The following is a 121,805-nucleotide window of genomic DNA, read 5'->3' as shown; positions in this document are numbered from 1 at the left end:
TCCTTAAATGTGCCAAATAAATGAGTTACTCTGAATTGTTGTTAATCTAATCTAATTGTCATGAACTTTTTTTTCCTTAAGAGAATTGTGAATAAAGCTATACAAATAAACTTGCGTTGTCTTATCGTTTACGGGTTCTCTTTATTTAGAGGCTCTGAAAACTGACATTACCCCTCACCTCTGCATCGCTGGCCTAGTTGAAGCTGAACCGGTTTAATCATAGGCTTTGGTCAGACTTTTGGTCTCTTAATTGGTTCGGCTCCCCACATGGGACATTCTTGCAGAACAGCCCCTCCCTAGTAGTCCCTCAGTGCGCAGGCGCACGGCTCTCGGCTGTCGGGGCAAGGCAAATTGACAGTATGGCGGCGGAGTGCAGCTGGAAGGATGCTACTGTCTCTCAGGATGTTTCTATCGCCGGCAGCACGTAAATGGACTATTGACGGCCCAGAAACCAGAAGATTCAGTGAGAACGGCCTGTCGCCCTGAGCTCTGAACATGGCCAGGCTCGCGGACTACTTTGTTGTGGTCGGTTACGATCTCGACAACCGAGGTTGGTGCTCCAGTTAGCCAGCCCTGTTAGCTTTAACGCCGTATTATTAGCTGTGAGTAAATAGGAGGCGGGTAAGGAGGCGGGGACCGGCCTGTACGCCATTTACAGCTGACCAATATTAGGCGCTGTCAGCAGCATAAGCCGTCAAATTGAGGCCGGGGACTCGGAGGCCTCAGGGGGATTAGCGTACTTCAGTGCGACGCTGTCAAGTGTTGACACGCATTTCTGACGGGAGAAGCCACTGAAATCACAGCTCTGCTGGAAGACTTTGCCTTGAAACAGCCTCTATCATTGCTAAAACAGCCATTATTGTTTTCTGTAAACTTGAGGTATCTTCATTTGCTAAGAGCTAACAATTGCCTAGCTGTAGAGTTGAATATAACTTGCTTCGCATTTATTTGCAATTTCCCAGCTGTTTGTCTTTACAAGCATCACTTTGGGCACTTCACAAACAGCAGGGCACTTTCAGAAAGAAACGCTCGAATCAAACTGTTGGAAGCTTTCAGTGCTGCTGCAGACAGCAACCCGCTACTGCAGTCACCCCCAGCACAAAAACTTATAGAAATCGATGCTTCTTCTTGTCGGAGTTGCTTATTGTTTTCTTTGTATGTGTTTGTGTGGATTAACCTAGATGGCTTGGCCCCTCCCTGACCGCCCTCCCGCGCCAGAGCTCTGCTCCCTTGCGTTGGGACGGGGCTTGGACCGTTATCTGAGCCCCCCTCCCTTCATTCAGTCTTAGCCTTGGCCTAGATCTTAGCAGTATAATGGACCGTTTAATCATGAAATATTCAGCTCGCCCATCCCATGGAAGAATGCAACTTGTAACATGGTTAGAAGTTTCCATTGGAGTGGAGTTTTTCTTATGATTTATTAAGTGGCAGATTGTAACATGACAAGTCCCCCTGTGGCTAAAACCAGGCAGAGGGACTGGCTTTTATCAAGGTGATGCAACAGCAACAAGCATCACTTTCTTGGTTGCATGAAGTGACGTGTTGCCTCTTATGCTGTAGTTGTTACAGAAGGGGCTGAACACAGGATGTTCTAAGGTGGACACTGCAAGCGCTGCAGAAACTTTCCTTCCTGTTCTACTCAGCTTGAATGCAGTGAGCATTCAAGTAAAGCGAGCCTGTTAAAGGCATCTGGGAAGCATGCTTTAAAAGCCCCAGTGTCCTTAATGGAGAACAGCTTTCAGAGCCTGTAAAACACAACACTTATGGTTGATGATGATCGTTGGCATTGTGCTGCTGCTGCCTCAGTGTTTCGACTTGCTGCACTCGCTGTTAGGTTTCTAGATCGCAGAGTTATGTTGTGGTTCATCTGTAGTTGCAGGGAGTTTTGTGTGATGTGGAGATCAGACCGAACCGATCTGCTGTCAGTGTCAGACGCAACGTGGAGAAATGGTGCTTGGATCAGACATGAGTTACAGAAACTCAGCCCAGCCACCGACTCCAGCGTTGGTCCTGTGAGGCTGCATGGCATAATGTGGCTGATTTTGCTTTAGAAGTTTACAGCTACTGGTTATGAAATCAGTCAAACTCACTTTATTTAGATGTAGAATGTCACTTGTACAGGTTGGAGTCATTTGTTTTGCTGTTTCGTTCTAAAAAATGATCTAATCAAGACAAGAAAAATACAAACCTAAACACAAGCCCTTCTAGTGACATCACAGTATGGAGTTTTTGTATTATGCCGATTTTATTTTTTATTTTTTTCCTTCTCTCTCTTAATTTTCGTCTGTTGTTAATCCAATTTCAAATTGTGTTTTGCATTTTGTATGACTGCAGCAGAACACTGGAGCTTAATAAGAGAACACAATGTAGATTTGTGGAAAATATGTCAACAAATAAAATACAGCTGCACAATATATTCAAATTAATTTTTTTACAATATCGTAGTACGAAATATCAATATTGAAAAATAAAACAAAACAGGTGAGCTTCTAAGTATTATTTGATTATTTAAGTACCATAAATTCATAGCATGGATTCACGTTTAGCATCTCTGAATCTGACGAGGATGTGAATACATAGAGTCATTCTGAGGCCTTCCATTTAATTCTCATTGCAGATATAAATACAATTGAAGCTGTGAGGGCAGATTGTATCTGTAGATGTTGACGTTGGCTGTGGTTTATTCAGCGTTGCCTCAACACCAGGACAAAAAGCAGTGGGAAAAGGCCTGATCAGATGATCAGAATATGTCTGGACCTGTTGATACTTATATGTACATTTATGCAAAGGTAGATCAGGGCATGTCTATATTATGTTTGTTCATGATGGAACAGATGGAACATGCTGGTATTTTAACTGTGAAAGCATGCTCCCAAAATATTAACCAGGATTTTAAAAAAAGGACTTCACACATACTTTGACCCACCTTTTGGTATTTTGCTTTGAAAATATGACATGTATTGTTCAAGGCAGTAGACAGACTGATAACCTTGTTTCTGAGCTTCATGAAGGATCTCCAGCAGGTACTTTTAACATGAGACTGCCAATCTGTTGCTCTTTTTTAGACATGTTCTGCCTCTTCTAGTTATTAAAGTTAAAGTCTCCAGTAAGCCAATCACTGACTGGTGGTCTTCCATCAGGTGTTTCTCCTTACGCTGCAGTGTGCCATTGACCTGTCAGCTGCTTTTTGAGGCTGGTGGATAAAAAAACTTACCTTCTGTTTTTGCATTTATCTCTTGTTCTTGTGGCACTTTTCACTTTGAAGGTGTAGACAGGAAATGTTTGGAGAGAAAAGAGGGAAGTTCTGAAGGTCTGGATCTTTACCCTGAACCTTTCCATAGAGACCTACAGCCCATGTTTATGGAAGCTGTCTCTGTTGTTCAGCCACCAGCTGCCCGTCTGCCTTTTCTTTTTTTTTTTTACTTGAAATACTGACACACACAGGGCTGCACTATTTTGGGAAAACATTCAATATTCAGCAACTTTATTGAATGTCTCAATTGAGGAGGTGCAACATACTGCAAATATGTTGTCATGACTTGATTTGTGTGCAAAGTGAATATAGTAAGACTGTATGCAAGATTTGTTGAGTATTATATTCCCATTGATATAATAGTTGATCATGTATTGATTCTGTTAGTCTGACTTCCTGATACAGATGACAGCAGCCACAATGTGAGGTCACAGAGGAACATGGAAACATTGAAATGAGGTGAAACAAAGATGTCACCATCCCAATATTCAACAGTAATAGTGCTTTCACATGACTTTCTAATATTGTTCTGCTAGAATGTTAGCAGCCTATGCAGATACTGTAAAGATAAAGAAACATTGTGTTCATTCCAGCCTCATTCACAGCTGCTGCTTAGGCAATAAATCAGCTTCCTGTGTTGCATGCAGATCCAGTTTTTTAATGGGTTTCAAAATATTTTTGTAACATTCTAAAGATTAGCGCCCTTAAATATTCAAAGATTTGAGAATTTTCTATCATCATACCACCTAGCGAGCTCATGATCTGAAATTTGGACTCAGATCCCAGATCAAAAAATCCAACACATAGAAAAATAAATAAATTGCTTTATTGTTTATTTGTTTAAGTGATAAATATGTGTACACATAATATATATTTTATTGGCATATAAAACATGAACATGTAGTACACATAAAATCAGCTAATATAATATTGGAATGAGACAGAATTAGAAATATATTCTGTAGTCTTGGTGACAGATTTGAGCTGAACATGGATTTCTGGTTTCCTTTGAGCTCTGACATGTTGATTCATGTTGTCACTTACTTAGACTTGTTTTCAACTTAAGAATATTCTACTTAAAGGGGAATAAATATGCTAATTTCTTCTTAAATTCATAAACGTATAGGCTTTTGGTATAAATGTATAGTTAATAAATGGTGGCGCAAAAAAAAATCCTCTAACAGCCGATAATCGCTGCATTCAGTGCTGTGGCAGGGAGAAACCTTCTTTTAATGCTGCTTTAAAAGTGAACAAAGTGCCTGAAGCTAAAATTACTAATTGGTAGTTTGCCAAGATTTGTTGTTTGAGTAGAACACAGGTGTTCTACTCTTCTGTCATTTTATACTTTGACTCATAGACTGCAGTGTAAGGTTGATGAAATGTTTAGAGCTGCTGAAGAATACCTCAGCTGTGTTTTAGCAGAGGAGGAAAAGAAAAGAGAAATGATTTGAAATAGACAATATCTTTGTTTGTTTTTGTAATATTTTGATATTCTGAGGTGTTTTCTTCCAAAACACACCTCAGGTTTTTTTCCAGCCATTGTTTTGACTACAAGTCACTCCTAAATGAACAGGTAGAAATTAGATGAACACACACCGAGGGGTTTGTTTCCTTGCTGGTGGTCGGGCCGCCATGTTTTTCTGTTATGAAATGTTTAGTTGGCAGGAAATGTAAAACTACTACCAGGTAATTTACATGTTACTGAAAGACATTGATAGCAATAGTTAAGCACACAACTATAGAATCTTAAAAACAACAAACCAAGAACAATAAAAAAAAATAAATGCAATTAAAATAAATATCCATGTTTTGGACCTCCAGGGTTTCCCTCAGTGTATCATAAGCCTGGTGGGCCACCAGGCTTTCCTTGTGCTCTGCCAGGCTAAGCATTGCTTATTTATTTAAATGTTTGCATTTGATAAGACTTGTTTATTGGTCTTCAGATATTAATCTTCCAATAGCACATAAATATGAAGTGCTATTTTCAAATTTTCTGTCAACTTTAAATATTTTTTTTAGCTCAAAAACTCAGTGGACCAAGGGCTGAATGACTGCCAAGCACCCAACCACCAGGCTAGCAAGTTTTCTGAAGAAAACCTTGCTCTTCTGCTAAATCCCAATCTAGCCTGCCCAAGGCATAAATGAACTAAGCAGCTGCTTAGACATAAAAGCTACAATTTTAACACAGATCACTGTTTAATAACTTCAGGGGTGCAGCCGTGACGGTGCAGCCGTGACGGTGCAGCCGTGACGGTGTGCAGCCGTGACGGTGTGCAGCCGTGACGGTGTGCAGCCGTGACGGTGTGCAGCCGTGACGGTGCAGCCGTGACGGTGCAGCCGTGACGGCCACCTCATGGAGATGCCAGCGGTTTTATTGTGACCCCACACTCTCCACTTCACTCCCTGTTTATAACAGGGACGCTCCCGGCTTATAATACACATATAAGTTCTTATGAGTCTGGACAAAGATAAGAACACTGTTCCTGATCATATTTTGAGTTGAATGATGAAAACACTCATCGATAATGTAAGTGAAAAGTAATACCTGCATTTCTGACACAGTGAGATGTTTAGAATTGTTGATGCTTTTTTTTTAATTCTCATTTGTTAAAAATAACAAATAATTATTTAGTTGTCAATGTGACAGAATGTTGTTTTGCCCAGTTTTATATATAGGAACATTAACAAATGAAATAAATCTTCAGGAACCAATCCGTAGCTGTCACATCTGCATGCATCACCCCACCAATCCACTGCTGACTATTTTTAGCTCAGGGAAAACTCACAAAACCATGTTACACAGCTGATAATCATGCAGGAAAGCATGTATGCAGGCCTAAATAATCAGTCATGTTACCCTGAAAACGAACAACGATTGGAGTGACACTGAGCTGCAGTAGAAGGAAAAACGAACAGATTTGCTTTCAATTCTTTCAGTCTAATTAAATGAAACATCAAAGAAGTAATAGTGAACTCAGTACCCAGGGAGAATCAAGTTCACAGTAAAACGCTTTCTGGTATAATAACCAGAACCCTCTCTGGATCACCAGGTATCCAGGGTAACATCATCTGTCCAGACAGCAGCACCAACACCCTCCTCATGGCTCCTGTTGTCTCAGAAATAGCTCCTGGTTTTAGTTCTCCTCTAGGCTCCAGTTTTCATAGAAAGCTCTTGTCTGTGTGTACAGCCCACGCTCTTCAGAGACCTGAAGCCATTTTTTTGCTGCTTCCTTTTTCCTGTCAGATATACGTTCACTTTCTTCAAATCTTATTCTTGGGTAAAAAAAAAAAGCACAAACTAGTGAAAGTGGTTCATAGCGGTGAGAAAACGCCTGGCTACGGGAAAGGAGCTTCAAGAGGGAGCTGACCTTGATTCTAAGAATACGAGGAATTTTGTCCGTTCAGTTGAGTTTCCGCTTGTGCCTCAATATTTCAGCCATCCTGTCCCAGTCATTGTGTGTGACTGTGGTTGCTGATTGTCATCCAGCGGAATGTTTTACATGTGTAGGCGCTGACAGCTTCACAGCTGACGTCATCATCACTCCGCTGCTGCACTGTGGCACAGCTACCAACAGGAACACAACTTCCTCTGCTCATTCTTTCATTTCATTAGACTAATGTTCCTGTCTGATAATGATAATTGGCAAAGCTAACAGCTAGGCATCAGATTGTATGACATTTTCCTGTAGCCTATCCCACAGTTCCAAAAGACAAAAATGTGAAAATGTTTCTTATTTCTTAAACAATCATTTTATTCCTACTGTTTCTGAAATAATTAAACATATTGATTGCTATTAAGTATTGCTTATTAAACCTATCAGGGGAGTTTTCCTTTGTACTGTCGCCGTTTGCATGAGGAATTACGGCAAACTTGACGACACACACAGTGCACCTGTTACCTGTCCAGATGGAGTGAATGCTACCAGTCAGAGACCTGGTTTGATAACTAGCATTAACTTGGAATGAGCTCAGTTGACTATTAACGTTGTTGTATCATTCAATTGTATTTACATTTTTAAAATTCTTCTCCTTGAAAAGTGATTGGAGACATTTTTTGTTGTGAGTTGGAGCTGAATTGAAAACTATTGACTGGAATTGAAAAATTTATATTGCGGGTTTTTAAATAGAAATAGATTTGGATAACTATTTTGTCTCTTGGTCATTAATAAGTCGCAGCATATATTCCTAAACAAGGGGTGGGCATTTATAAAATCGTTTATCATTTATTGTGATAAATTTCTCATAAGAATTTAGATTTATTGTTGTCACAAGAATTCCAGATAAGGTTTTTAAAAGAAACCTGAAATGTGCGTATTGTTGGGATTGTTAAATATTGTATTTTCGCCACTGTTTGTTCAATAAATAGTAATTTAGTGATGCAAATCACGTTTATGTGATAAGAAGTCAGAAATATTTTTCTTGTCACTTTTATTGCTATCACAGTAGAACCAGCCATATATCATAAACTAATTTTGATTAAACCCAGAGAAAGTGCATCGCATTACAGCCTGCTAAAAATTATCGACTAAAAAAATTATGAAAGTTTCTACATTTGTTTCATTCATCAAATACAAAAAAATTATATTTATTCATTACTTTAATATTGAAACAAAATTAAGCAAAAAAAAAAAAAAAGAAAGAACAAATACCTGTGTGATGTTTTTTTTTTACATTTCCCAGCTTGCAGTAGTATCCTTACCTCAGCCAGCTGACCAACATGTGCAGCAGCAGGTGTGGGAGGGGCAGTGCTGTGTTTCTGCCAGGTGTAGGAATCTCTGCTGCCTCAGTGCTCAATAAAGACTTTAAGATAAGGGAGTGGTAATTGGGAACATTATAGTGGTTTGTAGCTGTTTGAAACCTTGGTAAACCTCAAACCAGTAACCTGTTCACGCCTGCCATGAGATGCTGAGCTGTCGCCTGGGGGTCAGAGCCTCTCTGCGTTTGTTTTGTGCCACTGAAGCATCATGTTGCTGCTTACATTGTGCTCAGCCAAAGTACAAATATCTCAGCAGTGGATTTTGGAGCCATCATTGCTGCCTGTGGGTGGAGGAGAGTCCAAAGTTGCCAGGGTGTTGTCCTCCTGCAAGAGTCTCTTGAGAAATTCTACAGCATGCCTGTGTGTTTTGACAGCGATTCGTCCTTTGTTGAGCACCCAGTAGCCAATTGGATTTATGGTTTGAGGCCGAAACAGGAAGCTGGGGAGAGGACTCCAGGGAGATTTGTGTTTAAAGCGAGAATCCAGATTGTCCCCCTGTGCTTGCGTGGAAAGCAGGAAGACTGAGTGTTTGGTTTGTGTACTTGTGTGTGTGAGGCGCTGTCTGCAGCAGCACTAAGACACACACACACACACACACACACACACACACACACACACACACAGAGACAGACAGACAGACAGACAGACCACACTTCCATCGTTGAGCTGTGCTCTGAGAATGATGGTCACTGCAGTTTGATCTTGACATTGGTTGATCTTGTGCTTAAAACTGTGACATGAAACCCATCAAGATGCTTCAGATTGTGTAAATGCTGATTGTGTTTAGAGTGCAATCTGTTCACACACATATCCACACCCAGAGTTCCAGAAATTTTGCTTTCAATTTTGCTTTTGCTTTTAAAACTATTACTAGGTAGTTATGTTTGTGGAAGACATTGTTGACAATGCTTGAACACACAACTAGAGTCTTAAAAAATAAAATAAAAATAAATAATACATAAAACACTCTGTAATGCTGATCACATTTAGAGCCCAAGGCATAATTGAACCAAGCAGCTGCTTAAGGCCCCCAGGATTTCAGGGGCCCCATAAACGGTTACATTTTAACACAAACCACAGATATATAGAAATGTAACATTTGTTCATTGAGAATATCAGTGTTGTTAAATTTGATTTAATGGTTTCATCATAGATAAATTAAAGTGCTTTAAATTGTTTACCATTTCAATTTAAGATTTTAAGGAGCTGGAAAGTTTACTTTGTAAAAGTGCAAATAATGTTAATAATAAGATTGTTTTGTTACCATAACTACGAGTTTAATCCTTTGTGTTTGAACTCAGTCTGTTCATAAATACCTCTCAGCAAATTACAATGATCAGTGATTGCATTTAAGCTCTAAAAAACAACTAGACTCCCTGTTCCTGATCCCATTAAATCTATACTGAAATGCTGCTAGGTATCCTGATTTAGGCTGTTGTAAACAAATATTTTAGTAAATGAGTAATCTATCGATTATTCTTACGATTAATCGAGTAATCGGATCAAAAAAAGATACAGTAAAGCATTGGTGAATCTAACATGACAGCAGTGTTACTATCTCATATCAACATCAGTCCAATTTTTCACATTTGAGCTTCCCTAATAATAACTTTTCTGTACTTTAGAAAATTAACTCATAACTATAATAGCTCCAAGTTAACCTGAAGAAAAGTTATACCAAAATCTGAAATGACCTACAATTCAATTATAAAGAGGCAGGCTGACAAATACGCTTATGAAAAAATATCTATACTCTTTGGTTTCTGTATTCATCTTCAGTTAGTTACCTGTGTCCTTAATAAATACAGCAGACTTGTGAAAAACCGAGAGCGGTGGAGAAATCAGCGGCTTATAGCCCGGTGCGGCTTATGTATGTATGTTTCCAGTTTTTTTCTTTTTTGCTTGTTTGTTGTTTTGTTTTGTTTTTTACTTCGTAGATGTGTCTTATAGTGAGGTGCGCTCTATAGTCCGGAAAATATGGTAGTTTTCTATGTGAGCCAATTCAGCCAATTGCAGTGAGTCATTGACTTTGCAGCGGTCTTTCATACCCAGCATGCATGTGACGATGGTAGAAAGCAGTGACCCTCCAGCTGAACCCGACTCATTGTTGGCAGCTAGCTGGCTGCAGTCTGAGAGGATGGAGCAAAGACAGAAAACAAAAACACGCAGAAACTTTTTTTTAAAGGCTTTGTCTGTAAGAAGAAGAATTTCTCTATATTCTCTAGATGTAGATGTAGATCAGTCTGATATGATGACTCTGAAAGCAGACTTTGAAAAAATGAATCTGGACACCAGTCAGACCTGTAGTAATTTCTCAGGCTGTCCCACTCACTGATTGCTCTGCCAGGTCTGCAGCATTTACAGAGCTTCCTACATGATGAACATTGTATCCAGAATGCTGCCACAGGTTTTGCTCTTGGTGCTTTATTTTGTACTTTGGTTCTAAAAGATGAAATCATAGAAAGTTACAGATACAGCTACTGATTATAAATACCATCCAGACTAATAGAAGCTAATAGAAAGCTCTTTGCCTGAAGCCATGGCCACTGGGGTAATGGTGTGTGTGCTGAAAGTGGCCAGCTACTTCCTCCTCCTCTTCAGAGCAGGGCTGCAGCTATTCAGGCCCTCCAGAAATAATTCTCACAGTGAAGCTTTGATGGGGACAGAGTGGTGCTGGGCCACAGCCATGGTTGTGCTGCACAGATGTCGGCTGGCAGGAGCTCTGCTCAGATGGGCTGCCTGCTTGGGCATTGCTGGCAGCTTGACACACACTCCTGAGTATTTACTGCTTTACCTTGGTAACCTTTATTTACCTCACACATACAGACTAGGAAATGCAGCCATTTGCCTTTTTCATTTCCTCTAAAAGGAAAACTTGTTCCCATTTGATTTTTGAGATTAGTAGAAAAACTATTTCTAAAGAGGCAAAAAAGGGAATTAAAATAAGTGTCATTTTTAACGATGCAGCTTTAATGTTAGGGTGTGTGTTGACCAGCTGTGTACTGTAGTGTGTGTTGTAAACGAGGGAGATGAAGCCCACTGGCTGCAGGATGGATACACACTCTGAGTCCTTCACACATCTGCATTTATACCAAGATCAGGCAGCCTGTTCACTGAATCAGTTTAGTTCCCTGGTTCTTATTCAGGAGTAAAAGGGGCTTCAATGCCAGGCCTGTCACTGTTATGAACTTTGCTGGATGATAAATTGTCCCAGAAATAATTGTAATGAAGTATAATATTATTGTTTTGAGACCATTTTTCATGGAACCTCATGTGACTCCAGAGGGACATGCCTCATTAACAGTTATGATATAACTGATGAATTGTATGCAAGTACATACTCTCAAAGATCAATGAACATTCATTTCTAAAGAACAATTAACACCAGAACTGGAAGACATTTTAAATATGCAAAATTTTAAAAAATCAACAAAACAAATCAGACACTTTAAATAAAAATAAACTGGATTAAGAAGTCTTTGTAAACAACATTGCCCTTCATTAGGCTCAGACAAGTAAGAAAGGCAAAACTGCCATTTAAGACTTTTGTGATTATTGAGCTAATTTTAATTCGTCATGTGATTTATTGCTTATGAAATACATAAGCACTCCACACATTTCAGTCTTATTTGTAAAAACAGTTGAAGTCCATGTGTGCTTTTTTCTACTTTGCAATTACAAAATCTTCCTTGTGCTGCTGCTTGTTCTGGTGTTTGTGGTTGTTGGCTAAGAGAAAAGGAGATGGTTCAAAAGTGTGACTGTGTGTACTTTTACAAAACACTTATGTGCAAATTTATGCTGCGCTGTAAAATAAACAGAAAGCTTCAGAATAAAAATAAAATTGCATTTTGATTAGCTTGAGAGAATAACTTAAAAGCAGTTAAGTTAATTTATTTTTAGGTAATAAACCACTTTAGAAGATAAGCCTGAATCAGAACATCACACTTGGACTTTCCAACACTAACACCTTCATTATGGTATAAACTCTACCAAAGCCAAGCATTGATTTGAAGGTTAGATTAAAATCACCGGTCAACACTTAACTGGTGATTTTTAAAGATTAAAAAGGAATTAAATATGGCAGCAGCTAGAAGAACAGGATCTTACTGTGGTTTGATAGTAATGGTGGAATTCAGGGAATTTAGCTCCTCTCCTCCCAGGACAAAGACTTATCAGTGGGGCTCACACTCGGCGTGGTGGAGCTCAAAGGAAGCAATCATTCAGATCCAGAGGGTGATTCCAGCGCCTCAGGACAACTTTTCATGTGTTCATCTGTTAGGAGGAGGGATTCATAGGCCGATCCTTAAATCTGTTAAGTGAAAAATAGATGCACATTTAATGGTAGTTAAATATTACAAAAAAATATTTTGGTATGGCTGCTAATTGTTAGAGTCCTAAGTTAATGTATCTGAAATTAAAGCCATAGTATATCTTAATTTTAGAAAATAGATGAAAGTTAGCCTTGAATGCATTACATTTTGTTGTGGCAAAATAATTTTTTGTCATATGTAGTTTTTTTTTTTTTCCCCTGCCGGACTTTTCTGTAAGCTTTAGTAATGCAGAGACATCTTCATTGCGTTCTGTAACATGAAGCAGTTGAGGCTATCACTGACTAGCTGCTAATACATACTTAATAACTAGTTACTTTTTTTCCCCGTCTGGTAAGTGCAAATCTATGGCTGGTTGGCAGCACATTCATTTTCGCCATTGACCCCCTTTCTGTTGGTCAGGCACATTCTATGCAAAAAAAAACTTAAGTTCAACACTAAGAGGGTTAAGACTGTAGGGAGCCGTAGTATGAGAAACACAAAGCTGCTGCCAAGAGCCACAAACAGAACCCAGAAATGTTGGACGTTTTGCTGTGCTTGATTGTAATGCAGCAGGATGTCATTAAAAATGTCTAAAGTCTTAAATTTGACTTGCTGGAACCTGCAGATATTCTGAGTATTTCTTTTTGTTTGTTCAGTCATTTCCCTTTCAGCCTTTTCTGTGGAACCCATAGTAGTTTTGTACATTTACAAATTTTTAGTACGTTAGCTGAATGTGAGAGGATGCAGAGGTACTCAGACTGTTCAAGCATATTTATATAAATTTGGAGGTTGCAAGGTTGTTCACAAACATGTAGGCAGGAAGAAGTATGTATTTCAATAGTATCTTGATTTTTAAATCGTATGTAATTTAATGCACATAAATGTCCTACCAGGACTGGAGTTGTGAATTAGCCGCAGCTAATTACTGTTGCTTGTTTTGCTGTATGTTTGTGCGCATTGTCCCTGTCAAATAAACTAAAAAATGAAAATGAAATGGATATTTGCATAAGAAATAAAATTTTCAAAGTACTGAAAGTCCTTTTGATTTTGCGAACAAGTTTGTGTTTCAGAGAAGTAGAGAGTGTGCCTCCTTTAATCTGATGTGTAGCCTGTGGCTGCTTTCTTATGCAGGTGCATATGCACTGCTTCATGTCATGTTTCCTGCTCGTCTCCCTTCCCCCATTTCTGTCAATATATGAGACAGTGTGGTTTGTTGCTGGTTTCTCGGGTAACGAATACATTTTCTGTGCATGGATGTTTTTAAGTAGTTTGTTTTAACTTTTAAAGGTCAGGGGTCATTTTTAGCTTTCAGGTTATGAAATGTTTGGTTCAGAGAATAGCTGGATGGGCCCAGTAGAGTCAAAGATGTCACTGGATGCCTTATGCAGAGTTTATGGTTCCTGCTGCACTTTTTTGAGCTAGTTCACAAATGTTGATAGATGGATGGGCAGAGGCGGCGGTGGAGTCCCATAAGGAAGATGAAAAGCAGATTAAGGTCATGTATCAGTGGAACTGCATCCTGTGGTCTGATGAGACCAAGACAAATTTGTTTGTTCCAGATGGTGTCAATAGTGGGTGGTGGCAACTAGGTGAAAAGTACAAAGGCACATGTTGCTTTCCTGTAGTCAAGCATGGTGGTGAAAGTGTCATGTTTGGGGCTGTTTGAGTGTTTTCATCTCTAAGTCTACCATCACGTTAGTCATAGAGCAGCTTTTAGGGTACAAGAGTCAATGTTTGGGTGTAACCGTCACAACGCTCTGAGCTCAGTTACAAAGAAATGTTGTGGCAGAGCTGAAGGTCCGGTCAGGAGAAATAGGCCAGACTTCCAGCAAATTGTTGTGAGAAGCTGGTGGCAAATAGAAATAATTTAGCTAATTCTAGCTGATCTAAAAAGTGAGAAATCTTGTCAGATTTTATATCAGGAAGTGAGCGAGGAAATGGTTACGTGTTGCCAAGGGACTGCAGATGTGAATTAGATTATTCTATAATCTGGTACAGCGCATCAGATGGTGACATTCATGTTTTGTCCTTTTCTAAATCAAGTTTATTTGTTATTAATGCATACGGTGCATGTAAATAGTCATTGGCGAATGTGGGTGACCTGTTATTTAGAATAAAAAGCAGATAGAATGTATTGTGTGGGCTTTCATAGGTCTGCCTTTTGTTCATCAGACGACATTTACTGTGAAACTTTAAGGTCGTTCCTACTTTAAAGAAGTTTGAAAAGCTAAATTGTGTCCAGTCAGGTGGTGCTGGCCATTTTCTCTCTATTCATTTTGCTTCTGGCTCTGCAAGGTGGAGTATTAAGGGGGAGGGGGCAGCAGCAGCTTTGGAGAAAGGATGAGAGTTTGCTGAAGAACTTTTGTTGAAAGAAAATGCCCCCACTCCTCCAACACCCACCCTCCTTTCACCATTGTGTCCAAGGCTATGGAGCTAGCCAGACGGAGCTGATTCCTAAATAGTAGATTAGCTTGAACAGTTGAGTTTGAACATGAACTAATTCATTAAAAATAGTCTTTATTTTTAACGAATTAAAAATAAAGACTATTTATTTTTAATTCTGAGCTCAGAACTTTGACTAATCAGTTTCCATTGAACTTATAATGCTCTATTATTGGTATTAATAATTCTGTAATGAAAGTATTATGTGACCTCTCTTCCTTTCTGCTGAATTAACCTTGCCTCCGTTCATCCTTAACACTTCATTTGTAGTTTTCTCCAGTATCGAACTTTTGACATTTCCCACTGTCTAAACTGAGCTGTTTTCTCCCAACTGCTATGGTTGCTGTGGAAACGCCATGATGTCGTGTCATTGTGGTTTGAAAGCTTATGAACGAGAAGCTGCGGTCTGGTTCCGCAAAAGAGCATGATACACAGAGATAAAGTGTCTGTGGTGCGTGCTTCCTTCACCTTTATGCACAGTGGTCACATGATATCCAGCGTCACTATCGGAGCAGGCTAACCTCAGGCCTTTATTTGGCCCTTGGAAAGACACACTAGTTATTTTGCTCCAACAATCTGTAATTGCTGCTTTTAATTTGATTCATCAAAATAAGATAACACTTAGTAAAATGTTCATATACTTTAAGGTAGTGAATCTTTAGTTCAGCCCTGTAGTTGTATTATTTGATTATTTATAAATGCTTTTCTTTACTGTGCTTCCATTTGTTTGCCAATTTGCTTTTGATGCAAATAATTCTTTAGTACAGAAAATCAAACAGGATCATTTTATTCTATGCTACTTTTGTTTCAAAACTGACATGGATGTGAAGTAAGTGATATGGACTTTACGTTTTATAATTTCTTTTGTACTACTGGGATCATGTAAGAATTATTTTTCACTACTTTTTTGGTAGTGGTATGGCTGCGACTGCAATCACAGCAACACAAACACAAATACTTCTTAAGAATCAATTTGTAATACTTATTTACCTCACCAGTCACATTTGTGTCAATAAACTGCATTCAGTAACTGCTTTTAATCATATTTAATCAATGTATTGATATTTATTAAAGCCCTCATTGAATAAACAGTGTATAAAATAGTAAACTTAACAATCCCAACAATACAGACAGGTGTGGGGGTTAAAGGTTGTTCATTAAAATTTATTGTGACAACGATTAATCAAAATTCTTGTGATAAATTTATCACAATAAATGATTTGATAAATTGATCTGGATTTTTGCAGTGCAAACAAGGATTTAGTCCAAGTAGATATACAATTTCTCTTTCACATAATTTTGTTGAATATTTTCTTTAATTATTAACAGCAGCAGTAGGGTACCTAACAGCTTCACTAGTAGCCGACTGATTATCATTTCAAAGTGATGCAAAGAAAGAAAAGGTTTTATCTAATTGTTTCAGATAAAAAAAGCTGGATTTGACAACTGAGCTACGCTGTGTGTCCAGTGTAAGGCTGGAGTCCAGCCTTACACCAACTGATACAGTGAGGACAGGTCAACGTGAGGTTTTGAAATATTGCTAGGCCCAAACACCACAACTTCTGCCTTTTTGTCATTATTTATCGGTTTATTCATACCAAAACATATCGGAGCGTTGCAGGGTTAGAGTGGAGTTCTGCATGATTGAGCTAGGAAGTGGATTCGATGGCACACAAACAGACAGAACACAAACAGACAGAACACAAACAGACAGAACACAAACAGACAGAACACAAACAGACAGAACACCACCGTTGGACAGTCCGTGAAGCTAATTGTTAAATAGACAGCATTCTGCTTATGTCGAGGAGGCTGTTAATACAGGAGCTACTCTGACCTTTTTATAGTTGTTCTGAAAAATTGGTGTCATAGCTTTAGCTTGTAGCATTAGTGCAGGCATTTCCTTTTCTCCTGTCTGTTTGCCTCACAGGCAGTCTGCTCTCTGAACAGTACTGCTGTGTTTTCCCTGTCGGCTAAAGAGAGTCGCGGCCGCGTGTGTTTCCTCCTGGATGTACTGGACAGGCTAAACGTCAAAACGTCTTGAAAGGAGGGGAGGCGCTGAGTGTCTTTGTTGCTGCTGGAAGAAATGGGACAATTCCAGTAAATGTGAATTCATCCGTTTATAACCATTTTGACATTAATTAGTGCTTTGAATAAATCATCTTTCTAGTATCGATTATATACTAACAATGGTGGATATATTATCGCTGGGTTGTCTATTCGCACCCTTGTCTGTCTCCGTCGTCAAGGTAACACTCTTGACCCACCCAGCCTGCTGGTGCTGGTCGGAGGGCCTGGTGGTGCCGCTGCATGGCAGACCCAGGGCAGCTATCCTACTAGCTCAACTAAGTCAAGAGTACATCTAACAAAAAACTTAGGGAAAGTGGTAAAAATCAACTCGGTTTAGGGTTCAAGGACTTTTAACAAGAAACTTTGGTCAGATCTGTACAAGATGCAAGATGTTTGTTGTAGATTCCAGGCTGAATATTGAAACTTGTGGGAATGCAGTCATAATGCTGCTGTTATGTAACTCCTCAGCCTCATAACTGCATGTTATATCCATGCAAGGACACTCAACTCTTCACATTCCTCTCACATTACACAAACTGTCAGTGAGTGAGCAGCTCTACACACAGTCAGGTGCTGTTTTGAAACCTGCAGCTATCTCTGTGGGATACCTGTGGTGCTGATAATAAATCAGGAGATGAAAAATGTCTTAACTTGTATTTTTCTCTGTCTTTACGTCCTTGTCAGTTGTGCTGCTCCTTGTTTCAACATGCCCCTCACCAAACCGGCTGGGGCCAGATTTATCCATCTGCAGCGTTAACATTTACAATCTCACATTAAAAATACTTTATGGGTCCCAAAGAGAATTAAAGGCTGTGTAACTAATATTATTCAAAGTTCTTCAAAGAATTGTAGATCTTAAAAAAAAAAAAAAAAATCCTTATTTAACCAGGCAAACCCTGTTGAGATCTAGATCTAATTTTCAAGAGAGACCTGGGCAGAAGTCTGCAATACACAGCAACCTGGTTACAAAATAAAACTAATTAATACATATGCACAAGTGTAAAACAATGGAAAACAATTTTAAAGCAGTGACACTGTTTAATAGAATATGCGGGATCTTTTTATTTTATTTTTTATTTTTATTTTATGGGCTGATGCGATGAGAGAAATTCTTGACGGACCAGTTGGATCTGTTTCTGAGTCACTAATGTGCAAAGAGCTCCAGGAGTTGTTTCATACGATAATAACCTTTGATTGGAACTAACTGTCTACATGGCCTCTTTAGATAACTGGACCTGAGGCCTGCACTAGTTTCCACGGCAACAGCACACAAACCACTGAAATGTTTAACCATCAGCAGACGATGGAAATGTACATTAGCTTTTAGCAGCAAGTGCTAAGTTCACATTTCCTTGTGAACTTATAGGTTAAATAATTTTGGAAAAAATTGCATTAATAATCATACATTTTTGATGAGAGATAAAATCCTCTACCTATCCGCCGACATAGGAATGAGTTGAGTGATTATTCATTTTATATTTGACGCATGGAGAATTCTATTTAATTCTATTAATGTGTTGCTTGTGGTGACAGCATGTTGGAGCAGCTCTGCTACGTCAGTTTATGTTTATATTTTTATTGGTTGATTCATTGGATGGTTAGACATTTTTTCCCTCAGCTTTCAATGCTGAGGGAATAATTGATGAAATAATTTTTGCGCTTTTTTACTTTTGGACAATTAGAATGTTGTCTAACTGTGGCAACAATGTATTGTTTTTCAACTGGGAGCAGATGATTAGCATCTCAAAACCTCTAATGTTACCTGAACTAATCCCAGAAGCTGCAGAGCAGAATCACAAAGAAGAGAGAGGAGGAATAAGTTCAAACTCTCTTTGAAGAACCTTGAACAACATGAGTTACAACAGCATTTAGTTTCTCTTTGTGGTCAATAAAGTATTTTTGAATTGAATTAAAACTGGGGTGATCGACCGATATTTACACATGAAGCCGATCTTTATGTTAAAACCATGTTTTATTTTTAGCACAGGTCTAAAAATCAGCTGCTGTCTCCTTCGTTGTGCTGTGGAGAGGTTTAATGGACAGACCCGCCCCAGGTCACGTCTGCACGTTCTGTGTTAACAATAGTCACCTCACTGTTGCCAAGTCACTAACTTTCTTGCTATGTCAGCCAACTGACCTCTAGCAGATCCTTCCTGCCCACAGCACCATCCACAGCAACTCTTTGAAAGTACATGGATGATATGAGTTATGACAACATTTCATTTCTCTTCAGAATAAAGTATTATTAAATTAGATTGAATTCAACTGACGTTTTTCCAATTCTAATAAATTTCGGTTTGTGAATGAATCAATAAATAGACATAATTTGCATTATAAAGTTATGCAGTAATTCTTGTCCTAGTAGTAGAAACTGCTACGTTGTGTTTGTAATGGTTCACCCACCCGTACAGATCCAGAAGCAGTTGCATTCAAAATGTCACACACTGTCTTTATTCATGCGTTTTGCATCTTGAAGCAGAATGGTAATCAGGCCTCTTTGTGGAAAAGGGACTTCTTTGGTTGTATTTGGTTGTTATTTCCCATAAGCCAGCCCAGAGTGTGGAGGGAGCTGGGCTCACACACAGAGAGAGACACTATGGCTTCACTTGTTTCTGCAGCCTGTGTTCATACGCTCAGGCTTGGATCAGCCACATTCATTTTCTACTCATTTCTCCCTACACTGCAGGATGTCCAGCTTCAACTGATGGACTGAGGCCCTAAACCAGACTCCTACATGTCTCGTTTTGTCCCCTTTTTTTTAAACTTTTTTTTTTTTTAACAACAGTGACACTTGTCCACAGTTACATTCTTCTGTCTCTCACTGCTATACATCTTTTGCATTATAAGTTGACTAAAGGAGATGATACAGCAAGAATACTGACAAACATAACAACGAATACAACAAAAACTGAGTGATATGAAAAGAGAGACAAAAGCAATATAGGAAACACATAATTAAGTCCCTTCTGAGGTAAGATGGTCCACACATTCTTAAGCACAGTGGCATTTTCTGCCAGCACACAGAGAGTGCAAAAGGGCAGGTCTCTAAGTATGTCACTGAATTAATGAGGGCATGACTGGGCTCTACCTTATATTAAAGCTGTTTTTTGAAGCCTTAAAAAGTATGTGATTTCATTTTGTCCCATTTTTATTCATTGAAATCAAATATTCATAAGCTGGTAATTCTACATGTCCTGCGAGAGACTGGCGACCTGTCCAGGGTGACAATGCCTCTTGCCCAAAACGTTCGCTGGAGATAGGCACCAGCAACCCTGTTGACCCCACTAGGGACAAGGGTATACAGAAAGTGGATGGATGAATGGATGGTAATTCTACACACAAATAAAAATTCACGGCTTTTATTTTGGGAACAAAATACGACTATTGTGAAAATGACTGCTGGCGTTTCTCTGTTTGCCTAGCTGCCTTAGCTCCTGTGTGTGCGAGAGAGATTGTGGCGGCTCATGTTAATAACAGACTGAAACAACTGGCTAAGAATACATTGACTTCTAAGGGTTATACAAAATATTTTACAAAAGTTTACATATAGTGATACATGTACGTTATATAGATCATCAACATTTCCTAGCAGATCAATACGATCAATCGCTCCCTCTGAATCCTTCCATTGGTGATGTTCTCCATCAGAGCCAAAGCGCTCCACACTTAGCGACTTTATGCAGCTACTTGAATACGTGTGATTGTCTACACACATCCACATTTTCACGCCAGCAAAAAAGTGTGCGTATATTTACGCAAAGTTAATTTTTATACGTGCCGACTTGTGCGTAAAATATGGCGCCCCACATTTTTTGTGTGCACGCACACCTTATGCATAAGGCCCCTGATCTGTTTTATCTCTGGCACAGAAAATGATCTATGTTGTTCTGTAGCAGTCAAATATGCAACAGCCACACATTGTTTGCAATTTTGCAATCACAAAGCATTGCTTGGATACAATATGTGGTTGGATATTGTATTTCAGGCGTCATATTCTTTCAGTCTCTGAATGCCAGTCATATATTTGACCAGTCAGATGATTTCTAGTTGTCCTTGATGCACACTATATGTATACTTTTATTGTCTGAGAAGCTAAAATAATAATAAAAAGAAAGAAAATGTCGGTCAAGCCACCAGAGTGAAAAACTCCAACAAATAAAAAGCTCATCTTTTTCAGCCACCGGCCTACTATAGTGCACAGTGTTTCTTTTAGGCATTATTTGGTTGATTTATTTTTTTATGGTGTGTAAAAACTGGTGTTAATCTTCTTTTAGCATGGATTAGCACTTGGTTTTGTGCTCCTCTATTTCTGTCTGCGTTTCCTTTGTATTTGGAAGTAGAGTGTATTCTCTGTGCAGATGAATGGTTCCTTTAAGCGACCAGCAGGGCTACAGTCGGATCCCAGCTGAAAGACTGGCTTGTGTTGGTTACAAAAGTTTCTCTTTGTTGTATTATTGTGCCTCTGTGATGAGCCAAGCTCACATCAACAGTAGAAAAGTCCCCATTAATCAACAGGAAGCAACACTTTAGCCCATCTCGCTGATGAAACTGCTATATGTGGATGTATCTGATAATATTGGCCTTTTTCCAAAAAATAATAAAAAAATTATTTTTAATACAGAAAGCTTATGGCCATCAAAATCATGGGGAAAGACTGCTGGCTTTCCATTCATCGACATGCTCCACAAGGAGAGTAAGCCACGAAAGGTCATTAGTAAGTCGATGCTGTGTCAACGCTTGTTAATGGAGAGTTGAGTGGAAGGAAAATGTGTGAAAGAATCATTATTGCTGCTTATTCTAAATTGTGGGGGAGAGACACAAGGCATGGACTGGCTCAGTCCCTATTACAGTTTCAATATGTACTGAAATGCAATCGTCATAGCAATATCTGTGAACATATTGCTATGATACTGTATATTATAAGTGTAATTATTTATCAAATGTATGCCAGCAGTCTGTAGTTCCCTGGTGTCTGTTTTCAGTGAAAGACACTGAAGCTCACACAGTGGTAAAGACCTGGTGTCACTGTAGAGAAAGAAAAGAGTCTATAATTATTCATGATGATATCATCAGTATAAAACATTATTTTCCTGATGTCATGTGGCCGTTGTCCTTGTACAAAAAGCCAAGTGAAGGCTTTGTTTAGAGACAAAGTTATTCATCAAATATTTGATTCAGTTTAGTTGTGTAGTGACAATTCAAACCACATTTCTTCTCAAGGCTATCTGCATGACAAACCAGTCAAATTAATATCCAATGACTCACCAAATGCACATATAGTCCATCCCATTTTTACACTATCTGTTGGTCTTGAAAACATGTTATGGTCAAAATGTGCTGAGTAATTATTTGCTTCCTGGAAATGGAAATCTAAATAAGTCAAAAGTCCATTTAAAAAAAACTTTTATATAGATTTTTAAGCACACTTTGATCATTCTGAACTCTCCGCTATATACTTGAGTTTAGCACTGCCTAGTGGTTGGGGCGCTCGACAGTCATTCATCCAGCGGCCCGCCGTGTTTTTGAGCTGAAAAATGTTTAAAGTTGACAGGCAATTTGAAAATATCAGTTGATAATTATACGTTATTGAAGCATATAAAGTCTTAAAAAATACGAACATTAAAAATAACAATAAATAAATAAGCAATGCTAAGCCTGGAGGGTACACAAGTAAAGCCTGGCGGCCTCCCACCAGGGTTTACCCTGCATATACATATCTATATGTATTGCAGATGTATATAATTTAGTTAATATAAATTCTTCTGATTCCCAAAACTCTACATAGTAAGCTGTGATTGGCAGCAGTCTTTGTAGTTGCAGTCGGTAGTCCAGGAAACGCATGCATGTCCTCTTGGCTACATCATGTAAATAAGCACACACTTGTATGAGGGCCGAATGTTTTGGAATGATCTATAAATGATTTGTAACAGAAGCTTATTTTTAGAAACAGACTTTGCAACAAACACTGCAGACGACCCAGACTGACCTCTTCCTCTGCTCCTCTGTGTGTCTCCTGCAGTGGAGGGTGAGGGTCTGGGTCGCATTCTCCAGCGGTTTCCTGAGAAAGACTGGGAGGACAGTCCGTTCCCACAAGGCATTGAACTGGTGAGTCTGTGCTGACTGTCATGTTCCTGTGTATGGATTTAGCCCTGTCAGGGTTAGGGCTTTCACTCTCCTCACAACACAATAACAACCACTGTCTGTGGTTCAGATAGAACTAACAGCATTCACATGCAGATGAGATGTTTTTTTTGTGGCTTTACCAAAATAAGATGATGGGATGAAATCCATAGAGGCACTGGGATGGTACGATGTACGATGGCACTTCATCTCACCACACAACAGAAAACCTGTTCAGATTAGATTTTCTGAAGGGCAAGCGGGCCTTTTGAATCCTCACTTCCTCCTTGTTGAGTGTGTGATGTGGCTCTATCTAATTCTCAGATAGAGCCACATCACACAGCTGTAACTCCTCACTGTGCTCTGTTGTTTGAGCCTCTTCCTGCTGTTTTCCACCTGTTGGGTTAGCTGTTGGGTTAGTCTGTTGAAAGTTAATTAGGATGCTTTAGAACATCAGACTATTTAAAATTTTCTAGAACCTTGAAATTCCCGTCGTAAGAATAATTTTGGACATGGTCTTTTACGCCAAATGTAAATTGAACATAGAAATTTCTACAATTTATGGCACATTGTACATCACTGGTGTCAAACTCCAGTCCTCAAGGGTCGCTGTCCTGCAGTTTTTAGATGTGCCAAAGGTACAAAACACTGGAATGAAATGACTTAATCACCTCCTCCTTCTGTAGATCAGTTCTCCAGAGTCTTGCTAATGACCTAATTATCCTATTCAGGTGTTGTGCAGCAGAGGCACATCTAAGAGTTGCAGGACAGTGACCCTTGAGGACTGGAGTTTGACACCCCTGTTGTACATCACAATTTCACACATATTTATATCTTTGCAAAAAATGTGCTCAAGTTAAAGCATGATTTAAAATTATGAAAATTCATTGTCTTTTTTAAGGATCAGGCTTGAATTAGTATTTTTCTTATTGTATTAAGATGCCACTTCATTTATTTTTAATATTTTGTAATTTATTTTTAAATCAATGTTTTGTTTATGAGAGACCAACTTGCTGATTTGTTGTCTTTGTATGTAGCCTTCATTCAAATAAGTACCTTCAATATTCAACTAAAGAGAAATAAGGAAATCAAATATGATTTTTGTTATCTAACCTTCCTGCTGTCCCTCCTCTCCATCCGCCACTCTAGTTTTGCCAGCCCAGCGGTTGGCAGCTGGTTCCAGAGCGGCAGCCGGCCTCCTTCTTCGTTGCCGTGTTGACTGACATCAACTCGGAGCGTCACTACTGTGCCTGCTTTACTTTCTGGGAGGGCTTGGATAGTCCACAGGTCAGAGAAACACCAACTAGACACAGTCCCTCTGAACTGATCACACAAGAAGCTGAACACCAACACTTGATGTTGTGACAGCATCTGTTTCTCCTCTGTGTTCAGCTGAAGAAGGTTGATGCTGGCGATGCTGACGAGGCAGACGAGGAGCCAGCTGTCGTCCAGCACGCTAAACTGTTTGCACCGAAGAGCCTGGTGGTGGTTTCTCGACTTGATTACACCGAGGCGTTCAGGGTAGGACGTCATCAGCCTTCCCAGTATATTTCTAGGTGTTGAAAAGAAAACAGTGACAGATTTATAGTTTTAAGGACATCATTAGTGTGGTTGTTACATTGCCCTGCTGACCTTTAACCTGTGTGTCTGTGCCTGGATTCCACAGAACTGCCTAGGTCTGATCTACACCGTCCATGTAGACGGCCTGTCAACACCTTTAGAAACTGTGATCGGAAACCTGCTGACTTGTATCATCCCTGTTGCCGGAGGTTCTCAGGTATGATCAACACCTGCATGAGACATGTTAGTTCTGCTCTGGTCAGAGCCAAGATCAGCTGCTATAATGGCTGAATCACAGGTGTACAGGTGGTCATTAATGTGTGAGTGGGGCTGTTTAGTTTAATATTCCTGAGTTTAATGAGAAACCTGTGCAGTCTTAATTACTGATTCACACTAGTTCATCACATCAGTTCTGCTGTTTCCACCGAATTCCTATAAGCCATCATTATCAACTTGCGCTTCACACAGGAAGAGATGGAAGGAGAACAATAAGGACTTGTAGCCACGGTAACCCTGTAAAAACGTTGGTTAGATTTTACTGAATGTCAGGGTCAACCTCATGGCTCTCCAGGCGGACATGGAGCCCAGTCCGGGGTCAACAGGAGAAACACAGACAGAAGGATGTTCATGTAGCTTTGAATATGACAAATATTAAATGTAGGCAGGTAATGCTGATGGAAAACATAACTGTTAGTCTTATCCAGCTGTGTTTCATGCTGCTAACTTTTCAAACCATGGCCTATTTTTGTGTGTAGCTTGTTATGAAGGCTGTCCACATTATTCAGTCCATCCAGGGAAACTGGGTTTTGTCTAATAATCTGTGTCATGCTTTACAATTACTCAGCTGCTGATCACTGACAAACAGCAAACAGCTGTCTGTTGGGAAAAAGCACAGAAAGTAAAGTATAGAGCAGGGAAGCAGATTTTTCTCAAGGTTTTTACAATGAACTGGAACCACAGTAAAATATGCTATGATCCACACCAGAAGTTATGACTGCTACCTATTTTTTTAGGGTTAGGAAAAACTGGACAAAATATAATATGCATTAGGAGTTCAAAGGATCAGCAATTCTTTTTGTGAACTTAAGCTGCTCTATTTTTTAATATAAAACATAATGAGAACTGTAATTAGAAAATACATTTTTAATCAAACTTGAAAAACAAATAAGGAGCTGACTGCTGCCATCAGATCACAGTGTTGCCATGGCACTGGAGCCTGAGGTCCAACTCATTTAGATGAGATGTTATATCCACCAACAGAACCTGAGGTTCCATGATGTTAACGTTCCTCTGAAAAACAAAGCAAATCTTTCCTGGCTTTGGAATCATTCTGTCTGGAGAAGATTCCTCCAGGTGTCTCCTCTGAGGACCTGCTCCTTTCTCAGCCTCCTCACATTAATAATTTGAAATGACTGGGCTATCTATTACCGCTTGGTTCTTCAAAACGCACAAAAAGATTTTTACCTAAGCGGCTTTACTTCAGATTTACAGCTTGCTGTGTGAATTAGCCTCTGAAACAAAGCGGTAAACTGAAACTTTGGCTGTTTTAAGACGTTTCATCCACACTCAGTCCTACAGGTTTATATAGGCCTTCAAACCAAACAACCTGCTTTTTTTCACATAGGATGTCATTAATGTAGCATGTTGTCACGGTTCGTTTCTACTTCCTAATGATGTGTTTACAGCAAACCTCTGATGGGATGTTCTGCAGCATGTTTGTTCAAATTAATATTGTTTAAATCTTGAAGACGTATGTTGTGAGATGTCATGATGCCATCTTGTATTTTACTTTAAAGCACATTTTGGCAGTTTTTAAATGGCATCATTCTCATTAAATGTGTTTTCTTGCTTCTGATGAATCGTACTTTTGAAATTTTGGAAGAGTTTGTCTTCCACATTCAGCCATTGGCTTTTTATTTTAAATGCAAGCTATCCCAAAACTCAGTTACTTGATGTTATTAGGGGTTCACAGATGGTGTCAGTTTCGTATTTTCTGTGATTCTGTGTGAGCTGAAGTCTTCTACTAGAGTTCCAGATGTGCTATCCCATTGTATATGCACCCTTCTGTACACTGGCTCCTTTGTGTTACAGATAGATGAGTCCCCAGTTTGTAGTTTAGACAAAGTTCCCCAGTCCCCGGCCTGTGACTGGCTGCTGGCCTGTCTCCAGGTAACTCTCCTGTTCTGCAAGATTCACCAATCAGCAACAAGCTCCATGTTATCGATTCTGTCAATCAATCAAATCAGTGTCTTTTTTTTTTTTATTAATTCATTTCAAATCATGAATAACTGAGTGATTCCAACTGTTTCTGACCTGCTTATGTGTGTTTTGTATTCAGACTGTGCAGAATCATATCATTTCTCCAGATTTGAGTTTGTTGCTGTTTTTCTTATTTAATCATTTTGATTTTCTTCAGGTATTAAGAACCACACCTACCCAGCAACACAAACACACACATTAAAGCTGTTGCTTAGCAGGTCATAGTTCGCTTGCTTGGTGGCCATATGGCCTGGCAGATGGCTTCCTGCTGGCAGAGCAGCATCTGAATGAGACAATCACATCTAATCAGCATTAGACATTTCCAGGCTGCAGCAACCAACTACACGCTTCGGAAAGGCACTTAATATATGTCAAAAAACGTATTTTGACAATTTTGCTACTTTTACCACTATTAAATTAGACTACTGTAAATCAGTTAGGTTGTAAAACAGTAATCGTTTCTATTTGTCCAATTGCAGAAGAAGACATACATTTTGTTAGTGTTTTGTAGAATTGCCTTTGAAACTTGTTTATTTTTTTTTGTTTATCCTTCCTTAAACTTTTGACTGTAGTTTGCTGAAATTTTCTCCTATTCCTCCTGACAGACCTAGTGGAGCTGAGTCAGTTCTGTAGAATCTGTTACTCACACGCACATTCGGCTCAGTTCCAGATTTCTACCCTGCCACATGTCGATGTGCCTGAGGGCAAGACACTTAGTTCCAAGATTTCTTCTGAGCTGTGAATAAATGTCTGCATATTTTTGACTGTGGCTGGATGAATGTGATGCTTCCATAATGTGACTTCATTAGAAAAGCACCATTTAAAATTAGCTCTCTCTGAGCCATTCTGTAAATGACGTGGTGGTATGGTTAGGGTCCACTAGTGCCCAAACTACAACCTGTTGGTGAATATCTTCAGGTGGTTCTTCAATATTTTCAATAAGTCACCTTTCCTCATGAAGTGATGTAATCTGTGAAGTGCAGTCCCTTGTGCAGTAAAACAGCCATACAACATGATGCTGTACAGCTGGGTTTGTGTTTTCAGGCTCCCTTTTCCTCCAGATATAACAGTCACTGTGGAAAAACATGTCAATCAGATCACACTTTCAGGCTGTCCATCCATCTTTTCATCCCACGTTTGTTGCTTTTGCTATTCTTGATTACATAAAGCCATATTTTCATATTTGCCTAAACATTGAAAGATGAGTCAAATTTAAGGGTCAGTGTTAACTTTGGCTTTACTTTGACATACTAAAGTAATGTTTTACAGAACTGTCTGTGACTAATGAAACAAATTGTTGTTGACTTTAAGATACCGGACTGAAGGTGGTCATCCCGCCTTCTTCAAAGCAGACAAAAATGGTGTCAAATTTTTGTGGAACATTTGTGCTATTTTTGTCCTTAAATAGATTCAAGTTTAGTAAAACTAGTCAGTTTGGAGGGGGCGATGTTTAGCTGAAGGGCTGGGGATGGCAAAGAGTCCATGGAGTTTCCCTGAGGAAATGGAAGCAAACAACTGAGGGTAACTCTGGCCACGGCAGTGTCCACAATTTCCAAAAGTCCAAACTGCCTTGATTTTCAAAGACTTGTTTACTTTGAAATGAGGTCAAGTGTTTATTAGAACCCAAGTGGTTAAAGGAGCACATACACATTATCTCTGATGCTCCTCCTGAAACTGGGAACTCCAGGTCCATTCTTTGCCCTCTGTCACTCAGCCAGCTGCTCTGACTGAAATGAAAGAATCAGTCACTGTGCCGGAGGTCATTGGCACTTTGCTCGATCTCATCACATGAGCTTGCAGATGTTAATGTCGGGACACCTTTGTTTGGGAACATTTTTGTCTGCTGGATGCAGCTTTACTTTTAGTACCGCTTATGGTTGGTGCCACTGTTTCAGTTTTGGAGCTGATTCCTCAGAATTCACTTCCCTCTGAGCCAGTTGTTTTTGTAACAGCATTTTAAAATAAGATTAGCTTTTGGTTTTGCTTTTTGTCACACTTATGCTTGAGACTATCAGATTAATTGTAACATCAGAGTAATTTAACTACAGTAAATGTGTTGAGATAATGAATATGTTTAAGGAAAATGGCTTTTCAAAACAACTTGACCTTGCCCTATTATTCCTATGTATATTTAGATTTTTAATAGAAGCATTTATTATTTTTATTGCTGTTTTTGTGCTGCCAAAATGCCAACTATTTGTTTTGCATGTATGTTGTGCAATGTTCTATTTTCACCCATTTTACAGAGTTATGTTGATTTTTGTTCAGCCTAGATGTTTTGCCATGTTGATACATGACTATCTTGTGCAGTCACCTCTAACGTGTCTTATCCTGCTGTGTGTGTGTGTGTGTGTGTTGAATGCGTGTGCAGCCGGGTCCAGAGGAGAGAGAGGACGGTTTGGTACGCCAGTCTGACTTCATATCCTCACCCTCTCTCTACCAATCAGCTTCTTTTTATTTCCCTGCCACTTCCTTCAGTCTATCCATGCACACCTGCTGCTTTAGGTGGACTAATAGAGATGCTTTCTGTCTGTGAACAACACCTGACCTCATCTATAACAAAAGCCGATCCTAGATTCTGGAGATGTTTCAGAATTGTTATGTGATTTCAACTCATAAAGACAGTGGAAGCTGAAGTATCACTCAGCAACAATTTGACCATGGACATAAAAACAATTCCATTTTGCTCAGTAAAGTCAAGTACAGGCTTCAGATTAGTACTTAGTTATAGATCAGCTAATTTGAATAGAAAAGTGAATTTATTTAGTTTAATAGAGTAGATTCCTTACACACAGTGGTATAGTTCAAGCTTTCTTTTCTGTTGTCTTTGATGACTTTGGCTTATTACAGCTAAACTTTAATTAATTTTCTCAGAAATTAGCTGATATTCTAATAATTGTGTATATACTGTATACTTTTCAGTATGTACAGTATACATACTGTACGGCACCCAACAGTTGGTCTGGGTGCCGTTAGCATATGTTACTGCATTGGTGCGGCGTGGCATGGAGGTCATCATGCCGTGGCTCTGTGTTAGCCCTCAGGTCTCTGGTGTTTGTTTCCTCCGTAGGGCTGTTGACTTATCAAGCTCACACCAACTGTAGTCCTAATGTTGGTCTGTTACTTCTTTTTTTTTTTTTTCTGAAAAGCTTCAATCTGGGTTTTCATTAGCAGTAAGCCATAATCACAAAGATTAACAGGAATAAATTATTGAAATATGTCACTTTGTGTAATAAATCCATCTGACCAGTTTAATTTTTCATGAATTACTGAAATAGATTACCTTTTTGAGATGCTCTAATTTATCAAGGATGCAATTTTATCTCACTATTAGTTTACAACTACGACATGTAGGTGTATTAATACAGATGAAGAAGAAGCACCACATTAGATCATTCTATTTGTCCAAAAAAACGTTTTGCACACCTGATGATCAGATGTTGGCCCACAGGACTGAATGGCTAATCTGAGTCAACTGACATGATCACTGCTGCTGTAGAGAGCATGGGATGTGGCTGCACTGTTTCTCTGTTTGGCCTCCTGAGCCAAACCATCCAGGGCCTTTTGGAACTTCTTCACTGCTCAATATATGAATTTTGTCCTAAACCGCATCCCTGAGGTAAACTCCATTAGGTAATCTCATCTTAAGCTTTTTACTGTTCACCCCTTGCTCGATGTTGTTTATTAATGATCTGGTAACTGGTAAACTTTCTACATAAAGCACAGAAATATCTGCTATTTATTAAAAAGTTAAAAATAGTTTTTGCAGAATGTTGGTGGCCTTGACTGATGTATGTAGTCAGTCTGATCATTCCCTTTAAGACAGTTCATAGAGCATGACGGCTGCAGTGTCTTTGGACCTCCATTGTCCGTGGAAACCTTTTGTTATGGTGCTGCTGGTGTTTTGCTGTAAGGTTGCTGGCATGGAGTCTTTTGCAGCCTCATTCACCTGATCAGCTGGAATGGCTTGGGTTTTATTTGTCATGTTCCTGCTGAGCTTTGGTGATTCTCCATCTCTCTCTCAGACTCACGCTGTTTTCTGGATGCACACAACTCTGATCAAACCTCCGCACTGAGTCATGATTTTCTTGAGTCGCGTTTATTTGATTTTTTCTTTTTTCTTTAATTATTTCTAATCTTTTTTTATCTCTCCTTACCTGTAGAGGACAATAACATTAGGCGCTGGCGACCGGCAAGTTATCCAGACTCCAATCAATGATGCTCTTCCTGTCAGCGGCAGCAGCGTGGCCCAGCTCTTTAGGCAGCTTGGTATGGACTCTGATCCCATGTTTTTATAGCTTGCAGAAATAAATAATGAATTCATTCATTTTAAAATTAGTTTTAGACGATATTAACAGGTTAAAATTTTAGCTTTACAATTTTCATCTCTGTTGGGTTGAACTGCGCTACGCCTGTGTGGAGTTAGATTGGTTGATTTCAGCGCTTTTTAGAACACTGTTGTTTTCTACATTAGTGTCTGTTCATTGGTTAGGTGGCTTGACAACTGTATATATTTTTTTTGTGTGTGGGCGTGTGTGTATGTGTGTGTGAAACTTAGTTTTTCTCTGCAAATATCCTGTCATAATGGTCGGTGTGTTTTTCCTCTCAGGTATAGTCAACGTGTTGTACCTGTTCTGTGCTGCTCTGACGGAGCACAAGATCCTGTTTCTGTCCAGCAGCTACCAGAGGCTGACCGACGCCTGCCGAGGCCTGCTGGCCATCATGTTCCCCCTCAAATACAGGTGACCTTCCACTCTGATGCTTTGGAAGCAAAAACCCTGTTCACACCAACATGTGTATATAGAAGGACAAATATTTTCTGCTGCTTTTACTTCCGCTCCACATTCAAACTAGCTTTTTTTTTATTTTATTTTTTTATTGATGAGAACAACTGAGATCCTTAAAACACCTTCCAACGTGGACATGTGTAATTTTAAAAAGTCAATTTAGGGAACATATTTAGGGTCTGGAAATCCAGATATTATTGGAAATTATGTGAGAATCTAGAAGTCATAAGTAAAATGTATATTTATATGTTAGGTTAGGTATATTTAAACTGTTGCTGACCCTGTTCACATCAGCCTCTAAGTCTGAGATGGAGAACGCTCCATCTCAAAAGGCGTTGATCCACAATGTTTAACAGCTGTTAACTTTGCTCTGCTGCTGTAGTTGTTCTGCTTGTTTGTAAAGAAGTTCACGTTAAACCTTTTTTTTCTGGTTTTCTTAGTTTTACTTATGTTCCCATTTTACCTGGGAAGCTGCTGGAGGTCCTGAGCACTCCCACCCCCTTCATCATTGGTGTCAATTCCTTCTTTCGCTCTGAGACACAGGAACTGGTGAGTTTTTATCACTGCAAAACATAAAACTATATGGCCAAAGCAACTCATTGGTGTTGAGGAAATGTTTGTGTTCACAAAGGGCTAAAGAGATCTGTGATCTCAGAACAATTAATATTATAATTCCAGTCTTGAGTTTCATCCTGCTGCCTTTAAGATTTATAAATGTAATAAAATTGTGTGTTTTCAGCCTTCATCAATTAATCTTCAGAGTACTAAAAATAATAATCTTTTGTCTGGTTGTGACTTGTTGAAAATGGAGTGATCAGTTATGTTAAAAGTGCGAGTTGAGTCCTTATCTCAGCCCACATATTGCTCTCTGATCCCTTGTTGGTGCAGAACAGAGGTTATCAGCTCTGCAGCCGTTCTGTCTCAATGTGGAGTTATTGTTGTTTGATGTCTGATGTCGCAATGGACAGCAGACGACAGAAACAACTTAATGTCTATTAGTCCGGTGTATCATCTGATGCTGCACTGTTTATCGGTGATATATATGAAACGTACTTGTGTGACTTCAGTTGGACGTAATCATCGCTGACCTGGATGGAGGCACCGTTACCATCCCTGAATGCGTCCACATCTCTCTGCTGCCTGAACCTCTGCTGCAGCAGACCCAGACTGCCCTCTCCATGGTAAGAGCTGCAAACACAACCAGCCTCACAACCACACCTTTACACAACACACCAGTAAATGTAGGGAAATCTCAGTAATCAGCTACATAGCACTGCTGGAAAGTCCACACTGAGTTCTTCCTTCTGTGACATAACACAGTTTCATCATCTTTTAAAGCCATTCATCTATCCTATATTTTCATTGTTTCAACAATGCTTCTTCTAATAACTTATACTGTCAGAAAACCAGTTTTTTTCCCCTAAAATGGATGTGAAGTGATTAACACAACCACATGGACTGATAGATGCTGGTTGAGGAATGGAACATCATTCTACATTAGTGTGGGACCAAACTAGTGATTATTACAATAATTAATTAATAACATTCAAGTGCTAAGAGTGGTGAGAAATATGAAAGATTACTAACATATGCAGGTATAGAACTCTGAGCATCCTTTTCATGAGACTGTCAAAGAAAAACAAAGTGTCTTCAGTCAGAGGCTTCTTAATACAGACTGTTACAGGAGATCCTTCAGCCATCACCATCTACAATAACTCCTTAAAGAATCGTGAATAATTTGAGTTACAACATATAGTTTCCCTTTAGGATCAATAAATAATTTTTGAATTGATTTGAATTTGAAACAACACTCAGTAGAACTGAGAACCAGTTATTATTAAACTGGTTTTGCAAAAATCTAGAATCCCGTAATGTAACTATTGTTAAAAAAAATGATAGAAATTGCTTGTTTTTAGAAGTCATTTCCAATTACTCATCAAGGTAATAAAATATTTTTTGCTTTATTTTTTAAGCCTCCAACGTTAAACTCCATCTGCATCATTATTTTGATTTGTTTTTGTTTATACATCTTTTATAATTACTGTTTATGTTAAAGCTTTGATATCGCCACGTCTGCTGACACTCTATTTTCTATATGACAGTATAATATTTTATTATACTTTTACTTTATTATTTTTTAGCATACTTTTATTATTTTATTATGTCTGTGCTGCCGTGTTGTCTTCAATAGAAGCGGATTGACCAGCCAGCTCATATAAAGCTGTTGGGTTGTTTCCAGTATCCCAGTGACAACCCATTCTGAGAAAAGCTCTTAGTCTGTACACAGATGATTTCCCAGCTTCCTTATTGATATTTACACATTACATTATTTCTTCCTCTTGTTAGAAATTATTCTGTGTGTTTTTGATGACAAAAATAGAATTTGTTGTTAGTCATTGCATTTACACTCTGAGGCTATATAATGCAGGAAGTCCCTCCAGCTTTTAATGCCTCTTTGCTGGAAATGATTTTTATGATCTTCGTTTTGTGTTGACCAAAAGATTACCAGGAATAATTGAAAAAATGTATCGTCTTTGTTATTCATATAATTCCATGTGTGAGCACTAGTTTTATTGCATATTAGTCAGCCAACTCACGTGCTGAACAGTTGTAAACTGTACAGCTCCACAGACTTTAATTATACCCCCATAATAAAATATTTACTTTCTATATTTTACAGGGGTTTTTTTTCTTATATAACAGAACCTGCTGGTAGTTTGCTAATTCTGTTGCTGCTGCAACATTTAACCAATAGAGGTTTATATCACCTGATTGTAAAACATTAACCGTTATGGCATTATTTCAGCCATAACTGAAAGGCATGGAGACATTTAAGGTGTTTTTTTGGGGACAGGAGGAATTCAGCTCCCATTTTCAAAGAATGTGGCACAGTCAAAGAAGTTGAGCTCCCAAAATAATCTTGCTTCTTTGTTAAAATATGATTCCATATGTTTTCTGTTATAATAATCAGTTAACAGCTTTTAACTACAAAAAGTCTTAGAATGAAATCATCAAAGAGGAACAACTGGATGTGAATATTTTTGAAATGTTAATAAATGAAGCACAGTGCTCTGTACAATTATTTAGTAAACTATATCAGTATTGAAAACATATTCCCTTTCTCACATTAAAGAAAGGGAAGCAGCAACAGCTCCTGTCAGAATGATCAGGTTTTTAACTGGAAGTTTCACAGCTGTCATTAGTACTGGTGGAGTGGATGGGCCATGCACATGAAGATGCCTTTTATTTTTCATTTCGATTAGTATTTTAGCCCTTTTTGTTGGATTAAGAACTCCTTTTACATTTTAGCTTGTGATTCTTATTGGTACTGATAAAGTCAGGAGTTAGAGATGACCATATATCCAGAACAAATAAAAGGAAAACCTTTTGGCTAACCAAACATATAGCAACAATTAATAGTCTGAAAATTTTCACTTTGTAAATGAAACTAATACAAGTCCAGTTAAAGAAGACTTCCTTTCCTTTGGTCTTATCAACGACCTTAATGGTGTAATAGTTAATGAGTGACTGAGGGTGAAGCATCATGCTCTGTGGTTGGGAAGGGCCCTCTGGTGGCGTTACCTGGTTGTGACGTTCCAGTTACCAGGTGGTGTTTTTTCTTTATGGTTTTACTTTTTCCCTTCTAAAAGCGTTCAGCCTCTTCTTGTGTCCATCCCATGTTTCATCCTTTGAATGCTCTTTGTCCATCTTTACTGACTTGATCCACATAGCACTCTTGATCTTGTCAGCTCACAATGTAGATGGTTGGATGATGGTGACTTTGAAGCCTCAACTCACCATGTTTTGGTTGCCTCAGCTGCAGAGTTGTAGACACGTGGCGTTCTCATAAAATACCCTCAACTTGGCCGGGAATAGGGTCTGGAATTTATCTCCTTTTCTCTGAGGAACTGCTTCAGCGCATTCACATCACCATCTTAACACGTCCGGGGCATAATCATGGTCTATTACTCCAATTACTGCCAGCATGAAGCTTTTCTTTTGCCAAGCTCGTTTTAATGCTTCATCCTTGACTTCAAATGTGGCAAACTTGACTGTTATTAAACGTGGTGGGGGGCATCAGGTGGAGCTTTTGGTCCCAGTGAACGGTGAGCTCTCTCAATAACCAGGTCAAATGATGTCAGAGTGTCCAGTTTGTCTAAGAAGGTTTTCATAGACAGTCTTTTCTATGAAGGGTGAGAGAGAGGAAGGGCGGTCTTCAGCCTTCTGCAGAGCCATGGCGCCGTATGTTCACCCATCTCAGTCTTCCCTCCAACTCAACCGGTTTTGCTTCACATTGTTCTTTACTTCATTGTGCTGAATCTATTTCTCTGCTTTCAAAATATTGCTTTCTGCTTTGTCCAATCTTCCATTTGCTTTCTAGTTCCTCTTTAACTTCTAAAACCACTTCAATTCTCACAACGTGATTCTCTGAGTTGTTGGAAAATAGTTTGTAGATCAGTCGTCGTTAGCCACCACAGATGCTTCTAAATCCCAGAGGCTAGCCGTTCATTTTTCATTCATTCCTACATCTTTTGTAATTTGCTGTCATAGAGCAGAGAGTTTTTAGATTTGGGCTTAGGCATTTTAATTCATTCTGTAGTGTATTTTACAACCGGCAACTGCATAGAGAAAGGATATTTTTAGAATATTTATCTGGGAAACACTCAGTTTGGCTGTTACCATCTTGCTTGCCCACCCAGAAGTCCATAATTTTCCCTTTTACAGGTTTTCTGACTACATTCAGTACATAGACAAGGCAGGTGACTCACGACCATAACAGGAAAATTAGCGTTAAGTGTTGGTTTAAAGTTGCTGGCAAACAATCACCTGGATCTACATCAGAGGTAATTCATCCCAGCAAGTCGATTTAAATAATAAAATAACCGCAGCACAAGTTCTTGATCTGATTCTGGTTCTCTTGTCACTGTTTGGTCGATGAACTCTTGGCTGAAGACACAGGGGTTTCTCATTTACTGTTGCAGAAAAGTAGCACAACAGTCTCCGGGTTTTAGGTCAAAAGGAAGGAGAACAACAAGTTGTGTGGAGCCCTGAGTTTCTATTTGGACTCATTTTAAGGCATAATATGTCAGGAATCTGGAAGATGGCCCGAGTCACTGGGCCTAAGTGAAATGAAATGTGCTGTTTCAGGGTTTCTGTGTAATCACACTGACCTCTGTCACTAATTGAAGAAACATTTCCCGGTTTCCTTCCACAACAAACACGAACAAATCCTTCTGAAATAAGCAGAAATTTATGAAGGTTTATTGGCATTCTGCATTTTTTTATTCAATTTTATCACGTCTGAGACTTTGCTTGGGAATGTTGAGATGAATGTTTCATAAAATGCTGAATATTACAAAAACACAAGCACACATTCCTACCCACATTCTGTCATGATATGTTAGAAAAACTTTTTAACAAAATCACTTTTCATAAAAAGAGAATCACAATTTTAATATGTTGCAAAGGCAGCAACACATCTGCCTGTATTTAAGCACAGAAAATCCAGCTGATATCCAGAGGAGAGGTTGGCTAATAATTGGTCACATTTTACATTTTCTAACTATGGCAACTGGTGTCGATGATTCAATCTTCATTGATTTTGAACAGGCACATATTTGGGCAGCACAAGAACAATGTTACTGCATGAGCCATCTCACTTCAGCTTAATAGTGAACAGGTTTCTTGTAAAAGTAAATACCAAAACTGACCATAGGTCAAAAAACAAAAATGACAAGAAATCGGAGCTCTGCCTTCACAAAAACCAAAAAAAAAAAAATAATTGAAGTTTTCTTTTCACCTTTAAACATAATTGGTATAAACTAAGTCTGTTTGAACTTCTGCTCCACTCTCAACTATATTATCACCTCTCTTGATTTTTCGAGCTCCATCCATCTTCCTATCTTTGTCCCCACTGACAAAAAACAGCAAGATGCTGCCGCCATCACATTCTACAGTGGGTGTCTTTGGAGGGAGGCTCAGTGTTTTTAGTTGTTCAGCTTTTTGGAAGGACCTTCTAAAATAGGTCCTTCACATGCAACATGAAGCAAGCAAGAAAGCAAAGCGGAAGTGGAGATGTGATTGTGCATAATTTTTCACATCTTTGTAAAATTGTTGCAGGTTTTGGACCCGGAGTTAGAATTTTCAGATCAGGCGTTTCCCCCACAGTCCATGCATGCTTCTGCACTAAAGATCCAGGTAAGAAAAATATGAATATAGACCTTTATACACACTCCACACACCCCAAAAGAGCACTTGGACTGACTCTTAAATCTTAAATTTTAATTTTAAAATCATGGACACCATGGACTGTCACTTCTTGTTGATTCCTGTTAAATCAGTGATTCCTTTCAAATGGTTTGGACTTTTAACCATTTAGAAAAATAAACTGATCTGTTTTGTACCTGGAATCTTATTAGAATATGTGTAACTTACTTTAAATTTATCTGTATGGGATTGGATTGAATGGACTGTTATGCTGCTACTATATATTTCTGAACATACATTGTTTAATTGTTTTGTAACATGGCTTATGAGCGTCCTATAAATAAACTGAGCTGAACTGTGGATGTGTTTCAGGATAAGGAAATCCGAGCCGTCTTCCTCTGGCTCTTCGCTCGACTTTTCCAAGGTTATCGCTGGTGTTTACATATCATCCGAATTCACCCAGAACCTGTAATCCGCTTCCATAAGGTACAGAAATGCATTGTTTTGATGGGGAGAGGGAGAGGCCTTTGCTTTTAGCTGTAAAAAAAAAACAAAAGTGTCTCTTCCTTTTACTGGGGCAGGCGGCCTTCCTGGGTCAGAGATCCCTGACAGAGGATGACTTCCTGATGAAGGTGTTGGACGGGATGGCATTCGCAGGCTTTGTATCAGAGAGGGGCCCACCGTACAGAGCCACCGATCTCTTCGATGATGTGAGTCTTTCTGCACAAATATGAAGACTTGCTAGCTAAATAAAGACTCTTACTGATATTCATTTCTTAAAAACTAAGTGTTGTGAAGTTTACATCAGTAGTTAAAAGAAAAGAGAGAAGAAAGAGATTCATTACAGCAACAATGCTAGTATAAAGCATTTTGATTGATTTCAATAAACATTGCAAATTTTGGTTTCTCTGATAACTAGAATATTAGATTTTTTAAGCTGAATTATTGCAATGAATAAGTTTTCTGCTGAATTAATAGTTTACATGCATGTTGCATGGATTAATTAATTAACTTTTTCATAAAAAATGGGTTGAGGGTGCGGCGGCGCCGCAGGGTCAAAGCCATATATGGAGGCTTTAGCCTTTGATGCTGCTGTCATGGGTTTCAGTCCTGACCCCATGATCTTGGTTGCAGGTCTTCCCTCTCTCTCAACCCACTTTCCTGTCTGAGAGCTGTTAACAAAGGTCACTGGAGCCAACAAAACCTTTAAGAAAATTGTTTCTACTCTGCATTCTTAGCCGTTCTATTCAGAGGGTTCTATTATTTTGCTTTGTATTTGTCTGTTAATTATATTGCTTTGATATGATGCAGATGTTTAAATCTTTTTCTTTTTTCTCCACAGCTTGTTGCCAATCAGGTGGAGCGAATACGACAAGAAGAAACCTACCCACACAAAGTCATGAATCATGTCAAAGAGCTGGCAGAGCAACTTTTTAAAAATGTATGATCTCCAATATTTCAGGGCATTCACATTCCAATCATCCAAGATCTCTGCCATCTTCTGCTTTGTTCAGTTAGGGTTAGAGTTACCCTTCACTTTTACTTGACGTCTTTTCAGGAGAACCCCTACCCCGCAGTCGCAATGCACAAAGTCCAGAGGCCATCAGAAACCAGCCAGAGTACGGACCAGAGTCGGACTCCGTTTCCTGTTCTGGATGATGTTGCAGTGCAGCTCTTCATCGATCATGCTGTTGCCAAGCTCAAGAGTTCACCGCCTGTTGTCAAAGTAGAGCTCAAAAGCATGGTGCCGTCTGGGCCTCCTCTGGGTGAGCACAACCTCTATTCCTGAAGACTAAAACACAAAGAGGAGCCTGATGGTAACGCGCAAATTGAAGTCACCCATGAGGATTTGTAGATGTGTATTTCACAATGGAAAAATAAGCTTTGTGTTAAAAATCTAAAAATACAGATGTGTATCTATCTTTATGCAACTTAGACCTTGTCTAAGTGTGTTATTTTTAGCAAGAGAGACAGTTTGTCATGATGTTGATGAATAACTGCTATTTCCCCCAGGAGACATTGTTGACAGGAACGGTAATGTGATGGCTAACAGCGCTCGCAGGCTGGAGGTGGTCAGGAACTGCATCACTTACATCTTTGATAACAAGATGCTGGAGGCCAAGAAGGTGAGTGAGACTCACAATGTCTGCAAGGTGGAACTACAGCATTTCTAAACTCCAAACCTGGGGAACAAAAACAGGAATAAATTCTTTTTTTTTTTTTTCTAAATTATATAATGCTAAATGTAATATTTTTTGCCTCTGGTTTTGCAGTTAGGAGAAAAATTTTCCTGTTTGTATAAAACAAAGGCTGAGGTTTGGATTTACAAGCCTTTGTATATCATTGAACAGTGAATTCACTTCAGTAATTTAATTCCACTCAGAAAATCTTGAGTACACATAAGACCAATTATAAACATATTTTAAAACATGAATGTGGGACAACAGAATAGTATGTTCTCGGACTGTATAGTATAAGCATTCCATACTAGGTCAGGGCTCCTTTCAATGGAAAATTTACTTTCATCTGAAAAAAGGACTAAATCACTGAGCAACAGTAAAACTTTTTCTCCTTAGCTAAGGGTAAGATGCTAATGAGTGTCTCTGGTTTAGAAGCTGCATGATTTGATAAGGGGCAAAATAGTGACATCTTCTGGGCAAACAGAAATTGTAACATTTAAAAGATATTGACTTAATATAAACTGTGACGTAAAAGAACGTTGATGTTAATATCAATGTGAATTCAACATTAGCATTTTACCTAAAATGACAATGTCACAGCAGAACATGTGTGTGTGTGAAGTGTAATGTGACTGTCTCTCTCCATGGTCCAGCTGATGCCAGCTGTGCTGCGGGCATTAAAGGGTCGCACAGCACGGGTCTGTCTGACCCAGGAGCTAAATCAACATGTTCTCCAGAACCGAGCTGTGCTGGACGACCAGCAGTTTGACTACATTGTTCGCATGATGAATTGCACTTTACAGGTGAGCCTGCACATGTGCAACACACCCTCAGAACATCAGCACTAACGTTCTGCTGTTAATGTCGCATGATGTCTTGTAGTGCGTCTGTCTCTGATGCTCATATAAAGCCAACTAGGTTTTGAAATGTCTGTCATAAAATCTTAGTGAACTTTTGTATTCATTGTAAACAACAAATTAAAAGTTCTTTATCTTTCAATGCAGGACTGTTCCCATATGGATGAACATGGTATTGCAGCCGCTCTGCTTCCTCTTGTCACTGCCTTCTGCAGAGTAAGTTTCAAACTAGCATTAAGAACGTCACTTCATTATATGTATTCAAGTCTTAAATCCATAAAGCTCTAAGAAAACAGTGAGATACTGTAGGTTTTCCTTTCTTCACTCAGTGGGAGGAACTTTAGATGAGAGCCACTCAGAATGTGAACTCTCTATCGCTTAATCTGGGTTAAAGTTTCTTGGCTTCTTCTCAAGAATCTGTTTTTTACTGGACAGAAACTGGGTGCAGGCATCACTCAGTTTGCCTACAGCTGTGTACAAGAACACATGGTGTGGACTACCATGCAGTTTTGGGAGGCCATGTTCTACAGTGACGTTCAGAACCACATCAAAGCTCTGTACATGGAGACAGATGATGGAAACAAGCAGAGCAACTCAGTGAGCACTCTCCATATGACTGAGAGCATTTAGCATTGGCTTCTGGTCACCAGCTCATCTGTTTCTCTCATATTTGTTGATCCATCAGCAGGACCAACAGGACGGGTCAGGCAGCAGAAGGGAAATCAGCGCCTTGGATCTCGCAGCTGAGCAAAACCGTCTGTGGCCGACCCTCAGCAAAGAGATGCAGATGGAGCGCGTGCAGAAGGAGGAGAGCACGGTGTTCAGCCAGGCCATCCATTACGCCAACAGGATGAGCTACCTCCTGCTGCCACTGGACACCAGCAAGAACCGGTTGCTGAGGAGTTCTGGCCTTGGAGACGTGGAGAGCGTCAGCAACAGCTATGTCACCAACAGGTAACCAGTGGAAGGCACATCCTCATCTCAACCACCAGGGGTCAGAATAACGATGCTTTCCACTCTTCAAGACTTGGTGGTTTGTAGGTTAGAATGTAACAGAAGTTTAAATCGGGTTCATGTTATCTTGCAGTATTGCAGGCAGCATGGCAGAGAGCTACGACACAGAGAGTGGCTTTGAAGACGCAGAGAGCTCGGACGTGGCCAATTCAGTGGTGCGCTTTATCAACCGCTTTGTAGATAAAGTGTGTAATGAGAGCGGTGTGACGAACGAGCACCTGAAGGCGCTCCACACTATGATACCAGGTACGATCCCACACTCACTGATCTCTGATTGAGCAGTTTACAAGCATTGTATGGAGCTTCATTGGTATAAATGTGTCTGCAGATATTGTTCAGATGCACATCGAGACTCTGGACGCAGTCCACAGGGAGAGTAAGAGACTGCCTCCGATCCAAAAGGTAACCAATTCCTGTTTTTACCTTCCACTGGAAAAAGGTCATGCAGAGTACCATCCAGCCCCGCCCACTCCCCTCTCCACCAATCCCTTCAGCTCAGGCTCACAGTGTCGTGGCAGGTACGTCTGTCCACCCAGACAGAACGGCGTGATTCTCAGCATGCCACAGTGGTGCTTGCTGGTTGATGGTTCCCTCCCACCCTGCTGTTTGATCTCTGTAGAGGCCGGAGAAGCTCAGTCTGGCTGTTGTAGCTTCTCCAGGACCTCCAGAGCTGAGTGCCTTCACGCTGAAGGGTGCATGCATGCAGTGTGCTGGAGACGGATTCGGGCTACGCTGTTTTTTTTCTTTCCATCATTCCTGTAGACATATTATAGGAAGATGGCATCATGTGAGCATTGTCTCGCCTTAGTTTTCAGAGTAGATCAGTCAGTAGCACCTCCAGCCGTACTCTGCATGTCTTAGATGAGTGTCTGCTCCAGCAAAACTGATTGAAATGAATGAAGTACCTCAGCAAGTCATCAAGTTCTGAAGTGACCTGGTAATGGTCCACTGGTTTGACTGGAGTCATGTTACAACCACAGACTTTAATAGAAAGTTATTTTGAGTGATAGACAAACACTAAGTAGTGCATGCAGTGAGAATTTTTATGGTTTTCAAAATCTTTTACAAATATAAATCTCAAAGTGTGCTCACTAGAAACTAGAGGCTTAGTTTTTACTCATTGTTCTTTGCAAAATAGTTCTGTAACATTCGTTGTGGATGGATTCAGAGAAGGACTTTGAAGAGTCCATTCTAATATAGAAAAAGGCTTTGATCTTATCTAGTAACTCTGTGCCTGTAGTGCCTCTGTCCTGCAGCTGTTGGATGTTTTCCTGCTCCAACACACCTGAACCATCCATCCATCCATCCATCTTCTTCCGCTTATCCAGGGTCGGGTCGCAGCTTCAGAAGCAAAAACCAAAACACTAAATTACCACCTCAGTACATCAGCAAATTTTGCAAATGCAAAATTAACCCATTCATTTGATTCTGTGGATTCTAATCATGCCTCACTCTCTTCTGCACTTCCAACATTTCAACAGATTGTCTGCTACTCTGTTAGACAAAACAAGACATTGGATTTGTTCTATTCAAATGTCAAGGATTCATACTTTTCCAAAGCAAGACCTCCTCTGGAAAAAGCTGATCACAAACTCATTTTTCTCTGCTCATCATATAAACCCCTCGTTCATAGGCATCCTGTAAAGAAAGGCCAGAAGATGGTTACAGGAAGCTGAAGAGGCTACAGAATGAAATGCCCTGTGCCATTCACATTAACAGGAAACCTTCTATGACTGAGTGTGTTACTGTTTTATTTGCTAAACAAATTGAATGTCTCTGCCTAACTTGTTAGATGAATGAAAAGGACAAAGTGAAATACCTCACTAGTCTCATAATCAGCCCTGAGTTCAAAACAAAGCTGCTGACAAAATATCAGATGATTGTCAAATATAACAAACATAACTCTGGTCTTTGGTTTATATAGTTTTTTGTATATAAAATCTCATTTACAAGGACTTCTCCAGATGGTATCTGGTTGGTGTTCGTTCTGCAGTCAGAATTTAACTTCAACATTACCCAGATAGCAAGCAATGGTAATTCAATACTGAATTATGGTGAAAAAGGTTGATTTTTAGTTATAGTCAACGACTGACGGTGGATCAACCATCAAACAATCATCCAATTCTAGCAAAGAAACCAATGTTGAAGAGATGTCACTGAGTCCAGTGTCGCTTTGTGGTTGAACTCTAATCATTCAAATGCCAATATCTGATCAATGTCTGATCAATGTTAAATTAATGTAATGACATTTTAAACTAAGCACTACATGACGCACTGTTAAGGACAGTGGGTTATAATTCCTTTCTGTACATTTTCTTACTTGTCTGTAAATATTATTTCTGACTGTGGATAATGTGTTGACAAAAACATCTACAAGTCACCTCGATCAGTGGAGCGGTCCAACTCACCCCGTCCAACTCACCTTTTTTCATGAGTGGTATGGCCCGACTACACAACCCTTCGCTGCTGGCTTGTTTGCAACCTTTTTCTGAATTGAATTCTCCTCTGAGCACTTTTGCAGTAAGTTTGGCGACATTACTTTTATCTTAACTGTGTTTATTGAAAAATAACTGCATTGTTTTGTGCCTGTGCCGCAGCTTGATAAGTAAAGGTGTGATTATATATGTCGACTAACTTTAAGATAAATTTTCATGAATATTCATTGACGTGTACAGACCCAGTTCACTATTTAATATTTCAGTTCGTTTCAAAACTTTTCAAACGTTTTTTTATCATCTTTCTAATAGGCCCAAACCAGCACCTTCCTCACTCTTGTTTTGGTGTTTTTCAGCTGCTGCTCGGTAGTTTGGCCCAAAGCTGACTGAAGGATTGCAGCGAAACTGTCGAGAAGTGGCTTTGTTATGTACCAGAGAGGAAGAAAGGCGTCAAGAACCAACGTGACGCCAATCAGACTCAAACTTGGGTTTCCCCAACACATAATGTTTCCCTGGTTCATACAGTACAAGACTTAACCTCATGAACGCTGTTCTTCCATGGACAATAGACTGTTGTTCAAAAACCAACCAAATATTTTTACAGAACTTTGCCTGTTTTCTTAAATAAAATGTAATATTAATGCCATCTTGTAATTTTTAAGCTTGTGTAAACACATTTTTGGAAATATGTTGATGTAAGATAATTTTGAACGACATAATACTTATTATCTGTCAATAATATTGTGTATTTAACACCAGTGAAGAAATGTTTAATAGTATGTGATGATGTAGACCAATCAGACTAAAAAATGTACATGAATTAATATTGATTTTTTAACTTTGATGCAATGTAAAATAAACTAAAATGTGCATGTAGATGATTGTTGAAACAACATTGATATAGTGTCGGTTATTAATGTTGATTCAACATGATGCTCACCGACCACTTTCAATATCATTTCAATGTTTTCTTCAACGTGGATTCAATGTCTCTGCCTAACTATATTTCAACGTTGATTCACTCATATTTTGCTCTCTGGGTAATCAGTGCAGGTCGCATGATTTCAAAGCATGGGAGTGATGTTTGGAGTGTGTGAAGGCCTAAAGTAATGACACGGTTTAAAGTTCATACTCGCATTCAAACATTCAGTTTTGTCAGCAGTTTAACTTTAAAGCACAAACAAAAAGTGACCTTTTTTGTTAGTTTTTCTAAATTATTTTCACAAACCTGAAAAGGTGCTAAATAAAGAACTGATCTACTGAAAAAAAAAAAAAACCTAAATGCAAGCCTGCTTTACTTTTCTTCACGTTCTTGTTTTTCCACTTCAAATGATTTATGGCTCCTTCTTGTTGTTTTTTTTGTTTTCATCTGCAGCCCAAGTTGCTAAGGCCAACGCTGCTGCCCGGTGAGGAGCTGGTGATGGATGGCATGCGGGTCCACCTCATCCCTGATGGCCGCGACGAGGCCACAGGGCAGATGGGAGGCCCACCGCTTCTTCCTGCAGAGGGCGCCATCTTTCTTACAACCTACCGTCTTATCTTCAAGGGCACACCAAGTGATGCATTAGGTGAGGAAGAAAAGATCATCTGAGACTTGCTGGATTTTTGGTTCATTATTCTAAGCCAGATTAACTGGTGTCTTGTCCTTCAGTGGGTGAACAGATAGTGACTCGCTCCTTCCCCATCGCCTCTCTGACCAAGGAGAAGAGGATCTCTGTCACTCTAACCATGGACCAATTTGTCCAGGAGGGCCTTCAGCTCCGATCCTGCACCTTCCAGGTACTTACCTCTCACAATCAGCCACCCTCTGTTATACCTTCGCCTGTAACACACAGGTGATCAGATATCCTTCTCTTTCTGTCTTACCTGCAGCTATTGAAAATTGCTTTTGATGAAGAGGTGGCATCAGACCTGGCTGAGAGTTTCAGGAAGCACTTACATAAGCTGCGCTTTCCTCAGCATGTCCAGGGCACCTTTGCCTTCACAGTTGGTCAAAGTGGCAAGTTGGTGTTGGAGCCCAAAACCAAGGATAAGAACCAGTCATTAAAGTAAGAAACAAAAAGACTTTTATTCAAATAAATTAAAGAATAGCTCAGTTTTCACTCCTTTAGCTTGACTTCATCCATTGACTTGACTTCACACCAAGTCTCACTAAATGTGGAGGAGTGTTGTTATAGTGTTTTTGGGGTTTTTTTGTAACTTGACATTTCATTATTTCATCAAGTACTCAGAACTCTGAAAGCAGACGAGTCATTAGAATTGGTTGTTTGTTGGGCCATGTACAGGAGGGATTTACATTGAGGCTAGTTTGTGACCCAGTGTCGATGTTCTGACTGGATTCATGAATCATAGCTGTGCCTTGATAAAATGATGCTGTTAACATAGGAAGGTTAAACTGGATATTTGTGAATCATGGTTTTCTGTTTATGCATTAGTGTCACAGATAAAGCACATAAAGCTCTTGCTTTCAGAACTAATAGTTGGTACTGAGAACATAAGATGATTTAGAAAACTGGCTCATTCTAAAGATCAACTCAGTGGAGACTTATATTTAACTGATTAGCAATACATTTTATGTAGATAGCCTCCAGCCATACCTCCAGATTACAACATATAAATGTTGCAAAATGGCTGCTATTGCTATGTCCTTAATTTTAGTTGCTCAGTTGATGCTTGCATGTGAATCCGATTTTATCCACCAATCATATGTACCGCTGCAAAAATCTGAAAAAAGGTCTCATTTTAAAATGTGAACAATTTTAAGGAAAGTATCACGATCCAAAGATCTCTGAACCACTATGGTTTCTTAGTATAATTTCAGCATGAGTTATTTAGAAAATAAAAAAAAAATATATAACATATCCCTCCGTTTTTTTTAATCTGAGTGGCGGTGTGGCTACTGAATCTGGCTACCAAATAAAAGTTAGAAGAAGTCTTTGGGTAAAGGCAGCAATATAAGTTTTTGTGGAGAATCATAATAATAAGAAAAAATCAGAAACGCACAATAAACGGAAACATAATAAATACCCAACGTATTAATAAATCTGAATGTGTATCCATGTGACAACTTGTCAGAACGGTTTAAATTTACTTCTAGATTTTCTCAACTTCAGATTTCAAAACCCCAAAAAGAACCAGCTGTAAGCTACTCAGAGTGATCCACATTGATACAAATGTCCTTATCATCTTCAGGACACTTTCTAAAAACCTGGTGAAGAATGCAAAGAGAACCATTAGTCGTCAGTATGTGGGCAGGAAGAAGGAGGCTCCGGCCACCTGGGAGAACAGGAGCACCTTCCATACGGAGCTGGATGAAGATGAAATCTCAGGTATTACAAGGAAAAAGGCCGATCACTTTTTTAACGCTTTGTGTTTCATTGTTAAACAAATGAAATGAAATGAATCAAAGTTTAAATCAACCAATTTTCTCCACAGTCTCAGAGGAAGTGGATCAAAGCGCCCTCACTCTGTCCTCTACCATCCGCTCTTCAGACAGACAGACTATGAGCAATGTTGTGGAGCGCGCCTGTTGCCGTGACTACCAACGCCTCGGACTGGGCACGCTGAGCAACAGCCTGACACGATCTAAGAATGAGCCGTTCAGGATTTCTACAGCTAATCGCATGTACACAGTCTGCCGGAGGTACAGCAGCAGCAGTCAGTGTACAGATGTAGAAGGCCTTTCAAAAGTGTTTACACCCCTTGAACATTTCCACATGGCATATATATTTGGTGTATTTTGTAAGGATTTTAAGTGAAAATAAGGTAATGAAATAATGTGAATAAAAGAAAATGACTAATAGTTTTCAATATTTTTCTCAAACCCCAGTTTCTGAAAACTGAATCCTTTTCTGTCCATTTTGATGCATGAAATCCCAATAAAATCCATCAAAGCTGTTGTTTGTACCTTGACGAAATGCGACAAATTTTCAGGGGTATGAATCCTTTTGCAAAGTGCGTAGAAAAGACAGACAGACAAATTAAAATTGCTCAACCTCTTGTGCTCCAGCTACCCCGGCCTGCTGATCATCCCTCAGAACATTCTGGACCCCATCATTCATAGGATCTCCCGCTGCTACAGACAGAATCGCTTCCCTGTTGTGTGCTGGAGACACTCACGAACCAAGGCCGTCCTGCTGCGCTCTGCAGGCCTTCATGCCAAGGGAGTCGTCAGCTTCTTCAAGTCTCCCAATGCGCCGACTGCAGGTACAACATGATGTCAGGATGACTGGGCACATTCCTGGTTTTCATTAAAAGAAGGGAGGTAGATGTCTTTTCTTGATATCTTGAAGTCATTTTACTCTAAACCCAAAAGGTTCTGAGAACTGAGTAAATCTTCTGAAAGGTTTTCAACAGAAAGAGAGAAATCCAGTTGCCTTCTATTGCAGCTCTGTCATGACTGCAGCATGTTGTGTAACTCTTATTGGTCATCTTTGTGCACACCATGTTCATGTTTATATTTTATTCATATTTAGACTTTATACTAAGAGACAGTTGGGCTTCAAAGAAGTCACACATAACTTATTCTCTGAGTTTTATATATATATATGCTGAATTAGTGAGGTGTTTATTTAACTCTGATCTTATTTAATCAGATATAAAACATCCACTTTGTCAACTGTACACAGGTACAGTCCTGTGAATAAATTTCACGTTTATTCTGCCTGCGATTTGATCACACGTTTCAGGTCATCAAACAAAACTGGTATGAGGCAAAAATTTTCTGAGCAAATATAAATGGCAGATTTTTTTCACAACCTACACAAAAGTTAAGTAAATGATCATTATTTCAAAACTGCCATATTTAGTCAGGTTAACATTTTCTGATAATAAAATGTTGGCAAACAATAAAGGGGCAAGCACCTTTTAACTCAGTTATTGATGAGACGTAGAGATCAGCTCAAGTCTAACATTTTGATTTTTGTTTTTCATCTTAACTAGTGCCGTCTCAAGCAGACTCCACCAGCCTGGAGCAGGAGAAATACCTCCAAGCCATCATCAGCTCCATGCCCTCCTACAGTGAGAGTACCGGCAGGAACACCCTGAGTGGCTTCACATCCACACACATGAACACCTCTGGTCAGTGCACACACTCTGAAAGCACATGTTGCTGTTAGAGGACCCTTGTCTGCAGGCTGACAGCTTTTGTCATCCACAGAGTCATCTGATAAGCTCAGGCAGCCGAAGATTGGAGACCTGATGAAGCAGGTTCTGGGCAACAAGGAGGACGTCCCTGGAACCTTCAGCAGAGGAGGTGAGCGGCTAGTCTGTCCTCATAGTGAAATGAGAACTGATCAGAGTTGATGATGTCAGTGAACACACTCCTTTTACATCATGTGTGGAATCAGTGCAAACCAGTGAACCATCCTCCGTTGTTTAACTCTGTTGGTTAATGAGCCGTCTCTGTCATTTGACCTCAGCACTTGGTCAAAAGGCGAAAGTCATCTCCCTCTCTCAGCCCAAAGCCTCTGGCAAAGCTAAGAACTCTCCTAGAGGTACAGTAGGCCACCCCCCCTCACTCTTCCTGCACTCCTCTCTAACCAATCAGATGTCTAACAGTAACTTCAGTGTGGTGTCCTTCTGGGAAAAGCGGTGTTTCTGCAGACTAAGGGGTTTGTTGTTACTGCTTGTGTGTGTTATGTGCATGCTGCTGCCGCTGCAGCTGGACTCTGACGTCCTGTTTGTTTCTGTTTGATTCTCCCCTCTGCTGATTAATCATCATGATGCAGATGTAGCTAAGTGAGCTGGGCAGTTTTTACTCATCGCTGCCTTGCTTCAGAGCTTGGCTGGTAGCAGCTGAATGTGACAGCAATCAGATGCTGACGCATTGAAGGATCATTCCAGCTCTTTCAGTAAAGCAGAATGATCCTTTAGAATGGTCTTCAACATGAGGTGTTGATTAAAGGTTCACATCACGATGTCTAGGAAGACTTGACTTTGTGTGTATGTGTGTCCCCTGCAGGTAAATGGGGCAGCATCCGGGGCAGTGGTCGTCTAAGTGCCTACAACCCAGACATTGGGACACGTTTAGCTGGGAAGGAATCTCCGCAGCCCAACGGAGGGCCAAACGATCCGTTGTTCCTGCGCCAGCAGAAAGCCTATCTCTACATCATTGGGGACAAGGCCCAACTCAAGGTGAGAAGAAACATGCTAAAGAATGTCACTGGTTATACTGCATGATCACAATAACAAGACTCCACAAGAGAACTAGAAACTAGAACAAGTTAGTCTTCAGTTAGCCGCTCTTTTAGACAAAATACTTGTCTAAAATTGATTTAGATACATTCAATTAATTGATATTAATTTAACAAATATGTGGTTGTTAAGTCAATAATCTGTGGTGTTTAACTTGTACATGGATGGCTTGTCAGAACAGTTGAACCTCTGTAAAAATATTCGTATGATCAGTGGTAATTCGCTGATGATCTGTTCTCTCGCCCAGCAGAGTTGACTTTCAGCAGTTATTGAATGTCTGTTCTGATGATGCGTTGACATATAACCTGCAGTATAATGCTAAGAAAACTGTTATGCTAATATGCAGGACTAAAGCAGACAAAGAGCTTTATTTTTCTGAACAAAAGTTAGTTGCTGCTGGTTCTAGTTCAGGTTTTTGGGCACCATGTTGGGTACAAGGAACAAGTGGGCATCAAATGAAAAAATCAGTGTGATGGTAAATGTGTCAGAGTTGTAGAGGTAAAACAGAACAACATTGAAAAATTTCACACAAAAATTTGAAAAAAATAACATGCACACAAAAGATTTCTCCCAACTCAGTGTTGTAATTTGATCAGAGACAAAGCTCCTTGCTGGGTTCTGTCTCTGAAGACTGCTGCTTCGGAGGCTGAGAATTTTTGGAGAAGAAAACGTCATGAGGGTGCAATCGGCCAATCAGAAGCAGATTTGGGAAATATGAGCAATGGAGCTAGACAGACATTAAAAGAAATAGATTTTTTTATACCAGGTTCTTTAGGCTCAGTCAGTGAATCACAGTGTCTATAAAGTTTATCAAGATAAAGCTGGTTTCACACTTTATTGCTTTATTCATAAAGCCAATTCCCATTAAAGATTTAACATTATAATCACTCTTTAAAGATAACTAATTACATAATGAAAAGCCTTTAGAATTTCTGAATGAGCTAAATACGTTAATTCATGAGAGCTGACAAAGGCATTTGGAAAATATTTTCTTTCTGAGTATAAAACTTCAGGGTCATAAAAACATTTATGTGAATGACAGCTGTGTGGAATGCAGGATGTTCCTCTAGATACTTTGGGAAAATCTGTTCTTTTGATAAAAGGTATCAAATGGTCTGTTTTGGCACTCTGTCAAACTCGTATGTGATGTTTGGTGGGGGAAAAAAAATAAGTCGGTATTTATTAAATGCAAGTGAAGAGAATGATATGTCGTCACCAGGGAGGAAAGCAGGACTCGTTCCAGCAGTGGGAGGTGATCCCCATCGAGGTGTGTGACGTGCGGCAGGTGAAGAACAGTTTCAAGAAGCTGATGAAAGCCTGCGTGCCGAGCTCCCAAACCACAGAACCAAACATGAGCTTCCTGCGCCTCCTGGAGGACTCGGAGTGGATGACTCTGGTCAGTATTTATTGGTTTTACAGCTTTTCTTAAGTGTAGATGCTCAGCCATGACGGGACTCTGACCTGAGTTGGCCGTGTTTCCAGTTGCACAGAGTGCTGCAGGTGTCTGTTTTGGTGGTGGAGCTACTGGACACTGGCTCCTCGGTCATGGTCAGCCTGGAGGACGGCTGGGACGTTACAACACAGGTTGGACCACGACAAAGATGTGCAGCCCAAGCCAAAATCTGCTTTCATTTGTTACTGTTTTTTTTTAATCAAGGAGTTCGAACTGTGTTTTTGTAGGTGGTGTCCCTGGTGCAGCTGCTGTCTGATCCATACTATAGAACTTTTGATGGTTTCCGACTGTTGGTAGAGAAGGAGTGGCTGTCGTTTGGCCACAGGTTCAGCCACCGGGGAGCGCAGACGCTGGGCAGCCAGAGCAGTGGCTTCACCCCCGTCTTTCTGCAGTTCCTCGACTGTGTACACCAGGTGGGTCAACATCTCTATGCAGGTCAGACTTTGCAGTGTTCCATCTCAGGCTACTCAGGTTAGCAAGAAGCAAACACCTCATCTTGATGGATGAGAACCTCTGCATTTTGTAATCATTGTGAGCTCCTGTGTTTACACAAGTGTTGAAGAAAAACCATGGTGTTGCATTGGTTCTATAAAGACCAGACCTCCACCCAGGATGAAATGCTTTGGTGTGCTGAAACAAATGTTTGTAAACTTTAATGAACTCAAAGTTGTGAAAATAGTCTTACATCTTTAGACTTGACACTGTATTTGTCCTCAAATTCAAGAAGATAAAACCTTCTGTGCGGAAATGTCTGCAGTCCTCAAGTTCCCTTCCTCTTTCTCTACATATGGTGTACGTATGGCCATCTGTGTGCCTTTGGAGTTGGACCACAGAAAAAGAAGGCTTCAGAACTTCCTGCTTTTAAACCTGTAGTCACACATTTATAGAGCAAAACATTGAGTTTAACCAAGATGAAAATGTGTTTGAATGAGCTGAACAGCATAAAAACGGCTTCTTTGTTTAAAGAATTGTGTTGTCATCCTAAAAACCCTTCTGCATCCTTCAGATCCACCTTCAGTTCCCCATGGAGTTTGAGTTCAGCCACTATTACCTGAAGTTCCTGGCCTACCATTATATGTCCAACCGCTTCCGCACCTTCCTGCTGGACTCGGACTATGACCGCATCGAGCTGGGTGAGCCACAGCCACAGTAGATCTGCTCATGTTTCTCTGATTGTGCGGTTGTGTGACGCTAATCATTGTGTGGACGTAGGAGTGTTGTACGAGGAGAAAAGTGACAGGAGAAATCCTCAGGTGTGCAAGTCTGTGTGGGACTACATCGACAGACTCAACAAGAAAGCTCCCGTCTTCTATAACTACATGTATTCTCCAGAGGATGAGGAGGTGAGGGCGGCTTCCGTCTATATTGTAGCGACAGTTGCACTTGTTACTGAGGATGAATGAAATTTAGACTCAGAATATTAATGGACCATGACTCAGGAACATTGCAGGATCGTTTCAGGAATCAGAGTCCTTAAATCATTAAGACGAGGCTGAAGTGGAAATGTGTTGCAGGTCCTGCGGCCATACACTTTCATTTCCAACCTGAAGGTGTGGGACTTCTACTTGGAGGAAACTCTGTCTGACGGACCCCCGTACGACTGGGAGCTGAGGAGCCGGCAGGAGAGCCTGGCAGAGGAGCCGGCAGAGAAAGCTGAAACTGGCGCTCCAAAGTCTCTGCGGCACATCGTGTGGCCGTGTTACGACGACCTAAGCAAGGTGATGCCCGACGCCATCACTAAACTGCTGCAAGATCTGCAGAACCTGGAGGCTGAGCTCGGCCAGACATCCGAGAAGTGGAAGGACACGTGGGACAAAATCAAGACCACGCAGAGGACTGAGACCAAACTGGAAAGCAGAGTGAGATAAGAGTTTCATTTCCCACCCACATACTCATAATGTTACCTACTAACAGTTTCTATCCACAACATTTTGACCAGTAGAACTGATTTTAAATGTGATTTTGAATATTTTCTCTCTCTCTTAACAGCCGTCATTCTCCAGTTCTTTGTTGATGTCCTCCAACCTAAGCCACCAGCGGCGATCCCAGGGTGTCTGCCTTCAGGACAGCAGAGTTGGATCTTCCATCAAGCTGGGTCTGGACTGTGAAGCTAGCGCCACGTCCACACCTGTCGCGGGTCGGCCGAGTACCAGCACGTTTTACAGCCAGTTCCACAGCACAGAGAGCGAGAACAGGTCCGTTCCCCAGAGGGCAACCATCTGTTGGCTCCATCATTACCATCCATGTTTACCTCCACAAACTCTGAGCACACTCTGCATGTGACATTATTGCAATTCACACGGGAAATCACACACAAGTCACATATATTTGGAAATGTGAACGACTGCCAAAAAGTCAGAAGTGAGCATTAAGGCCTGCAGTGTGAACATAGAGACAGAATGTCCGCCTGAAACAAACAACAAAACCTGCTATATACAGATGCATCTAAATTTGAATGTCATAAAAAAGCTCATTAATTTCAATAATTAATTTTCAAAAGTAAAATGCTGTTATGGTAGATCAGAAAAGAGCATTAAGAAGTTGACTTTTCAGTGTTTTGTTAGCTGTGAACCACAATCTTCAAAATGAACTGAAATAAATATGACATGAATAATATGATGTTTACACCATGAAAAATATTTTTTAGAGTTTCAATTCTATGTTAATTTATTGAGTTTCACCTGTAAACACATTAAATGATGATGCGGTTTTAACTGCTGATCATCCCATATCTCAACAGAACTACTCTCATTTTTAACCTGTCTTCCCCATCAGGAGTTTTGAAGGCATTTTGTACAAAAGAGGAGCATTGCTGAAACCATGGAAACCTAGGTGGTTTGTGCTGGATAAGACGAAACATCAGGTGAAATTTATCACACAGCCCCACCGACCCAAACTATAGAATACCATTCTGATTGTGACCTCCTCCTGTCTCCAACATGGCTCCTTTTCCAGCTGCGATACTACAACAACAGGCAGGACAAAGACTGTAAAGGTGTGATCGAGCTGTCGGACGTGGAGGCGGTCATAGTGGGAACACCTACCATGGGAGCGCCGAAAAACGTCGAGGAGAAAGCCTTCTTTGATGTGAGTCTGCAAACATTTCTCTCCTTCAAATACAGAAACACTCATTATGGTGCAGAAACAAAATAGATCAACACAAGACAGGACAGGGAGGAAAGTAAAATACTTTCCAGTTCCACTGTATAAGAGTGCAGAGGATGTGAATATTTTCATAAGGCAAAAAGTATTCTGTTTTTCAGTGGTCCTAACTGTCCTCTCTTTCCCACTCTCAGCTGAAGACGGACAAGCGCATGTATTACTTGTGTGCCCAGGAGAGTTCAAATGCCCAGCTGTGGATGGACAGTATCCAGAGCTCCCTGTCAGACGCCTAGAGGGTTGGAGCCTGTGCTACCAGGAAACACAGGGGGGGGGCGCTGTTGTGCCTGATGGAGCCTCTGCTGGCCAACCTCAGCAGAACAAAGAGGGAAAGGGGCCTTTCACCACTGTTCACTAGTGTTGAACTAATAATCTGATGTCACATGTTACAGTGTTTCTATTATAAAAACAAGAAAAAGTCCCAGAAAAGCCAACTCCCCAAGTGTCTGAACACTGTGTGTTATATGCACAAGATCAACAGGTGACTCTGGGAGGTATCCTGCAGCTTGGACCAGCATCACCATCCTTCCAGACCCTCCTCCTGTAAACCAACACCTGCTCCTTCTGTCCAAACCCCACTCACACTTTAAGGAGGAATGACGGAGGAGCTGGAGGCAGCCAAGCTGCACAATGAACTCATTAGACTGCCCAGACTAGAATCTCAAGGACTAACTTCTGGGTTGATGGACCAAACCTGCCCTGAGGAGCGCCCAGTCCTCATAAAGCTCTGCTCTCACTGCCTCACGCAGCCTGCTGACGCTATGTTTTGGCGAGCATGTTGCTATAGAGACAGTAGAGCAGGAGAGCTCTGTAACGGTTCATGAAGGATTTGTTTTTCTTTTGGAGGTTTTTTTTCTTTTTTTTTTAGGAATCAGAAGTTTGTATCAGAATGAGAAAACTTTGGTTGTGGCCACCTGTTCTCCACAGGAGGAGACATCTTGTGAAAGCCATGATCCAGTTGTAAAGACCAAGCCAGAAGAGCCATCTGGAGATTCAGAATCCCATACATGTTTACAAAGTAGACAACGGTTTCTTTACTCAGCTCCACTCAGCTCACAGCCCCCATGCTTCTATCCAACCACTGTTACCATGGAGATTTTTAAGGGATGTTGAAGGAAAAAGCAGGGATTTCTATTATGTCTTCAGAACAATCTACAGGAGGTCAGGGAGACGGGACATGGAGGGATACTGTGATATTATGGGATGTGTCAGAGATAGATTTAGGGATGGACACAAATTGTTTGAAACAAGTTGTAAAAGGAAAATTATGTCATTTTATAAAATTTTTTTACCACAGTAGTATTGTTTCTTTGCACTTTGGACCCAGTCTGACTTACACTTCCCAATCCTTCCCATCAGAGTGACAGTCATTCTCTGCTTCTCTTGCCGTGTTAAAACACAAAACTGAACAATCAGAACTCCACTAAGAGGTTGAGCTGGGATGGAGAAAGATGGCATAATTTTCCTTTAACAAAGTGAAAGTGAACCAGTGTTCCTTTGCTCCCAAGGATTCCATCATGTTGGACGTGACCGTGCCAGAGCCAGTCCACAGCAGGCAATTCTGTTTCCTGGAAGGTTGATGGTTTGGAAAGACGGCCCCTCCTCCACCCACAGCCAGCCACCAACCCACACACTCCGGCCCACATTTGTTCAACACAACCCCCTACATTGTATCATACACTTCTACTGCTGTCTGAACATAAAATTACAAACTGTAGTTTATTTGTGTCTAACAACTCATTTGTATATACTACTCCAGATTTGTATGTAACATTTATGGTAGTAATTTATTTAACATGTCTCCTCAGTAAAGAAAAGCACCACTTTCTTTTAAAATTAGGAATTCAATGTGCCATTTATTTCTGTATTAATGTGACTAATACTTTTTTTTAATGTGCAAGTAAATTTTATTGCTTTTTTGTTTACACAGTCATTATTACTTTATACAAATTGTTCATCAAGAGTGGAAGTGGTGTGTCAGTAGGAGTCTCTGGGTTTTCTTAGATTATACGGTCTCGCTCATTCCCTCACTCACAGGGTCGTCGTCATGGAGAACATAAAAAAAAAAGTCAGACATCAAATCCTTCCTAGTGCTAGGTTCTGTTCTGCTGACCTGTGGCATCAACTTTGACCTGAAAAACATCTAGCTCTTGTTTCTGGTATTAAATTTTCTGACAGAATCAGTAGTTACTTCACTGCACTAAAACAATGTTTGTTCTAATCAGAGAAGTAGAAAGTCCTCTGTAAAATTTCGGATCCGTTGATTGGTTTCAGCTTCGTAGCTTCCTGCTGATCCAAACTGAAACAGTCCAGCAGGTGTTGACTCAGTTTCAGGTGAGATCACTTTGCTCTTTGTTGCAGCTGGTGCAAAATGACAGCAGAACAGAACCCAATACTCTGTGTATTACTCTGTCGTAGAGCCATATTAGCTTCAGTCAACCCCAAGTCAATTTCCCTCTAGTTTACTCCTCAGACAGCTCAACTAACCACAGTCTGACAGAATCCTTTATTTATATGGTTCATTTTTTTGTTTAGAAATGACCTTCTGAGCCGGGATGTCAATCATGTCAGTCTAGTTTTTAGAATCCAAATAAATACTGTGGGTTTAAAAGTTCACGTGTCATCATCAATTTTTAACCATTCTTCTTTTTCTGCAGGTGTTCATTATTGTTTTTTCACAAGTAATCCAGGAATATTGTTTTTCTAAATTCTGGAATACTTGGTCTAAGGTTATCAAAATAATATTTGGATATAATATACAAGGTGGTCCAAAAGTTTCTATACATAGAAAAAAAATAAACATTTTATATTGGACAACCGCTTTTATTTTTGTGGAACTCTAATCGCTGCACGCCTTGGACCTCTTTGTGGTTGATCTGCAACATTTCCAGTTTTCTGAAACTTGCAAATAAGTTTTGCCACAGTGTCGTGTGTGATGCGCTTTCCACATTTTCTGTTAAAGTTTCGTGCAACCATGCGACTGCTTCCCAGTCCAGCCATCAGTGCAATTTCAATTCTTTGCTCTTTTGTCAAACACATCTTCTTGGGTATCTGAAATAAAAAAAGAAATATACATTTTACATTCTCTTATGTATGGAAACTTATGGCCCACCCTGTACACTAAAATAAAGAAAGAAATTGAGACTTATTGAAATTATTTCAAAGTCATTCAAATTAATTTCCCAAGTTGGCACATAACTGCCAGTAGTAGTGTTGCAGAGACTAGACACCCAGCTGTTTCCCTCGATTGCACAGGTTCATTTGTATGACGACTAAGAATCAAAACAATGGTTGTTTAAATCTCTAGTGAAATAGCCAGCGTATCTGGAGAAGAGCTTAACATTACAACCCTGCATAGTCTTAAAGGAAAAGACATTATTCAGAAGAAGTATGTGAGGCAACATTCTAAGGATGTCGACAAGCAGCCTTTGATGATAGAGGGAACCACCAAAGCTGAATAACACCACCAGCCTAAGTGTTGGGTATAGTAACAATAGATGAATGGACCTTTAAAACGTTCCAAATAAATGAATAAATGACAATGGTTAAAACTGTCTCAAAATATAGAAGACCTGCCTGCTTGTTCTAAATTACCAGTGTAATTTAAAACTGCTGATCTACTACAGCAGTAGAGAGCAAGTAATGTATATTGACAGTCAAACCCAAGTCGGTGCATGGTGCAACACCTGATGGTGTCACTTGGTGTTCAACAGTTTTCATCTAAAACTTTCCATATTTTCACATTGCAAGAACTATGCAGTTCATTGAATGTTGTATTTTGCTGGACAGGATAAAGAGTGCTTTCTCATAAGAACAGTATCTTGGGGATCTTTTCTGCCATTTTCACATGTTTTGTGCTATCTCCTCAGACTTTCCTGCCATAGTGCGTCTATCTGCCAGTACTACCATAGTGATTACTGGTGACGTATGTCGCGTACATAGGCCCAGTCCCAATACTCGCACTACTCCCTTCTATGACGTGTGTACTCAGTCAAAATGCACTTAAGGATTTGATTGCGCAGGTTAGTACGCCTCTGTGTCATTATGGTGACATCCAAAATGACTGGATGTCACCATGCCAGAGCCATGGCATTTCTACTGTTAACAATGGCAGTACAACTCCAACACTATAAATGTACGCTATAGGTGTTTTAACTTTACAAAGTTATTGCAGGAAATATTTTACTTTACTACAAGTTGTTGAATGCAGAGCAACTCAGAGAAGCATGACCTCTAGGTCATCCTGACCTCCAGTGGCTGCGTGCCAGATGTCTTTGCATGCAGTGTATATGAGGGAATGAAGAATAAAATCTTTGCCACCTTATAACTTTATTTTCTTATTTATTTATCATTTGACATTTACTATGTCTAATAATAAATTATGTAATTTGAGTTTCCCTTTCTAAAATGAGTGACAAAGAATGTAACTTTTTTTCATCCATTTTCTTACACCCATATCCCATTGGGGTCATTAGGGGTGCTGGTGCTTATCTCCAGTGATCAAGAGGCGAGGTCACCCTGGACAGGTCACCAGTCTATCACATGGCAACCTCTCCAGAGACAGACAGACAAACATCAATCATTCGCACACACCTAATGAGAATTTAGAGAGACCATGCAGAAAGACTGCAGGCTAGGATTCAAACCCAGGACTTTCTTGCTGCAAGGTAGCAGTGTTACCAACTGTGCCACTATGCAGCCATCTTTTTCCATTATAGTCAAATTTGTTTTAGCTATGCTTCTGTGAGGTTTATTCTTGGTTAGAAATAGTCATAAAAATTCCCTGAAATTGTTATTTTCCTTAGAGTTACAGTACACTCTGCCAGTATATCCTGAGAACAAATTACGTGTTTCAGTCCAGCTTCCGAGCAGCGCCCTCTGTAGGAGCTCGGAGGAAGTTCATGCTCACAGAATGTGACATATAGAGCAGAAATTAAACTAAACCATCACTTAACCGCTATTTAAACAATGTGGCTCTTCTTCAGTTAATAGTGTTTCTTTCTTCTTCTTTTTGTCCATGAAATTAAATGGGTTTCACGTGACGTGACCAATCAAGAAATTATAATTTAAACAAAAAAATAAGTTGTATAATAAAGAGTCAAAATAGGTTTTCGGTAATCATCGATCCCGTTCGTTCGCTCCGAAAGTAGCCGAGCCTAAACTGAGCTGTCCGGAACATCCGGCTGTAGCTTCTCAACATAAACAGAAATGGCGGAGGCAGCAGCAGCGTCTACGGTGGCTCCTTCAGTAACAGGAGGTTGGACAAAACACGTAACCTGCAGGTAGAGCGCTATCTTCGAGTATTATAGTGTCAAGGTGTATTCAGCTATTGGTTGATACGAATATTGGTTTGGAAGGACGGGTAGTGGCCGATTAATAGCCTGACGACAACCTCGGCTCTGTTACTGAGCTAGCTGGAGTCCTCTGTTATTGTGTTGACTATGGCCACTGAGCCACTTTAGCGGCCGGCTAGCTAGCTATGTTACGTACATTGTCAACTATTACCCGACTGGCATTCGTGTCAAACTTACACATACTGCCACACCTTGATAAAACCATAAATACTTCATAAGTCCTTTATATTCTTTCACCTTAAAGCAGCCGTGTAGTAAGCAGTTCACACTGGAGGGAAAGATAGGATCTGGTGATAAATTCCTGATTGGTTCGCCATTCCAATAGTTTTGTAGTCAGAAATAAGGAATATAGTTTCAGTAATAAAGCAATAGGATGCATTTATCCTTAACTGTCTTCTGTACTTCTAGATGAGCGTTCAGCCTTTCAGTTCTGCCAAATTAATTACCTTATTCTTTTCTAATTCTTGTACTTGTCTTTTTCACGTTTGAATTTGCAGGTATTTCATGCATGGTCTTTGCAAAGAAGGAGACAGCTGTCGATACTCTCATGATCTTTCAAGCAGCAAACCTGCAGCCATGATATGCAAGTTCTTTCAGAAGGGAAACTGCGTGTTTGGAGATCGCTGCAGGTACTGACTACTCCAGGAATTTTACAAACGCATAAATTAGATATGGATGCAAATCTAATATGGGCTGGGAAATTATACTCATCCTAATCTAGACTGCTGTTACTAGTTTTCTAAAAGTAGCAATGCTCTGAACCAATCACAGCCTTGCTGGAGGGGCATCTTAGCTATGCTGCTTACTCCTCAAGTGACTGATATGTGAGACAGCTGCTCCAGTCAATGTGTTGTCTATCACTAAACTGTGGGGTTGCTGTTAAGCTCAACAGCTGCTCTATGGTGAGAGGAAGCTTTTATAAAACATGAATTTGTGAAGTTTTGTCGACATCCTCCTTTGGCTCTATGTTTCTGATGCTCTTTAGGTCAACAGGAAACATTGCTGGAGAATGAATTGCTTAATGTGATGGATGTTGATCATTTTGAGTTTTGGTTCCTGGTGCCAGAAATCTCATCCAGCTGACTCCCATGAATCCTTTTTTTAATTATTTAAACATCTTCAGGTTCTTTTTATGTACTTTCATCTCAGGGTTTAAATACATTTGTGCTTTAGATTCATAACAAACATAGACCCCAGAGAAAATGAAATTCAGATATGATGGTTTTATTGAAACAGTTGGTTCTTGTTGATGCTCACCTTACCGTCACATTGTTTTCTGAAATGATTTTTATCATATCAGAAATATGTTACCAAGTATATTACAGACATAGTGAGTCCAAATGAATGGTACTTAAATAATCAGCCGGTCTTTGTTGCAGGCAAGGCAGTTCTTTATGACATGCAATTTGTCTACAGCAAAATTAAGATAGATTTAAATTTGTGTTTTGCAGTCCTAAAGAAATGACACACTTACTTTTTATAGTGGATTAGTTTAGGGCACAAAATGAAACATTTCACTAAATGCTTTCACTTTAATCAGAAAAGAAGCTTTTGTATTTATACACATGGTATTGCTTATTTTTTTATAATATTCCAACAATAATGTTACCCGTCATTGTTTTTTATGCATATGAGCAGCCTGAGTGTGTTGACAGTCACCATTTGCAGGACTAAGCTGGTAGATGGAGGATGAGTTTTATTATAAAGACCATGAACCATAGCATGGCAATCATTCTGTTGATGGAACTGAAATATTTAGTTCAAAATTGAACGTTACAAAACCAAAATGTTTTATTTGTTATTTTTCCCACCACTTTTTTTCTTTTAACCTTTATTTATCTGGGATTAAAACGATTTGGGATTAGAAATCTCATCTACAGGAGCATCCTGTACTCTGGGCCGGACTGATTGACAATCATCTCAGATGTTGTGGCTTGATTTCTGAGATTCTAAAAGAAAAACTGAATAATTCCCATCCATCCATCCATCCATCCATTCATCCATTCATCCATTCATCTGACACGGTCATAGAGGGACCTGACAGGTCCTGAAGAATCCAATTTATTTTAATCATAGTTCTTTTTATAGTTCCAACCACAAACAATATGTTCTGATCAAAAATTGTAATCTGAGTTCACTTTGTCTGTCCAAGTTGAATATATTAAATATTTTATGCATACTGAAGAAAATAATAATTTTCTTGAACATCAGGGCTGATTAACAGGTCTTTATATTTTTTTCTTTCTTTGGTGTGTAATGTAAACATTCAGACTCAACACTGACATGTTCCATTCTTTTTCTTTTTTTTTTTAACTGCACTATACACTTAACTACTTGCACTTTAGCTACAGTCTGATGCTGATTTAGACAGATAATATGTTCATTTAAAACACTCCAGCATGCTGTGAATGTTGTCATTAGCATTTGAAGCTTCTCTTACTCTTGTGTTTGTGTTTCTCCCTCTCTTCCCCCTGTAGCCCCTAGGGCCAGACAGAATACACTGCAGCCCGAATAGTAATTGCATAACAGTTTTATTTTTTTCTGAGCTGCTCTCTTTGTCAGACTGACCCCCTCCTATCTCCTCCTCTCTCCTCCCTTCTCCTCCTCTCAGGCTGCTGTTGTTGGGTTCACCAGGTTCATTCTGCTGCAGCTCACTCCTTTTCTCTTTATGCATAGCTCCAGTCCCCTCCCCCTCCTCAAACTCCACAAGCTTTCTGGGTAGCTTTTTGTACACTGTGTCTCATAACTAGGCCTGGTGCATCTTTATGTGTGAGTCTGTTTGGATGGGTCAGAGGAGCTGATGTGTGAAGAAGGTTGATTTGGTTCATGTTTGGCTTTTGAATTTTGTGATTGCTTAATAAATGAGCGTTTTGATCAGGTATTTGGAACTCATCACTACCATTAGAATGTGATGCTTTTACCAATTTGTGGTAAAAAACATGAATTGGTTTTAAGGTTTTCCATAAAACCCATTTATGTAAACATAAAATGTTGTTATAAGGTGTTTGTGAATGTCAGTATGTTTGCGTTCACTGCTGTCCCACTTTGTACATTCTAGTTCATTTGTCTTTGTGATCGATGCCCAGCCCCCCCAGAAGCTCTGAGGGTTTCTGCTTGTTGACATAAAAGGTTTTGGAAAATTATTTTATCACACTGTTTTCACTCAGTGTGCAAATGTTGGTGTCAGATACTATGACTTAAAGCCAACATGTGTATATTTTAGAGATGAATTGTTGTGGAAGTGTTATCTGGCAGTTGGGCTGCTTGATATTTAAAAATCTTGCATAACTAGTATTATTAGTATAATTATTTTTTTCACTTACATTTTTGCTTTTTATTGCACAATTAAGAAGAAACAAGATAAATTATATGAAAAAAACCCACAAGAGCCTCAGGAAATGGACATATAACAAAAATAAACAAATATTAACAAGAGGACAGAGCAGATATTATGACATATTTAAGCTTCAATAAGTCTATTCAGTGACCATATATAATATTTTAGAAGTAATTAATTTGACCCATTTTTCATTTTGTATTGTTTTCTTGAATCTTTGGCTGAATGTCATTCTATCCATTTTATAACCGCTGCCAGACTTACTTTAGCTAAGCGCTGAGCTTCTTTTTTGGCTACTGTAGTGATGTTGCCAAAATATTAAGATGCACGTGCCATGCAGTAAAGTGTCTTAATATTTTCTTTAGGTAAAGTAAATATATTCCCAAAAATAACATTTTAAGCAGCTCCAAAACCTGAGTGTCTGAGGTCCTCAGAACCACATTGCCTCCAGCAGGTTTGTTGCGTTGCTGGTTGTTTTCTCTGAATTAATGAAGTGATTAAAAAAGACAGAGAAGATTTTTTTCCAGTTGAATTCCCCCAGTCTTAATGAGCCACTTCATGACAGAAATTAGTTCCCCCCCCATTTCTCCTACATATTTGGTACAGTGTTACTGTAATATTTCCGACAGGCCAGCATACTAGCAAAATGTATATATAAATAGATTTTGATCATTTGTAGTTAAATGCAGCAACAATATTTCTAGAACTGCATTTGGTTCACTTCCCCATCACATTTTCTGTCTTCATTATAATATGCTGTGTAGTATTTGGGTTTCTTCATTTTAGTAATGAATTCATTAATCTAGGTAATTAAATTCTTTGTCGTCAAAGTCTCAACTAAATTTCATTCAGAGCTTTTATATACTGCATAGCCAAAGATCTAATGAAGTGCTAGATCAGTCCAAAACCCCTTCGCCCCTAAACACCCTCAACGAAATGATCACAATATAAACAGCAATGTTCAATAAATCAGTTCAGTCTTGGCACAAGTTGAGTAATACTCAACTGTATTTCTGCATCTCAACAAAGAAAAAGAATCAAGTTATTTGAGTAATGTCTTGATGAATGTGTCAGTGTTAAGTCCAGGTCACAGTTCTTGTAACACAGTGGGATGTGATGATTGTCTCTGGGTGGGTAAAGAGAGGAGCTGCTCTTCCCTCCACCGGAGGGCAGCAGAGGGAACAGGTGAAGCACCAGATGGTGTTGCTCACACACAGACAGCAGGTGGTGTAAATGGTGCTGATATCTGGAAGAGTTGACCTTCTCTGCTGTTGCCTCCCAGTCAGAAATCACACTATCATTCCAAAAGTTAAAACACAGACACCGTTATGAGCCACTCCTCTACATCCTCTGGTAGAACAGGGATTGATGTGCTTTCCCCACAGCTGAGGAGATGCCAGGATTCTCCAGAATATTTACTCTGTGGTATTTAGAGTTGGTAACTCTCTCATCACCTCTCTGCCAACAGGGCATTAGTGGTTCTATTGGTTTCTGCTCCTGGTCTTGTTTATGTTCAGAATTTGGTTAGTGTTGCACCATGGTGTTCTGCTGTTAAACCTTACCATAAAATATAACCCATGAAGCAAATGATAACCATTATATTTTGTCAAATGCCATCAAAATCAAGTAACTACGCATCAAATATGTTTATCAATGTTTGAGTTGTATATCCAGGGCAACTGTAGAGAGGTGTGTGACCCTTTAGTCTGAAATGGTTTTAATAGGCTGCGGTTTGAGTTAAAAATGAGCTTTTTTTTCATTTATTTTACTCAAGTTTTTACCGTAGTTTTTAATTTATTTATTTTTTTCATTTCAGGAAGTGAGTTGATGTTTCTGCTCTGACGATGGGTTCTGTTTTGCTTGTTTAGGTTTGAGCACAGTAAACCCATAAAGAAAGAGGAGCTGCCAAACACCCAGACGCTGCCGCTGGCCTCTGTCTCCCAGGCCGACCCGGCGGACCCAACCGACCCGGCGGACCCAGAACCCAGGGGCATGTCGCCTGGGTCAGGGGCTCAGGACTGGGTCAACGCTGCAGAGTTTGTCCCAGGACAGCCGTACTGTGGACGAGGTGAGTGAAAGGCTTCACTCACCTGACGTTGGTAGTGATCTTAATGTTTGAAAATGTGACGTCATTTTGGATGTTTGAATGTGATCATTGGTACTGAACAACTTTCAGGGGCATCCAAGGGAAATATCAAATCTTAGTTTTGAAATCATTCTAAAAATGAATCATAATGTACATAGCTTCCTCACTTACAACTATATTTCATATCTTACATGTAGAACTAGTAGAAACCCTGAAATCATTTTTTAATTAGAATATTAAATGAGACAAATATGTCCATGTACTGTACAGCAAGTGCATTAATTCTTGGTCCAGTCGCTTTTCTCTAGTGGCCCATGTCCTGAATGCTGTATGGTGGCTCTTGAGGTACATTAGCGACCACTTTGACTTTTAGTCAGTCAGTCAGGATCACAGACTTTATGTGCCTTCAGCTCCTGCAGCTGGGATTCCAGAAACAATGTGTGTTGGTTCCTGTTGACAGCATTCACTTGAGCAGTGTGTGTGAGACATCGTACACACATTCTGTGAGGGATGACGTCGTCCTTACGCAGGAGCCTCTAAAACTTTTAATGCCGTAAATTCAAGTAAAGTTTCTGACTCGGATCCTCAGCATGCTTCCATTCAGACCATTTCTCACTAATTCCACTAGAGCAGATAGTTTCATGGTTGTGGTTTTAGTCAAAATTTACATTTGAACAAAAAGTAGCAAGTTCTCTGTTAAAGTTGCAGATAGTAAACGATCACATTTAATCTGCTGGGGTAAATGTTCATCAGACAGAGAGCAGGACTTATCCACTCTGCAGTGCAACAATGAAACATTTAGTAAATTGTGTGTGTGTGTGTGTGTGTGTGTGTGCGTGTGTGTGTGTGTGTGTTCACAGCTGAGCCAGTGAAAGTGGAGAGCTCGGCTCCTCTCATCGAGGAGTTTGACAGCGACGCCGGCCCAGACAACAAAGACCTGAGGAAGCAGCTCTGTCCATACGCTGCTGTTGGAGAGTGCCGCTACGGAGTCAACTGTGCTTATCTCCATGGTGATGTGTGTGACATGTGTGGCCTGCAGGTTCTCCACCCCAGTGACAGTTCCCAGCGCTCGGAGCACACCAAGGTGAAGGAATCAGGGGGGCGCCAGAGAGAGCATGTTTATTCCAAACCCTGCAGCACTGAAGTGTTGGTTAACTGTCCTCCCTCCAGGCCTGCATTGAAGCTCATGAGAAAGACATGGAGATTTCTTTTGCCATCCAGCGCAGTAAGGACATGATGTGTGGCGTGTGTATGGAGGTCGTGTTTGAGAAGTCCAACCCAAGCGAACGTCGTTTTGGGATCCTCTCCAACTGCAGCCACTGTTACTGTCTGAAATGCATTCGCAAGTGGAGGAGTGCCAAGCAGTTTGAGAGCAAAATTATCAAGTAAGCAGACTGGCAGCTTGGAGAGCCGTTACTTCATCCTGCATCTTCCAACACGGACAAGCAGTGTGTAAGAATGCTTCTGAATTAGGACAAAGATTCATAACTTTGTCCTAATTCAGACAGGACAATAAAAAAAAATTGCCATGTAATAAAAAAATCTATTAATTAGTTAATTTTTTATTCATTGTATAAACAATTTACAGTTTTTTTTATATACGGTAGTTAATTTTCAAGCTGTCTAAATTGGAATGTTATCATGGAATATTTTCCACTATTTACAGAGGCGCCCAAAGTGGGTCCTGGAGGGCATCCTGCATGTTTCCTCTCCCTGGTGGAAGAAACAACTTTCCCACCATGTCAGTGTTTTTCTATTGACTCATCATTTGATCCAGGTGTGTCAAAACCAGGGAGAGAACTAGAACATGGAGGATGCCCTGACCCTAACCAGGACGCACTTTGGCCACCACTGACCCTGTCAAAACTTCTAAACATAAAAGTGCAACCCACATAAAGAAAGAGGCCTGAGTCCTATTATTCGGTTCAAAACTTAAACTAGCTGGCTCTGTTGATCTGAAATATGACGCCTGTCATCTAGAGGTCTGGTAATCTCCTCTTTCTTTTGTTAGGTCCTGTCCAGAGTGTCGAATCACATCTAACTTTGTCATCCCGAGTGAGTACTGGGTGGAAGACAAGGAGGACAAGCAGAAGCTAATCCAGAAATACAAGGATGGCATGGGGTACGTCGCCTGTTCCTACATGAGCTCTGCTGCTCTGCTTAGTGGCTGACATCAAATCAAGTTGATCAAATATTTAGATTTATTTTGGTTTTTATTCAAACTAAATCCATTTACTTTTCTCATGTCGCTGTTTGTGTTGTCTGGTGTCTGTAGGAGTAAACCATGTCGGTACTTCGATGAAGGTCGTGGAACTTGTCCTTTTGGCTCAAACTGCTTCTACAAACACGCCTTCCCTGATGGCCGTCTAGAGGAAGCTCAGCCGCAGAGAAGACAGACCGGATCCAATAACAGGAACCGGGTAAACACATTTCCCAAAACCGCTAACATGTATTCACAAAGCTTTACAGGGAGCAGTTCTGTTTAGTGACCACTGCTAGATAAAACTCCCACTTTGTAGTGGAGCTGGAAAGCAGGAAGCTAGTTGAGTATAGGAACAGCAGATTAAAGAGAGTGAAAAGCGGTTAGTTTCTCTGTGTGTGGGAACTGGCAGACATTTTGTAAGACCCGTTCTAATTCTCAGAACTCGAGGCGGACGCCACTGTGGGACATCTTTGACGAGAGAGAAAGCACCGACTCGTTCGACAACGACGACGAGGAGATGGTGACGTTCGAGCTGAGTGAGATGCTTCTCATGCTGCTTGCTGCAGGAACCGACGACGAAGTGACGGATTCAGAGGACGAATGGGACTTGTTTCATGAGGAGCTCGACGATTTCTATGAGATTTACCTATAGCACCTCCCCTCCTAACCCCACCACCCATATACTCTAGACATTAGAATGGACTGTCTTGTGTGAGTGATGGACAGTAGCTTCCCCTCTGTATTGTGGCAGTGCCTTTAAGCAGGCCATGAATAATAAATGAACTTATAAAAACTAAAAAAAAGAAACATCCACCTCCGTGCGCTCGTGCTAAACATTTTATAGACCTCTATCCTTGTGAGTCTTTCTTGCGTGGTTTATTAAAATATAAAATGAGAAAAAGAAGTCAATATAAAATCTAACTAAAGTAACCATTAAGAAATTGCTAAGACATTGTCCAGTTTGTTTGTGGGTTTGACTTGTTTATCATCTATCCAGGTATTTGTACATACTTCTGAGACTCTGCACTTGAACTTACTCAGCACCGTTTACTGTAACTGAGATGGGCATGTTGTAAGACTTTACATATGGTTGTTGAAGGCCGGGACTTCTTTTCTGTCTGTTTATAAAGCTGCTGATGTTTAATAAATTTACCATAATCACTTCCTGGCCTATGTTGGGATTTTTTTATGGTTAAAATCTAATTATGATGGACTAATTGAAATAAATAAATAAATAAATATCAGCGAAAGAAAGCCGATGTGCTTTCCAAATAAACAAAATTGTTAAAATCATCAAGCAGCATGGGATAAAGTTCTACTGTTGTGTCGGTGACATGCTGCTATAACTATCTATAAACCTTACATTAGATAACAGACATTTCTGATGTAAACACCTGGCGACAGAATTTGTTTTTGGACCAGAACTTCTGAAAAAGAACCTGCTTCATCAGTCACTTGGTCTGGACGGCAGTGGATCGGCTTCTGATGACAAAACAAATGATCTTGGTGTTATTTTTATCCAGAATGTCATTTAAATCCCGTCTTAAACTATTCCAGAATATTAGCACTCCTGTGTGATACTGGAAACATAATCCATGCTTTTATTACTTCACTAAATGTTGACTGAGGAAACTGAAGCCAAAAGTGTTGAAATACTCAACATATGGAATAATTATGCATGTATCATCTGATGTGCCTTTGGATACTGAATGGCAATTGTACCAGCAATCGAAACATGTAGATTCACACAAATATAAAAACAGAATTAAGAAAAACATACTGTACACTGGGCGCTAAAATACATTATAAAATACTGTGCAGTAATTAGAAATAGCAATTAGACTGTGCAACTGAATAGGATCTTTCAAAAAAAAACAACATGTTCTTGTGTTGTGCATTAAAACAGTTTTATTTAGAATAAATGAAAATAAAAGTGGGGCTGCACAGTGGCGCAGTTGGTAGAGCTGTTGCCTTGCAGCAAGAAGGTCCTGGGTTCGATTCCCGGCCCGGGGTCTTTCTGCATGGAGTTTGCATGTTCTCCCTGTGCATGGTGGGTTCTCTCCGGGTTCTCCGGCTTCCTCCCACAGTCCAAAAACATGACTGTCAGGTTAATTGGTTTCTCTAAATTCTCCCTAGGTGTGAGTGTGTGTGTGCATGGTTGTTTGTCTTGTATGTCTTTGTGTTGCCCTGCGACAGACTGGCGACCTGTCCAGGGTGAACCCCGCCTCTCGCCCGGGACGCAGCTGGAGATGGGCACCAGCAACCCTCCCGACCCCATTAGGGAAGAAGGGTGTAAAGAAAATGGATGGATGGATGGAAAATAAAAGTGCATGAACAACAGAGATGTTGCCAGAAAGTCAACACTTCTTTAGTTAGTGGGCAGCAGAGGGGAGGAAGGATCTGTGATAACTGCTGGATGCAGCCATCTGTCACTGAAGCAGCTCTCCGTCTGCTCTGGGTCAAAGGGCAGCAGAGCGTTCATACAATCCAGACCGGATTAAGAAAAGTGTGTCATGATGATGAACCACTGAGAGAAGAGACTTTAAAGTACTGTTAGTTTATAAATCACACATTAAAGTTCTGTTGTTGTATCAACCTTCCAGACCCCTCAGGTCTGCTGGTTCTGGTTCTGGATGCAGAACAGAACCAGAACCAGCATGCACCACAAATCTGGAACAAACTTCCAGAAAACTGTAAAACAGCTGAAACCCTGACTTCCTTTAAATCAAGGCTCAGACCAACCTGTTCAGAATTTAAAGATGATAAATGAAACATTGACCAACATATTTGACATGTATTTATGATTGTAATGATGACACTCATCAAAACATGTTTATTGGTTTCTACATTGTCAATTCTGTCTTATGACTTTATTTTTGTGTCTTTGTGATGTGAAGCCCTTTGAACAGGCTTGTTGCTGAAATGTGCTTCACAGATAAACTCGACTGAATGATCGAAGGGACACTCGATTTTCACACCTCATGTTCACTGCTGACAGTCAAACTGAAGCTGATGGAAACGATGTTTTCAGTCTGCTGTCCTGGTTGCATTTTAAATGACTGGACCTAATAAAAGCAGAGTCCATTCCCTGAGAGTCCATGCCTTTCTTTGCCGCGGCTCCCAAAGAAAACCAGCAGAAGGGCAGAAAGTGGATGAAGGGAGGCGGCAGCACAAATACAATGATCTCTGAATCTGGCGGCGTTCATCAGAACAGCGATCATCCTCCCAGCTCCTCATCCTCCTCCCTCCGTTCTGCAGCCTGCCAGCTGAGCAGCAGCCGGGACAGCCGGAGCACCAGCAGCAGCTTCCAGCCTCTGTTCTCCGCCTGCATCATGACATCTGGGGAGTTCCTGCCGAGCGCTCCTCTGCTGGTGCACAAATCCAGGAGGAGTCTGCTCTACAAGTCGCTCTGCTTCCTTCTCCTCTTCTTCCAGGGCGGCGTCCTGGACTTCTACCTCATCCTCTTCACCGACCTGTACTGGTGCTCGTGGATAGCCACCGACCTGGTGGTCATCTCTGGCTGGGGGGTTTTCTTCCTGAAGAACGCTCGAAGCCAGAGAGAACGGGCCTGCGGCTTTCACCAGAAGAGCTCCATTTTCGGCTGCAACCTCGGCGAGTTCACCTACGCCTACCTGGCCTGGCTCATCTATGTCATCGCCTGCACCCCGAAAGTCGTGCTCATCCTGGAGACCTCCATCCTGGAGCTGATCGCGCTGAAGGTGCCGTGCGGCGTGACCGGCTTTAAGATCACGGTTCTGCTGTCCGCGCCGCTGCTCTTCTGCCTCATCAACTCCATCGTGGTGGATTTAAACGGCCCGACGCGCCACCACGCCCAGAGTTGCTTCACCAGCACCTGCCTGGACCTGCTGGACTCGTTCACGCTGATGGAGATGCTCCTCAGAGGCGAGCTCCCCTCCGTGTACCTGAAGTACACGGTGATCACGGTGTACTTCGTGGCCCTGGCGGTCCCGGTGGTCTGGCTCTACGAGCTGACGGCGGCGGAGCTGCGGTGCCGGTGGCTGTGGGCCCGCTTCTCCACCGGACTGCTGGTCAACGCCCCGCTGCTCGTCGTGCGTTGCTTCCAGGTGTATGTCTACAAGATGCCGGTGTCGGTGTTCATGTTCAAGAACATCTTCTTGCTGGCGTGCCGCCTGCTGGAGCTGCTGGAGCAGTGCGCCGCGATGCAGGGCCTGCGGAGGCGGACTGGCACCAACAACCCAGCCCAGTTCTCCCACTGCGTGTCCGAGAACGACATGTGTCCCCACGGATATGTCAACACTCTGGCCGTCACGCAGTCTTAATCAGCTTGTTTGTGCTGGAGGCTGGCCTGGGAATGGAGCAGACACAGCGGGGAGCCGAGCCGAGCCTCAGCGGGCAGACTGCTGCTGTGGACCAGGGGTGGAGGGGTGGTTGGGCGGGGGGGCAACACTACAGGGTCGTTTGCCAGTTTCTCGGATAAAAACATCCAGGCTGCAGGATTTCCACTGGCAGAAGATAAAGATAAAGCAGCACCGCGGATCTCTCATTTCTAGAGGCTGGAAACTGGACGTTCAAACAGATTCTCTTTTTTATCTCTTTTTTTTTTCCAGCAAACTTTTCTTCTCTTTCTGGATAACAGACCTCCACAGAGTCTTCTTCTGATATTTGTTGCTTTTTGGGGATTATATCACATTACTACTTGCCCTACACCAACACTTTGGACCTGAAGAACTTTCTGTAGAACTTTAAATCATTTTCTACAGGACATGTTTGGCTGTTTTAGACTTTTGTTTTATATTTCCAAGCTCTTATAACCAGTTCACACAGGTCACATTCAGATTAAACTGGTGCAAACAATAATAATAATAATAATAATAATAATAATAATAATAATAATAATAATAATAATAATAATAATAATAATAATAATAATACTTACAATATGATCTTGTTGAGTTTTGGACATAGAAGCAAAACAAGTGTTCTGACTCCAGATGTCAGTTCCTGATCCTGTGGCTTTGTGCTTGATTTGTTAGAACCAGAGTACAGTGTGTCTGTAGTTTAGTGACTCAGTGGAGTGGACCTCTGTCTGCAGGTGTCACACTGTCATGGCCGATGCCACAGTGTTAAGGCAATGAGTTCAGTCTGATGTGATGGTTCTGATAGGCCGCCTGCTCCGTCAGATTTCAGCTCTGCTCTCAGATGAAGGTGATGGAATGTAAAGTGCCTGTCAGAGCATGAAGCCGGTAACCTGGGTTACTGCAGGAGGTTTACTTAATGGCACAAATTGAACTTCTGGTGGTTGTGCCTTGAAAGCCTCAATATTTCAATAAAACACCAACTTCATATCTTATCACTTTGGCTTAAAACACATGAGGCTGTTCCTAGTGTGAAGGTTGTAAAATATTATGGCTTTAAAAGTCCAGATTTGGACCAAATGTTTCTCCAGCCATGTGGAGCAGAAAGCTGTGCTGTGCTCCTCCTCCCCCACCTGTTGCTGTACCTGGTCAGGGTTTAACTTTTCCCTGAAGGAGAAGCCTAGATGGTGGGAAAAATTAATGAAGATCAAATAGATATATTTGCACAATAAGTACATTTATTCACTAGTGAATATGTTATATTCAATCAACAGAAGTTTTTAAATGAAAGTGATTTTATTAAAATAAACACTTATTTGGCAGAGTCAGAATGCAGGGCAGCACAAGTGGGCAGTTGGTCGCCTTCTGGTAAGAAGGTCTTGGGTTCAATTCCCCAGTTGAGGTCTTTCTGCATGGAAGTTTGAATGTTCTGTTCACGCATGTGTGTGTGTTCTCTCCTTTTACTCCAGCTTCAGTTCAAACACTTGACTGTTAATTGGTCTCTCTATTGCCATTTGGTACAAGTGTGTGTGTGTGTGTGTGTGTGTGTGTGTGTGTGTGTGCGTGTGTGTGTGTGTGTGGGGGGGTGTGTGCGTGTGTGTGTGTTTGTTAGAGCTGTAACAATTCCTCGAAAGATTCGAGTACCTCAATTATTAAAATTCCTCGAGAAAAATGCTTCGATAAACTACGTTTTATTATTTAGCTCACTGAGTTCTGGCCGGGTCATTATATGTCGGGCAGCGCTCTTACTTCCACCTGTGAGTTGTTGATCAGTGCTGGCAGCATAATGTCCAGTTTTCTGGGTTTTATCGATTACTCGATAAACTCGATTCCTAAAATATTCTTTCCCAACAGCCCTAGTGTGTGTATCTGTGGGTTGATGACAGACTGCTGTCTCACCTAGTGACTGCTGGACCAGGATGACCCACAGACAGTGGACGGATATCAGGATGCCCAATCATAGAGCTTTTATTTTGCACAGTGGAGTCTTGGGTTTTGCTCCATAACCTAATTGAGAGAGCAGGTTTCTGATTCAGCCATAATCAACAAGTTGTCTTACCCCAACACTACATCCCACTCTTGTAGTACATTTGCTCTTTCATTTAGTGAAAGACCAGAGTGGAATAGTGATGTAAGAGCTTAAATAGAAGGCAGTTAATCTGCACAGGTGGGCTTTGACACCAGCTTAAGAAAATAATGTGATTTTGAATGATAATTTGTCAAAAAAAACAAATAATACTGTTGGGCACTGATGCCCACAAAAGGGATTAAATACCTGAGATTCTCCATCAGTACAAAAGGACATTCGCTGTCTTCAGCAGTGAAGCAGACATCCATCCACCTGCCTTCTGTTCAGGCACTTATCACTGCAATGACCTAAATATGTCAGAAGAACATAAACTGTTGGTAATGTGTGCTCTACATGTTGCTTAGTGTCTTATTTTAAGTTGGAATGTCATGCCTTATCCTGCTTGTTGTGGCAGTTTGTGCAATATTTCGCAAATAAAGATACATTTAATGCCTTTTGCTGAACATGAACTTGTGGATAGTTGGTGCCTTGTGTGGATCCATGAAGGACCAGCGAAGAGAAACATTCCTCCATAAGGACTCACAGCTTTAACTTTAGTTCTGTTACAGATCTCAGATCCTGCCTGAGTGGCTTGCTGCACCTTAAAGTGTCACAGTAGAGTAATTTGAGTGTGTGCCGTTCATGTCTACCTTTTTAAAAAATTTTAAAGTTCTTCCTCCTTCTAGGTCAGCAGAAGCAGATTAAACATTCTGGGTTTATTTTCTGGGTTTGAGCTGCTGGCTTATCGTCATGACAAGCAGTTTTATCAATTTCCCAAATCTAGTTTTACTTACTCATCTGCCTGAAACGCTGCTGGCCTTGTTCAGCAAAGTGCTGTCCAGCTGAAACCATAGTCATCCATTTTACACACACTGTGTGAAGACATGTGGAGTCCAGTTAAAGCCACTTCTGGAATCCATTTATCCATCCATTAACTGAGGTCATTCAATGACAGATCTGTGAAGGTCAAAGCCTGAAGCACACATTTATGATAATTGAGGTGAATGCCTTTATATGCTGGTGACAACAATAATTATTTCTGAATCATTGCTGCATTAAATGCACTTTATGATGTTTTCCACAGAACAGTGTTCAGCTTAGACTCAAACCTGAACTGCTCTCTGCTCTGAAGTAACATGGAGCAGGAAGCACAGAGCCCTTCAGAAAGTTAGAACATTATTACAACTTGGTTTATTTTAGGAGCGTCATCACATATACATATACATATCTATATTGATTACACACAGGCTGGTCTTTCCCACCTCTTATTTATGATAATAATGATGATTTTTCCATTTACAGTTAATCAGAACATGACATTTAAAATTTGAATATTACATCATACCAGTAAAAAAAACATTTTATAATACAAAAATGTGGGATTAATAAAAAGTATGTTTAATACCAGTTTAAAGGTTATTTTAAAGATACATTTAATCTGACAAATGAGTCTCATCAGAAACCTTATTCTCATTTATTGAATATTACTGCAGAGTGGTGCTCCTCCAGCTGGCCCTTGTCATCCCACAGAGCAAATCATTTCATTCATTTACTGACCATATCAATATAAGTAACATCATTCTGTTGTGCAGTCTGACCTCTGCTGTATTCTTAATTGTTGTCAACTGACCTGAAATAACTAAACTCAAATGAATTGAATGAAGACATAAGGTCATAGTTCAGCCATCAGGAAGCCACGCCAGAGCGAACGCTGGTTGGTTTCAGTGTTTCAGTATCTACATGACGTTATGTTCCAGTTCAGATTCCTTCATCAAAGAACCATAAAAATCACTATCTTCAGATTTCTGTTGATTTATGGTAAAACTTTTGCTCTAGAAGTTTTTTGAATGTATTTACAGGAATATTAATGGTCTGGCAGTGCTGAAGGAATTTTTTTTTTATGTTTCAACTCAATATTTGCACATATGTCTTCACCTTCAGTGAAACATTTCAAACTGGAGGAAAGTTGGACAAAATTCCTGTGGAGAAATGATTCTGTCATCTGCCCATCTGTCACTTTTGTATGCAGTGTATTAGATTTTATGTTGCATTTAAACACAAATGCAATTTGAATTCCCTTAATCCAGCAGCACATAACTTCTACCCCAGACCCAGCCAGCCAGAATGCAGTGAAGCTGTGACCTGCATGTAGCAAAATGTCCTGACAGGACCAAAACCATTTCTGGATGTTTGAAGGAGCCTGAACAGAGAACAGATCCACACGAGTCCTGGAGTCAGAGCGCTCATTTCCTCTTCTTACATTACCCTTTATTTATACAGGAAAACAATCTCGTAAGACTCACAGTCTCATTTACAAGAGAAATATGTTACATACATCACAAACAACATAAAAACAGTAATACAATCTGCTCAACAATGATAAAAATCAGTGCTAAGTAAAGTATTGATATTTAGAATTGTTCTAAATCAATTATGTAATATATACATAGTATAGTATTATTATAGGACATATACTATAACAATACTATCTCCAACCCAGATGTGCTGTATTCTGTATCTGTATTGATCTAATGTAGTTTAAGATGGAGTTTTATGTGGTTAAAGACTGAAATAAAAAGAAAACCTACCAGTTGTCTGTGTTTGTATCTTTTTGTTCGGTGGATGTAAAACGTCCGTTTTCAACTGTATAGAGTCCAAACATAATAAATACACTGACAGAACAGAACCATGTAGCTCTCAGCTCAGCTGTTTGTTGAATTTCTTGTTCTGACTTTCTCAGAACCTAAAATAGGTTTCTTCTTTTTTTATATATATCACATTAAGACATTTTAATCATTCAGATTGTCTCATCAGTACGCATACTGTGGTATTCCGATACACAGAATCGGAATACCACAAGCAAACAGTGTCACGAGCAGGAACTGAGACTTTGGCACAGGGCAGAGTTAATGAGAATGAAACCTAAAGTGAAAGATGCAACACTCTCGTTACTCTGTCTAGGAAGAAATGCAATTAAATGTTCATTTCGCTTTACAGGAGCAGGTATGTCAGCTTGTTCTGAAAAGTCACATTTGAGCATTAAATGTCTCTGAGGGTCTGAAAAACTTGGCATTGGGTAAAAAAGCTTCACCTGGACAGTCACCACAGTCTGCTAGAGCAGGAGATGAAGGGGTGGCACTGTGATCAGATGTCAGAAATCTGAAAAAGCTCCTCCTGCAGTCTGACTAAAGCCTTCACTGGATCCTCTTCTAAAGGGGTTTCATGTTGGGATGATCCTTTGGAGCTGTAGCCCTGGTCAGAACCACTGCTGGAACGTTTTGCACCTGGCTCAATATCCTCCTCCATCTCCACAGGCTCAGCCAGGCTCAGTTCAGGTAAGGGAATATTCTCACTCTGCACAACAGAACTGGGGCATCCAAGTGAACTTGTGTCAAGAAAGATCTGTTGAGCCAAACGTACTTGGTCTGAATTGTTCATATGCTGCAAAGAAGCTTCATCATCCTCCGCAGACTTTGGAACAGAGGATGGTTCCCTGAGGGACACCCAGTTCTGTTGGACAGAAGACTGGCTCCTGAAAACAGGTTCAGCTACATAAGCAGACTCTGGCCCGGTGCTGTGGTGGTACAGTGGGACTTCTGTCATCACTTCCACCTGGCTTGGTGCGTACAGACGTCTGCAGTCAGAATTCATTGCTGGTACAAGCTCTGCCACTGAAGACATCTGCTGCCCTGGGTTTAACTCAGGTGTAAGGATGTGAACAGTGCTGCAGCTTTCATTAATGTCAATGTTGTGAATGTAGACTGGAAGGCCATCTCTGATAGGAGGGATGAACTCAAAGACAGGAAGGGTCTGCAGTGGCTCAATGAGCTGGTTGGCTTCACTAATGACTTCCTCTTCACTGAGAACACACTCCTTTTCAAACCAGTCCGGATTTTCTATTTGATAGGCTTGGAAGGTTTCAATAGCATCTCTAAGGGCTTTACCAGAAGCACAGCTGGAATATTCATCCACACCGATTCCCTCGATGTGGCTGACCTGACCTGGCTGATATTTCTCAATGTCTAAGATACGGAAGTAGAGTTCCTCAAAGTGCTTCATCAGGTTGTATTTGATTCCAATGTCAAAAACTGAAGGCACATCCCTCTCACTGCTGATGTCCCCAAAGTAAGCCACCATATACTTGCCCAACATGCCTGCCTGATGCATGTCAGGCAGGAAGAGATTTAAAAACGGAATGAGGATGTCATCTGTGGGGCAAAGTACATCTTCCTTCAGTTTCACCTGGCCTTGACCACACATCGCCCTCCACTTTGCCTGAACGCCAGGTGAGCACAGTACCAGGATCTTGTCGGACGGGTTGTTTAATTGCTGCCGTTGCCACTCCAGCCAGCGGAGACGGCCAACCATGCTGACCGAGGAGGAGTCCAGCAGGTCTACCAGCACCCTGGTGCCACATTTGGCCTGAAGAAAGGCACACAGCTTAAGCACTACTTCCCTGTAGAGGTGGTGGTCCTGGGAGTAGATGACCAGCACTTTGGGTTGTAGGTTAAGTGGCGTCTGCTGTGTTCCACTGTCCTCTGGTGGAGTAGCTACGTAATGATTACCTAAAAGTGGATGAAGTGATCTATGAGTGGTATGAAACTACACTTCCTACATTCATTAAATTCAAAAGAAAGAATTGAAAAAAGTATTCCATACCGCGCTTTCTGCAAATGACACACATCACTGCTGCCATTATGATACAGATGGAAACAACTGCAATGGGAACAAACAAGTACGTAGGGGGAAGCGTCTGAGGTGTTGACTCTGTAAGAAAGAAAAGACAAGCGATTAGAAAGTTTTAGAGAATTCTTGTCTCCTTGTCCTTCTCATTTAGCAGCCAGACCTTTTATTATTTTGCTTTATTCCCAAAATCTGAAACCCACAAATGTTTTAGACACAATATGCTGAGAAGCCTTTCAAGACTTGCTCTGAAATAAGTCAGGACAGACATCCTGGGCTTTATTAAGTAAAATGTAGAGCAAACTAATACCAAATAAAAGCTACTGTAATTCTGGATTAAAACAACAACAAAAAAAAAACTGACCACAGTATCTGAATGAGTGGGCCACATTCTCAGAGAAAGTTTTTCTTCAAAATGTAGTTTGAGGTTTCCCTCAAAAATCCTTTAGATGAAGCCTATCTGCTTATTCGCAATAATCAAGTGATCCGAATGTGTGTGTGTGTGTGTGTGTGCGCAGAACTTGAAAAAAAATGATAACTTCTGCAAAAGAGCGCTTTTATCCACTTGTTAAAATTCTAATGCTGATCAGCTGCTAGAATAACTAGTTATTTAGATCATCTGTTTCCATCCTGTCCTTTTAAAAGGCTCTTTCTTTAATGAGACAAAGCAGACAGAAATCACTTCTCCCAGTTGGAATATAATGGAAGGTAAAGTTTTAATGACTAAAGATTTTAGCTGCCATCCACCTTTGCCATAAAACAAGATTCTGTACCTGGACAAATGTTATGAGTTTTTCTTTGACGTGGACAGTCGTTGCCACATTGTGGGAAGAAAGGTTTAATCTGAAGGAAAAGAAGAATCAAATGAATGTTCATATTTAGCTTGGATGATGCAGACGTATTGCTAAGAAACACAAGCAAGGCTGACGTAATGGAAGTCAGCAGAGAAAATGAAAACATTTACCTCAGCATCAAACTGGCAGCAGAATCTTGGCCATTTGTGAAGATTGAACTGTACATTCACTGTCTCCTGATTCTCCTGGGGAGAGGTTTATGGACAAAGTTAGTACTGCAGGGGAAACGTATACATACACACAGATACACACACACACGCACACACACACGTATACTTATATGTTCCATGTTTTTGATGCAACGTGGGAACTATTTTCCTGACACATATTAATTTGTGGGGACCCACTGCTCCATGGGAAATGCTGTTTTTTGGTTAGGGGTTAGGCTTAGGCCTAAGATGTGAATTGAGCTTTGGTAGGGTTAGAGTTATACAGTAGAAATGAATGGAAGTCATTGTAAAGTCCCCACAAAGATAGTGTGACTGACATTTGTGTGTACGGAAAAAGAAATATGTAAGTAAAGTAAAGTGGCTTCAGACTGCAGGATGTTTTGATCAGTGTCAACCCACACAAAACGGACAATCCCTGTATCTTCCTCAAGATAACATCAGAGTTGCATCTGTTCACCCTCACTTTGCATGATTAAAACAAACTCATTGCATGAACATATTTAAGCATCTGAACTACATTCACAGCTCCAGACAGGAACTAGCCTTTCTTGTTTTGAAAGGCTAGTTCACATATCAACATTTTAATGAAGTCAAGTATTTTAAAATGTATAGATCACAACATCAAGCATCAATGAGCATATTGATCTGTCTATGTAATCTTCTTTGCTTGCTTTGTTCCCACCACCTCATCATAATGTCGTTGTGGATGGTGAGAGAAAAACTGCATTCATAAGCAGCAACTTATCAGTTTAAATAACAGGGAACGGTATGCATGATCAATAGTGGAGACAAATTATTCTCCACACCTCTCAGTGTGCATGCCCTGAGAGGCATGTACATGAACCCACAGCAACAGCCAAAGAGTTTTTTAACTCTTTAATTTTTCCTAAACAAATTCATTGGCTGAGGTTTTGCAGTAACTAACTGAATGTTCTGTCTTTTATATTTAGACTTAAAGGCTTGCTTATTCAAATTTACATAGTTAAAATTATCTGCTTAGTTGTCCTAAACCACTTAAGGAATCACACTTTACATTTTTCTCTTTAACATTGAAAGTATTCCTGAATCAGTGCTTTTGTTTCTTTTCAGTGTGTCTGCTTTGTCTTCACAAACGCCCACATGGTTGTTCACACTGAAAAAGCTTCTGGTTCTGCTGGAGATTTTTCCTCTTCACTGTTGCTCAATATGATGAACTGCAGCAAAGTCTGCAATGGAAGTACTATCAACTGAAACAAAAACTGGCTCAAAGAAAGTAAACAGCAAGTGGTTTTCTGGCCCAAAAGCCTGTCAGGACCTTCCTCCCTCTGAATCTTTCCTCTATTTGAAAGCTTTCTTTTTGATTTGAGTGTCACATTTAGAACTCCACAGTGTGCACAGAAACCTAGTTTATGATAGTCCTACAAGTTCTGAGATAATCAAACCATTTCAATGGAAATGTCATATTATGATTTTGATCTATTTTTTGCTAAATGTTTCATTCATTTAAATGAAGTATGAAATTAGGGCTCTCTGGTTAAAATAACTACCCTTTAGAAAGATTTTTGACATATTTGAGAACACTGAGTGTGATAAAACTTACAATGCAGAAACTACTATGCATCAACAGCTTCAGCTAATGTTCCACCATTTATGAGGCTTTAGTGTTTCTACATGTTTAGTTTTCTCCAAAAAGTAAACACCACACAAAACATATTCATTCTAATGAGTTCATGTACAACACTGGAAACAGATTACTGTCAAAGTTGACTAAGGTCTGCAACAGCCATGAGGCTGAGCCTCACCGTGAGCACACGGGTGCTGCCTGTGATGGAGTCACATCTCATTAGAACCAGGTATTCCTTACACAGAGGGCTGGGGATGAAGCTGACAGCCAGGGAGCCGTTGACTGGCTCATGAACCAGGCTGATGTTAGGCTTCCACAGACTTCCTACAGAGATTACACAACCTGTTAGCAGTTTTAAGCACATTGACCTGGGGAAACAGGAGTATGACTCACCTCTCTCTATGCAAACCTGGGTCTTCTTCATGATGGCGTGGTCACATCCTTAAAAAAAACACAGATTAAGAGGACATATTAACTCAACGGAATATCAAATAGAAGATTTCCTGACAGGTTTGGTTTGTGAATCATAAACCAAAAACAACTGCATCCTGGTTTAACTCACCTGGGACCTGAATTTGTCTGTTGACGTGAATGTCACTGTGGTCTTGCTCTGGTCTGGGGATGTTATAGACAGACGCATAATACTTCTCACCAGGATTCAGCACCAGAACATCAGAGGAGAACCGCCACTGAAAACACAAATAAGTCAGTCCAAAGAAAAATTCTGGACTCAACCAGTAAAAGGCTTCTGGTTTCCTGCTTCTGTTTGGAACACTTAGACTGAATAAGAAATCAAGGAGAGCAATGCAAACCTGACCAGCTTCATCATTTTGGTTAAGTCTGAATATTAGTAGATAATTACCCTAATAAATAGATTCATTCTCTTTGCTTCAGGATTATACATGGTTTGCAAAGGAAATCTGTGTACAAAAATATTTTGTACGAAATATGCCTGAGATATTATGCAACCTACCAAATATACATAGCATACATGCAATACTTTGTTATTGTACAACATCACACATAAATATTACAATGACAACTGTGATTTGACATGTATGACAACTCTATTAAAATGACTAAATAATAGAAGAAACATATGATTTCATTGGTGTTTCCAAACTTGGCAAGAACTGATCGAAAAAAATTAAACATGAGCCACTCACTTTCTCTCTTGATGGGCTTCTCATGTCGAGACGTTTTCTGAAGGAGTATCGAATACAGCGTTGCTCATTAGTGGACATCCGAAGAACATGAAGCTCAGTGGCATTCAGGTAACTTATGCTACCTGTTGATTAACACAGCTGATGTTAATGTTGTCTTTGTCTATGTTAGAAAATGAAAACGTAAAAAGAACAAACTCCAGTGAGAATCAGCTGACTGGAGAATATTAAACTTAAATCCTAAACTTTGCAGAAAGACAATGACAATGTTAGATATATTTGAAATCCATATAAACACTGAATTTTAACAATACTTTTAATATAATCAAACTATATACAGCGTTAGTGTTGGAACACTCACGCTGACTCACCATCATCCTTTAAAGTCCAGTTAGCCTGAAGGACAGGCTGCAGATTCCCTGTTTTGTCTATCCTGGTTTCTATAGCAACTTGCAGGTCGTCTGGATCGCTGGGGGTGTACTTGTGACTGATCAGCCACCCAGAGTCCATACAGTTACCTGCACAAAGAGACAAACCCATTGAAATGTCTCAGTATCTAGGGATGCCATGATAACAATAAGTTCTAGGACCATAAATTGTCTCAGAACTTATTTAGATAATCGATAATGTTGTTTTGAGAAAATAATAATATAATAGCAATAAAGGCACAAAAATGTAAGAACACATTCTCAAAGATTAATAAACTTTCAATTCTAATGAACATTTAAACACTGGAACTGGAAGATATTTTGAATATCCAAAATAAATATAGAAAACAACAGAGACAACAAATTAAATTAATTAGAATGCCTCTATAAACAAAATTATGTTTTTTTGTTGTTTTTTTTTTAAAAGATAGTTGAGGAGCAAATCACCAGACTGAAGACTTCTATCAGTCAGTTTTGGTAAAAAAAAAAAAATTATTAATTGATTTATAGCTTACTGTGACAGGCCTGTCAGTATCCATTCACTCTATGGTATTTTTTTTTTTATTTATCCTAACAATGCTTAGAATTTTATATATTATATGTGGTCCGAATTTAAATATATGCAATAAAAAAATGGTAGTTTTTCTAATACATAAATAAGCAGCATATAATGTAATAACTTTCATGACATGAGTGGGTGAGGGGAGGAGGGGGGTTGGGGGGGGCGTCAAAGACAAGTGTGGAAAATGCTATTGAAAAGTTTAATAGATCTGTAATTTCTGGATTTCTAACTCACTATAAACAAAAGAGCAAGAAGGAAATGTCTGCAACAGGAAGTTCAAAATACTCACTGTAACTGGCTTTACAGTCCAGATCCTGTTACAAGAACAAACACGACAGCATCAAACTTGGTGTTTTGTACACATGGTATTTAAAAGGTTGAGTAACTACACAGTCACGGAAAACAGAAAGGACCCACTGATCAGTTCTAGGGCTTTCCTGAATTGATAATAAAGATCTAGTCTCTAGAAGTTTCTAAAATAATTTAAATCAAACCTAAAGTCTAGGAAACACAATAATTCTACAGTAAAAATTTTGCTGAACGGCTTTGTGTGAAAATCTCAGAGCATACTGTTGTTTTCAGAGGACCGAGTGTTAATTATAACTAGGTGCTGCTAATTACAGAACTTGATGACCTGATCATAGTAGGACCACCTTTATAAATTTGTTAATATTGTGTATCTTAGCAAAATGCCAAGAACAGATAGAATTGGTAATGCAGTCGGAGAATTAATTGTTGCTGCCAATCAATCTGAGAAGGGATTCAAGAAAATATTAAAATATTTTGAATGTGTCAAGTGGCAAGGTTTCTAATCGTTCTAAGAGTTAAAGTTTGAGCAAAACCATCCTAAGTGAAACATGTTTAGTGAAACCCAAACAGCTTAAATACCATTTTTAGCCCTGTGATGGAGGGTAATGATTTGAACTTGTCTACTGTGAGCTCCTCTGTACACCAACGTTTAAGGTGACGTGAGGGCGTCTTCCTGACGGCTAAAACCGAGTCAGTACCATGATCCAAAGACAGCTGCAGATCTACATCAGAAAAGACCTCCACCTGATTTAAAAGGTTTTGGTGAGAAAAGACATCGGTCAATTGTAACAGCCCATTAAAGAGGGTAAAATGCTTTATTTTTCAGAAACCATGACTGTATGCAAATTTTCAAAACATGTCTAAGAAAAGGATTTACTGTCTCAAACCAAACATGTCCGAAGATTCTCGGTTTTCCAGGAGGATTAAAAGGAAGTCATTTTGTTTTGAACGTCTGTTTAGAAATGTCCCTCTCCTTTAATTTCAGCTCTATGAAACTTGTCCGATCAGGCGACAGTTTGTCCTCATCCAGTCGAGCGGCCGACGCATTTCGTACAAGTGAAATTTTGAGCCTGTGAACTAGATGTACACAAAATGTAGATTGCAATGCAAAAAGTTGAAAATATACAACTTTTGTTGCTGTTTGCTCTCACTCCACATGTGTCTCCCATACCGCGCTTCTGTGAACTAACTAACTAACTAACTAACTAACTAAAACTCGGAAGGCTTTTACGTCAAAACAGGTAGTTCGATTACTCTGTGATATTAAGACGTTAAAATTTTAAGCTCAATCGCATTAACGTTGACAGGACTAATTGTTTGACATGTTTAAAACGTTAAACACCTTAATTCCTTTAACTCAATCTAGTGATTACATTTACAACATTTGGAGACAGAGAAGAAATGCTTTATCACTAGTTTAATAGGAAAAACAAGACCAAATAAATATTTCCGGTGTTGACAAACACTGGAATCATTAAGAAGGTCTCAGTATGTCTCACCTGTCGAGAGCATTTCAGCTTCGTGTGCTGAGATATAATGCTGATAGACGACGAGCCCATCACTCCCAGTGAGAACAGCAGCATTAAAATCAATTCCATGTTTATCAGCCATTCCGGAGTCAGCCTCACTGCTGCCATTTTAGCCAGAGCAGCAAAAACAAAGTGAAAAGAACAGCCTTTTTCTCCGAAACTCTGACGCAGGTGTTAAACTTCCTGCTCTGCTGCGGGGAAATCCCCAACGCGCTCTGAGCAGGAACTTCTGCCTCATGATGAGTTCATTAACCCGGAAGTTACAGCTTTTAGTTGTTACCAGAATTATCGACAGTTTGCTCTTTTTCTATTTGGACAATCAAGAGTTTTTGAAAGTTCATTGGATAGAAATCGAACCTCAGTAATCTCTGAACACTGAGGTGGAAAATGATTACTTAGTGTGTTAGCTTTTAAATTAATCACACATGTTAATGTCTGTCAGGCCAACCTTACCAATTGATTTCAAATATTATGTTTTAATATCTTAACAGACAAATCGCTTTACTCATTATTATTGTTGAGAAGAATAATTCTCCAGAGAGGCTGTAGCAGCAGTACCTGAAGGCTGCACTGGGGAGTAGTTTTCAGCAGGAAGTTTCAACCTCTTTGAGTTTTTTTCTGTGTCCATGAATTAATTATCAATCATTCTGTCCACTTCCTTGTTCTTTGGAACAGTCTGGTTAAGATGATTAACCATTGGCAGCAGAAACATTGCAACAGCCCTTTAGCTTCACCTATGTTGTGAACAACCAATTAAATGTTCAGTACCAAGACTGTTTTAGTCTGGTCCTTAAGTACAGATGTCAAATGAGCAATGTCAGAAGTTGAGAATGTCTTAAATGTGGACAGGGGCATAAGAACTGTTATTTTAAATATCCTAGTGCCCCCTCCTCTTAAGTCCTTCATGTCCAAACCTGTGAAAAAGAGACTGATATTCAACAAGGCCAGTGTAATCACCTGGGCATAATCTGTCCCAGTCTTAATAACAGTTTCATAATAATGACCACATAAAGTTTCTCCAAATAAATGGAAATATTATTAACATTACCTTGCTTCTAACTCATATCTTATTACTAATGTTAGAGTCTAAGCTCCTTGCTTCACACAGTGAACAGGACTTTGTGAAGCAAAAGCGCTGATTCTCCTTTGTACAGGATGTAAAGAATTCAAGTGTCATTGTATCAGCTTCCAAAGTACTTTCAGTTTTTTTTTTGTTGTTGCATATTTTCTCTCAGGAATAATGCCCTGTTACGGTGTGCCTTTTGACTGACACTGAGATTATCTCATTCATAAGAACAGGAGAATGGAGCCCTCTGATGTTAAAACAGGAATTCATTGCAAATGAGAAGTAGGATTTAAGATTCAACAAAAAATAGAGAAATAGCTCCAACATGAAGTTACAGAGAAAGTTCTCTGGACGTTGGATCTGACAGACTGTGGTGATAAAATAACTCATCACCTGTCATCCAAAATAGAAACAGAATCTTTGTCTATTCAGTTCATTAATAGAGGTGTTTAATATTTAAAACATCATGACACACGGCTCTTCTGCTGTGTGAACTCATTTAATGTGAGAGCGGTGATACACTTTAGAATTTGGTTTCTTGTTGTCAGATATGAATTATGTGCATGTGTGATCTCCTGGTTTGATTTTGGTTGTATTGCTGAGTTAAATGGAACTGTTCCTTTTTTGTCACTAAACTCCTGGCTTTGTTGAAATTACACACAATGCTCTGGTTTGTTTAAAATGTTGAAAGCTGTATTATCCTTATTTCTATTTCTGTGTCTGAAGTAAAGTCAGATCTGACAACTAACCATATTCAAAATACTTTATTGATCCCAAACGGGTATTAAAGGTTGTTGTAACTCATATTAATTCAAAAAGAGTCATTGTAGATAGCAATGGATGTTGGCAGGAAATATCTCCTGTAGCAGTCTGTACTACAACAAATCTAAAGAAGCCTCTGACTGAAGACACTATCTTTTGACACGACAGTCTCATGAAAATGATGGTCAGGGTTCTCCATAATTTTGTTGTTTTTATCAATACACCTTCTTTGTATCATCATCTCCAAAAGTTCCACAGTGGTCCCCAGAGTAGAACCAGCTTCTTTATCAGGCTGTTGAACCTTTTTAAGTTCCTGGCTCTGATGCTGCAGCCCAACAGATGACACCAGCAGAGATGACGCTCTGAACAGACTAATAGAAGATCTGCACCATCTTGCTGCAAACCCTGAAGGATCTTGGCTTCTTCAACAAGTCCAGTCTGCTTCGTCTCTTATAGATGCTTCACCGTTGTGTCTCCAGTCCAGTCTGTTGTCCAGATGAACATCAAAGTTTTTATATGTTTGAATTATTCCTCAACCACCTCCACTTCTTCTCCCATGACGGAATGCGGGTTTGATCTAACACTGCTTCTTCTGAGCTCTACATCACAATATTGTAATATTAATGCAACACATTAATTAATTCTGTTTAATCTATTCAAACCATTCAGGAATCAATGAGCAACAACAAAATCAAGCACTCAAGTTTAAGTTTGTTTTATTGTTTTCATTTAATGAGGAAATTATCATTTTTATCAATTTTTATTTGAAACCAGTGTAACAGCTTTAAATAGCATGTTGAGTAGCAAAAAAAAGATAAAAAGACTCAGTGTGCAATATAAAGACGCATAATAGAGGTAATATTTGCAGAATTTCTGTAAAAAGGCAGAATAAAGGGAGGAAAACATGTTCCAGATCCATGTCTGTTAACCAGGTTGTTCTGCCTGGATGCAGATAGACACAGAACCTTCAGGTACACACCACAGGAACTTTCAGGAAGGAGCAGTGAGTGAGGAGTTATCCTGCAGCTGCATGGCAGCAGAACCCTGAACTCTCCATCAGTTTGTATTCTCTGGTTTTAGGAGTTAAAGGCATACATTCTTTATCAGAATACAGAAACAGATATTAGCTGAATCAAGTCAATCAGTCAATAGAATTCAATGTTTACACAATGTTAACCTTTTGCATATAGTGCTATATGTTTAATTATCTCATGATTATTGTTTATGTGACTCACTGCTAAGGTTGCAACAGCAGGATCTCATGGTTAATTGCAGATCTATTTGATCTGTAGGTAAGAGAAAAAAAAAAGTTACATGAAGTTAGAAAGTTGAGGTTAGTAATAATAAAAAGCTCTGAGGCTGAAGTAAATGCAGAGGAAAACATCTGGGTGACGCAGGCAGTCCAGCTGCATGTGATGATTTAGAGGACAGCCGGAGTGTGGAACCAAAATGTGCAGGTGAGAGTCCACAATCATCTGAGACTGAAGGAACCAATCAGAGGATCACACAGCTGGAAGAGGAGGCTTCTGCACTGCTGGGCACAGAGAGAATGTTCTCAATCAAACCGCTTCACACAGAACAGAAGGCAAGGTAGGAATAGAAAACTTAAATATTGCACAATCATGTTCAATCTTCGGTCAATCAATCACGTTTATTTTTATAGCATATTTATGCAACAAGGCAGTTCAAAGTGCTTTATATTCTAAAAACACCATAAGGTCAACAATTGAAAAACTAATAAACATTACATTTTCTTTTCATTCTTATATTTTCCCATCAGATTATTTATTTATTTAATGTCCCCTTTGATTTTAGGACATATTTGTTGTCCAGCTAATAAAGCTGCTCCAAAGCTCTAAGCAGAAACTGTCACCCCAGGGAGCAAAACAGAATATAACTCTTCACTATTAATCTGGAATGTTCAGATCTGCAGAAATACAAGGATCTTACATTGGTTCTGCGTCGACTGACTGCTTTGTCCTCTTGGGGGCGCTGCACTCCAGCTCTGCCACTGACTTCTGAACGTGCTCTGAGGGTTCAACGCTGGCCTGAAGGCAGAGGCGGGATTTAGTTTACAAAGTGGAAAGGGGAAACTAATTTCTCACCAAGCATGTATAAATGACAGTACAGCTAAATACAGAGCAGCCTGACAGACAGGAAACAACCTCAAACTGAACTGGATGATGAGTCTAATCTTTAAAGAAGACAGAAGACCTGCAGCAGATTACCAACAGAGATGCTGTTTTATTTAAACCGTGTTTTGTATAATCTGTTTACCAAGACAAATGCTCATTGTGGATGGATGGAATGGATGAAATTATCATGGCACATTTACAGAAATGTTGATCAAAGTGCATTCCCCCAGTCAAATAAATAACTTAATTTCAAATTTACAGTTTGCAGGATCTTTTTTATTGTCTGACCAATTTATACCAGTGAGGAAGTTTCAGATGGCTTTTCCACTCACCAAGTCTCTCTTCCTGCCTGGATTGGTGTGATCCACAGCCGGGCGGAGAGGTGGGCCACACCGTTCATCTCTCTGAAGAACCACTGTGTGCTTAGATTGCAGCTTCCTGGAAACACATCAGCGGTCACATTCAGCATTATGCCAGATGAGTGTTTGTTGAAGGACCTTTGTTGTGTTTAAATATGGAGGACTTTTGTGCACATATATGGCACGAAACTGAGGGAAGAAACCCTGCAAAAGTAGCAGAGAGAGATACAAAGGTTTGGAAAGTCCAACTTCTGATTACCTTTGGTAGAGATCTGCTAATAACCACACGTATCATTACACTGGAGACAAGAAGATACTTACAGTCCCCTATAATGGAAGAGCAAACCCAAATTCTTTGGTTTTGTTGTACATTGAAGACATTTGGGTTTAAGATCAAAAGATGAGCACGAGACAAGAGTTCAGAATGTCAACAGACTGCCAGAAAAAACATGTCAGCTTTTATTTCCTGGTATTTGCATGTTACGGAAATTAGTTTATATCATCATTTGCATTACACCACTACATTTTTAGGTGAGCAAAAGTAAAGGAAAAATAATGTTAACGTGAATAATATGTAATATTACTACATTTTATTTATAGTATCCTTTAAATCAAATGGAACACATTCACTTGCTGACACGGTTGCAGTGTTCAATCTGTCAGAAGTGTCTTGCCCAAGGACACAAACAACAATGGCGGAGTGGGAATCAAACCAGTGATCCACTGATTGCAAGGCAAACTCCTACCGCCGTCCCCACCATCACCCCTACATCCTGCAGTGAATGCCTCAATCCTCCAACCCATCAACTTCACCAAACTGTTGAATTCTTCACTGTGATGCTCTTCCAGGCTCTTACCGCAGATTCTTTCAGTTCTTGTTTGTTTGCGGGGTTTCTCCTTTCAGTCTCCTCTTTAGGAGACTCCCCTTTCAGTCTCTATAGAGACTGAAAGGGAGGAGAAATGTGGGCTCTCTTTGATCTTAACCAAAGAGAGCCCACATTTCTCCTCCCCTTTCTTTCTTTGGCTAAGATCAAAGAGAGCCCAAACCTTTCTCTCTCTGGCTAAGATCAAAGAGAGAAAGGTTTTGGACTTGGCCAGTCCAAAACCTTTCACTTTTGTCTCTTGATGAAGGTCTTTGTTTTGTTGGCAGTATGTTTTGAGCCATTGTCCCGATTACTTTTGGATGCATTTCTCTTTGGGTTGGTAGACAAAATATTTCAGTACACTTTGGATTTTGTTCTGCTGCAATCATCATCAGTTACAGCATCAATACCATCATCAATAAAAATCAATGAGCCTGTTCCAGAAGCAGCCATGCAAGCCCAATCCTTGACATAATCTCCACCTTGCTTCACAGATGAGCTTATGTGCTTCGGATCAAAAGCAGTTCCTTTTTTTCTCCCCACTTTGGCCTTTCCATCACGTTGGTAGAGATTGATCTTGGTCTCATCAGTCCTTAAGTTTGTGCTCCTGAACTTTTTCTTGCTCATCTTTGTACTTCTTTGCAAATTGCAACCTGGCTTTCTGATTCTTACCACTGATGAGTGGTTTGCCTCTTTGCCCTCTATATTTTTGCTCTCTGAGTCTTCTTTGAACAGTGGACTGTGATACCTTCACCTCTGCACTGCAGAGGTTGTCGGTGATGTCACTTACTGATGTTTGGAAGTTTTTCTTCACAGCGATCACTAGATTTTTATCATCAACTCTACTATTATTTTCCTTGGCTGACCAGTTCGACGTCTGTTGCTCAGTACAGTTCCAAATTGTGGTGCTTGCTGGGCCCAATGTTTGTCCAGTGGTTGATCAATTTTTCTTCTTTTCTCAGCTTCAAAATGGTTGTCTGTTCTCCTATAGACAGCTCTCTGGTATTCATATTGGTTTAGTCTCTGACAAGAAATACTCACTTTATAGGTTGAAACACAGGGTAAGTCAATATGAGCTATTTAATGTTAGAACAATCAAAGTTAAAGCCAACACCTGGTGTATGTGCGTGTAGCAGCTACATACCTTATGGTTGAGCTCAGGCACTGATACCAGTCATTGAGGTCGTCATGGTTACTGGACATCAGCAGGAGTTTTGCATTGGGGAAGGTTAGCTGGAGGAAGATATGGGAAGAAAAAATTAATGATGTCTGATGAAGATGTGAGTTCCTAATCGGTTCCTGTCTATTTCCATATTTCCAGGTCTGGAGTTTTTTTTTTTTTTTTTTTTTTTTTACTAAGTAGTGATGTCCATTCTAAATATAAGCAGGCTCCTGTTAATGGAATCAGTACATTACAGGAGTGGCGTCTTACTGATGTGACAAGATCACATCAGTAAGATGCGACAATACCACCTTAAATTTTAGGTTTTTATTATGATAATTTTAAAAGTAACAATAAAAAATGGATATTCAACTTATTCAGTTTTTTGTGAGTGCATGTCAGTGCAGCCAACCTCCACAAACACTGCTATTAAAAACATTTAAAAAATCCATCTCTGTTACTTACCCAACTCCTGTAAGATTCTATCAAATAATTAATTTTTCTGTGTATTCCTTTTAAAAATAGGGAAACATCTTCCTAACACAACTTTAAATAGGAGAATTATAGTTTATCATATGCAATATAAGGTTGTAATGAAATATATTAAAACTAAATCTATGAAATGATTGTGACAGTATTCTAATGCCACTGGAAACTGTAAAACAGAAAACAATGATTCTGCATTTTAGATTTTATATCCCTTTATTCATAACTCTAGGTTGAATGTTTTGTCTTTAGAGAAACATGAATTGCTTTGAATTGAAGCTTAATTTTTGCCTCATATTGAAAAGTTGGTTTGCTTAAGAGGCCAAAGAACATAAAGAACATTTGTAGCCAATTGGATCATACCAGTTTCTTATTGGCCTGTTTCTTATTCTAAGGCTTGTTTTTAGGTGAAACACCTGCCTGCAGTGATGGAGGACAGACAGTAGGGGGCAGCCCAGATCAAGCCAATACTATTCCTGAAAAAAAGCCGCTGCTGTTTCTACAAGAAATTAGCAGAATAAGCCTCAAAGTGACATTTGCAGTTAAAAAAATTGTGCTTGGAAGAAATGTTAGTTAAGATTGTGCTGTAACCAGGTGAAGTTTCCAGGAAAAATACAATTTTAAGTCGGCAAGAGGAATGATATTGTAGTTAAATATTTTTAGTTCTGTTTTCTCAATGGTTACATGACATTGACAAAGTAGTCCGCAAGGTATTGACTAGAGACTGACCAGAAGTTCATGAAGGATAATTATAATTTAATCTAGACAGAGGGAGATGTATTTTTTTATTTGGACATTTAAACAAAATCTTTCAAGTGCAACATCAACATAAGTCTTATTAAAGAGTTCAGTGAGTCAGGATGAGCAGAGTGCTTCATAATATTAGAAACCCACCCCTGCATAAATAAATTCCAGCTCCACTGCAGCACGATAATTAGGGATTTGACAGGAAATCTGATCCTCTTAGGTAGAAATTATTTTGTGTAATAGGAACAGCAAAGCAGAAATCCTGATCGCTGCACATAATTTAGTCTAATTATTTATACATCAAAGAGAATCTGTCAGCGATGTGAGAAAATACTTAAGGAATGAGGGAATATTAACAGGAGGAAGAGAGAGAGTGTCGGGGAAGGTAAGGACAGACAGAGAGAAAGAAGCAAGACAACAAAAAAACATGAGGAAAAGAGGAAAGGAAAAAAAAGAAAGGAGAGAAGAAAAAGACAGAATTTTTGATAAAAATAATTTTTTTTTTTTAAACTTTGCATATAGATTGGCATGGCATTTACAGCTGTCAAATTTAATTTAGCTTTAATTCCTCATGGTCCTGCATGATGAGGGCCCTGGAGTGCTGATAGCCCTTTTCCTCTAGCTCAGGTAGGGGCCCAGGATCAATAATGTGTCGTTATGAGAAATTATGTGTAAAGCTATTGCGTATGCATGGGGGGCACTGTGGGATAAGAGGCTAATGAAATGCCATTTCTACCATTAGATAAGCTGCAGGGAGATGGCAGAGTGGGGTTGAGGAAGATGCATTTACTGGAAGACCAGAAGAGATGGATCTGCAACCTAATCAGATCCAGCAACTAGATGATTCTCTCTCTCTCACATGCACACACACACACACACACACACACACATACACACGCCCACCCACACAAAGATGAGGATTTTATTCACTTCCTGGTCACTTATTCTAAGCTTAACTCTGCCTCTTACTTGTTTAACACTAATCCTCACAATAAGACAGACATAAAACCTGATCTATCTGTCCTTGGGGCACAATCCAATGTGAGGAAATCATTTTTTCCCCCAGGCACAGGAAAGGTACAGACTCATGACGGAATTAAGTAGCTTACTGACAAGAAGGTTGCCAGTTCAATTCCCCATGTAAAAATGTCCTTGAGCACCAAATGACCACCTGCCATTTCACACAGAAACTATTAGTGTAGTGACACAACATGCTTCTGATCACATCAATCAATAAGGACGGTAGATAATGAGCCAAAAGCCTAAACTTGTCACAAAATTTGATAAGTGTAGCTCTTGACAAGAAAACAGAAACAAACATCATCTGAAGGACACCAAGTTAGCATAGTAACCCAGCACTAGCAAGAACTAGCAAACAGATGTATTTTACACTTCCAGACTAAAAACAGCTTTTGCTGAGCTTTCTGTAGGAGACTGAAGTGAACCCTGTGGAGCCAAGCTAAAAACAACACAGATGCTGCTGCTCTCAACTAAACATGGTACAGTGAGACAGACAAAGAGCTTTGAGGAGTAAGGAGCAGTGTGGAGTTTGGATAGACATCATGCAAATATCCCTAACAGTGCACTGAGTAAAAAGTTGAAGAAATTTTTACTCATTTCTTGTTGCTTGGTGGCTCCTATCCAGGAGCCACCAAGCAACTCGCACCTCCACACAGAGGTGGGAGCGTTACTCCACCTGCACTTTGCTTTGTAAAGCTGCTGCACAAAAAAATCAACAACAAATAGAGGAATTCTAGGGAGCAGTGAAGCTAGTGGTGCATTTGGTGTGAGAGACCCCAAGTTCTTCCCTCAGTTCCTTTATTTTTCAGTCTTTCTTTTATTGCTCCTGCTTGAATGTTTTTGTCTTATTAAAAGAATAAACATCCATAACATGAATAAACTGTTGGCTCATGGTTGAATTGCACATTCTAATTCTCTCCTCTTTACAGAGTAAAATGGTAACTAAACTGAACTTAGAGTGCTTTTCTAGTCATACTATCCACCTGTTGAGCTTTATTTTCTCTCTCTCTCTCACTATTTTTCTTATTAAAAACTTTTTCCTTATGTAGTTGTCGTAGTGTTGCACTTCATCCTTTTTTCTTTTAAATTTCATGCATACATTTAAGATTTTGCACATTATGTTGACAGTTAAAACAAATGGTAGTTGTGTAAAAATGTATGTATTATGATAGAGTTTCAGATGCTTTCGCATGTGAAATCATTACACATGGTCAGTTTACTAGTAAAATGTGCACTTGGTTTGCTATTACTTGGCAAGTGGAAAGTGCCATAAGTTACCTTGTTGCGTCTAACTTTCCCAAGCAGCTTGTGAACTCTTTCTGGCATTACATTATTAATAAATGTATGAAATTACCTCGTGGGTTGAATCCAATTATATCTGGACTGTAAGGCCTAGGGCTTAATATGCCTGGCTTAAATCATTTACACTGACATTAACACTTCACAACTCAAGAACAAAAATTCCCTCCCCCACCCAAGAATAATTACCAAGCACCTTTTAATTAGTATACAACACACTTGCATGGATAATACTCAAAAAGCAAATTCCATCTTCTGGAGAGACTGAGTACTGAAGTTAACCTAATAGACAAAGAACGTTTGAACTGATCTTTACAATCTGTACAGCTATTTTGTTTGTTTAATAAATATATAGAACATTTTTCTGTGTGTTGCAGAGTACATGGAAAAAAATCATAATTCTATTTGTGCTTTCAAAAACTAAAAACAAACCTGTCATACTAAAGGCTACAAGAACTCACACTGAGCAGTCCTCCCTGGCTCCTGGTGTGGCCAAACACCTTTTCAACAGCAGCGTCTTGCAGTGGGTAGGCGTGCTGGCCTACAAACTTCTGGCCACTGGAGAGAGACAGTGGGCTGCAGCGTCTGGCCTCCAGCAGGAGGTCAGAGAACAGGAAGAACATCTTGGGCTTTGCCTCAGAGCCCTTTGGAGGAACCATGTTTAGCCAACCTTCACGGATGAACCATCTTCCTGTGAAATAGAGATGATTGGTTGAAAAAAAAAAAAAAGTTACTTTCTCTACAGGACATGGGTTATTTGGAAATTAAAAAATATATATATCAAAATTGAACATGGAAAGCTCTAAATAAATCATTTTTAGCTCAATTTCTTTTCTGATTTTGGGTATGGGTCAAAGATGCAGTGTATATATAAAAAATGAATTCAGTCAGACACTCCAAATCATACATCAAATTATTTAGTACAGAGAATGAGAAAAGGTTGAATTACCTGCATATAATTCCTATTATTTAATCCAGTTTATTTTTGCTTCAATGTTTTTTTCTTTATTTGTTGCAGCAGCACATCAGCACATCTTTTACCAAGAGAAAAGCTCATGTTTTTACTTTGATTGGCAGCAGTAAGATGACAGCTAATAAGCAGGGGACTGACATTTAGATAGATAAAATGAAAATTTATCCTGGGTCCAGAGTCATTTTCACCAAAGTGATTGTAGTTAGCCTGAGTGACTGCAGCTCTGCCTTTGGGCTCAGGAAGGACATTTTCAGCAGCAGACAAGCCCACTGAGATTAAGTGGTGGGGCCAAGAATGGGTCACATTGCTTATAAATGCAATGTGCTTCAAAAAGAAAGACATGCCATGACTTCTCACATGTTTCACTGGCAAAATGACTGACTGTTCCAATAAACATGAAATAAACACTTACTGAAATCTAATTAGCTTGTTTGAGACATAGGCACTATTGCAGGTACACATTAAAAGAGAAGATTCACATGAGAATTATTTTGTTACTTCAAATTCAGGAGTTTAAACACATAACATTCTTAGTTCATCTGGTGTTCAGTCGATCTCCATAGTCTTTTCCTGATCTAACCAGGATTAGCAGCTTACTTCAAGGTAATGCTTACTGAAACTAAATTTACTCACCATACTCTCCTAAGTCAAACCTTAGAAGCTTTTCTGGCTGACTTTTTGTTAAACTGCTATTGAAGCAGAGATAACCCATAAATACCATTTATTAAACAAGCCAAGAAATCAGTGGCAGAATTTGCAAAAGGTTTTTGGACTTTAGCTGCAGCTTCTGGATAGAACTCTCAAGCATTAAATGAAAATCTTAAGAATGAGCTTACCTGCCGAGACAAACCAAAGAGTCTAGAAGAATGAATCAAACTTACTATTCATTTACACAACTGTTTAAGACAAAGATCTAAAGGAAAACAACAGAAAATAATGGCTAACCCTTTCATGATGTTATTAGCGTCTTTGGTTGATCCTTTCAAGTTACCCCCAGCAGAACCCTTCCAGATCGGACCAGAACCACAGCTGAAGAACATTAGCGTTGTACGGCATCTCAGGGTCGTTTGTAACCACGCTCATTTGCCCCACATGGTTAGGTTTGAACTAACCCAACTTAAAAATGATTCCATGCAATTACAGCTTGCAGATTAGCTTGTCTGACAGTGGCTCTAGAATGTGAACATTTCCATAAATATGTTTGAATAACTGAGCTTCTATACTGGGTTTCAAGAAAACTAAAAATTTCTTTTGTATAATTTAAAGATAACATGATTTCTGACTTAAAATAAAAAAGAAATGCCTGGGTGATCAGAAATTAATAAAGGCTCAAAAAATACAATCTCAGATTATTATTTTTTAAACCATGTCATGAAATGAAAAATAAAAATAATTGAAGTGAAGGGGAAATATTTGGCAGATGCATGGACAATTAAATCTCATTACATAGAAAATTTAGGACTTCAGTAACAAATACATAAACAGACATAAAAACACACAACAGTGTGCTGTATCTGCCTTAGTGATTTAGGCTTTGAGTCCCACAATTGCCCCTCTCCTGTCCTCCAAAGCTACTTAATATGTTGGAGGGGCTCTTATGCTTCTGATCTGTAATAGGCACTGCTTTTCTTTCTCCAACATTAAAGGTGGTGATGGTGAGGAGGAAGGAGAATGGGTTGGGATGAGGTTGCTGTGTGGGGAGGTGCTGCTGCACCTCTGAAGTCTGCCTGGTGGGACCGGAGCTTTATTCACTAAAATGGAGCCTGTGCACTGCAAAGGCTTGAGAACTTGGATGAGAGGAAGCTTTCAAAACTTTCCACATTGGCCTTAGAGACATGAGCTGCTATTCAACGTTCACTATCAGCCTCCATGAGCTGATTTAAAAGCAGCTTGCATATCCACAAAGACAAACACAGGTTTGTATTTTCTATCCATTAATTTTAGGATATGAATAATCAACTTAATTTACACCCTACCTCTAATCATAACCCCTTTCCATTAAAATGTGCTTCTGCACCATGAGGTCTTTAGGAGACTACTAAATACACCACAAAAGGTCCTAAATAGGCAACATAAACAAGCACACACCGGCACACACATGCCGTCACACACAAAGGCACGCATACACACATTAAGAGAAACACACATTCTGGCTTTCTTTTTATCTTCTGGTCTGCAAGATGAAGCCGGACTCTAATTGGTCCTGGGGGAGATTGGCAGGGCGAGCAGCGCTACAATGAGGCCTAATCCTCCTGAGGCAAACAAAAGGAAGGGGAGTGGCAGGAAGAAAAGAGCCACCATTCCACAAAGCACTGGATGAACCGCAACTCAAGAGAGGAAATAAATTAAAAAGGTAGAAAACAGGTGAAGGGTAAAGGTACATTAATCCATTAATTGAAATACTTTTATAACTTGTATCTACCGGTACTTAAAGTATTTTCCAGTAGTCAAAGATGTACAGCAAGACAAGCAAAGACAGTTCAATAGTTCTGCAGCGTATTTAATTGTAAGCACATAAAAACGATTCTTTCTTCTTTTTTTTTTTTTTTTTACAGCCTTTCCCCATTAAATTTGTGCTGTTATATTAATCTACAGCGTTTCCACCTACCATTATCCAGGTGTGGGGTCATAATCTTCCTCTTTACCCCCTAAGAAGATTACGACATAGTAATTGTAGGTTTTCACAATGAATGAATCTACCTGACACACTGAATCGAGTGTGAGGGTGCGCGCGCCAACTCACACAGCTCGCTTGGTTTGCATGACTTCAGTGCAAATTTTCAAAAGCACCAACCACAAGACTGAGAAACGCTGGATAAAAACACACGCTTCTACTCTGTCAACCACACACACACACACAGGTAAACACACGCTCCCACCAGCAGACAGAGAGCAAACATGAAAAACAGTCACAAAATCCTGCAAAAGGCTATCAGCCTTCTTAGTGTTCAGTCATTCAGATGCATTAAACACACTGATGCTGGTGAGCTACATTGTAGCCACAATGCCCTGCCCCGGAGCAGACTGACAGAAGTATGGCTGCCACTGGGCACTCTGACCATGGAAGACTGATGAAGTGCCTTGCTCAAAGACACAACAGCCTGGCAGGGGTTCAAAACAGATGAACCCTTATGTCCTGACATACTGTCGCCCTGCTTAAGCTTAGCTGTGTCTTCCTTTCCCCTTTGTGTCTCAAAGGACTTTGAGCAACAGATTCAGGAATGTATAAGAGAGATGGTGGCAATTGATGAAGAAGATGAAAGGAATGCGTCACTGGAGGATCCAACCTGGAGCCAACACCCGCGTCTTTCGGCCCTGCAGCAGCTTTTGCACTCTGCAGAGCTGGAGGTGGTTTTCATGGCGCTGAGCGTTGCCCTGGATACGCTGGGACACTTCACACACAGCAGCCACGGCTCCTACAGAAATCAAAGATATATAGTGTATTAGGAGGACATTCACAAAACTTGTGTGTGAATCAAAATCTTTCTCAATCAAAACTAATATGTTTCTAAACATATTGTGGGCATGCACACATTTCTGTGTCAAATGAAAGAGCAAACATGCAAGAAAGAACTATATGTTTTGGTTGAGAAAAAAACATTTCAAAACCATGTGAAGCAGTGAAGGGCTCCAGATAAAAGCTCTCTAGTAAATTAGCAGTGATAGTTATAAAAGTAATATAAGACTAGAATATAAGAACCAACAAATGGATTGGGAACAATCGGCAGAGTTTGCAGAACATGGTAAGCACATATACAGAGGTGGAAAAGGTCTTGCTGATTTCAGGAGAGAGTGCAGATTGCTCCAAGACAGTAAAATGGCAACAGTAACTCAAATAACCACTCCACTGTTTCTCCTGTATTAGCTCCAACCAAACAGTAAATGCAGTTGAGCTGCTTGGTGCACAACTATGGCAGGCCGTCTGTACATTTAATAATCTTGTGTATTTTGCTTCAGTCTTACACCACTGCATTCATCAGTTACAGAATCATAAAAAAATTCTGTAAAGAGAAGAAAACATTAAGTCTACATTTTGTCACTACTCTAGTGAAGTATAATTTTGATTTTTCTAAATAGTTTTCACTGAAACAAATTGATTGACATAGTTATATTGTCACATTCACAAATATAGATACAGATACAAGTTCAGATGAATGCAAATATTATAAGTAACCCATTGTGAAGACAAAAGCCAGCTGAAGAAGCAAATCTTGAGTTCTGAACAGTGATCATGCTGGTCTTCTCTGAGAATGTATGATACATCTTAAAAATTAACAAATAAATTGAAAACTGGATTATTTGTTTTTAACAATACATTTTCTGATCTGTTTTTGAAAGGCTTCATAAGATCACAGACCAACACAACCTGATTTCATTAAGTTCCTGTCAGGAACTCTACTGAAAATGAAAATATTCAGAGTCCTGATTAGGTGTGATGGTCTGCTGAACAGTGTGTTCAGAATCACCAAACCATGGTTATTTTAATTAGGGATGCTGGTCTCCACCACAGGGATCCTTCTGTCCCATAATGCAATAGTTGCTTTCAAGTTAGTTTTATGTCTATGATATGTACAGAAACCCAGCAAGCATGGGGTATTATAAAAAATAATACCCCATCTTTAAAGGATTTACAACATCAAACCATTACCATCAGAGGAATGTCGTACTGACTGGACTGATGACATCCCAGTTACCAGTAATGGCACAAGTGTTTAAACAATGCAGAGGTCAGATGTCACTCTATCATCCACCGCAGGAGTCATAAATAATAGCTATGCAATTTTTTTTCTTCCAGAGTTGAGTAAAATTAGCCTGTGGAATAAAAGTTTACAGAGCTGACAAAGTAGATGTAGGCTCAGCTGTAAGCAGAAATCTTCAGGAAATCACAGAAGATGAAGTTGTATGAACTCCGTTTTCAGTAACCCGACTGTAAATTATGTTGGAAATTAGCTATTAATAAAACTGTCTGTAAGTGGTAAAACCAAAGTTGTGTCATGAAAAATTATGTTGAAATTTAATTTAAAATTTTTTGAATCACTTTTGATGCGTCTGAAACGTCTCTTGATGCTGCCTGGCCAGCAGCAGCTCATTTGCATAATTGTGATGCAGCCATAAAACATCGCATTCCTTATTGAGGTCAAAACAGGCCTCATTCACTGATCAGGTGAAATCTCAATATTTGAGAATGATTTTGTGTATTAAATGTAAGGAACAAGTTTTCCATATCACACCGAACGCTTGTTCCAGGAAGCATAATAGTGGACCTTTAAAGCCAATCAAGGAAACTCTCGCTGAACAGCTTATAGCAAAAGTGTCAGACTCATTAAGATCATGAACGTCCTCTTGGTGTGGCAGAATGTATTGATAAAACCCATTAACAAACTGCTAAGATATGAATAAATAGCTATGTCTGCTTCAGTAAGTATGTCTTAAAGTTAAATAATATTGAAAAATTTTTCACATTGATGTAATTTGGCAGTACACAGATAAAACCTGATTTAACTTGACTGATTAAACAATATTTAGGCACAGAACTGTTACCTTGTCCTGGTGGGCTGGATTTGGCCCCCGTGGTCTAGAAAATAAACCATCATACCATTTTGTGGTGTTAATGTCCCAGTTTGTTGCTTTACCCCCTCTCTCTCCACTTTGTCACTGGCAACACACATGTGCAGCAGTGTCTGTAATAATTATGGGAGGAATTTCTATGAGGAAATCTTGAGTTTTTGCCCTCACAAGTTCACAAATTCACGTCTTGTTTTTGTGCAAAGCAGCTGGCTGTCTTCAACTACTGGACATTGGTGCAGTGCACAACTGAAGAAGGTGCTTGCAGTGTTTTCCCAGCTTAATAACAAATATCATCTGTAAAAGTTACATGCAGCCAATGTTCTCCTGTACAGTTTTTAGAAGAATCATTCTACATAAACTCTACTGTGCATCAGTTAACAATGCAAAGACTTTGAAGTTAAAACGCCTTGCCTGCAAATGTTCCATTTCTCCAAGGATCACTTGGGAAAGAACAAAGCCTCTGACTTGAAAGAATAAAGCTAACATGGGACCTGAGTGCACAAAGTCTAGTCAGTGGTGCTAAATCAGCCCCTCGCTTCTGCCAGGCCTCCTCCAAAAAGTGCATTTACAAAAAGAATTAGGAGAAGGAAAGAAAGTGATAGCTGTAAGCAGAAATCTTCAGGAAATCACAGAAGATGAAGTTGTATGAACTCTGTTTTCAGTAATCCGACTGTAAATCATGTTGGAAATTAGGAAAGAAGAGGCTTCTTTAGGAAGGCTTAAGAGTGATAGTTGTAAGCAGCTATCACTTTTGGTATCACTAGTTGGCTTAGGAAGCCAACCCTGACTGGTGGCTTCAGGAGGTTTCAGAAATTATGTGTGTGATAACAACAGGAAAGAGAAATAAAGAGATTCATTTTTATTATTGGGACACGCCCCAATAATGAACGCTATCAGTGAGCTTGGATTTAAAAGCAAAGTCTGACGCAAACTTCTCACTAATCTAGATTTTAATCCAATATGCATAATTTAAACACTAGCTTACTACCAACAACAACAAAAAATAAATTAAAACTTAACTTAGTAGTTCTATTACTAGCACTACTAAGCCTGAGATGACTTGTGCAGGCCTCGTCCCCATCCTCCTCTGCTTCCAAAAGCTGTGATTCTATGAAAATTAACTTCATTCAAGAAATTAAGAAAAAGAAACCAAATAAGAAGCAAAAGAGAAAATAAAAGAAGCAATTTCTGGAAATGTCTGGTTTATCAATAAAACAAACAAAGAAACAAAAAATACAGAAAATATGACTATTTCAACAGTCACTGACAGCAGCAGGACCGTTTGTTGCCTTGGATTCCACATTTATCTTCCACCTGCTGCAACTCTTTATTCCACATTTTTCTTCAGTTGTGTTTGAGTCAGTACAAAGATTTATCAGACTTCACAGATTAGAACCTGAGCTGCACTGCTCAGGTCCGACTGTGTTCCAGACACTCAAGTCCCAAAATTTGCAACCATGAAAACTCAGCGTAGGTACACCAATTAAATCCTGCCTTAATATGTAGGAAGAGAAAAGTAATGCTTCAGGGAAAAGGGACAAAGAAGAAGGAAAACAAACGGATACAGAATGGAAACAACAGTCAAGTCTCTTGTGATTCTCTGTTAGCTTAATCCAGTTTTGCTAAAATTATCCAAAATTTTTCATTGAAATATTTCCATTATGTGCTCGTATGTGCTACACATGCAAAGCTCCCCGATAAAAAAAAAAATACTAATGAGAAGAGGAAGGAAAAAGGAGGGCACAGTAAGATATGTACCTTCATTTTAGAGTCAGAGGAGATTTTAATTTGTAAGCACACGCAGCACACCAGAAACCACATTTTAATTGATACACATAAATAATTCCTTGTGTATATTTGCACTTGAAGCACATTTGCTGTTTATTTGACAACTGGAAATAGTCATTATAAAGATCTGTGGTGATGTTGAAGATTTTATTTATTAATATAACCGCCTGCTTAATATGCTCTGATCCACTCCTAATTAATGAGGTCAAACTGGAGCCACATGTACACACAGTATTCTCTTGCTTTCATTTCCTCTCCAGTCAAATGAAAATTTCACACTTACAATGGAGTTATGAAGAAAAACACTTTTCATTTTCCTTTAAATAAAGACAATCAGACAGACTACAGTGTCATGAGGACAAGCCATAGAGTTTCTAACTGTGCGGACTCCTTAATTTGTTGCTTAAAGATGTTTGAAGGAGGCCAACATGATCTTTGTCTAATGATGCAAACCACATTAAAGCTGCTCCTGTTTGCATTTAATAAGAAATTCATTAGCAAAGACATAATGAAAGGTGGAGATGTAAATAATGACGGTCCATATTTCAGTTGTACTAAAACAAAAACATGCACTAATTTGAATAAAGAGATACTTACTGGAAAGTTGTTCAAACTCTGGGTGGTCTGGACTGGTGTTGGCGGCCAGGTCTTGGAGGAGATGCTTATACCTGAGTAACAAACAAAACCAGCTGAACTAACTGAAGAAATGGAAAAATGCAGAGTCAACTAGAGTCAACAGCTGTTGGTATGTACTGAATTGTAGACTTTGGAAGATCTTCTCTGCCATTTGGCCCAAAGCTGTCAAGATACGGTTGTTTATTTCATCTGAACTGTCAAATAATAGTGTACATTTTGCAGTATAAAAAATTAAGATATTGATGCCATAATTACAACACTCAAAGCACACATAATCCCAGTTATACTTCCCTCCAGATGGTTACGCATTGTTAGCTCCTAGCAGACTGTTGCTCTGCAAAAAACATGCAGAGTCTGATCCCTAATAATTCCATAAGCATATTTCAAAGACATAAACCTGTATGGCAAATGGACTGCACTTGTATAGGGCTTTGTCCAGAGAACCCCAAAGAGTTTCACACTACATTCAAAATATATTATTTAAATTTTTTTAAGTAAATAAAAGTCTATAAGGTTAATCAATGAAAATATGAAAAGTGCCATGCATGTGAATGTTCTCCTTCGTAAAGGAAATTTTATTTATATAGCACATTTTTAGCAACAAGGCAATACAAAGTGCTTTACAGGAATTAAAAGGAAATATAAACAAAATAACAAACCAAAAGGAAAGAGCAAAAGAAGAAAAAGCTAATTATGTTCATCCAAAGTAAATAAACTAGATACTCCTATTCAGGGTTGGTCTAATTCTGAGATTTGTGTGTTGCTCTAACACACAAATCTCAATAAACTGCCCTGAAGTTAGTGATAGTAAGAGAACAAAATCTCAAGTTCATGGTGTTACTTTTGCAAAACACTGTATTGGTGAATAATCACTCTACACAAACTTGATACTTTTTCATAGGATAACATGACCTACAGGAACATTGACAGTTCTCATTGATTTTCACCATGTCTGTCTCCACCGCTCAGTCCACCCCTCCATGAGTCTAGTCTTAACTTGTTTTACAGACACAGTGGTGCCACTGGAAGAGGCCATTAGACAAAACCAGGCTGTTTGACTCTGGTCTGTTTGGTGGCATTAAATGTTCCAGTGTAATGTGACAGAGGTCGTTTAGACCAATGGTTCCCAAACTTTTTAGCCCACAACTCCAAATGTAATGGTGCAAGCTTCTCACACCGGGAGGGGAGAGTGGCATACATTATCCATCTCTCTTTCTCTCTCATGTAGTAATGCCTAATAAGCATAAGCCTCAGTAAAACCACTAAATAAAATAACTTAGAAACTTAGATGCCTCATGGGTAGCAGTATCATCCATTACTTAAAAAACCCTAAAGCTAAAAAAAAAAATTCTGACAATGAAACCCTGTCATAGGAGGCGTTTATTTGTTGTTTTTTTTTAAATCAGGGAAAGTTTTATTATTATTTCTGCCTCAACTTAGATTATTCATGTTGCAGTCAGATAGCCAGATGAAGCATAATAAGGGTATGACCCACCTATTAAATTAAAGGGGCAGTATTATGTATTCTCAAGCCACAAAGTGCCATTTTATAGTACAACCAAGTATACCGTTTCCCCTACATTATCTAAAGCACAGACTGAGAGCAGACCCTTGACTTGGATTGTTTGTTAGAATTTCTACTGTTCCTTCAGCGAACAAAAGGAGAAGTTGTGAATGATGACGTTGATTTTCTGCTCGGTTTTAGAATTATTCTACAGTTTTAGTGATGGCATAGGAGGACGTGAACCAAGCCGTTCAGTCCGTGTTGGTCACACTTCCAAACATTGGATTAACATCAACAGCTCACTGGTTCGGATTGGACACTGCTTCATCCAGACCCTCTGGAAGAAGCAAAGTGTAGAATAAGAAGCTGGTTTTACCAGGCTAGGACCTGGTACATATCTTTATGAATATTAGAGGAGAATGGGTAGACCAGTTTTAGAAAAAAGAAAGACAACCTTAATTTTACCAAACAGAATTTCATCTATGAACACACAACAAGTCGAACTTTGAAGAAGATGTGTATGTGAAATGTAGCAGTCTCACTATTGCTTGGTCAGAATCTGCAGTGAAAATGACAACAAGAATCCATCTTGCCATGTCACAAAGTTAAAATAATTTCACAAAAACCATTTTCTGAACACCAAATAGATCCCCAAATTCAATTTCCAATTCCAACATGATGAGAAACACAAGAACCAGAATCTGAATTTAAACAGAAAGGTGAAGTCTTACTGACGAATTCGCTGAACTGGCATTTGAAGCATGTCTTCCAGCTTCTGGTTGTTGAACTGTGGTCGAGCTTCTTGTAGTTTCTTAAAACGTCTGAAGGCTTTATTTTTCTTCAGCTGGATCTGAAAAACAAAAACAAAAACAAAAAAACACAGTATATTGTGTGAGGTAATTTTCAAGATCATACACAGGACAATGCAAATACTTTGGGATATTTGCATTGAAAGCTTTCTGAAGCTCTTGATTATTTTTATTTTACGCCAGGACAACTCCCTTGGTTTTGGAAATGGTTTGGTATCTGTTGTTAAACTGCAGTACACAGATTGCTAAAGCAGAAAGGTGGAAAATAACACCTGCTGCATTCTAGGTGGACAAAGGAACTTTATAAGAGATCCTTTCTCCCAGCAGCTGGGAGAGTGAGCTGTTTCATTTCTTGTAAATGAAACAGTAAATAGAAATGAATAAAATATATACATGCACATTTTGAAAAAATAATCCAACTCAGCTGCATAATAAATGCAGAGTCTCTACCCCAAGCACTTTATTGGCATTATAGATGTTGTCCACATAGGTGTTGTAGTGGTGCAAATGTGAAGAGAACTTTTCCAGGCCTTTCCCAATGTAGCCATTCTCCAAATGGACCAGTAACGATCTGTAAAATACAAAGTAAAAAAAAATAAAACTTTGAATCATTTCAATTTGGCCATTGCAAGACAACCAAAACCTTTTATTAATACGGCTTTGAACTTCATATGTTATAGTTTTTCATATCCTTTTTTAAACAAATGTTACAATTTAAAATACTTTTTTTGGCACTCCTGGCCTTTATTGAACTGTAATTAATTTCTGTTCGCTTCAATGTTCCCACATAATGTTCTTTCCTCAAGATGCCTATTTATGAATCTATTTTATGAAGTGCACCAGTTCCTCCTGTAGCAAAACAGCCCCACAACATGATGCTGCCACCACCATACCTCAGCTAGGATGGTGTTCCAGGCAACAACCATCCCCTTGTTTCCTCCAAATGTAATGATGGTCATTATGACCAGACATGACCAAAAATGAAGCTCTTTGTCCTGTGGACATTTGCAAACTGCAGTCTGGCTTTTTGCTGTTTCTTTTGGAGTAATGGATTCTGCCTCTGAGTTCCTTTCAGTCCAGTTTGGTGCAGGACAGTTTCACTGTAGGTAATGATTCTGTCTAACCAGCTTCAGCAGCTTCTTCCCAAGCTCTTTGGTTTCTGTTCTGGGTCCATCTGCACACTGACCTCCCTAAACCTAAACCAGAAAGCAGGGTGTTCCAGATGAACATTCCTTCAAATAACTATTTATCTTACTGTTTAAAGAAACAGTAATTACTCTGTATGTAAAGTTAGGATTTTGAAGACATTAATAAATAAATCTTTAACATATTCTCTCATCATTTTGATACGTTTCCAAATAGAAATAATTTTGGCAATTCTAATTAAGCCAAAACAAGAGACGTTTGGTCTGATTTCACTTCAGACATGTGGATGTTTTTTTTGGTTTTGTGTATATAAACTTCTGGGTTCAACTGTTTATTCTTTTATACAATCAGCATTTGAACAAAGAGAGAAAGAGAAAAGTACAAATTTATAATTATCTTCTATACGTTAACCACTTTGAATAAACGTTCAAATTTCAACTTTTATAGTTTAACTTATTACTCTACAAAGTGGATGTGGAAAATACAGTATTGGGTTAATTTGTGCTCTCTGAATGTTGTAAAGAATGTTGAATTGGTGTGTGTCGCTTTAATTTTAAAGATATTACATTGAGGTCAAACTTCAACCAGGTCACCCACAATAAAAAAAACTTCATCTGTTGCGTTATACTTGGTTTTTGTCTGTGTGGCAAAATGTTAACCATTCATGACAGAATGTGGTCACATTTTAAACCCCAATAAAACTGCATTGAAATTTATGTTAAGGTGCAATATTGCCTGAGAGAGATAAAGGCAACATCACGTCTGTATCAGTTTCTCCTGCCTGACCACAGATGGTTTTTAAAGTCAAGAGGTAGAGCTTCTCTAAACTCGTAGCTTAGCAGGCAAGGTTCAAAGGTGAGACTTTTCCTGTAATTCAATGTTCAGGGTGAACAGAGCCACTTTGTAGAGAAAACACACCTGCTGAACTCACCAAAACAACAGCATGAAGGAGACCGGAACACAGTCGCTAAGCCTGTCAAGGTCTCTAACAGACTCGACTGGCAGAGGGCTTTGACACGTGTGAACGAGCTCATTATCTAAACTTTGAATACGCACACACCCTCATCAAATGGTGCTACTGGAGACTTCTAACCACATGTCTTGTGCACACACACACACTTTACCACCGAAGTTGATTTAAATTGATTTTAATGAAGGCGCATGCTTAGGTAGACTCTACATAATCAAGTGATGCAGAAGTAGGTAGGAGGACTCTAAGAAGGGCTGGAAAATTTCAGACTCCGGTTTTTATTAAACTCTCAGTCGGATAGGTTCTTATAATAAATATGAAACTAAGGATTATACACTTTATATATCAATATATAAAGAGTGTCAATGTAAATTATGGCATTATAAAACAAGTTTAGTGAATACCACATGTCAGAACAGAGTTAAGTCTTTTATCCAACAAAGAGTAGTGTTAAATCTTTCCAGCAGTAAACCACTGTCTCCCCTAAGACCACTTCCTACAGGATAGACTGTCACTATGTTTCAAGCACTGATTCAGTAATGGGCACATAATGAAGATGTATGGTAACTGTGGAGCCATTCATCCAATAAATCAGAGTGTGTAATTTATACTTCAGTCTTCATTGTAGCACGCTAAACAAGAAAGCTTTGCCATCTGCAGGGACTCAAACCTTCATTTAGTCCAACTTAAACTCCTTATTATGGGTGTCCAAGGCATCTGAACCAACAATTCCACAGCTTGCCTTGCTGAAGAGTGCAACTGTGAACAGAAATTGCTTGTATTTTTATTTCAAATCTAGCACCAACTGTATTTTTTCAGATGACTTACCTGGTTTTAGCCAGCTGTAGCTGGTTTGAACATTTGAAGCCTACCCTCCTGAAGGGCTCATGTTGGAGAAGCTTCAGCCTGAACTGGACAATAAGAGCCCATTACCTGTTTTCCCGACTTGTCAAAGAAAGAAAGCTCCAGAAAAACTTGGAGAGCAAACTTCTCTTTCACATTGGATAGGAATCAGAAATAAAAGCAAGATAATTGCCAGCAGAGCTAAGTTCAACGACCTAAGAAAATGACTAAAATCAGTTTGGTGAGTTTATTTGAGAGGCAGCAGCTCAGATTTCCATCCAGCTTAGCTCAATCCATCCATCTGTCCATTGCTTATCTACAACCAGGTTGTGGGGGCAACAGATCCAGGAGCATACCCCAGACATTCCTCCACCCTAAAAAGAATCCTTCCACTCATTCTCAGGAATCTCAAGAAGGAGCTGGAGGAACTCAACACCCCGTCACTGGGTTCGGTCAGTGAGGATTAGAACATAGACGGACTGGTAAATTGAGAGTATTGCTTTTTGCCCTAGCCTTTTCTTCACCACAACAGACCAAAGGAACAGCACCCTCTAGAGACAGAACCCCAGTCCATCTGTCCATCTGGTGTTCCATCCTACTCGTAAACCAGACCCTTAACTCCTGCATGAGACAGAGACTGAGCCCTAACTAGAAACAGTTTCCAAGGACGACAAACTGTTTTGCAAATATTTAGAAATCTATCATTTCAAATCAGAGTTTTTCATATAAATGAAAATATTTGTATTGTTTTTAAACCCCGATTTCTCCTAGTGACAGGACACTCAGTTAGCACCCATGTGGCTCTTTGATTTCCAGTTTGGAAAATGATGAAATGTCCCAAATCCGATTTCCTTCATTTTGGGATATCGGTGATCAGCTGATACTTACATGTGAAGCCGATCTCAACCACTGAGGTTTTCTACCTCAGCAAAGGTCTACAAATCAACCACTGTCCTCTATTATTCTGTGTGAGAGAGGTCTGACTGTTAGCCCCACCCACCAAGTCATGTCTGCACTCTTGCAGTTAACAATAGTCGCCACAGTTGCCAACTCTGCGACTTTCTTGCTATATTTAGTAACATTTCAGACAAAAATAAATAAAAATTGGAAAAAGCTTGTCAGGGTTGTTAAAGATTTTCGATCTGCCAGATAACTACAATCGGTGAACCCCTAGTCAGAAGTCAATGTAGGGTTGAAAAAATGCAAGGAAGAACAAATAACTGTACATTATTAATATTACCTGGATAAATCATAGGTGACATTTTATAGGTATATAATAGGAGAATGCCTCAAGATTGCTACACAGTAATAATGACAAACGACTAATCTTCATCAATTTACCAAGTCATGCACCAGTGATCAGTTCTTCAAAATTACTCAGGTACTCAAAAAATACTTACTGATTCATTGAAAGAATGGATTTGATGGAACTGAAGATTCCTTCTCGAACATCCTCCTTTATGGTTCCTTTGGCTTTCAAGATTTCCACAAAAAACTGTGCAAAGGACAAGAAGATGGTTAAAACTCTGGAGCTGGACCAAGGTGGTGAGCTACAATGTGAAAGCATTAAAAACCAAAATACCCATTAGCCAGAGCTTTTTGGGCTGTGTAGCTCACACAAAACCAGCACTGTTGAGCTGCCAAAATGACAAAGTAACATCTGTTGGGATCTCAATCCATTTAAGCTGAAAATAGAATGAAGAAAATGAAATTTACCTCTAGTGAAGAGGTGGAGACCTAGTAGTTGCATAGAATTTAGACTATGATGCACATACTAATTCTGCACACTCCACAGGAAGGTAAAGTGCTGTTAATACTAAAGGTTTATTTGTAAAAGCTCAGTTAGGCTTTGTTGTAAAGCTGTTATGTAAGGTTCCCTTCATCACCTCAGGAGGCAGAGGATGGATGCTGAATGGACCAGACACACTTTCACCACTGCTGGGTCATTTTAATTATCACTTCAGATTCACTATTAAATACATCAAAACTCAAGAGGAAAGAAAGACGAAAAAGATATGGTAGAGCTAAACAATAGTGTTATACTAATTCTGATATATCTCAAATGAGAAAACAGAAAAATACATACATAAATAAATATTTTTTTGTTTATGTGACCAAATGGGCTGACACAATGCAGTATAAAAAAAGTCGATCTCTCTATGAGGCTGGTTTGACAGACTCAGAGTTCAAATTTTGTATCAACACCCCAGCTGAGTTTCTATGCTGGTAAGGTCCATATTAGTTAATTGAGAAAAGCATTTTTATTTTTTTGCTTTGTTTTGAATTTTACTTAAATTATTTTTTGTCTATTCTTGGCCTGGCATAAAATGATCATTCATATTCTTATGTTATATGTGTTTTCATCATCAGCTCTAAGCAGAAAATAGTCACAAATAACTGAAATAAAGGCTTAAAAGCTAAAAACCTTTATCTGTGTGAAATCCATCTGTGTTTTATTTACTGATGGCGTTACCGAGATACAACGTTAATATTCTAATTTATTGAATATCATTATTCTAACAAAATGATTGCATTGCAAAACAGTACTGCTATTAGCATGACAACATATTGATATTTTATTGAACACATTGATGGACACATTATGATCCTAAATATCTCCAAATGAATATGAAAAATAAGAAAATAGCAGTCTTTGGAGATTTTGTGCTCCTCAGCTGGAGAAAACTTTGGTCATTCTAGCAAAGTTGGGTCCTCTCATTAAAAAGATTTTAAGCTGAAGGATTCATGTATAGAAAAATGTTATAATTTTGAAAAAATATCCAAAATGAGCTGTCATGTTTAAATACAAAAGCTATCATCAATCCTTCCTATTCCATCACTGACTTCTAACAAGTAGGCACAAAAGTCAATCTAGTGAAAAAAGAAATCCGAACATGCGATTGCCAAAAAATAGGTTTGTGTTACTGACAAAATATGTGGGCGTTACCAAATTTCAAATTTGTAACAAGCCAATAAAAACAGGCCTAAAAGCTCAAACCTCCCTTACTGAGAGCGATAATAAAAACATACTGTGGTAACAAGCTCCAGCTGTTGGCAGTAGTGCTGCTCTGTCTGCACCAACTCTTTAGCGGCTCGGCTACGTTTCCTCTCCCAGCGGTCCCTCTGCTCCTGGATGCTGCTGCACCCAGGCAGACCGGGTGGATGAGGGGAGAAGCTCATGGTTACCGTAGTGAGGCGGAGACTGCAGGGAAACAAAGGACCAACACAAGGATTATTTTTAAACAATATTTAATATAGTCGACCTATTAGATTGATTATGGGCCAAGAAATGCTTGAAATTTTGCGTTTATTTTAAAAAACACAAAACATCCTGACTAGGTCAGTTTATGGAGCCCTGCTGTTACATTTCATAGAGCAGAATAATAATTTTACCAAATGACAGAATAAAGCCTTAAGGGATGGCAGTCACTGTATTAATTAGGATGTTATACCATCAGATGAGCATTTTCATAGAAGAAGTATGAATCAGACTTTACATTTGTGTTCAAATGTCTGTGTCACATAGAATGGCAAAAAACCTTCTCAAAATTCATTCTCCTAAGCTCACAATTCTTAATGGTTCTGAGGTTTTTGAACAATAACAATATTTGTTGTTAAATGGCATCAAATCAGTCTAAAATTTAGAATGTCCAGTTAACCTCAAGTAACTACAAATAAAACATAAATAAATAAATCATACATTTTTATTTTTTACTTTTTTTTGCTTATTTTATTTTGTCTGAGGTAGATGCTGTCCATCACAGCTGAGCTGTACCTTGCAATGAAAATGGCCGAAAATAAAAACTTGTACTGTATTAATTAGGTGTTAAAAGATGAGCATTTTTTGTCTTTTTCTGGTAACAAACTGCCACAAAGTATGAATCAGATTTTTACATTTGTGTTCAATGTCTGTACAGTATATCTACCATCAATGGCAAAAAACAAAGTAACTTTTCTGTAAAATTCACCTAACTTGACAATTAAGTAATGATTTTTATGGTTTTTGAACAATAACAATATTTGTTGTTAAGCAGTTGCTAAGTGATGACAGTGTTTTCTGATAACCAAGGGCCACAATGTAAACATTACATATTTTAGTTTTTCAAAGATTACCAACTCTAAATTTGTTGTCTAAGCATATAAGCAGTATTTCAAAAGAACTTATGTTTTATAAACAATAATATTACTTATTAATTTGGTGTTAAGAGATGAGCGTGTTTTCTTTTTCTGGTAATAAACTGTCACGAAGCATAAATCAGATTTTTACTTTTATGTTCAATTTCTGTTTTACAGTATATCTACCATCAATGATAAAAAAAACAAAGTAACTTTTCTGTAAAATTCACCTAAGTGACGATCATTAAGGTACGTATCTTATGGTTTTTGAACAATAACAATATTTGTTGTTAAGCTGTTGCTAAGCAGCCAAGGTAACCGTTTTCTGGTAACCAAGACCACAATGTAAACATTACGTAATTGGTTTTTCAAAGTTTACCAACTCTAAATTTGTTGTCTAAGCATAGAAGCAGTATTTCAAAAGAACTTACGTTTTATAAACAATTATATAACTTATTCATTTGGTGTTAAGAGATGATTTTCTTTTTATGGTAAGAAACTGCCACGAGGTATAAATCAGATTTTTACTTTTGTGGTCAATGTCTGTGTACCATCAATGGCAAACAAAACATTTTCACTTTTCTACAAACTTAACCAACTTGACAATTCTTAAGTGGAATAAGATGAGTAGTGTATTTACAGAACAGAGGAAATCTTATGTTTTTTGAACAATAACAATATTTGTTGTTAAGCAGTTGCTAAGAGATGACAGTGTTTTCTGGTAACCAAGGGCCACAATGTAAACATTACATATTTTAGTTTTTCAAAGTTTACCAACTCTAAATCTGTTGTCTAAGCATATAAGCAGTATATCAAAAGAACTTATATCTTATAAACAATAATATTACTTATTAATTTGGTGCTAAGAAATGATTTTCTTTTGTTTGGTAAGAAACTGTCACTACATAAATCAGATTTTTACTTTTAAGTTCAATGTCTGTTTTATAGTTATCTACCATCAATGATAAACAAAACATTTTCACTTTTCTACAAATTCACCAACTTGACAATTCTTAAGTATTAGAAGATACGTAGTGTATTTCAACAGAGGAAATCTTATGTTTTTTGAACAATAACAATATTTGTTGTTAAGCAGTTGCTAAGAGATGACAGTGTTTTCTGGTAACCAAGGGCCACAATGTAAACATTACATATTTTAGTTTTTCAAAGTTTACCAACTCTAAATTTGTTGTCTAAGCATATAAGCAGTATTTCAAAAGAACTTATATTTTATAAACAATAATATTACTTATTCATTTGGTGCTAAGAAATGAGCGCTTTTTCTTTGTTTGGTAATAAACTGTCACCAAGCATAAATCAGATATTGACCTTTAAGTTCAATTTCTGTTTTATAGTATATCTACCATCAATGATAAGAAAAACAAACTTTTCTGTAAAATTCACCAAAGTGACGATTCTTAAGTATTAGAAGATACGTAGTGTTTCAACAGAGCAGAGGAAATCTTATGTTTTTTGAACAATAACAATATTTGTTGTTAAGCTGTTGCTAAGAGATGACAGCGTTTTCTGGTAACCAAGGGCCACAATGTAAACATTACATATTTTAGTTTTTCAAAGTTTACCAACTCTAAATTTGTTGTTTAAGCATATAAGCAGTATTTCAAAAGAACTTATGTTTTATAAACAATAATATTACTTATTAATTTGGTGCTAAGAAATGAGCGTTTTTTCTTTGTCTGGTAATAAATTGTCACCAAGCATAAATCCGATTTTTACTTTTATGTTCAATTTCTGTTTTATAGTACAGCTACCATCAATGATAAAAAAAACAAAAAACTAAGTTTTCTGTAAAATTCACCAGTGACGATTCTTAAGTAGTACAAGATGCGCAGCATTTCAAAAGAGCAGACCAAATCTTATATTTTTTGAACAATAACAATATTTGTTGTTAAGCTGTTGCTAAGAGATGACAGCGTTTTCTGGTAACCAAGGGCCACAATGTAAACATTACATATTTTAGTTCTTCAAAGTTTACCAACTCTAAATTTGTTGGTATCATATAAGCAGTATTTCAATAGAACTTATATTTTATAAATAATAATATTACTTATTCATTTGGTGCTAAGAAATTAGCGTTTTTTCTTTATCTGGTAATAAACTGTCACGAAGCATAAATCAGATTTTTACTTTTATGTTCAGTTTCTGTTTTATAGTACAGCTACCATCAATGATAAAAAAACAAACAAACTAAGTTTGTTGTAAAATTCACCAAAGTGACGATTCTTAAGTAGTACAAGATGCGCAGCATTTCAAAAGAGCAGACCAAATCTTATGTTTTTTGAACAATAACAATATTTGTTGTTAAGCTGTTGCTAAGAGATGACAGCGTTTTCTAGTAACCAAGGGCCACAACGTAAACATTACATATTTTAGTTTTTCAAAGTTTACCAACTCTAAATTTTTTGTCTAAACATATAAGCAGTATATCAAAAGAACTTATATTTTATAAACAATAATATTACTTATTCATTTCGTGCTAAGAAATTAGCGTTTTTCCTTTTTCTGGTAAACTGTCACGAAGCATAAATCAGATTTTTACTTTTATGTTCATTTTCTGTTTTATAGTATATCTACCATCAATGATAAAAAACAAACAAACTAAGTTTTCTGTAAAATTCACCAGTGACGATTCTTAAGTAGTACAAGATGCGCAGTATTTCAAAAGAGCAGACGAAATCTTATGTTTTTTGAACAATAACAATATTTGTTGTTAAGCTGTTGCTAAGAGATGACAGCGTTTTCTGGTAACCAAGGGCCACAACATAAACATTACATATTTTAGTTTTTCAAAGTTTACCAACTCTAAATATGTTGTCTAAGCATATAAGCAGTATTTCAAAAGAACTTATGTTTTATAAACAATAATATTACTTATTAATTTGGTGCTAAGAAATGAGCGTTTTTTTCTTTTTCTGGTAATAAACTGTCACGAAGCATGAATCAAAATTTTACTTTTATGTTCAATTTCTGTTTTATAGTATATCTACCATCAATGATAAAAAAAAAAACTAACTTTTCTGTAAAAATCCACAAAAGTGACGATTTTTAAATATTATAAGTTACGTAGTGTTTCAACAGAGCAGAGGAAATCTTATGTTTTTTGAACAATAACAATATTTGTTGTTAAGCAGTTGCTAAGAGATGACAGTGTTTTCTGGTAACCAAGGGCCACAATGTAAACATTACATATTTTAGTTTTTCAAAGTTTACCAACTCTAAATCTGTTGTCTAAGCATATAAGCAGTATTTCAAAAGAACTTATATCTTATAAACAATAATATTAATTATTAATTTGGTGCTAAGAAATGAGCGCTTTTTCTTTGTTTGGTAATAAATTGTCACGAAGCATAAATCAGATATTTACTTTTATGTTCATTTTCTGTTATATAGTATATCTACCATCACTGATAAAAAGAAAAACCAAACTACGTTTTCTGTAAAATTCACCAGTGACGATTCTTAAGTAGTACAAGATGTGCAGTATTTCAAAAGAGAAGACGAAATCTTATGTTTTTTGAACAATAACAATATTTGTTGTTAAGCAGTTGCTAAGCGATGACAGCGTTTTCTGGTAACCAAGGGCCACAATGTATACATTACATATTTTAGTTTTGCAAAATGTACCAACTCTAAATTTGTTGTCTAAGCATATAAGCAGTATTTCAAAAGAACTTATGTTTTATAAACAATAATATTACTTATTAATTTGGTGCTAAGAAATGAGCATTTTTTCTTTTTCTGGTAACAAACTGTAACGAAGGAAATCAGATATTTACATTGTGTTCAATGTCTGTGTTCCATTAATGGCAAAAAAACATTTTCACTTTTCTCCAAAATTCACCAAAGTGATGATTTTTAACTATTATAAGATACGTAGTGTTTCAAAAGAGTAGAGGAAATCTTATGTTTTTTTGAACAATAACAATAGTTGTTGTTAAGCTGTTGCTAAGCGATGACAGCGTTTTCTGGTAACCAAGGGCCACAATGTAAACATTAGATTTTTTAGTTTTGCAAAGTTTACCAACTCTAAATCTGCTGTGTCCAAACTGATGAGCAGTATTTAAAAAGAACTTATATTGTATAAACAATAATATTACTTATTAATTTGGTGCTTTGAAATGAGCGTTTTTTTTTCTTTTTCTGCTAATAAACTGCCACAAAGTATAAATCAGATTTTTACTTTTATGTTCAATTTCAGTTTTATAATATATCTACCATCAATGATAAAAAAACCAAAAACTAACTTTTCTGTAAAATTCACCAAAGTGACAATTCTTAAGTGTTATAAGATACGTAGTGTTTCAAAAGAGCAGAGGAAATCTTATGTTTTTTGAACAATAACTATGTGTTGTTAAGCAGTTGCTAAGGGATGACAGTGTTTTCTGGTAACCAAGGGCCACAATGTAAACATTACATATTTTAGTTTTTCAAAGTTTACCAACTCTAAATTTGTTGTCTCAGCATATAAGCAGTATTTCAAAAGATATTATATTTTATAAACAATAATATAACTTACACTTCCTGGCCAAAAAAAAAAAGTCACCACCAAGAAATGGTCACACTCTAATATTTTGTTGGACCGCCCTTAGCTTTGATTACAGCCCGCATTCGCTGTGGCATTGTTTCAATAAGTTTCTGCAGTGTCACAAGTTTTATTTCCATCCAGTGTTGCATTAATTTTTCACCAAGATCTTGTATTGATGATGGGAGAGTCTGACCTCTGCGCAAAGTCTTCTCCAGCACATCCCAAAGATTCTCAATGGGGTTAAGGCCTGGACTCTGTGGTGGTCAATCCAAGTGTGAAAAAGATGTCCCATGCTCCCTGAACCACTCTTTCACAATTTGAGCCCGGTGAATCCTGGCATTGTCATCTTGGAATATGCCCGTTCCATTTGGGAAAACAAAATCTATTGATGGAATAACCTGGTCATTCAGTATATTCAGGTAGTCAGCTGACCTCATTCTTTGGGCACACAATATTGCTGAACCTAGACCTGACCAACTGCAGCAACCCCAGATCATAGCACTGCCCCACAGGCTTGTACAGTAGGCACTAGGCATGATGGGTGCATCACTTCACCAGCCTCTCTTCTTACCCTGATGCGCCCATCACTCTGGAACAGGGTAAATCTGGACTCATCAGACCACATGACCCTCTTCCATTCCTCCAGAGTCCAATCTTTATGCTCCCTAGCAAACTGAAGCCTTTTTTTCTGGTTAGCCTTACTGATTAGAGGTTTTCTTACGGCTACACACCTGTTCAATCCCAACCCCTTGAGTTCCCTTCGCATTGTGTGTGGAAATGCTTTTGCGTTCACAATTAAACACACTCCTGAGTTCTGCTGTTGTTTTTCTTCGATTTGATTTGACCAAACGTTTAAGTAATCATTCAGGATCTTTTTCCAACCACATTTCTTCCTGGAAGACGATGGTTCCCCACCATCCTTCCAGTTTTTAATGATGCGTTGGACAGTTCTTAACCCAATTCTAGTAGTTTCTGCAATCTCCTTAGATGTTTTCTCTGCTTTATGCATGCCAATGATTTGACCCTTCTTAAACAGACTAACGTTTTTTCCACGACCACAGGATGTGTCTTTTGCCATGGTTGTTTAAGAAATCAGGAGTTACTGCATCAGCTGGGGTTAAATAACTTGTTGCCAGCTGAAAGATAATTGCCTATGCAATACTTATCCAATAGGAGGTTTGTACGTATTTGCTTAGTTAAATCCAGGTGGCGACTTTTATTTTGGCCAGGCAGTGTATAATATGTGGTGTATCAAACACTTATTTTCCCTGTTGTATAAATTCTTTTACATCTTCTACAAATTTAATAGTTTGTCTTAAGATTCGATTTCTTAGAAAATTGCATAATGTTAGGACTGAGTTTGCTAAATGTGTCATCTGACAAGTATATAGAGAACATCCTGACCAGGTGAGTTCATAGTTCATACATTTCATAGAGCAGCCTAATAATTTAACCAAATGACAGAATAAACCCTTAAGGGATGGCAGTTAGGGCCCCGCCTGAAAGCTTCTCTGATCCGGCATTCCTGCTGTAACCTCCCATCACTTCTGACAGACTCATGACCCGATATCCTGAAACTATTGGCAGTGTGGAAATTATTGTGCAACCACAACGCAGAACACACATAATCCAAAACTTGCATTGACTGAAACAACACAAAAGGGGCTCCTTCTACAGACAAACAGGTTTACATGTTTTACTGTAACAATGCTTTAAATACTTCTAAACTTTTAGACAAATAATAAACACAAATGAGGGAGCTTTCTCTGGAGATATCAAAAAACTGAAACTGACACAGAAACTTTCCGATTTGCTTTTTCAACCGCGCTCTCAAAGTAACAAGTGGAAACCATGCACCTTATTTTTAAACGAGAACGAAGCTTACCTTTAGCTGGTCTCTCTGCTTTAAGCAAGGCGCCCTTTTTCAACTTTTAACTTGTTTCCGGGTAGCCGCTGTGGGACGTCCGCTGATTGGCTGAACGCGGAGACTCAGCCTGCTGGGCGGAGGAGGGAACTGAACCACTCAGCTTCCCGTCCGCATTCCGAAACACAGCGTCATTGGGTGCGCACCATTTACCACCCAGCGAAGGAAAGAATCGGTGCAAAAGGGAGGCGCGATTTGCAATTATTGATTGGATTTCATAACCTGGGTGGCGATAGATGGAGCCCTCTGTGACCGAATAACTGAGTTTCTTTTAGGTCACACAGTAAGAGGAAGAGATTGGTTGAGCCCAAAAAAGACTCTTCATTTCAGAGGTAATCTCCTCCCTCGCTGCCTCCACATCACTCCTTTCAGGGAGATGCGCCGGCTAACGTAAAAGAACATACCCACTGGTAATCAACGAGGTCGGAGTACTTCCAAACTCATACTGTTGAACAACTTCATTATGATTAGGAAGAAATATTCATAATTAAAAGAAGAAATGGAAATATCCTTTAATATCCCACACTGGGGATATTCGGGAAAGGTGAGTGCTGAGAGGTAGTGTAACATAATAAAGCTCATCCATCTTAATTAGGACATAAAGAGATTATGAGATTAAGTAAAAGTAAGTGAGTGCATATAAATGATAAATTTAAGTAAATGAAAAAATGTTGTATTAATTCTAATGGGAAATTAATGCAATTAGGTCTGCAGATAAAGGTTATTTTAGTAACTGACATTTAATTGATTAATCGTTTGGAATATTTGGCAATAACAGCATTCCTTTAATGAACATGTGAAAGGAGCTTCTACTGCTAAAAAACTGAACTTGTGAAAAGATCAGCGCTTTCTGATTGATTGAACATCAATACCAGTGACGTGGGGTCAGGAGAGGCAGGTGTCATCATGGAAAAATAATATATAATGATGAAATAATTTATATTGCTATTTGCATCCTGTGCTTTGTACAAGAAAGTACCTAATTTTCAATTAGCTTAACCAATTCTGATTATTTTTTCTTCAAAATTGATGAATTTTCGCATTTTTCCATTCAAATTCTCGGAAACTAAGCTGGTGAGGCAGTAGCGAGCTGAGCCTCGCCTGGGATTGCGCAACCTCTTGCTAACTGCACTGGCTGCGATTCTATGAGAGCGTGTTCCTCCTGTCTGTACGTCGCTAATAAAATGGTTAAAAAACAAAACGCACGTCTCTGAACAATACAGTGTAGTATCTGTTCATTCATTTTTGGTTAACCTATTGACAATTTAATGGGAAAAAGGCTGGAAAAGAAATTTTCTTTTTTGAATGCAATTTCCTGTTAACAATTTCTAAATTAGTTG

General features: G+C 39.1%; 5 protein-coding genes and 1 long non-coding RNA gene across 15 annotated transcripts; 3 read left to right on the top strand and 3 right to left on the bottom strand.

Moving 5' to 3' along the window:
- Positions 1–270: 270 nt before the first annotated feature.
- On the top strand, positions 271–57,671 carry sbf1 (SET binding factor 1). Of its 8 annotated transcripts, none has more exons than XM_044107618.1 (43): positions 271–550; positions 22,851–22,936; positions 24,101–24,238; positions 24,344–24,472; positions 24,618–24,728; positions 26,603–26,680; positions 29,142–29,171; positions 30,934–31,039; positions 31,380–31,512; positions 31,998–32,106; positions 32,625–32,738; positions 37,678–37,755; positions 38,137–38,250; positions 38,346–38,474; positions 39,107–39,205; positions 39,323–39,530; positions 39,778–39,890; positions 40,598–40,747; positions 40,949–41,017; positions 41,237–41,398; positions 41,490–41,755; positions 41,889–42,061; positions 42,144–42,217; positions 45,626–45,818; positions 45,902–46,029; positions 46,123–46,298; positions 47,443–47,579; positions 47,686–47,893; positions 48,260–48,456; positions 49,192–49,329; positions 49,409–49,504; positions 49,671–49,745; positions 50,213–50,385; positions 51,665–51,841; positions 51,928–52,029; positions 52,126–52,311; positions 52,905–53,031; positions 53,111–53,241; positions 53,413–53,757; positions 53,888–54,093; positions 54,674–54,761; positions 54,854–54,985; positions 55,195–57,671. In XM_044107618.1, exons 1-43 carry the CDS (start codon positions 496–498, stop codon positions 55,291–55,293), a joined length of 5,838 nt encoding a protein of 1,945 aa, XP_043963553.1. In that variant the 5' UTR covers positions 271–495; the 3' UTR covers positions 55,294–57,671. The 8 variants fall into 8 exon arrangements, with proteins under 8 accessions (XP_043963553.1, XP_043963552.1, XP_043963556.1 ...); XM_044107617.1 differs by having other exon boundaries at positions 41,487–41,755; XM_044107621.1 differs by lacking the exon at positions 26,603–26,680 and having other exon boundaries at positions 41,487–41,755.
- LOC122826106 lies at positions 55,572–60,989 on the bottom strand. Its single transcript, XR_006369738.1, has 2 exons — positions 60,858–60,989; positions 55,572–58,108 (listed from the first exon to the last, which is right to left on the bottom strand). It is a non-coding gene; the product is annotated as an uncharacterized LOC122826106 (long non-coding RNA).
- mkrn1 (makorin, ring finger protein, 1) lies at positions 60,189–69,198 on the top strand. The gene is made up of 8 exons (XM_044107625.1): positions 60,189–60,339; positions 60,909–61,040; positions 65,617–65,816; positions 66,695–66,918; positions 67,005–67,219; positions 67,846–67,956; positions 68,110–68,254; positions 68,477–69,198. Exons 1-8 carry the CDS (start codon positions 60,266–60,268, stop codon positions 68,687–68,689), a joined length of 1,314 nt encoding a protein of 437 aa, XP_043963560.1. The 5' UTR covers positions 60,189–60,265; the 3' UTR covers positions 68,690–69,198.
- Positions 69,199–70,266: 1,068 nt separating this feature from the next.
- On the top strand, positions 70,267–72,469 carry tmem121b (transmembrane protein 121B). Its single transcript, XM_044107616.1, has one exon. It carries the CDS (start codon positions 71,136–71,138, stop codon positions 72,336–72,338), a length of 1,203 nt encoding a protein of 400 aa, XP_043963551.1. The 5' UTR covers positions 70,267–71,135; the 3' UTR covers positions 72,339–72,469.
- A 547-nt stretch (positions 72,470–73,016) lies between these two features.
- il17ra1a (interleukin 17 receptor A1a) lies at positions 73,017–85,979 on the bottom strand. Its single transcript, XM_044107615.1, has 11 exons — positions 85,714–85,979; positions 84,195–84,219; positions 83,287–83,433; positions 82,919–83,040; positions 82,315–82,441; positions 82,146–82,193; positions 81,931–82,076; positions 80,090–80,164; positions 79,899–79,968; positions 79,102–79,209; positions 73,017–79,007 (listed from the first exon to the last, which is right to left on the bottom strand). Exons 1-11 carry the CDS (start codon positions 85,849–85,851, stop codon positions 77,587–77,589), a joined length of 2,427 nt encoding a protein of 808 aa, XP_043963550.1. The 5' UTR covers positions 85,852–85,979; the 3' UTR covers positions 73,017–77,586.
- Positions 85,980–88,270: 2,291 nt separating this feature from the next.
- On the bottom strand, positions 88,271–120,542 carry arhgef39 (Rho guanine nucleotide exchange factor (GEF) 39). 3 transcript variants are annotated; one of them, XR_006369736.1, is made up of 13 exons: positions 120,427–120,542; positions 112,910–113,081; positions 111,280–111,374; positions 107,371–107,491; positions 106,843–106,961; positions 104,569–104,639; positions 99,903–100,031; positions 96,104–96,333; positions 92,073–92,161; positions 90,039–90,144; positions 89,522–89,619; positions 88,807–89,102; positions 88,290–88,641 (listed from the first exon to the last, which is right to left on the bottom strand). XR_006369736.1 is itself a non-coding variant. In XM_044107614.1 (12 exons), the coding sequence occupies exons 2-12, from the start codon at positions 113,057–113,059 to the stop codon at positions 89,066–89,068; spliced, it is 1,245 nt and encodes a 414-aa protein (XP_043963549.1). In that variant the 5' UTR covers positions 113,060–113,081; positions 120,427–120,542; the 3' UTR covers positions 88,271–89,065. The 3 variants fall into 3 exon arrangements, 1 of the variants encoding a protein (XP_043963549.1); XR_006369737.1 differs by lacking the exon at positions 120,427–120,542 and adding an exon at positions 111,462–111,564 and having other exon boundaries at positions 112,910–113,027; XM_044107614.1 differs by having other exon boundaries at positions 88,271–89,102.
- Between the last annotated feature and the right edge of the window lie 1,263 nt (positions 120,543–121,805).

Source organism: Gambusia affinis, linkage group LG23, assembly GCF_019740435.1.
Source record: "Gambusia affinis linkage group LG23, SWU_Gaff_1.0, whole genome shotgun sequence".
Classification (NCBI taxonomy): domain Eukaryota; kingdom Metazoa; phylum Chordata; class Actinopteri; order Cyprinodontiformes; family Poeciliidae; genus Gambusia; species Gambusia affinis.
The sequence above is the reverse complement of the archived record's forward strand: the minus strand, read 5'-3'. Positions and strand labels throughout refer to the sequence as shown.

Excerpts from the sequence above, each read along its gene's own strand:
- sbf1 (XM_044107617.1), top strand. The coding sequence starts at position 496 with ATGGCCAGGCTCGCGGACTACTTTGTTGTGGTCGGTTACGATCTCGAC. Across the intron at positions 37,756-38,136 it reads CTTCTGCACTAAAGATCCAG|GATAAGGAAATCCGAGCCGT; the intron begins GTAAGAAAAATA and ends GATGTGTTTCAG. Across the intron at positions 41,399-41,486 it reads GAAACAAGCAGAGCAACTCA|CAGGACCAACAGGACGGGTC; the intron begins GTGAGCACTCTC and ends TTGATCCATCAG.
- mkrn1 (XM_044107625.1), top strand. The coding sequence starts at position 60,266 with ATGGCGGAGGCAGCAGCAGCGTCTACGGTGGCTCCTTCAGTAACAGGA. Across the intron at positions 66,919-67,004 it reads AGCGCTCGGAGCACACCAAG|GCCTGCATTGAAGCTCATGA; the intron begins GTGAAGGAATCA and ends TCCTCCCTCCAG. Across the intron at positions 67,220-67,845 it reads TTTGAGAGCAAAATTATCAA|GTCCTGTCCAGAGTGTCGAA; the intron begins GTAAGCAGACTG and ends TTCTTTTGTTAG.
- tmem121b (XM_044107616.1), top strand. The coding sequence starts at position 71,136 with ATGCCTTTCTTTGCCGCGGCTCCCAAAGAAAACCAGCAGAAGGGCAGA.
- il17ra1a (XM_044107615.1), bottom strand. The coding sequence starts at position 85,851 with ATGGCAGCAGTGAGGCTGACTCCGGAATGGCTGATAAACATGGAATTG. Across the intron at positions 84,220-85,713 it reads AGCTGAAATGCTCTCGACAG|GATCTGGACTGTAAAGCCAG; the intron begins GTGAGACATACT and ends TTCTTGTAACAG. Across the intron at positions 83,041-83,286 it reads CTGGACTTTAAAGGATGATG|GTAGCATAAGTTACCTGAAT; the intron begins GTGAGTCAGCGT and ends GTTAATCAACAG.
- arhgef39 (XM_044107614.1), bottom strand. The coding sequence starts at position 113,059 with ATGAGCTTCTCCCCTCATCCACCCGGTCTGCCTGGGTGCAGCAGCATC. Across the intron at positions 96,334-99,902 it reads GACGCGGGTGTTGGCTCCAG|GAAGATGGTTCATCCGTGAA; the intron begins GTTGGATCCTCC and ends TCTATTTCACAG. Across the intron at positions 90,145-92,072 it reads TGCCTGAGCTCAACCATAAG|GAAGCTGCAATCTAAGCACA; the intron begins GTATGTAGCTGC and ends ATGTGTTTCCAG.